This window comes from Gordionus sp. m RMFG-2023, chromosome 2 (assembly GCF_954871325.1).
Source record: "Gordionus sp. m RMFG-2023 chromosome 2, tfGorSpeb1-WG-v2, whole genome shotgun sequence".
NCBI lineage: Eukaryota > Metazoa > Nematomorpha > Gordioida > Chordodea > Parachordodidae > Gordionus > Gordionus sp. m RMFG-2023.
In genome coordinates this window covers 51,463,757-51,607,935 of record NC_088776.1, presented here as the reverse complement: position 1 = coordinate 51,607,935, position 144,179 = coordinate 51,463,757, and the positions used below count along the sequence as shown (strand labels likewise).

Below are 144,179 nucleotides of genomic sequence, written 5' to 3'. Positions count from 1 at the left end.
AAAAGTTCTCACGCTGACTTTAATCTTCTAAATCTAAATTATAGAAGATTTCAGTTATTTAAGATTTGTCAACTACTCAAGAGCAATATTTTTTAAGGGCCTATATTAAAGAAAAACGTTATCAACTGACTAATAAAAATGACCACTCCACTGTGATTGTAGTATAAAAAATCTATTGTTATTTAAAAAAATTTATATACAATAAAATAATTTCATCGCATTTACATGTTTGTAATATTCGTACAAAATCGACATATTGTTGATGTAGTCTGGATATCCCAAACTGAGATTTTGAGTCTTACAATAAAAACGGATAAAGTTTTAGAAATATAAAATATTTGAATGTATATCTCAAAAAGAATGTAATAGTTTAGTTGAGGGAGAGGCTACGTCTAACAGATTTACTTTTAGGAAACATAATGTAAAAATTATTTGGAACCTGGAAATGGAGCTTAAAAGAAGTTCTACCGTTATAAAATCTCATAAAGATGCATCTATTCTAAGTTTTTATAATTGGAAAGATATATATTATTCCTAATGCATTATTGTTTACGAAAATTAAATTAGCTTTGGGTAGTAGCCGAATTTATCATGATTGTTTGTTAAGAGCAAGGACCTGGAATAGATCGAATTAATACTTTATTAACTTAATCATAGCATCAAATTGCAAATAGGAAGGGAAATCTACATTATATTACTTAGGTGAATTTATAAAATTCATAAAGATTGTTTTATTTTTAAAAATTACATCAATATTTTACAATTTCCATATAACATCAAAAGAAATTTAATATCAGATGAAAACAAATTATTCTAAATTTTACTTAAGCGGTATTTACCACCAGTTATTCAACTTAAACCGAATCGTTAAACAGGTATTAATAGTTATTATTATCAGAAAATTTTACCCAAACCTAAACCTTAAAAAAATGAATTTATTCCGAACCTGAACCAAATCTTCAAAAAAAGTATGTGAACCAATTATAACCTTTTGATATCAAAACCCTTTTAAAGTTTATTAATAATTAGTATTGTTTTCTAAGTATCAATAACTATTTTTTAAATATTTTTATTTATTGCTATATGTCGGTGCCAGCAATTCAAATTAGCTCATATAGAATTGTTTCCAACATAGAACTTATTTTTTTTTCTCTTCTATATAAATAATTTGACAGAAAATATTATTCTTTAAGGCTGTGTCCTAAATATCAAAAATATAATAAATGAATTTTATTAATTTTGAAGAAAAAAATATCAGAAGCTATTTTTGATGTATAAATAAAATAGTGTTCTAAATCATTTTTCGTCATTTACAAAAATTTATCATTGTTTTAAAATAATAGAAATAAATCAATTTTAATAAAATTTTGCTTAAAATTTATGAAATTGTGCCAATTTTTGCAAAATCGGCTATAACTCCTGTGTTTTTGGATATTATTATAAAGAACAATATGTGAATCGATACCTATAAATATATTCTATAAAGGTACCTTGTATTTTTAATAATATAATCATTTTGAAAATTTTATTTTTGTAAATGTTAAAATTTTGTCCAACAAGCCCCAATAGCGGGGTTAGGAAAACTACTGCAAGGACTTCCTAAACTATTATTTTTTTAGGCCATATTGAAAAGCATTTTTTTAATAATGATACGCTTATATAGTATTTTTATTATTTTATTGTTCAATATGTCATAATACTTTATATTGAAACTAAGTATATATAAATATTGAAACTTAATTTTGGTTAATTTAATAAACATTTTAGATAAATAAAAATAAGGATCTTAAGGAGAGATTATGATTCTTAGTATAATCCTAAATACCAATGATAAACAGCCATGAAATTATCTTTCAAGATCTTGACATTTTTTCTCATTATTAACTGGTATAATTGATCTGAATGGTTTAGCAAGCCCCACTAGCTCTAAATCCGTGGCGTAGCCAGGATTGATCCATGGGGGAGGGGGGTAATTTTTTTTTTGGGGGGGGGGAGGCTTCGCCCCCAAACCGCATTTTAAAAATTTGCAAATTTTGTGCTTTATTGGTGTCTAACCACTATAGTAGCCAGCATAAATGAAAAAAATATTAGTAACAAAATTTTGGCCAAATTTATGATTAATATGCCATTGAAAGCATCATTCTGAAAATTTTATCAATGTTAAGTCAATTGTAAATTAGTTAAATCCATTAGGTGTAGAAAGAAGAATAAAATCGCCCCCCCCCCAACCTCCCATTTTTTATGATCACTCAATATATCTTATTCCATGTTAAAAATAATTATTTTAATTAAATTTTTGCATATAACAAAATTTTGCAGAGAATTTCATTATAGATTTTATTTATTATTTATACAATAAAATAATTTCAAAATGTATGAATTTTATACAAGATTATATTAAAAATTTATTCTTAATTACTATATTTAAAAAATAGAGTTACAATAAAAAATGAGTAATTCTTGTGTGGTATTTAAAAAAATGTAATTTAACAATTATAATATAATTAATACAAAGAGTATATTAATAAAACATAAATAATTCTTATTAGAGATCCGCAAAAGTAGGAAAATCGAGATCTGGCTGGGTCGGGCCTAATATTTTTTAAAAAAATCGGGCCGGGTTGGGTTGGGCCTTGGAAACTTTTTAAAATATATCTAACAATTTTATGTTAAATTTTTTATGTAAAATAAAAATATTTGATTTTATTTATAAAAACTAGACGGCCATATAACATACTTTTATTTTGAGTAATTATAAAAATGAATTTCTATATTTAAATAAATTCGGGCCCATTTTATCATTTAAATTCATATTTTTTTAAAAAAATATATTTCATTTTCATATTGTTCAATAAAAAAAAAAATTTTCTGAGACCCCCACCTCTTCTCTACTACGCCACTGCTCTAAATTAACTAATCATGATTAAAAGAATATTTAGAATAAATACTCATAAAACCATTATAAAAGATGGTTAAAACTTTACTATAAAATATAATTTATATAAATGATTTTACAATTTAATTAAAATTAAAATTCTGCAATGTAAATATCTTTTATTTTATTTAAGAAATAAAAATAATTATTTCGAAAATTTTTTTGCCTATAGATGCATACGGCCATTTCCAGACAGAACGTTTTTTCGAAGCGGTTTTTGGGCAATGTTACCAGCAATATTTTTTTTATTATTAATTTTTTTTTAAATATAATATTTAAAAAAAAAACAATCCGGACCCACATTTTAAAACGCCATTTTGTGATTAAAATCAAATCAGTTTGTTTTCTATTTACAATTCAAAAAATTAATTCGAGAAGTTAACATTTTTTTTTGGAAATAAAATTAATTGCTTGTAACATTACCCACCCAAAAACCGTTTAAAAAACGTTCTTCTGGAAATGACCATTAGAATAAAATTTAAAACTTCTACTATATTTAATTTAAAAATGAGATTTAGAGGTTTTCCAAACCCCGTTTACCTTTTCAATATTAAAGTATTTGATTTTTCGTATTTTATTCTCGTTTTTTTTTGGTTTTTAGTTATATATTTTTCTTTGTTTTTTTCTTTTATTTTGGTTTTTCTTATTTTAATTTTTACACAATTAAATTAATGGAAGATTTCGGACATGTTTTATAATTTTATTAATTACCGAAAATTTATAAATTTTGAGGATTTTCTAATATATTTAGGACACAGCCTTATATATAATAGTGATAAAATTTTCAAAATGTTCTTCTCTTTACATAATTCCAATAATCTTTAAATAGAAAAAATTCGAACCTGTTTTTAATGGTGGTCGTTTATTTAGTAATTGTTATTTGCTAAACAACGACCACAAGAGATATTTATCATCACTTATTATATCTTAGGCAATTTTTTATGATTGATATCAGTAGCCTGCAATGGCGAAATTCTCAGGCCCGGCTAGATGGGAATTTAGTCTTTCCCCGGCCCCATAAAACCTTTGTCCGGCCCGATTTCGATTTTTCATTAATATTGCTACACGGTTTTATTTATCTACTAAAGTTTCCCTGCTCGGTTTTATCAGATCGATGCGGTATTTTTAAAACCCCCACTTTTTCTAAAAAAAAATATAAGGCCTAATGATTTGAAATATATGTGTTTGAACACCAAAATAAACAACTATAATATTAAAAAGTGGTTAAATTAAAAAAAACACTATATATTATGGATTACCACTTCTATCAGAATTCATTAATAAGTCTAAAATATTAAAAAATATTTCTTATTCCTGCCAATAACAAATTGATCTTGTTTTGAGATTTAATTAAAATAACAAAAAAAACTAATAATAATTTATCATCATAAATTATAAGCCAATAATATTATTTTAACAAAATTAGGCTTTATAATAATTATTTTATCTCTATTTTTTTTTACCCGGCCGGGCCAATTAATTTTTTGACCCAGCCCCATATTTTTTTTACAAACGTTACCCGATCCGGCCTGTGCGGGTCTAGTTTTGCAGACCACTGATTGACATTATATACCTCTTAACAATCGAAAATAGCTGATGTGTTTAAATAAAATAAAGGTTCATTTTTATTTATTTATTAATTACTTGGTTAAATCTGTTGATTGATACATTTTGGCTCCCGAGAATTCTACGAATCTGATGATTTAAGATTAAACTTTAAAATGAATTTGAAGGAAGACATTATCTCCTTAGAATAATTTTATAATTTTTATTAATTTTACACGCAGATTAATTACAATTTTTTCTTTTATAAAAACCCTATAGAACAATATTTAATTCATATTTTTAATGAAAAATCAAAAAATGATAATAAAGATGTTATTAACAATTCGGCGGCTGGTCTAAACATCTAAACTTTTACAATCGATTACAAATATATATTTTGTTAAAAATGGATATCTTTAGATTTTGACAGCCAAAACGTCCGACTAAATTGTATTTAAATCTAAAGTGACTAGAAAGTCTATATTAAATATTTCGTTTATTCTCTCCCTTTAAACGTATCCTTTCCAATACATATTTTTTTTAAAGCTATAGAACTACTTAATAAAGTGTTATAAATTATTATCAAATAATTAATATAAGTATTGTAAAAGATGAATATTTTATGACCATTAAATAACCATAGACTAAAAAAAAACATGAAAAAAAAAATTTCGCCGCTGATATTTAAATTAAATGTATCTGCCTGCAATGTGAAATTGTTGCAAAATTTTTTAACTTGCCGGCATAGAGCTTTTAAAAACATTCACCCGCAGGCCCATTTATAAAAATAGATATGAGTTCTGCTCATTTTAATAAAATGATATTTCAAATTTACCCGCTTGCCCGCTTTTTGAAATTTATTTTTTCTTAACTCGCATGCCCAATGTTTAAATTTTTTTCAACCAAAATGCCTATGCTCTACCATATTATGGGGTTTCCGGGCTAAAACGAGCTCCAGAGTTGTTAAATGATCGAATCAAAAGATCGCCGATCCTGGATTCGATCCAAAATTTGTCAATTTTCACGGATTTAAGATCCTGACCTTAAAATGTGGATCGTGATCGCGATCATTTTTTTAAATATTCGATCCCGATCCTTTTAAAAATTATTTTTTTACTTAAAAAGCAATAAATAAAATAAAAATTTTGAAAATTAAATTTAAATATTATTTAAAAAAATATATATCTCTACATCATATTTTATCAACCACCATTCCACCAGATTTTATATTTCAACAATTTCTCAAATTTTTTGTAAGAACAAGTTATATTTATTAATTATATAATAATATAAATTCTAGGTTTTAATAATGTCCTCCATTATAGATTTAGAAGATGATATATCTACTTCTATTGATGTGACAGCAGATATAAGTAACATGAAAATCTTTTACCATTTCATAATTTACGTAAGTATTTTACTTTATGTAAAACGGATGGAAGTAACCATACGATGATCTATTCAAAATGCTCTTTATGCAAAAACAAAATATCTTCTTCAAAGATTTGCAGTTCAAACCTAAAGAGGCATTTAGAAGTAATTAATTCTTTTAAAAATACAATTTTTATTATTTGTAAAAATTATAGATTACTATATGATGACAGTAATATATTGGCATCAATAATTCACCCAAAATTTAAGCTCAATTGGCCTTTTAATCTGCCACAAATTCTTGCTAAAAGAAAGATTAATTGCCCAGAAAATATACAGGGTCAACCATATGCAGATCCTTCAAATGAATGCATGGATCGATACCTTTTGTGGGAAAAACTCTTCACCAAATTGCTCTTTCCATTAATAATTTTTTTTATTCTAATGATGATTAAGTGAATATTTTTAATAATTATGTTAATTTAAAAAAACCATTTATTGAATATAACACATCTTTACCATCAAGCGCTCCTGTAGAGCCCTTGTTTTGTAAAGCTAAACATGTACTTAATGAAAAACGTGGTTGTTTAAATGATGATAATTTAGAAAAAATTTTATTATTAAAGGCTAATTTAATTATAAATAAATATATTCTAATTGTTATACTTATATTTTATTATTAAATTACAATAAATTAATTAAAGATTTTATCTGAACATTGTATATATAATCTATATATATATATTATAATAATATGTTATTACAAGGTAAGTTATAATAATAGTAATAAAAAATATAATATTAGTATATCACAATTATAAAGTCATTAATTCCTGCTATTTTTAATTGATTGAGATTCAAGTACCCTTTTAGCGTTAACATTATAATAGGCAGCAAAATGGACAAAGTCTATCCTATGCATAGTGTTCAATTAGAGGGTTTCGGATATTGAAAAAATAAAGCTGAGATAATTGTATTTTACTATGTTAATGGCTAATCTCTGGCGTAGGTAGAATCCCTCGTTGGGATCCTCGGTCCTAGCAGAGACCCGTTTTCCCAGCTCTTTAAAGAAAGCCAGGGCATGAGAGCCGAACGACGTTAGAGTCGTGGCGATTAATGGTAGGAATGTATAATTGGCGGGAAGAGATGGCGAATATTTAGCTAGTTTATTAGCCTCGGCATCTAGTATGACACCTCTATTTATATTGGAAGGGGCAAGAGGATCGATGCATGAGAAATCCCAGGTTAGGAATTCCCCTTCTTCCAAGGGATCATAGTCGAACCATCGGGCCCTTACCATCGGAATTGTAAAGGCCGGTAGATTCGAGGGTTGATAGGATGCCGGCGGATTTTAAGGCCCTGACAATGGTATCATTGCATTTTGAATATTTAATGAATCTGCCTCTATAGCGCTTGCAGTGTAGAGAGTGACGGTCTTTGGAGTTTACCGACGTTTGACAGAGGATACAGTGATAAGGCATTACAATATCGCAATTAAGTCTAAGACTTATGGCGTGACGTAGTTCATCATTGCTTATGAGCTGGTCAAGGTTTCGCGATGGGAAAGCCTCAAGAAATTCATATCCACTACCTGAGGAAATGGAGAAGAGTATAGAATGGTCCTCTGGTTAGCTCCGATTTAAGGAATGCAACGGAGTTGCCAATTAGAGGTTTATCCCAATCCTTCTGTAGTGCTGACGATAGGGGATCGACTAATGAGAGGGACTCCATAGATCAATTGCCTGTAGGACTAAGGGGTCAGGATATTTGGTGATGATGGACTCGCAGGACAGGCGAGAGGATATGAACGCACTAACGGAAAGAAGGGAAGGTAATTTTATGCCAATGCCGCCGGATTTGGTTGGTAAGGTAGCCTGTAACCATGATAATACCCCAAATTTAAGATTGAGTATATCTTCTGTAAGGCGTTTAATCTCCAGTTCGTGTGCAGCAAGGTGAAGTCATATTGAAAGATCCGTGACGATCGGAGTGTATATAAAATTCTTGGAATTAGAAGGTAGTTCTTTAATAAGAAGAAAGCTTGGTGAGCTGGGAGGCGAGATAGTGTATCGCGCATAAAGGATATCTCTCGTAAAATATAGGCAAAGAACTTGATAAAGGACTCGTCTTTACCTACTGGAGATCCGAGATGTGATAAAGCGTTCAATGGTGTATGATTGAACATGGTAGGTCAATGATCCCAAGAGGACAATATTCGCTTTTGTCTTGATTAACTCGAAGTCCCGAACTTTTCTCGCTGGATTATATTATTTGGAATGCCTACATAACTTCAGTCGGTGGGCCGCCTAGTATACCATCGTCGATATACCAGTTATGAAGATTTAGCTTGCATTGGTCATTAATGTCTCGTATTAGACTATTAATGCCTAGACAGAACAAAAAGGAACCTAGAGGGTCACCTTGCCATCACTTATTTTTTTTATATTAGTTAATTTTGCATCGATCAGAAATTTAAATAAGAAAAGGATCGTGGATCGTGATCCTTTTTTAAAAAAAGGTCGATCCTGGATTTCGATCCTCTTTTTTTCAAAAGATCGTGATCGGGATTCGATCTTTTTAAAAGGATCGATTAACAAGCTTGACGAGCTCATAGCAGAACTCTAATTTAAATAATCATTCTGAATATAATCAATGACATTATAAGTAAGAATTATCCATAATTATAAAAGTTTCGAAGAAATTCTTTGCTGTTTCCAAATCGTCTGTTCCAAAACTTTCAATTAGAAAATCAAATATTCTGATAACTTTAAAATCTTCTTTTTATTTTTGAAAATCCCGTATATATTAACAAATAATTTAAATGAGTTTATGAATTTTTAGATTATCACATTTACATTAATGTTTTAAAGTTATTGGTTTTTGAAATATCTGGATACATAATATCAATTTCGTCTTTATAGACTGGTTTTAACCTGTTAAGTTGTATCAGTATAGCATAACTACTCTTATAAATCATTGTATGCGCATCGGTTATATATAATGTAGTTTATAACCACTAAAATTTGATTATTTTTGATTTATTTTAAAGAAACTAATTAATTTAATTTAATTTAAATCTTAATATAACTTATTTATATGTTAAAAAAATAAATAAACCTGGTCTAGTATATTATCATAAAGTCTTTTTTCAACTTTAGCTTTACATTCATTGATTAGATCATTTAACTTAAAAATGCAAAATAAATTTATAAAAATAACTAAATAATGTAAAGTTAATAATCCATTAAAAGTTATCTGAATCATAGGTAATAGAGGAAGTTCCTCTTACACGGTCTAACGGAGAAAATCTGACTCTGAACTACCTACATAAAAAAAATGGGAGGGGGGTTGAGATAAGGGAGAATTTTGATTTTATTAAAAACTTTGAGGCCATTTCTTCAGGTAGAATAATAAAATCCACTAAAATTCCATAATATCACATTACGCTCATAAAACAAATACTTACCAAAAAAAGTATTCATGTTTGATAAGGAATTTGTTTATGGTGTGCAATATAATATGTGATTTATGGATAAAACACCTAGAAATTGAAGTCTCCATTTTTGGGAAATAAGGGCGAACGGGACAGGAAAACTTTTGCGAAATTATTTTACCCATCAACTCGGGCACGAAAATTTTCAGCCAGACTAAATCACCATTTATAAAATTTTAACATCCAGGTTTGAGCGGGACCATGTCTACTTTTACCTCAAATTTAAGATTTTTTTATGAAAATATATCACTTTGTTAAAAGACGAAATTTTTTTTTTATGGTGTATTAAATTTGATTATTGTGTAATTTGGAGAAAGATTTGATGACAGATCTGAAAAATCCTCAAACAATCCAAATCATTGTAAATAAAGTTGAACAAGAAATGATAGATTTTCAAGATTTATAATATTACATAGCTATGAATTGTATTATTTACCTAAAAGCCAATAAATCGCATGAAATATCAGAATCAAATCAGACAATTGTATATTTATTTTATTGAGACATTTATTTTAAAAACAAATATATTACTTGCCTCGTATAATGACAGTGATGATAATTCCATATCTCTAACATGACACTTACTGGGGGAATCATTTCTTTTATTTTTAATAAGGTATCCCTGGATCAATTATGATAATCTGATTAAACTAATTTGCAATAAGTTATTAAAGATTCGACAATTTTTTTTAAATATAAGTATTTCATTGACATGGGATCACCTCTGTATAATCTTCTCCCTGGCTTAGGGATGTACAGGTTCTCTTTAAACTACTCACGAAGCTGATTATAAATTGGCTAAGAGATTTAGCGGTGATGAAATAAAAGATATGAATTAAACCTAAAAAGAATATAATAGCAACTTGTTTAAATATAGATGGCAAAAAAGAGACGAGTGGAATAGGAATATTAAATAAATTTTTAATAGAATATATAATTTTATTTCGACAAAGTCATTAAATGAAATAGACCTAGATATCTAACGAATCGTCCTTAAAATCTTGGCCAGCGTAGGACTAAAAAAATGAGAGAGGAAACTTGTTCAAAGTAGCGGGGTCATTTATGCGAAACATATTTCTCTGTCAGATGGGAAATTTGGAATTTTATTAAAATGTATAATAAAAATTCATGATTTTCCTTTCGTTTGTACAAAAATAGACTGGGAAAAACCTATACACTAGCCGGAACAAGACATCTTTTCTAAAATTCTAACCATGTAGATGTCAAAATGTATAAAAACACAGAGACCATGCATAAGATTTAGTTTTCATACTTTTATTCCTAGAAAAAAAAATTTCCCGCATATTTTCCTTCTTAAGTTTGTTATTCCCATAGTTTTTTCTTCTTCTTGAGTTACCACAGTTTATTTCTTTCTTCGGGCATCTTTTTTCTACCAGATTTTTTCCCCGCAGTTTTTATTCCGTGATGTTTTTTTCCAGCCGAGTGTTTTTCTACAGAATTTATTTCCTCGGGATTTACTAGGATATAGTGCAGTTACCATCTTGAAATCCCAAGATAAAAGATGTCAAATAGTAATAAAATAAATTCTGCATTGTCCTTTTAAAAACCAGACAATTGATTTGGTTTTTTTATCTTAAGCTTTCTTAAAAATTTTGTAAATTGTTCTTAGGCCACTTACAATACAACTTCGTTTTTCTAAAGTGGCTTCCCATGGCAATTTTACAGCGTTTTTATTTCCAAGACAAAGGATGCTAAGTATCTTTCCGCGATACAAGTTATTACTATCCTACTTTGTTTGGAAATATTTTTCTTGAAAAGAATACTGAGAACGTGCCTTAGAAATCGCTTTGGAAAAGTACGACTTTTTAAAATGTTTTTCATACTTATAAAATATATATCATTGTGCATATTAAAATTCATATATTTACGTATAAACAAATTAAATAATTCTCCCCCCCCCCTCCTCCCCATTGGCAATTATTTGAGCCCTAATGATACTTTGAGAATTGACATAAAAAAATGAAGTTTATATTAAGATTTTTACTTTCGAATCGGATTGATTAAAAACAGTTTTTTGGATATAAGTAGCGATAACGATATCACCAAACCTGGCCATTGCTTCATCTTGACAAATTTCCTCATCCGACATAGTTATTCCTAAAACTTCAATATAATTTTTCCTGACATTATTTTCGGATCCTGTATAATGCAACAATCTACTCGCCACAAATACTTTCATGTAGTGATAAAATATTCTTTGTTTTGTTTATATTAAAATTTTAGATTAAAAATTAGAAAATAAATTAAATTATATAATATTTTTTTAAAAAACGTGAATTAAGGTATAATAACCTATTATTCATAGTTAATTTTTGTTTAAACCAGTTGTTTAATTGCTTGATATAATATTTACAATATTTCACTTTAAAATTCTTGTTGGAAATATTTAATCTTCGTTCCAATAGATTCCCAACATTTATCTTAAAAATTAAATAAATTATCAATTATAAGAACATATATATTTACGAATCGAATGATATTATTTGCCGTTGATATATTGACTTCTTCACTCCTTCGACATTTAAGATAGTAATTCCTTAATGTCTACAAGTTATTAAAATTTACAATGATACCTCTTCTTAAAAGTTAAAAATATATACCTTGTTTATAATATTTTCTTCAAAATTCGTTATATTCTGGGCCAAGTCTATGCTCATGTTTAGTTTTCCCAATAACTTCTTTATGTAGGTTAAGAATTCAGAATAGGATTTGTTACTCTTTTCCCGATAGACATTCATATCCATGGCTAAGGTCTCAGGAAAATAAATGTAGATTAAGGGTTCATCGGCTGGCTTTATTATTGAAATCCTAAAAATGGCTTCTAATCCAAGATTCCATTGCAGTTTTTCGTATAATTTTAACAAATTATTATTGAAAATTGTATCATTATTGTTCATGATCTCGCTATCATTAAAATATTCGTTTATAAGATCAAAGAAAAATTGGGTATTGTTTTGTTTCTCCATGCAGGATTTGTAATACGAACGAGCTTGTCGCAACAGATATTCATGTTGAGGGTTTAAATCGTTCATAATTTCTTCTCCTAATTTTTTTTATTATTTTTTAAAAAAATGTTGTTTTAATTATTGAAACAGCAAAAATTTAATTTTGATTTAAAACCTAAAATATTCCGTAAATCCTGTTCTGTATCTAATTCCATTTGTTTGATGGGATTCCATGGATTTATGATTTTAGTATTATTCATAATTTTTTTCCTCAAATAAGAATCAATATTTCCACAGCCGTATTTGTAGAAATTTGTACATGCATCGGCGCTCCCATTCATAATTTTTAAGGTATCTTCTAAAATTTTGGAAAATTCAACTGGTTCTGTCACATTATCTAAATATATTAAAATTGATTTATTAAATGGAATAGTTTTGGTTCCTTAAAAATGATTTTAAGTGTTGCTAAACGGCACGGTTTGAGCCGATTTTTAAAAACGGTTATCTCAATATTTCAGCCAGAAAAATATTGTCTAAGCATCTAGATTTCGCTAATATATGTCTAAACATTTATGACATCTATAACCAAAATATTCAGGCTTGCGTGATATTTTCCTGGGCGTAATATTTTCTTGGATAAAATATTATGATATCCATTTTTAAAAAATCGCCTCAAATTGAGCTGTTTAAAAATTAATCTTCTCTCTTTGAGAATCTCCATGTTGAGCCCAAGATAGCCCTTTATAGAGGTAGATATTTTTTCTTTTTAATATTTGATTATTTAATTGTTAAATCTTTTTTTTATTTAAAAAATTGCTTTAATAACCTGAAATCGAATTTGTCTCTGTCGGAATCTCTGACACGTATTGGCTTGTTTGATTTTGCGTTGCAGTGAGGCTAAATACATAGGTAAAGGATAATAAAAATTGCCAAATTAAATGCATTTTAATTTATTTTATTTTAATTTAATTTATGGTTTTTATAATAAAATAAACTTAGTTGCAGTGTGATAAACCCTCCCCCCCCCCCCGCCCCCCAATACTCCCTTGTATATTATTTGTTTAAGTTTTTTTTTTGTTTTGCTAAAATATTTTTTTATTATTTGTCTATATTTTAAACAATAATTTTGAGTTTAATGAACCAATGTTTTCAATAGGTTTATAAGAAAATTTTGATGCTCAAATTAAGTTAAGCTACTAAGACATTAAAATATCGTTTCCCCCTTCCCCCCAATGCCCCATAAAATGCTGAAATTTCATTTTTTCTTCTTCTTCTCTCACTAAAATATAAAAGAAATAATTTTTAAATGTTTATAAGTTAGTCTAGTCGTGTATACACTTGTTTATAATAATAATATTTTATAAACTTTGTGTAATTTTCCTTGATGTTGAAAATGTACAATGTATGCAATTATTCCTTTTTTTTTTCTACATCTCGGATAATAATAATAGAGTAGAACCTTTAAAAATGAACATCTCCACATGGTGAGCACATGATTAAATTATATTGGTAACAAACTAAACTCATCGCTACTCTCAAAGTTGTGTTTGTAAAATTGCATAAATAGTCATGTTATCAAAAATAAAGATTAGTATATTTAAAATATTTCATTTGGAGAGACGTTCTCTAGATCTTACGCCGCATTTATAGGAAGCGCGATTTGCTCAAGCGGTGCAAAATTAAAACGCGCTTAAAAATATTTGAAAGAAGCAGCTTTTAGAAAATGTAAGTTAATAATAGTAAAAAAAAATTAAAATTATTTTAAAATTTATAAAAAATAATAAAGATTAATATATTTAAAATATTATAATCATAGGCAAGAATCCTGCGCGGACCGATCGACAGTTCCAATTTCATTTGGAGAGACATTCTCTAGGTCTTACGCCGCATTTATAGGAAGCGCGATTTGCTTAAGCGGTGCAAAAATTAAAACGCGCTTAAAAATATTTGAAAGATGCGGCTTTTAGAAAATGTAAGTTAATAATAGTAAAAAAAAATTAAAATTATTTTAAAATTTATAAAAAATAAATTTTAAACTAAGATTTTATATAAAAATTTTAAATTTTTTAATTGAATGAACTTTTTTTTCAAAAAAAGCACACGTTTACTTTCGAAATATTTAAGGTAATAAAAATTATCCCCATATACTCTCCCTGCCACCCTTTGATCAAGAAATCAATACAATATTTTAATATTAACAATATATTTTTAAAAAATTCGAAATTTTTAAAATAAATGGCCATTTTTAATAAAAAAATGGAAGAAATGTTGAAACAATTATTTTAAGAATGAGATACTGGCGGGCTTAAATCCTTTCAAGAATATAGAGGGGAAAGTTAAATAAAGTCCCGACCCCCTTCGTAAGATTCTCGCTATGAGAAAGAGCCAATTTTATTTAATAATCGTATTAATAGGATGAAATTGACACTGTGCTTAGAGGAGCGGCAAAAATAGTTCTCGAAGAAAAGGTTTGGCAAAATTGATGGAATGAGGATGTTCAGGCTAAGGATTAAGTGTGCGAAAATATTAACAGGGTTTACCACATAAAAAAAAAAGTAATAATGTGATATGATATATTGGAATTAGATAGAATTAAATGTTCGTAAATCAAAGGGTGATATTCGCATGTATGCAGATTTATTCACACTTATCAATTGTCATTTGTTAAAGGACAGCCATATAATTGATGTTCGAAGACATGTAGTCAAACTGGTGGGAGAGAATTTACATACTGGACTTAAGAGAAATCGTTATCAGTTTGACACTGAATAGTAACATCTCTTGACCATAATCTAGGATATTTCAACCGTGAACACTTACATTCTAGAATAGACACCCAAAAAATTTATCTCATCAAAGAAAAAGTAGAAACATATTGAAAAAAGCCACACCTAAAAATATATGTTTTTTACCCTCCTGCGCTTGATATATTTCCACAGACATTTTGTTGATTTATAAGCTTTCCAAAATCCATATAACTTATATGGTAGCAGTGTAGTAGATAGAAGTTTTCATAGGTGGGGCCTAGCTAAAAAATTTTAGTGGCTATATACCCCCACCCCCTCTGTTGGCGAGCCTTCGGGCTTTTTTTACAGGCCCTCGGCCTGGTTTATCTTAGAAATCATAGATTGTATAATTTTTAGGATTCTTTTATTTTATTTATTGTCTCAGAAATTATATTTATAAATAAAATATCAAATTCTAATTAAAATTACTCGATTACCCAGAGAACGGTGTGAGATTAAGTTCTTTGGTTGAGATAAATAAATCTCAAATAAGCGGCACCACCCCATTTAGTCACGATTGCATTAAGTTACGTTTAATCCTGTTTAATTGTTCCACTGGCAATAATTTTTCCCAAAACCTCTAATTTCCATAAAAAACAAGTTCTTCCTTCGAGGTTATTTTTGGCTTTCCAACTTGTATATATATTTACTTATTTTATTAATACTTAAACCGAGAGTCATATTTCATCTTGACGGGGTCCCCATTGTTGTTGGTGTATTGTTGCTATCGTGTCGGGTTTTGTGCATGGTGTGAATCGAACTATCTAAGTTATTATATTCCATGGCATTAATTCGAAATTTGCCCTTAAGTTGTTGAACGCATATGTTATAAGGGTATACCGAATTCAGGCAAATCCCCTTATGTGGACGGTCATATTATGGGCAACTTTTTTTTACTAGGGTTATTGCCATACTTCATGTGACTCTTTTTTTGAATGGAGGCACTTTAGTTATAGCTTTGGCCGTTATACCAAGTTCGATTTCGGTTTTGACTATGCCTTTTTATTGAACCGTGCAAAATTTGTTAATTCCTTTTGAACTTCCTAAAGGTTGCTTCCATGCAAATCTCATTATCTTAATAAACCTCATTAAAATTTTTATCTGCTAATATGTTAGGAGGTCATTATTCAAAATAGTTAAATTAATTAGCCTCATGTCTATGGCAGTTTCTGCAAAATTTTAACATCCACTTAACGTTTTAATCAATTAGCCAAATTAGATAATAGACTGCTTCTGCTTTCGCTTGAATCAGGCATAAATATAAAATTATAGGGATTTATCTATTTAAATTAAATATCTAATATTTCTTTGTCTTTAATGTGAACTTCATGGGAATAGTATTCTCTTAATCTTAAAAACCAATAGTATTTTACATATCTCATTATTGTTTGCAATTACATTCAAGTCTATCAATAGGTCTAAATTCTCCAAATAATTTTCACTGAACAATAAATCCTCTATCGAGTGAATACTGTCACCTAAACAGCAATGTTCAAAATGATATCAGGTTTAACAGCAATGTGAAAGAGTATGGGTCATTAGGGCAATGAAGATTCCTTCACTAAATTTTTGCAGATACTTCAAAGGATCTTAAACAAACTCATGACTGCATCTCCGGAGGCATCCCTGCTAAAGAATTATCTTATAATTCGGAAGGTTCTTTACACCCTACGATCAAACGTATTTTTCAATATACTGCTTGCTACCTATGAACAAGAGATCAAAATATTGTCAGAACAAATAATCAAATCTTAAGTTTGGAGAATTATCTTGGCTACAGACTACTCTACCCACCAAAGCAAATGGAATAGGAATACTATAACCTTCCCTACTCTCTGTCAGTGCCTTCATATTTTTGCGTTTATCATGGGACCCAATCATCAACAAATTAACAACTTACCCAGACCTCTACTCTTTCAGATCATCTATCTCTAGAAGTCCCCTTACTAGGCGATCCTCCTTCAACATCATTGTTGAGAAATTGGGATTTATTTATGGTTAGCAACTCATTTGCATCTTAAACCGAGAAGTCAACCTGTGGAACATTCCCTTCTCTCTTCAACTTCATGGCAAAACGGTTATGAATTTCTTGAAGACATTCCTTCAATAATTTTGATTTATTATTTGCAAACGATGAGCTACGGCATGGTATCGGACTCGCACTTAATTGCGATATGGCAATATCAAGCTCATGCTTACTTTGTCAGACTCCCGCTGGCTCGAAAAGTTGCCACTCACTACAATGCAAACATTAAAGGGGCATATTTATGAGACATACCAAATATAATGCCACTTTATCTCTGCCTTGAAATCTACTGGAATTCCTTCAACTCTTGTTAGTAAACGTTCTGATGGTTTATCTAAGATTCCATGTGGTAAGTTTTTGTGTAGACTAACTCGCATCCTTCAACTTAAACCATGATGCTATTAATTACGCAGAACAAAGTAAATCTGCCAAATATTCTTCTGTTTTACCTCCCAACCATTTCTTCATACTAATATTTACCACAAGCTAACTTCTTCTGGCACTTACGACCTAGACTTCTTCAAGGATCAAGGGCATCGCATTACATCGAGGACCGAAAATACAAATGAAGGCATTTACCTTAGACAAAGAATAGCCATTGTTATAATTCGATCTAACTACATCAGTTTCCTATTCTCTGTTGATTAAGAATTTATTTAATATTAATCTCAATCTTTCTATAAACCAAGTATTAATTCAAATTATAAATGAATTTTATAGTATATATTTAAAACACTATCATAATGTATAAAACACTATCATATTGAAATACTATAAAATTAAATTAAAAACATAATTTCATAATTGGGTTCCCAAAAAGGAACTATAATTATATTTAAAAATTTTTATCTAAATTTTTTGACATATATATAAAATTCTTCAGCTTCGTTTGTAAAAAACTGGATTTTAGTGCCAATTTTTTTTAAAAACTAATAGATTAATGACAAAAAATAACCGTCCGATAATAGTTAATCATATATGCACTTTGGCTTCTATGGCTCCAAGAACTTTATACCTATATAAATATCAGAGATCTGCATATGTGTCATTTTCACGGGTTGGCCCGGTCCGAAATTTTTTCTAAAAATTTTTTGGTACCGGCGGACTATTTTAAAATATATTACATTTATCTTTCTTTTTTATAGCTAATAATGACGATAAGGCCCAGGTATTTAACTTTTTAAGCCCAGCCCGGGTATATTTAAAAAATTAAAATACTGCCCAGCCCGTGTACCCGAGCAGGGCGGGGCCTGCAGGTCTCTGATAAATATAATAAGCCAAATATCTGCAAATAATATTTCATATATCCTAGCCTAATAGCCACTTTGCAATTTGAAAGACTGGACTTGTGCACAGAAGCCTTAATTAACCGGAGGTTTTTTAAAATTATATTATTGGCGTTCGGCGGAGGGCTGATTTCGCGGAGCCTAATAAATTAGTGGCGGCCGCGGCATGCTATTTATTTTTAAAAATTTTAAATGAATATATATCAATGTAATTTATTAAATGCTCTATCTTGTGGAAACATTTGTATTACTATATTTTTTTTATTATATATTGTTATTATAAATTTTTTAAAATTTATATAATTAATTTTCAGCATTCATTAAAATATGAATTTTTAAACAATGGTTAATTATTTTTTATATTATATCTTTTGGAAAAATGTTATATCTTGCAATTTATATTTAAATGCGATTTAAATAAAATATAAATTTTTATAAATAAGTGAAATATTTTACGTAAAATTATATATTGAAATATATTTTTACACAAATGATGGCGTGTTTATTGAATACTTGAAGACATTAAGAAATTCAGTTGTTTAGATTAATAATTAAAAATTTTTTTAGTAAATTATTTATAAGAAATAATCAACTATATTTGCTAATGCTTTAATTTCTAATAATCCTAATGGTATGATATTTAAGTTTTATGTGTAATAATGTATAGCGTTGATTGTCATTCTTTTTTTTTTGTTTTTTATTATAATCATAGATTTATATTGACATACACTTGGCAATTATTTTAAAGACATTTTTCTTCTATGAATTTATAGGGAAAAACTTGAGCTACCACTACTTTCCCTCCTTCATCTAAATCCTGGATACGTCTAAGAGGGAACTCAAAACGCCACACAATATTTTGAAAAAAAAGTCGACTTACGACAAATTGCTGATAAAAAAACCGTTCTTTATACGAAAATTTGAAAATAAGACACTTACAAATATGCCTCATATTATATTGGAAAGAACAATTTGCTGTTCCCTTAGTGAAGGAAACTTCCCATATTAATAGATAAGGTCATCCCAACTTTACCACAATAAAATCAATTGCTAGATACTTCGTATGATGGCCAGGCATTGGTCCAGAGGTTAAAAATTTTTATTAAAATGGGTAAAGGATGTAAAGAGAATGTATTTGATGTACCGGAAGTCCCAATTCCTTCATAGAATGTTTTAACAGTTAGGAAAATATTTAGATTTCCCAGGACTATCGATTCGTATATATTAGTAAATTGACATTATTGCATATTATAAATGGGCAGAAAGAAGATGATGAGGAGTTTTAAGATATTTTCTGTGATAAAATGACTAAAACAATGATTAATCAAATATGGAGTTTGAGGCAGATTGTCAGGAAGAATAACAGAAAAATCTGCAGAATCCTATAGCATTTATACATTAAGAGATTGGTAAACGATGTATTCCAAAAATAAAGTCTCGATAAAAAGCATCCAAGAAATATATAACGATGCTATGGAATACATGTTTAAGTTTTCGTTGGATATCAAAATGCGAAACATAACTGTAAGAGTTCCAGCAACAAATATTTCTAGATCACAAATAATGCTTCTCGAATGGCCTAAAACCTTAGTTAAAATATAAAATTCTTTATTAAAATAAAACGAATTTAATTTAAAAAGGGCTTGTAATATTTATATATACATCTTGGATAAAAATATGGCAGAAATTTTTTACATAAAAAAAATACTGTATTGTATATATAAATTATTTCTAAAAAAAATAAAAGAAAGTGGCCTAAAAGGTGACTTAAAAGGACTATAAAAAATAAGAGACTAAATAAATATTTTAAAAAAATTAATAAGGTTTGGGGTCACTCAAGGGAGGAGTCGATGCTATGCATCGATAGATTTCTAAGGAGATCCGCTGTCGTAGATAAAATTCCTCGCTTCGTTCTGGTGTTTATAGATATTTTTTCTGAGGCTTTTGATTAATTGGAAAGTTCTCGTGCTCAAGATTCACAGATTGAAGTTGTTGTTAACAATGGGAATAAAAAAATAGTATTTTGAAGATCGGAGTGTATTTGTTTCCTTTTAAAGCTTCGGACGTGGGCCAGGGCAAAGTGTGAATTGTTTGATTTCGCTGAAAAACCAATACAAATAAAGAGGCCAAAAAAAGGCTGTTAGAACCAAGGTAAATTTAAAAAAAACATATTGGGAAATTTTAAAGTTAAATAAAATAGTGACGTCAAATTTTAAAATTTTCTCACTTTAAAAGTTGTCTATTATCCTTAACTTTTTACCTGAGACATTAAGTTATTTAAAAAATATATATATTTAGAATAACAATCTTTTATTGTATAAAATAGGTATGAGAATTATTAACTAAAATGAAACTTAAGATAACTAAACAAACTACAAAACTATAATAAAAAATAATTCAGATAGCAAAAATAAATTTAAAAGACTAATTTTTTTCAATGACTAAAATAAAATGACACATTTAAGAAATTTTATTTTTTATAAATATTATTATAATTCTTTAAATACGTATTTTTTTTATAAAATATAATTTTTTTATGATTTGGTGTTTTGTAAACCTAGAAATATTAATTAAAAAATATAGATGGAGTTATATATTTTAATGTAAATTTATCCATTTATTTAAAGCATTTTATTAGTGAAATATATGAAAAGTCTAAGACTATTTTACTTCATAGCAATGGTATAATGATAAAATATTTATTGCTGAAAGCTATTTTTAAAAATTAAACATGTTCATAATTTTGGTCTTTTCTAAATTATTAGCTATCAATGGATTGAAATATAATAGGGAAAAGGGGAGGGAGATATAAATTTGCATTTCAAAAAATTTATTTAAAAATTAACTGAGGGTGCATAATAACGATCATGATTCTATTTTACTCAAAAAAATATACCCTACCCTCCTAATGGACGTTTGCAGCATCCTCAGTTAACACAAATAATGAATATAATGGTTAAAACATTTTTTTAAGCACTAAATATATTTACTTTTTAACGATGATGCCTAACAATGTTAATGCCTAGCGTAGTAACATACACCATTGTTATAAAGTAAAATAATATATTAAGTGACGCAGATACGCTCATAATTGTTAGTATTTTTATAACAAACTTAATTAAACTAGGGAAGAAAAAAAGAAGAAAAAATAAACTTTATATCTTAAAAATTGTGAAAGATTTTTTTTTAAAAAATAAAAAAAAAAATAAATTTGGATTTTTAATTTTTAAATTAATTAAGAAATAATAAAAAATTATTCGATAATTATATTTTTATAAGTTCATCTTTAATTATTATATATACTTTTAATTTTAATATTTTATCAAAAAATATTTTTTAAAAGGAAAATTTCTTATAAGAGTTAACGACTTTCTTTTCTAATCTTGTCAACTAATTTAAAATCCAATAAAAGAAAAGTGTAAAAAAAAATATAAATTAAAAAAAAATTCAATCCAGTTAACATTAAATTTTTTTTTATTATTAAAAATCTACGTTCATTGCCTTTTATTTCACTTTTCAAAAGTGTCAAGTTTTAATAAAGAATATAGGAAATTTTTTTTTAAAAAAAAAGAAAATATAAAATATAATGAATAGGTTAAAAAATGGATTATTTTTAACTAAAACCTTTTAAATGTTTGCCTTCATACTACAAAATAAAAAACGATATAAATGTTTTTTTTAAAAAAAATTCTATTTGATTTTAAATATATCGTAAATTTGGGCTCTGAAGGTCAGAAAAGACTAAACTCTGACAACTATGCCATTTAGTACCTAAGCTGTGCTATCGATGCAGGCTTCGAACCTGAGGCGAATCGGCTGTTTATGATTTATATCTTTCTAAATCCCTTCTTATTAAATTTAAAAAATGTCCCGATTTTTTATTAACATTTTTAGAAGGGGTTGGGAGGGGGATTCGGGGAACTTTTTACACATTATATGTAAAAGGTACACTAAGGTATTTATTTTTTAAATTTATTTCTCTTCACATTTTTTTAATAAAATTAATTTATTACACAATAGTTTGCTCAACCTTGAAAGAGTTGAATCATTGTTTAGTTTTATTGATATTCATAAATTACCATTAAAAAAAAATACATGAAAGTGGGGAAAAATTTTTTGTAGTTTGTTATGTGGACAAGTTCGGTTCGAGGGATAAGTGTGTATATTTGTTAGGCCATTACATAATAGATTAATATTTCAACATATACAATAAATATAATTATAATAGAATATAAATATATATTTTTTTAAAAAATTAATTTATTCATTTTGAATTTATGAGAAGGATCGTAGCTAATCAATTTAACTTAAGCTCATTTTAATTTTATTTATAAAAAGAATTTTGTTTTTTAACAAATAATTTAGGAAATGTCTATTACGTTAGTACTTACAAATCATTCCTTTTTTTTTAGCAGATTACAACCGCGATTAAATCCTAAATTTAGATTAAAATTTTACCTCCTAACTATTGGTTGTTAAACGGTTCAATATGAGCCGACTTTTAAAAACGGCTTACTCAATATTTTATAGAAAAAAATATTACGCAAACCAGAAGATTTTGGTCATAGATGGCACAAAGATTTAGCGAAATCTCGAGGCTCAGTTTTTCGACTAAGATATTGAGTTAGCCGTTTTTAAAAATCGACTCAAATCGAGCCGTTTAACAACACTACACCTAACACATCGATTCCTAATAAACTATAAAGTATTTCATCTAAAATAAATAAAAGATTATTAATTATTTTTTTTTTAAAAAAACAATTCTTTGATTATTTTGCGGTTATTATGAACTTTAAATTTTTTTTTGTTGAACAAAAATAATAAAGTAATAACTTAATAAAAAAATTATTATAAAGTAAATATTGTCAAAAAAACTATAATGTTATGAATAAATAAACTGGTGAAAAGGTATAGTATATATTTTTAATAAATATATTAAATTAATACTAATATTTAAAAAAAAGAAATATATCATAAAATATATGAAAAGTTTTTTTTTCTTTTGCAAATGAATAAATAAATCTTTTTATCTTTTTTTGTAAAGTGTGAATTAATATTTTTTTTTTATTATTTCTTTAATAATTCCCATTTTCTTAAATGGCACATTTGGTAGAAGTTCTTGCATTAATGATACCACTGGTAAGTTTTTTATACAATTTTTTTTTTTTTAAATTTTGATTAATATTACAAGGTTTAGAATTTTTCTTCCTTTTTTAACTATTAATATTAATAAAACAAAAATAATGAGATGAAATCTTAGTAAAGAAGAATCTTAAGGGAGGCATTGGTTGGAATTTTTCAAAGGCTTTTAGGCCCCACACGGCTCGGAGTGAGCCGTTACGATTATATTTTTGAAATCCAGTCCAGGCCTCATATTTTTTTTACAAAACTCAGGCTAGATTGGGTAGGGTGGAATTTTTTAAAAATAATTTTTAAATTATCAATTAACTAGTTGGAAAATCATAAAATGGATTCCTTAACACTTCAATACTATAGTGAAAAAAAATGGCAAAAATGTTCTGAATCTAATAAACCTCAATTTAAAATGAATATATCTTCATTTATATTCTTTATTTGAATTTTATATTTTGATATAAGGTAGAAGTAACCTTAAACTATAAAAAATATTTAATTCATTTCAATTTATTAGGATTAGACAAAAAATGTTGAAGATAATTATAACTTATACCTAAATTTTCTAAAAAAAAACAAATATTGCGCATTCAAATCTTTCGGTTAACTATTTACAATTTAATTAATTGTAGGACAAAATACTTTGGAAATATAGAAATTAATCGGATCTTTGGGCGTTCATCTTTGCCTACTTGTTAGAATTTTTCTAGTTTTTAACATTTTGTTTTAAATCAAGCTGTTATCTGGCAGCTCCAGAAATATTTTTATTTAAATTTGTAGCCCTTTTTATGGCTTTATTTTGAATGGAGGCCAAGTTTATAAGGTACATAAGATTTAGCATCATTAATCATTTTCTAAGCTGATAAATCGGTTTCATGTCAATTCAGCGAAACTTTAATCACGAAACACTTTTCCGCGAATGAATTTTATAGCGAAACTTTTATCGCGGATAGATTTTATAGCGAAACTTTTATCGTTAACCCACATTAGCAAATGCTATTCCGCAAAGATAATACCGCGAAAAAAATATCGCAAATTTTTCATAGCGAGAGAAACCCTTACGAAACCTTTAAAGCGAATACATTATAACAAAACTTTTAACGCAAATTAATAATAGCCAAAATTTTATAGCGAAGTCATTGCAGCGAAACCATAATAGCGAAGACCGTATAGCGAAACTATTTCGCGAGACATATATCGCGAAAATATTATAGCTAATTTAATATCACGAGGATTGCGATAATTGCCAATAGTGACGACTATTTTATTTTGAAATATTAATTTTTATGATCATTTTTTAATTGAATAATATAACAGAGTTATAAGCTATTAGATTGTCTTTATCGAATTTTGAATGGCTATTCAAAAATAAATTATATTTAAGTATAAGGGATTCCAATTTAAATATTTTCAATCTAATGATTTTACGATCTTTGTAGATATTTTTTTTATCTCTTCTGTTTACATATATATTAAATATTAGTTCAAAAAAATTTGGGTAGGAATTTGAATCCATAAGATGTAGCCTTAAGCATGAAGTTTGTCAAACTTCGGCAAGCACTAATTCTGAAGCTTTAGCTAATATGTAATGCTTAATTACAATACATATGATTAGTACTACAGCATATATTATTTTTTTCCTTAATTACTCAGAATCAAAACTACTTAAATTAATTTTTACTAAATCCCTTAAAGATGATTTTGCTAACTAATTTCTTAGAAAATATAATATATCGCTCAGTTTTTACCATTTCTTTTTTAAGTGCATAAGTATGATTTTTTGAGTTTTAAAAATTACTCTATGTCTTAATAACTCGGAAAATTTACTAAATTTTTTTTTAAAATGTTAAAAAATTACTTAGCAAAATCTTAAATGATTTTCAAAAATAATTTGAGATTCGCAAAAATTCTTAGCTTTCAGTATTTTTTATCTTGATTGGAAAAATTTCTAAGCATTTTAGGATATTTGTTAAAATTTACTTTACTGGCATAAGGCACATTTTTAAAAGTAAGGGGATGAGGGGTAGGGGTGGGTAAAAACTTGAATCAAAATATCCCCTCTGTAATTACAACCATGATTGAGAGATTAGAAAGAAATTGGCTAATTTATTTTCTATCACATCAGATAAATTTTGGCCTACTTAATAGATAATAAGTAACAAAATATCCTTAAAACATTTTGCGTTTATGATCTTAGAAACCTTGGTAGGTAAATTGATATTGAATAGTTGTTTTCCTTTAAATAAATTATTTCAAAATATATTTACTGTTTCGTGGTAATGCGCTTGCGATAATATCTTCGCGCAAATACATTCGCGATAAAAAATTCGCTATAAAGGGTTCGCAATAAAAGTTTCGCTATAACGGGTTCGTTATAAAGTTTCGCTCGAAAGTCGCGGTTAAGGTTTGAGGAAATAAATTTGCGATAATGGGTTAGCGATATTGTCTTCGCTATAAATGTTTCGCCGAAGAAAACTCATAATTGGTTTCGCAATATTATCTTTGCTATAGAATTTGTTCGCGATAAACGACATTCGCGATAAAATGAGCAAAAATGTGTTTCGCGATAAAAGTTTAGCTGAAAAGATATAAAAAGAGCCGCCCCAATATTTTAAAAAATAGCCAAATAAGATATAACGTTTTAAATTTGTACTGATTCTCAATCAACGATTTATCTACCGATAAGGGCTAGTTTTTGCCTTATAGAGATTGGGAGTAGCTGCTGCGTATACTATATACATACAAACTAAATGGTTTGCCCCCTATCTTCCATTTTTAATATTAAATTCCTAATTTTACTTAGGACAACATTGCATTAATTAAAATCACTATGTTTTATTTCGTATTGCTTCAAATTTTAATAATTGCATTGACGAGATATTTCTAAAGTATAGACATGACAATTTTTTAGATATATTCTTCGTAAAATCCTATCCTCTTTTGAATTAAGGACATCCTTATTTTGAATTGGCTCCTTTTATTTTATTTTATTTTTTTTATTTCTTTCGCATTTATCAATGATCAACTTATGGTTACTTTATTTGCTATAATTCTGCCAGAATTGTTAATAAAAACTCACGAATATTTTTCGTCTTATTACCTCTACTCATTTGAAGAAAATATACCTTATAATGGTTATATGGTAAAATTATAATATGTAAAAAAAAAAGTGAACGATTGCTAATTTTTAAATAGGATAGATAAATTAACGTGGGTGAACATGGTGAACATTTTTCCTTAAAATTGATCTAAAATCAATCTTTGATAATTCTTTACTTCAAATATCATAATATATTTAATATTAAATATTTTAATAAGAAATTATTAATTATTAATTATGAATTTGAAAATTCATGTAAGTACAAATAATTAATAGCAAAGCATAACAATTCGTATATTCATTTAAAAAAATATAATTATTATTACACAATACATATTTTGATCAATAGGAAAAAACAAAATTATATACATTTCCGGAAAAATCAATTTTTTTTTTAAATTTAAAAAATGCGCTTATAATTTAAAGTTGAAAAAATAACACATATGGAAAATCACATTGAAACTAACATATTTATATAAAGGGGGCCTTAATCATTTATGAACTATATTCCTATTGCTAAATAAAGTTTATATAAATTTCTGATTAATATATTTTCTATTTTTAAAATATTTCTATAAAATATTTTTTTCTTCAATATCATCAATGCATAGCTAAAAAATTTTTTTAATATTTCGTACTTGCATCGAGAAGCACCAATTAAATATGATAAAGATTATATAATCATTTTAAAAAAAAATAGTTTATCATAGGAGATGGTATAATTATTTCTGATCTAAGACTCTTCGCCAAATATAAAAGTTACTTATATAACGATCCCATTGATAAATACAATCAAGCAGGCATAGGGAATAATGATAAAATATCCCAATTTTTAAACCATACTTCAATACCCAAAGTCAAATTATTTACTACAGACAAAATACCAGATAATAAGCAAATTTTCCATGATATAGATAAACCTAGCGAATTTTCCGATAATAATAATCCATCGCAAAAACTAAGTTCTCGTCCATTTTTTACTTTTTTCATAGAAAATCATGCAGAAAAAGAAATTATGCCAAAGGCAAATAAAGCAGCTAGTGTCTCTATAGCGTTACAAGGCTATAACAACGATCCCACTATAACAGAAAAAGGTAGAATCCCGACATACAATTTCAGCCAAATATTGTTGACCTCAACCAATGATTACGATTCAACTTTCCCCTCATCCTATCAAATCAGGTGGACACCTTTGAGAGATATGTCGAGCAACGAATACTTCAACGATTTACGTGTGAGCAAAAAAAGAAAAAGAATCAAACATAAAGAGATCCCCTATCCAGAGCAAACTATGCATAAACATTTGCCCGTGAGAGATAGAAAACAAAATTTTGGATTTCAGGATAAACTCTTATATAATAATTTAAACGATAAGGAAAACGGTATCCGATCTGAGATAGCTAGGGCCTTTAGCCACATGAAATACCAAAGCTTGGATCCCGAGTTGATTCCTTCGAAAATCAAAATGAAAGTTATGAAGAGTACTTTTAAATTTTACGAAAATCTATCAAATTTTGACGGATCTTCAATAAATGACAATTTTAAAAAAGGCATGGGTTTAGCTAACATTGAAAGATATCATTGGTTTCAACTGGGCAAACCAGATAAAAATAACAGAATATCGGAGGCATCCATAATTATAGGAGACGACAAAGAGAGTGTGAATAATCCAATTTATTTTAGCACCCCTCGTACGACAAAAATGAACCACGAGCGACAAAATCACCATTATATTGATTATCGAAACCGACCAAATGATATTAAATCAAGTACTAAACATGGTAAGCCGTTTCAGTTTTACTTTCTACCAAATATTCCCAAAGAAGTTAACAAGAATGGTGAAAAATCTTTTATGATTAAATTGAGCGCTGAAACTCAAGTAGGCAAGTCTCAGGAAAAGGCGAACGCGTTAAAATTGATTCCACTTAGGGGGAGAAACTTTTTGCGTGACAGAAGGTTTGATTTCGTTAAAGGAAAATCTGGGAAAATTAAATTTCCCATTGATGAGGTTAGTTCCTATTTAAGTTTAACCACTCCAGACAACAATTTATTGCGCGATCATAGATATAAACTAAATCATCCCACTCCATCAAATCCCAAGCATAGTGGAACATATTTATTTAGTGTTGTCAAACCTGACCGTGGTATCTCTAATAGAGGAAAATCCCACGCAATTAACCGAATCAAACACGATAAAATATCTAAAAAAGAAATTGGAGGTAATGAGGTAAATATAGTACAAGGCTCAAAAGATATGGATGAAATAAACTCGGACGCTTTGGCATTGATGGTTAATTACACTGATCAATTTTACGATTTTCAAAACGTGATGGAAACGCACAACAAAAGCTCTAAAGACCGAATGTCAAATTCGATTAATTTTGATATCGATCCCATTGTAAAATATAATGCCCTGCCAAGGCTTAGACCTGCTGATATTCTTAGCAAACCGGAGCGTAGAATATTCCCATTTTACAAGGGCTCTTTTCAAATGGATGCCTTATCGGATGGAAGTTCTGACGAACCTCAGGTGATATATTTATGTATTATATATAGATTATAGACATAGTTATAGATATGCCCTAACTTGATTATTTTCTATAAGCCCTGTCTGAATAGGAAACCTAATGCAATCACCCAGTGTACCTAATCACATTAAATTATTAAATATTCAAGTCCTTCAGGTCCTGTTTTAAAAAGAATGACACTCTTCCGACAATATTTATAAAATACCATAATATGACAATGCTTAAAACATCTTAATTCATAACATCAGCTGGCTCTTCCTGATTTAACAACCTATTTTACAAATATTGGCTAGCCCCCACCGCTTGGATTTTATAAAATATGCGTTACAACTTACAAGGCCATTTGGGCGAATCTAACATAAATAAAATAAAAATATTAAAAATATGCGTTTAATAAGTTATAAGTAAACTTTAAATTTAAAAGGCAATCTGGCAATAACTGATGCAATGTCCTTTTAGAGTAAAATTTATCGTTAGTAAAATTTTATATACCTTTTTACCAGAACTTAAAAATATTTCATAAATGAATTTTTACACCCATTTCTTTTATAAATTAAATTATTTTATTGTGGAAAAAAATAATTAATCTAGATATCCAGAAATTTGTTACATCAAGGTATAAAAAGATCTCACAAAGGAAAGCATTTAGATGAGCCATACTATTCAAGAAATAAAAATAACGATTACAGGGTTAAAAAGATCCCGAAATCCAATAAAAATAATAAATGGGATAAAATGTGGTAGATATTATCAAACATTTACGTTGTAATTTATTTATTTTATTAACTTTTTGCACCGTACATTGATTGTAAAAGCGATTTTTCATCTAATATAATTAAACTATCATAAATGGATTTAATCATATGTTGGTGTAACACCTCCATAAAAACGAAATCATATAAGATATTTGTTATTTTAACGAATGATTTGACATTCCTATTAGGTATCCAACAAATAATTTGGGTTATTCGTAAAAATAAATTAAATTATATTAGTTTATATATAAAATAATTGCAGTAAGAATTTTAAAATTTAAATCAAAAATTTATTTGCGTGAGGATCATATTTATCTCATTTAATAAAGAAAAATAAATGTTCGACAAATTTAATTATTTTTATTGAAATTCAAAAAATATTATATAATTTATAATGCAATCTACATTAAATTATTAATAATAAAAATAATTTTAAAATGTTTTTGTCTTTTGACATAACTGCGCCTTTATATTACACCATACATCTACTTCCATAACCCAAGTTTGTCAAATAAAAATTAATATTTGTGTTAGGTTTTTGCAATAAAAGATGGGGGAAGGGGGGGGGGGTGTTCACCCACTAGCCCTCTTTTTTCTCTGCCTTTGACGGGATTTAAAAGAAAACTAATACCTAGTCAAAAAAAACTAACTGAAATCTCATTTTTGGGCATAATACAATGATATTTTTATTGTAAAAATTTTCAAATTTAAGAATTTCAGCATGAAAAATATTATAGGAGTTTTTGTGGTATATTTCGAAAATTTCAAAATGTGAATTGTGGTAAGTTGAGTTGAGGTATCGACTTTTTAAAAAAATGTGGTAGTCTACCGCGATAGACCCTATCCATACACAATAGGGTATTCATTTAATGTAAGAGAAGAAGTATGAATTGTTATACATATCGAATAAATGAGATTTGAAGATTGTGTTTTCATCAAATATTATCTCGCTTGATATCATGACTTGTGTAACTAATATTACATAAAATTTTAAAAAAATACTTTTTTGTAAATATTCTGTCTAAGGTAGTTATATCAACTATACCGAGTTTAACGGTTTCATTGACAGCTGAACCTATTTTTTGGATCCCTTTTCCCCAATTTAAGCTAGGAATTTTCATCCTAGGAGGTTAGTATATATTAGATATGGGCCAGGGCTAAGATGGCGCCCTAAAAAAGATTTTATTATGGTTAAGCACAAGTGAATTTATCATCACTCCACAAATATAGGAAATTGATTTTATAAAAAAAATTGGAAAATTTACTGCTAATACAAAGAATAAATAAAAATATTCTAAATTAATACAATATCTATTTAATATTTATTGTTATTTCAATAAATTAGTTACAGTAAGCAGCCCGATTAAGATTTTAGTTAAAATAATATTATGTCATCGATATTTAGCAAATAGATTTTCAAGTATTTCTGCTAGCTATGAGCAAAATCTTTAGGCTTGCATATATTTTAGTTATAATCTTAATCGAGCCGTCTTTTAAAATCCCCGTGTCGGGCTTTTTAACAACACTAAGTTACAGTCCTTAAAAGTTACAATTTTTTAAAGGCATTCTTGAAAAGTAACTCATTAAATTTAGTAACTAGTTATACTTATATGTTTAAAAAAATTAGTTACATTACGAAGTACTTTCTAAACCATTTATATCTCATCAGTTATAATATTATTTTTATACAAAATAAATTTTAGATTTACAAATTATAATAATTAAAAAAAAAGATTACTAAAGAAAATGAAAATAAATATCAAAATGGCACCCAAAATATTATAATTTCATAAAATTTTCTCTTAAATAAATTTATATTTGACTGTAACAATAAATTATTTTCAAAATTTATGTCTAAAAGAAATATCCCAAGAAAGCTTGGTCATGTAAAGCATGGTACTAAAATTTTGAATTTAGGAAATCATCAAATAAGGATAACGAATGAGAGATATTTAACATAATTTTTAAAGTAAATTGTAAAGTAGGTACAAAAATCAAAATAGAATAATAATTCAAAATGAACCCCTAATCAATTTCATATTTCATAACGCCTTTATATATAATAATATAATAAACCAGCATTCTATTTATAATCCATATCAATATATATTTATATTTATCATAATTCTATTTATAATTTCACTATTACAAACATTATACAATATTTTCAAATTAAATTTAATCAAGCTTACAGCATATATCTTCATGAATATAGATTCCATAAATGAAATCTGCTTGTTTTATTACAGGGAAGGGTACCTATAAGAAGTCTTTTAGTAAAGGTAGATGGAAGAAGTAGATATAGTGATAAAATTGGTTCCGTATTCGACAGGATACTAAGAAGGTGGATTTATATTGTTAGTAATACAATATACCTATTATAGTATTCTATTATTGATTTATTCTTAGTTACTGGGTTTAGGGTATTATTTAAAAATTTTTGGAGCTCTTGAAGTCCACAATATTTTTAAATAATAATCTAGGAGTTTCATGTGTTTTTTTAAAAAAATTATTAAAAAATAAACCTTTACTTATATTTTTTTCAAATGATTGTTTATAGTTATATAATATATAAATTTTTTGGGGAAAAAGGTTGGAGGGGGGGGGATTTTTATCAGCTTAAAATGATATTTAAGAGAACAGGCAAATTTCTGATGAAGAATTCCCCTTTTCCCCTCCGACTCTGGCGACGCTTATGTGTAATATCATGGATATTTTTGTCCTGCTTAAATGCATAAAAAATTTGAGGTAAATAACTGAATAGGAGGATATTTCGATCTACATAATTTTTAAAATAAAATATTGTTTTATACATTTTTATCTATTTTAAAACCATAATAAGGATTATACATAGGTGTAGCCAGGATTTTCCTAAGGGGGGGGGGAGGGTTCCCAGCCTTCGGATGGATTAACTTAGTTTATATATAGCCATAAAATATTTTTACAAGATAGGAGGTTAATTTTAATAAAAAAAATAAACCTGGAACTAATATGAAATATATTTTTATTAGTTTATATAATATATAATAAATTACTTATATATATAAAAGCATGGTAATAATTTATTAAAAGAAATTTATTTATAAAAAGTAAGTAGACATATAGTTGATATTCCTCTATTATATAGAATTAGTTACAAAATACTATGTAAAATTGAACTTATACAGACATATTTGACAGTTAGAGAATATATTAGTTAATATTTTAACAAAATTTACTAATCAATATCTTGATAATAAATATTACAACAATTTGGATTCAAAATTGATATTAAAAATTAATCTTCATATTAATTATCCCACAATGTCTTTAAAAGATATTTTCTGATGTCCTTTTCGATATTTTATAGTTTTCTTAAAATATATAATTCGCTATTATTATAAACGGTGACAAAGAGAGGTTATTATAATATTATATATTTTGTACATTCCGAATCCTCCGAATAATAGTTTATTGACATATTCTTGACATTACATCAAAATTTATAACAAAATAAAACTTTAATTACAATATCTTCCCCCTTTAATCAAGCCTACAAGCTCAATTGTTTGTGTCATTTTGTACATATCTTATAAATCATCGTCCACTCTTATTATCTTCATCATTCTACCCATTCATCATTTCACCCAATTGCTTGTGTCATTTCATTTTTATATTCCTTATAAATCATCGTCCCATCTTGTTGTTATCTTGTAATCTTCACCAGTGGCGTCGCTAGGGGGGGGGGGGGTGCAGGGGCTCAAGCCCCTGAAAATTTGAATAGCACCGTGAAGCAAATAAAAATTTTTTAATCGTTCCTTAATATCCACTGAACTAAAAATAAATTTTTTTGATTGCCACCTGAATGATTTCTTTTATAATTCTATTAACTAATATATAGATTTAATTTTATTATTTAAAAATTAATAAGACCGTCTAAATATTTATTAAATGAATACTATTTTACATATTAGATTAGATGAATACATATAAATTATATTTTCACTATGTCAGCTTGCAATCAAATTTTGTGTTAAAAATAGAATATTAATATCACTCATTAAATATTAGTTTAGCATTAACAGTTCAAGCTTTATTGACTTTTATTATATAAATTATTATATAACTCTAATTAAATATATATTAATTGAAAATTAAATATTCAATATTTTAATTAGCCGAGTTCAAAATCATTAATCAACTATATTATTGATATTTAAATTTAATTACCATGCCTCTTCTTAAAATTATTTTTAAGGTCCGAATCCAAATAAGTATAAGAGATTTATAAGTAATCATATAGTTTCTAATCCTTTATTAGATATAATTGTTTATAAAGTATTAGGTCAAATACCAATACAGACGTATTTACAGTTATATAAAATATTACAGTTAATATTTTAATAAATTTTACTAATAAATGCTTTTGATAATTAAATTGCTTTAAAATATTTAACGCTATCTATTTATTTAGATCATTTTTAAAAATTTAACATCTTATTTTTTATCCAAGAATGGATGTAATAAATTAGATAACTTTTCTTCTCTTATTTACGTGCTTTTAGGAAAGCTATTTTTTTCTTATTTGAAAAACAGTTTTGAGTTAAATTATTAATGCTAGTATATTTTTGATATTATTACAAACTACTACTATTTTAAGATATAATATACCAACTACTAGAGGTGGTGCTACAATAATGTGTAAAATCTTAATTAATTTCTTTTATCATATCATATCACTCTGGTTCTTATTTTATAGTTACAAAAGGTTTCATTTCTAATATGGCATCCCTGCCTTGTAAATAACTTAAGGCTTCAATACATTTGCATAATTTCTTCTAAAGAATTTTAGTGCTTTTGTTTTATCAATTTATCTAGCATAATAAATTCTGATATAAGTTAATATAGTGAGTGTCATGGGTATGACTGCAAATTAACCAGCATCTATTATTTGTGTGGCTATGTAATTTAAGATTATTATTATACTGCCGAGAGCATATGATTGCATATTTTATAAGCAATAATTAATCTTTTAGAAATTTAATATCTCACAATTTTTTTTCAATTACTTATCTAGCTTCCATCATGTCATTTTAGAGGAAGCTCTAACCACCATATAGTTTTATCATTTGGTTGGTCGTTTATATTCTCTTCTCCAAGAATTGTTGATTTGGTTAGGCCTATAAATTTTTCTTTATTAGTCCATTCTATAAAACTTTGTCTAAAAAGGGTAACAGAGTCTATTAGTTTCTTGACCGTTTGTCAATGTAAGTTGCCAATTTTATAATATGTAGTTTTTAAAAACCATTATCAATTGAGGCATATGTATGAATTAATTAACCTTTTTTATCACTTGTATTTCTTTAGACGTAAAATTTATATCAGCAATCGAAAATATTTTATACTGTAATAAATAGATTTTGCATCAAAAAATAATATTTTTAGAAATGTCTTATATTGTTTAATTATTTATATGCTAGTTTATTTTGTTAACATAATATAATAAATGACAAAATATGAAATGAATATTTATTCAGTTAGCTAATTTTTAAAAAGTAGAATATATTAATATAAAATCCGGCCGAAGGCCGGGCAATAACGGGCCTAAGGCCCGCAAATGGGGAGTATAGGGGGGTTTGCCCCCCTACAAATTTTTTTTTAGTTGAGCCCCTGAGATTGTAAAGGATAGCGACGCCCCTGATCTTCACCATTCAACCCATTCATCATATCACCCAATTGCTTGTGTCATATTTGTCACATAATTTACCTGTACACCCCAATTGTCATCCTCACTTTTTGTAGCTTTGTCTCCTCTTCCTGTTCTTTTCACCTACTTTTTTTTATTCATCATCTTTTTTTTTTAATCCTTTCACTTCATCTTTTTTTAATAAATTCTATTCCCTTTTTCCATTTTTTTTAAAATTCATTTTTTTTATTCTTTTAAATTATTATAAACGGTGACAAAGAGAGGCTATTATAATATTATATATTTTGTATATTCCGAATCCTCCGAATAATAATTTATTGACATATTCTTCACATTACATCGAAATTTATAACAAAATTAAACTTTAATTACAACAGCTATATTGGTAAAAATGATTTGATTGCCATATGATAATTGATAAAATTAGATATACTGTAAATCTACGACATATAATATTCCACTGTTTGTATTGTGCTTTAATTTTTTTTATTTAATTTATGATTTAATTTTTATTAAGATAAATAAAAAAATTACTCACTTTATAAAAAATTATATTTGATATATTATATTATTTAGTAATTTTTTTGATCTATTATTAGTAATTATAATTCATTTTACTTTTGTCTTAAGACTTTGGCTTATATTCCATTTTTTAAAAAACATTTATGGTTCACTTTATATATATATGCTATTTTCCAAAAATGTATAAATTATGATGAATATTATAAAAAAATATCAACTTTTACATTCTTTCTTTCAAATTATTGTTTAAGATATATGCATACATTTTTGGGGGTCAGGGAGTGGGGAGAGGACTAACGGGGATATTTTTTATTAGCTTAAAATGATATTCACAAAAAGTGATAAATTTCTGGTGGGGGAAGGGGGGGAGGAATTTCCCCTTGCCCCCCCCCCCCTATTGCTATGCCTATGGGATTATACCTTTGTGATATTAATTATGATATGTGAGTAATTTTCATCTTCTAATATAATATTGTTTCATATACATTTTTTATTTTAATAAAGATTCTAATTTTACCTGGATGTTAACAAGATAATATGTTTTTTTACATTGATTATATTAACTTATTAAAGATCCAATTTTAATGTAATTATAAAACTTCTCTCATTATGAATATTATACAACACAATCTTTAAGATCTGTTTAAGTTTTTACATACCTTTTCTAAATGATTTTAATATTTTTGAGAAATATTTATTTAGATTTCTTTTCTCTATAGTAAGTTAGAGTGAAACTGGTAAATTTGATAATATTAAATTAAATGATATAATATTTATTTACCAAAATTCTCAATTGGAATTGGAAATAAAATTATTATAGTATTAGATATTTGATTTCCCTCAGTTGCAAATTATACCTTTGTATATTTATTAACTATATAAATAGCTATGAAAATCTTTTTAAAAATTATTATAATTCAATTTATCTAACTTGATAATACATAAAAATATATATAGTATAAAAAATAAATTAAACAAAGTAACATTCCTATTGTTCACCATTTGGCAGGCGCGTATGCAGGAATTTGGTCTGGGGGGGGATAATAAAATTTTTTAAGAAATATTATTGTTTTTTAAAAATATCAAGCATAAATTTATTATGACTAATAACTATTCCTAATACACAATTTTAAATTATTGTAAATTATAAAAAAATTATATGTAAAGAATCACTTAAATGACCCAAAATAGAAATTTGAATATTTTGAGCCTTTACACAAAAAGTTTCTTAGGAATAATTGTATTTTGTATGTTATATATTTAGAATGTAAATCCAATCTTCGTTAGGAGTGAGCTAATTTTTCAATTACTCATCCTTGATTGGCGTCAAATGCTTATAAATATTTAAAAGATCCAAACCATTCAATCCACTTTCAGAAGTTGTACTTCTTGGGTATGTTTCCAGAGAACTGCAGGTCCGGTTCCCGTGTCGGATCGTATTTTAATTGTTTAAATACACCCGGACAGGGCCCAAATTTTTTTAAAAAAACAGCCGGGGCGGGCCTGATTTTTTTTCAAAAAAATTATCCGGGCTCGGCTATATATTTTAAAACCAAATATTTAAATTAGATATAAAAATCAAAAATAAATATAATTTCTTTAAAAAAAACCCGGGCCGGGCTGAAAAAAAATTTTGAAAAAAAATCCAGGCCGTGCCCTGCAAATTGTATCTCTGCAGGGCTCTGTTATTCTTCTTAAAAATGAAAATGTTCTCTCATTAGTTTACTAATGGGAAGAGTTGCTAATATATATAATCATTTTAATACATTGGGAATAAAATCTAAAATGTGTTTGAAATTATACAAAGCATCCATAGCATTTTTTGGGACTATATCTTAGTTAATCTTTTAAACATAGTTATTCAGCTATTAAAGCATCAAACAAATATTATTTTTTTCCTATCACCATCTGAAAAATTTGGGAAGGCTTTTGTGGAAGTAATATCTGCAGATTGGTAAGTGCTGCATGATGAATTAAAAACCATTCATTTATTTGGATTATAATTTTATAATACTTTTCTACTGATCTTATACTAATGTTTTGACGATGAGCTTGCCGTGCTGCAAATCGTGTGAGACAAATATTAAACACGTATAGCTCTCCTTTTGACTCAACGATAACATATAAAATTGAAATTCTTCATCAATAGCCCTAATTTCCTTGAGTTCTAATAAAATGCTCTCCGCTATTCTCATTTTTTAAATTAAGTCAATGTCATGTTTTTGAAAAGTATTACATAAAATAGTTGTATAATTAAATAATACATTCTAAGAAAAAAAAAATTGAAATAAGTATTAAATCCAATAATTTTCTTGCTTCTGAGGAAATATTTCTTTCAGGCCATTGTGATATTTCAGTAATAGCATTAATAATCGGTTCTAACTCCATAAAAGCTGTTACTGCTTGATGGCGGAGACTCCATCTCGTTGGACAAGCTTGCACTTTCTTTCTCCATGTTGGACAAGGAGTATTAGAAAAATTATTATTTGACTAGAAATATGAAAATGGTAGATAAATATTACGCCAATGAAAACTTGAAATCGAAATTAATTGATAAATAACTTAATAGATGAATGTGATAAATAAATGTAATTAAATATTTATTTAATATGAGATAGGAATAAATATTAAAAAATATAAATTAATATAAACATTAATATTTTTGAAAATCCGGCATCTGCATTTTTTGGCTTTGGGAAGGGGGTGCCCCCTGCCCCCCCACCGCTGCGTACGCCAATGCCATTTGGAATTAATTATTTTATCAATGACATCTTCTGGATGGGTCTGTACATTTTAGAAGTCTGTAATGGCTGTTTTTTTATCCTGAAACATTGTTGGTCAATATTATAAAAATTTAAATCGTCACCTATTTATTTTTTCAAATATTTATCCGCCTTCTGATATTTTTCTAACAATTTTGTTTAATCGCGCCCCCTCAATGTTTATTATTATATTAATTGGTTTGTCTTCTTATTTGTTTTAATATATTTTTACTTATAAATATAAAATATGTTTTAGTATGAAAATCCTTTCTCTTATTTTGCTCGAAAAATACTACATGAACTGCCTGCCCACATATTTTTTTAAACCCATTTCAGTCCGTTGAAGTTTTCAATGTTAATTTTTTTTAAAACTCTCTGGACACATGTCAACACATATTATATGCCGACGGGCTAAAAATATGGCTATTGCGGAACTCTGCCTCTAGTTATTGTATTCAAATGTATTAATACCGTTTATAATAATTATAGATCTCTAATATTAATGATTTCGGAAGGAAAAAATAAATAATAAAAGGATTTAATGTCATAGGAACGCATTTGTTTAAATAAGCGCTAAAATTTCGCATGAGAGCTATTTAAATAAAATAATAATATATTTGTTTAAATTAGTGATAATTATATTAATATTTGGGGCTAATATTGGCCATCTCACCTAAAGAACCTGTAAAGGGGGAATTATTGATAAAAACTAGTAACTGAAATGAAATTATTCTTTTATAATGAAAAAAATATATTTTCATAGCTTTTATCCGTTTATATGTTCCTACACAATGACATAGTATATGCAATGACGAATATTTATATATGTTATTTGTTCAATATTGGAGAATAATAAAATGTAAAACAATTCAAATATTTATACTTATAAGTTTGTTTTCTTTAAAATAAAACTTTAATCTTTTCAAGGTATTTTTATTCTATTTGTCACACGTTATTATAAATAGTAACTTAACAACACTAATAAAACCTATAAATTATCTGTTTTGTAGTTTCCATCTGTCAAATGATGGTGTCATAGAAGCGCGCACGTCATCCAATTTTATGAGAAAGAATATAATATTTAAATAACAAACGTGTGGCTTGAATGAATCGTATAAGTCAATTTTATATATTAATTTGCAGCGTTGGTTGCTGTCTTGCTTTAAAATGTGCCAAAAAAGGAGATATGTTACATGTTAATTATAAAGTAAAGTTATTTTGAAAATTTCATATATAAAAAATTTAAACAATAGGGTACTCTGGATGATGGTTCTGTGTTTGATTCTAGTGAAACCAGAGGGACTCCTTTCAAATTTCCATTAGGTGCTGGCCGGGCTATTAAAGGATGGGATATTGAACTTGAGGGGTTAGTTAATTTATATTGCCTATATTTTAGATAACATTTTATTTTTACAATATCATCATTCATTAGGCGTTTACTCATTTTATCTTTATAATTATGATGTGTAGCAAAATTATCAACCTTTTACAAATTGCTTGCTTAATTATATGTTCAGTTATATTAACATTTGCTCAAATTCTTTTTCAAATAATTTTATATAATTGAGTGTTGTGTCATTATGCAAAACATAAGTGATACATTTCATATGGTATCTAGCAAAGTGATTATGAATATTTATAAAAACACATACATGTTTCTGTTATCTAAAAATGCTTAATTGTTTGCACTATATCACCATATTTTATAAAAATAAATAGAGCTTTGTTGATATTAAGACCTGGTATTAAATGTCTATATCAGAATTGTCAGTTATGTTTTATTATTGAACATCTTGAAATATTGATACATTAAAATTTTTTTTAAAATGAAATTATTAATAAAAAAAATGTTAGAATCTGCTGATCAAAAATTGATTTTAAGGAAGTGTTAGAATTGATTTATCATTAATTTGTTCAGGGTTGAATTGGCAAAATTTATTAAAAAGTAATCCAAAAACATAGTCTGACTTCATGTCAATACTGACTCCTTGAAATATTTTTTATGATATTATTTTTAGTTGTATTAACATTCTAAACAGTAACATAGTCAGGAGGAAGGAGGGGCACATCTTTAATCCCTTGGAAACTGTAAAAGCCCTGAATATTATTTTAAATATTGTCATTTTTTTGAAAATTTCTGGTAGAATTTTTTTTTTGATAATTTTAGAATAAATTTTTATATTTTTTGCTCATTCTATACAGAATTACTACCTATTTACTATAGTTGGAAATACTATTTTTACTGTAATTAATGCAGGAATCAAAACCTAACCATTAAATCAGTTATTTATTTATCAAATCTGAACTGTTTAATGATTTTCTATCACCTGTGAACTGGTTTTAGCCTTATAATTTTGTGCTTATAAAATCATGTGGAAGTTATTACTAGTTAGTATGCACCAATATTTTTGTTGATATTAATTAAAGTGATAATTAAAAATGTGTATATAGAATTGGCACAAGATTGACTGCTAATTTTTTATTCATAAACATCTTGATATGAATTAGCATCACAACTTGTAGAACAAAGTTTGCTGATACAAAACATGGGCTGATTTTATTTGCTGCTACTAACCCCCTTCTTAAAATATTTTTGTTTGATAAATATTTGTCAGTGTTTTAACATTCCAAGATGATTACTTTAATATTGGCCAAAAAATGGTGCAGCTCTATTACTAGTATATTGTTAAAATTAATTTGTTTTGTTACCATTTTTATAAACATTAGTATATTGCCATTTTACAATTTTTAACGTTTTTAAGCTTATATGCCTAGAGATAAATTGAATCCAATATATAAATTATTTACATATATTATTATAAATTGCTATCAAAATGTAATATTACTGATTATGATCCCTATAAAGGGGCACCATGGAAAAAATTGTGAACGTCACATCAAAAGATACCGCCCTCTAGAACTCAATAAAATTAACAAAAAATCATAACAAATAAAATATATAATTCGAATATAGGTGTATATAAAAAATTATTCGACACCATTTTTTAGAGGTTTGAACTGACCGATATTTTCATTTTACCATCGAACTTAAACCTTGAAACGTTATTTTTATCCAAACCAATATTCGTTTTAGTTCGGATCCCTAAATTAATGCAATAATTAATAGGGCCTTGTTTCCTTTTAACTTATCTGTCATCGTATATAATAATTAACATCATCTTCAAATCGTTTGATACAAAGTTGGATCTTTCATCCTTGTTATCTAATAAGGAAATTTTGGTTACTTTCCTTGTTGGTGAATGAATTGAGATTTATTTTTTTCTATATATAACCATGATCCAATTTACCATAAATTTTTACTAGAAAGAGGTTTCTGAGTATGATTAGGATTGTAAAATTTTTATAATTATTTTTAACATCTTTAAAAGACGAAAATCATGTTATAAATTTTTCATTTATGTTAGTTGTTATATTTACGAATGTCAAGTATTCCAGGGTTAAGTATTTAATTTATAAAACATAATCAAAATTATCAGAATTCATTAAGATTTTAAGAGCTACATTTAATTTTTTTTCAGGTGAAATATCTAATTGTGTAATTATTTAACAAGATTAGTTAAAAAAATTTGGCTTGAGTATAAATATAATTTCCAATTTTCATTTTATGCTTAAATTGAAAAAAATATTCTTTTTTGTTCATTATTTTAAAGTCTATATGTTTTTTATTATAGAATGTGTGAAAATGATAAGAAAATATTTTCCTTACCTCCTGAATTGGCTTATGGAGAAAGAGGTTATCCACCTGTTATCCCCCCGAATGCTACCCTTCATTTTGACATCCAACTGGTCAAGATTGAAAGTGCCAATAATGAATTGTGATGCTCTTTTTCTACAAAATTCTTATAATCAAAGATTTTATATGAAATTCTTCCAGAAATTATTTTTATTATAAGTTTAATATTTAAATAAATTATGTAATGCAAAAGAATATCAATTATTATTGTGTCACCAACGGTACCACTTTTCACTTATTACTTTATATTTCATGATTTTAATATGATAATCCACTATTTAAAATTCCTGATTGTTAGGATTATAATTATGAATTTCATTCTTCCTTTTTTTTATCAAGCAAAAATTATGCATTTATGAAACGGCAATTTTTTTTTAGAAATACGCCTTTTGACCTAATTGTGAAACTCAAATATTTTTTTTATAAAATATATATTTATTTGATACGTGTTTAATTATTTATAATATCGACTATCTAAAATTTTTAAAAGTGCTTTTTATAAAATATATATTTATTTAATACGTATTTAAATTTTTTTTAAAGTGTCATGCTTAATAAGTGAGGAATGGAAGGGATCGGAACGGAAATGTTTATTTAATTTAAATAATCTACTTACATAGGATTTGTAAAATTTCTAGCGTGAAGTTTAGAGGTTAATTATAGAAAACGTATCGAGCAGAAGGAATTACCAAGCTTGCTATAAGAGCTTATCCCGACATACATTTTTCATACTGCTTTTTACAGTAAGAGTTCCATATTTTTTATATAAGCTTTCTAAAATTCTGACTATTTAAGTTAATAATTTATATCATTTTTAGCAAGGCGATTCTCCCAAACGATGCGAAATTAGCTATCAAAATAACTGCGATACTTAAATTGTAGTTTTTTCATTTCGCTCAGTATTTTTCAAATTATACCTATTATTGGCTTGTGTGAATTACTTCAATATTTTTTTAAAACGCAACGTTAAATAAGAATTCCTGCATGGCCTCTAAAAAAGAATAATTTTCAAATTAGTATAAATTATATAATTTTTGCTTAAAGTCATAAGCTAACATTTATTTGAGGTTCTAGAGAGTATAGTTGGTTAATTACTATATTTTTAGCCGTTTAAGCCCATTATAGTCGGCATAAAAATTGAATAAACCGTGTTTTTAGCCTTAAATTTACTTTGGCTTCTGGGTTTTCCTATAAATATAGCAGCTCAAATTTGAAAGAAATTAATATAAATTAAAACGGCTTATTAATGTTAAAGAATTTTCTACGGCACGTGCTTGTAGATTGAACCGAATTATCCTACATTACCCAACTATACTAGAGAGAAGACGCCTGACTGATTTTTTTTTAAAAAACAACTTGTTAACTTATTAAATTTCAATTTATAAAATCGATTTGAACAAATGATTTTTTAAGAATAATTCTAGAAACTTTTTTTTATATAAAAAAAGTAACTGTAAATAATAGATAAATTAAAATTTGAAAAATTATATATTGATTTATTAATATATATTTTTATCCAACATGGGAGTAATGAAGAGGAAGAGTACTATTAGGAAAGCTTCCCTAGATTATCACAAAGTTTCACATCTCTATGAAGCCCAAGATGCCACAGGTAATAATTTATATTAGGAGGGGGGGGGGTGATTATAATTAGTCATGCAAAATGTTGAAGGGGAAAGAATATTGGGGTTTTTTATTTGCTAATTTTATTACATAAATTAAAGTACAATTTATTATGCTGCCCGGATATTAATTCAAAGGTACGTTCATACTATGGGAGAGTGTATACGGATGAAGGGGGGGGGGTGTAAGTGTAACTTGTCTGGGGATTGACTAGCGGTTAAATATATGCCTTTTAAAAAGAGGGGTTTTTATTTTAATTGTTGCATGTATTAGACTTAGAAAAAAAGTTCATTATAGCTTCGCAAAAATTTATATAGGCAAACATGAAAATCAATTATTTAGGAAACTAATCTCGTAAATTAACAAAAAAAATTAAGTTGGAATAAAATATTTACTTATTATTTAAAAATTTTTGCTAATTTTTTTTTATACAGTTGTAAACAGAAAGAAATCTGATAATATATAAATATGGCATGTTTCGACTTGATAAAGTGAGTTTTCAACTCTCCCCTTTAATCGTAAATCATACCCTAAGGGGATTTCGATATTCTTTTCCCTCCAGAAAGCAATTCAATTCTAAAAATTAATTTAAATGATTACTCATATCTTTATATTCAATTATAATCAAGGGGTACCGGATATGGTTTTATTGGAAGATTATACGAGTGAAGATGCATTTATAGATAATTTGAAAATTCGTTATTCGCAAGATATTATATATGTAATTAAATAATTTAATATCACTTAACAGTCAAATAAAATTGAAAAATCTTACTCCATAACCCTCCCCATAAGATTATCACCAAATTGAAATAAAAGTTTGCATAAATATTTTGTGCTACAAATTGCAGGATACAAAACTTAAGTAAAATTAATGCTAGTGCCTCATCTAAAAAATAATAATATGAAAGCAATCAACATTGTTAATGAACTCGCATTTTTAAATTGTGTCTTAAGGCTGCATTTATAGTAAGCGCAATTCGCTCAAGCGATGCAAAATTTTTCACTATGTAATTTATATTATCAATCTAATAATAAGATATAATGAGTAAATGCTCAATAAAATGAAGAAATCACGATAGCTGTATTTAAAAAGTATTATCGCTAAGATCAATCAGCTGTGATTTCGTAGCAAATTAATTTCGGATCGCTTAAACTAATCGCGTTTTGCTTACTATAAAAGCAGTTTAATCCTGTATTCACAGTTGACGCGAATTCAGGGCTAATTATATAAATACAGAGAAAATGCAGCATGATTTGTATACTTCCCGGCGAATTAGTGTTTTTGCGGATGCATGCTAACCTCTCATTCACAGTAGAGTGAATTCGCGGGGGGAGAATATAAAAAAAAGCATATTTTATATAATTAGTCGCGAATTTGTGCTAACTATGAATGAAGAAGGCCTCGCATAGCACGCACGAAGTATCGCGATATCGCTCGAGCTACACATAATTTATCTCCAAATGTCAGCTTAGTTGTATAATTTGGCATGAATTTTATATTACGCATAGTTTTTGGCGCTTATTATAAACGAGGCTTAAGGGAATTTTTTTTATATTTCTTGTCCAATTTAATATAACCTTTTAATAACTTCTTCAAAAGACATACATAGGATCGGTACTTATAGCGATAAATCCCTACAAAAACATTCCCATATACACTCCAGAGTTTATCAATAAATATCGAGGTGTCAACTTATTTGAAATGCCACCACACATGTAAACAAAATGCTTGATTCATATACCTATGAAATTCATTGTATTCTTATTTTTTTTAACCTGACTTTTTACTAAGACTCGCATCCTTTGAGCTATATAACTTTCCTTACCACAACTTAATAATGGAATTTACTTAACATTAATGTCATTTTTGTTTACTTGTCACTTTACAAATTACAAGTTTGCTTGAAATTGATGTGAACTATGTTTATTCTCAAACTTATAATCACTTAGTATATGAATACCCTTTCAGCTTACTAATTAAACGCCGCTTTCTCACTATGTAAAATCAATCTAAATTAAGTTTAAAAGTCCTAAAATATCGAAATTGTGTCAAATAGGGTAATATTTACATCCGGAGTTATTAAATATTTAGATACGAAAATGTGGTATCTGTTTCTAGATCACTTTATAAAAAAATATATGTATTTAGATCCATTTGAAAAATATCTTTTAAAACTCTGGTTATATCTAAATTTAAAAGAGTTTTGACCTATTCTTTATTCGGTAATTTTATTTACATTATTAATTATTTTTTATGATATTATTATATATCGCGAGAGAAATCAAACCTTTAAAAACTTGCTTTAAATTTGAATTTATATTAATTACCAACATAACTCAAGATATACACGTTAAAATTACATTTTCGCATATCATTTTCGCCATTAATATTTTTTTCAAACGTGATATTTTGGGAGATGGCTACATTGCCTTATTTTATCAAAAAAAGTAGGATTTACCGTGGCGTGGCCCATTACTCGTTGTTTTTCTTTTAAAATTAATGTCGTTACTAATGGCGTTTTTTCTACATTACCCTGTCAGCACTAATTTGTTTGCCCATTTTCAAAAACTTGAACTCAAATAATCAAAATAAAACCAATGGATATTTTATATTGAATAAATTTAAAATTCATTTATAAAATAACAAATATATCTTTGATTTAGTTTCGCCCTGTCTGACTTAGCTTACAGAGCCATGATGGGTAGTCAAAGCAATCAAAGCATGCTAATTTCTGGCGAAAGTGGAGCGGGTAAAACCGAATCCATGAAAAAAGTTATACTGTACATAGCAGCAGCCAGCCATCATTCTCCCGAAGTTGAAAGGTGTTTTTTTTAAATTAAACATTCAACGCTACTCTTTCTCCCTCTATTATTTTATTGTTGCTCAAAACTAAGATTTTTTGACCCCTTTTTTTGTGCTTAAAAACATTTCGATATTTTTTAATTACTTTTGATTAAACGAAAGGAAAAATTCATTTCTATATAATAATAATAATAATTTATGAACTATGATAAAAGAGTTAGAGAAAAATTGCAAAAATCGGTGCCAGTCCTCGAGGCCATGGGAAACGCTAAGACAAATAGGAATGACAATTCTAGTCGTTTCGGAAAATATATGGATATCCAGTTTAATTTTATGGTGATACCTTCTTTTAAGAAAAAATTAATGTTTTAAAAACGATCATTTATTTGCATTTTTTTAAAAAAAAATCCAGACAGTCAGTCCTAGCGTCATTAAAAGTTGTTTTTATTTAACAAAACGATTTAGTAAAAATTTTTACACAATTATAGGTTTTTAGAAGCTTTTCTAATAAAAATGAACATATTTTTTTGCTTAATTCTACCTAAAAGAAATCAGTTATCATCTCATTTAAAAAGTCAAGTGAGAATTTTATTTAGGCCGTATAATATTGCTGTCTTTCTCTCAGTATAATTGTACAAATCTATTCGTACTCGTATTTTCTAAAGAATTGCAATTTTATATAATATAAACCATAGAATCAGAATATGCATGGACTGATCGTAAAAAAAAATTGACCTCTTAAAAGCCCTAATAGTTTGCCTTACATATATGTTTATTTATGAAAGACATATGATTCTCCTATGGGAAACGAATATGGCTTCTAATTGATCAATGTTCAGTTTCATATGAATATAAATAAGTTTGCATATGATTCCCAAATGTTATATATATTTATACTAATATATAGTTATATTTTACAAACTTTAAATATTTTTATGCATATCAATATTAATGTTAACAATTAAATAAAATTAAACGTCAAACAAAATTTATTTTTTAAATGACAAAAAAAACATGAAGGGGTCAATAGTGGGAGCTAAGGTTACTAGCTATTTGCTCGAGAAGTCTAGAGTCGTCTACCAAAACAAAGGGGAAAGGAATTTTCACATATTTTATCAAGTTTTTAAGATGAAAGAAATTTCGGATGCTTTGTATTTGCAGCCCGACCCTGCGTCATACAATTATATAATGCAGGTTTTAGAATAATGTCTAACGTTTTTTGAAGGGTTTTATTGCAATAAATATAATAATCTATTAACTCGTTGGCAAATATGCCGAAACATTTATTCATTATAGAAAATAATAGAGATATAGTCTTTTTATTATCTATAATTCTGGTATGTTATTGATTGTGTAAGCATAATAACAAACAATCATTTGAATATAATTATTTTTGAAGGTATATATTAATTTTATAAATCAAAATTTTAGAATTAATAAAGTAAAGCAGATGATTAAATATTTAGTGTTTGTAGAGTAGGGTATATAACTCGCTCAAAGTGATTAAAAAGGATTTTAATCAGAATAGCGTTCAATAGAATTTGATTGATGTTTTTTATTTAAATTAAAATCACTTGCTGGGAGCAATAAATGTCTCCAGTAACCAATTACCTTTTTAAGATGATCAAAAAGAAGACATTTAGTTTTCCAAATTATTTTAATTTATATAGAAAGATTCGATGACCGTAGCCACTTTGGATGACTTTAAAGAATTAAAATTGGTTCTAGAAGGGCTTCGAATTTGCGGTGTTTCCGAGGAAGAAGAAAAAGTATATAATTAATTTTTCTTGCTATATTTCAAAAGATTTAGCATTGTTATTTAAGATATAAAAAAAATTAATCATAATTTATTTCCAATACGCAATAATTCCTATTTATCAAACATATTTTTAACAAAATAAAATATAGGCATTTTTTAGCATAATAGGATCGGTTCTACATTTCGGCCAAATAAATTTTGAAGAAAAGGCTGGTAAATTGGAGATGAAGAATGAAGATCATTTGAAATTCGCATGCGAGGTTAATTCAGATTGAAAACAAAAATTTCAATGATAATAAAATGCAAATGACAAAAATAGAAAACTGATTATATCAAAATTTCATTGTTCCTTCTAATGATAGATTTTAATATTTTTTTTAGTAAGTGACCAAAATATGAGATTCCGTGACTTTTTCTATTTTACTTTGAGGCAGGCGCGTAGGCTGCAGGGGGGGGGTCAAATCAGCCCCCCCCAAGCCAAAAAATGCAGATGCCGGATATATTTTTCAAAAATATTATTGTTTATATTAATTTATATTTGTTAATGTTAATATTTATTCCTATCTCATGTTAAATATATATTTAATTACATTTATTTATCACATTCCTACTAAGTTATTTAATCAATTTATTTCGATCTCAAGTTTTCCTTGGCGTAATATTTACTATTATTTTCAAATTTTTAGGGGCGTAATATTTATCTACCATTTTCAAATTTCTAGTCAAATAATAATTATTTCTGAAACTTCTTGTCCAACAGGGAGAAAGAAATTGCAAACTTATCCAACAAGATGGAGTCTCCACCATCAAGCAGTAACAGCTTTTATGGAGTTAGAAGAACCGATTATTAATGCTATTACTGAAATATCACAATGGCCTGAAAGAAATATTTCCTCAGAAGCAAGAAAATTATAGGATTCAATACTTATTTCAATTTTTTTTTCTTATTAGAATGTATTATTTAATTATACAACTATTTTAAGTATTACTTTTCAAAAACATGACATTGATTTGATTAAGAAGATGAGAATAGCGGAGAGCATTTTATTAGAACTCAAGGAAATTAGGGCTAATGTTGATGAAGAATTTCATATTTTATATGTTATTGTTGAGTCAAAAGCATAGCTATACGTGTTTAATATTTGTCTCCCTCGACTTGTAGCAATGCAAGCTTATCGTCTAAACGTTAATATAGGATAAGTAGAAGCGTATTATAAAACAAATATCCCTTCTCTTAGACACATTTATAACCCAAATAAATGAATGATTTTTAATTGATCTTGCAGCACTTACCAATCTGCATATATTACTTCCACAAAAGCCTTCCCAATCCTTTTTCAGATGGTGATAGAAAAAAACATATTTGTTAGATTTTTATCATGAAGATGTTAAAGTATCTTATGATGCCTTATTGGCTGAATAACTATGATTAAAAGATTAACTATGATTGATATAGTCCCAAAAAATGCTATGGATGCTTTGTATTATTTCAAACACATTTTGGATTATATTCCCAATGTAATAAAATGTTTATGTTATATATATATATTAGCAACTCTTCCCATAGTAAACTAATGAGAGAACATTCTCTTTTTTAAGAAGAATAACAGAACGGCCTAAATTTTTTATGGCCCGGGCCGGGTTTTTTTTAAAAAAAATTTCAGGCCCGACCCGGCTTTTTTTAAAATAAAATTTTAGCCCGGCCCGAATTTTTAAAAAATAAATTATATTTTTGATTTTTCTAGCTAATAATAACGATTTCAAATATAGGCTGTTTTAAAATATATAGCATAGCCCGGATATTTTTTGAAAAAAATTTTCAGGCCCGGCCCGGGTATATTTAAAAAAATTAAAATATGCCGGCCCGGGAGCCGGGCCTGCAGGTCTTTGAAAAACATACCTAAGAAGTACAACTTCTGAAAGTAGATTGAAAGGTTAGGATCTTTTGAATATTCATAGTCATTTGACGACAAGCAAGGATGAGATAATTGTACATTGTAAATATATAACATACAAAATAAAATTATTCCTAAGAAACTTTTTGTGTATTAATTTATATTTCCAACATTTAAATTTTTTATACTTCTTTATATATAAATTTTAAAGACACAAGAAATTAAAATTTCTATTTGGGTCATTTAAGTGATTCATATGGTGGTTATATTCACTTTATATTTTATTGTTCACATTTATTTTATAGTTTTTCATATACCGCCAATTATATCCGTTTAATATTTTTTAATTCACATTTATTTTATAGTTTTTTTATGTTGGTTTGTACGTATAATTTTCTTGTAATTCACATTAATTTAAAATTGTGTATTAGAAATAGTTATTAATCCTAATATATTTATGCTGATTTTTTTAAAAAACAATAATTTTCTTAAAACCCACCCCCTCCCCTCCAGATATATTCCTATGTACGCGCCTCCTTTGAGGACACCTAAAAACTTCCTTAAAATATTAAGACCTTACGTGGGATGGGTTGGTTTATATGAGATGTCTATGGTTAGATTTAATATCAAGCTATTTTTTGAATAATGAAAAGAAGGAAAATCATGTAATCTCATATTGCTTTTTTTATATGCGGAGAATTATATTTTTTGTATATATATGATAAAAGGAAAAAATTATTCAGTTATAAAATTATGGATTGTAATTTATTATATGCAGCTGATACAATGCCCTTCGAACCTAATGAACAAAGCTTTGCTACACAGGAAGATAGCTTCCGGAAAAGATATAGTAAAATATAATTGACTACTAAATATTTGAAAAATAAGGGTTAAATTTTTTTATGGATAGCTAACCATACGAGAGACCCTTTTCTTGACATATTTCATTATAAATTTCCTCTTCGAATGGTACAAATATTTTGCAAATTTTTAAAAAATTTATAGGATATTATTTCACATAAGAATTTTAAATTGCTTAATAATTAATCGTTTTTAGGCAATAGCAAATCTATCAAAATCCGAGGCCTATTATGCCAGAGATGCCCTCTCAAAGACCATATATGAACGTTGTTTTATATGGCTAGTGGAACGCATGAACGAATGTCAAAAATGTCAAGTTTTCCATTTTGACTTATTTTTTTAGGGAAAAATAGATGATAACATAACAAACTACTAAATAGATTGGAATAATTATAAATTAATATTTTTTATATAAAGCTTGAAGATGGGGTTAAATGTCGATTAGGTCTTTTGGACATTTTTGGATTCGAAATATTTATTCTTAATAGGTATTATTTATTTTTATAAAAAATTTTATATATAAAGAGTGAATTTCAAACAATCATTTAGTGACATTTGAACTAATTTTTAAATATATATTAATTTTTTACAAATAAATTTTTATTACAATGGGGTAGGTATACTCTTTGCATGCTGAAACATACTATTTCGGCAAAATCAGGTTTTTTAAGTTTTTAATAATCCGATCTGGGTCATTTAAGCATAACTCTGAATTTGCTAAATCTCATGACACATAATTATACCATATTTTATTATAATTAAACAGTCATTATATTTCATAATGTTGGTTTCATTTAGCAAATTATTCCAAAGCTATTTTCTTATATAAGAGTTTTTACTTAATATCTCCTGTGATGCCATTTTCTAAAGTAGTTAGGAATAAGATCATGATGGAATAAGTATAATTTACTGTAATATTTTGGCTAATGATTTCTTATTTCTTCATCAGATTAAACCTAAATTTTGATACATTTTTTAACTCGGATTACTTTAAGGTAGTGCTGTAAACATTTTTAAAAAAATCGAACGCGTTCGCGTTCAACGTTCATTGACAAAAATCGAACGCGTTCACGTTCACGTTCAAATTCAAAGAAGTAAGTTCGAACGCGTCTCAAGTTCATGAACGCGTTCATACGTTCAAAATTTTATGATAAATTTTTTTTAAAATTTAATTTGATATAAATAAATGCCTTATATTTTTCAACACAATATATTAGCCATGATAAAAAATAATAGTTTTATTTTGATAATATAATTATAAATACAATATAATAGAGCGATAAAAAAATAAATTTATAAAAAAATTTTCTTATTAATTTTTAATAATAATTGCTTTTCAAAATTTTCATCTGATAGGCATGAACGCTTGTCAGTTAATACAGCGTAAAACTCGCTCAACAGGGGCAGATGAAGGGATTGCGGTGTTATACTTGATAAATAATTCTTTTAAAAGGGAAAATTTATTAAAAACATTTAATGTTTTATCCATTGTTTCAAAAAATTGAGCTATGTTATCATCCTCCAATCTGCCCTCTTCTTCCTCGTCAAAAAAAAAGGATATCTCGGAATTGATTTTAAAACAGTGAAATATTTTTGATATTTGGGCCATGGTAATTCTAATTCATCTAATATTGAATTTTGATTTTCAGAATCTGATGATGAAATATTTATATCCATGCAAATGCTAATCTATTAAATTAAAATATAAAATATTTAAATTAATAAACTTTAATCTTATCTTCTCTAGCAGTAGCACGTTATGGTACGTTAATTGCAATATGAAAGAGGAAAAAGTAAAAAGTAAAAACAGCTGGTTAAAAAATATAAGACTTTTTTGTTAAAAGATTGGATTAAATATTAATTTTTCAAATAAATAAAAATAAAAAAATTTTTTGTTAAAAAATGCGGATTAATATTAATTTTTCAAATAAATAAAAATAAAAGTGTTTTTAAAATTGAACGTGTTCATCAAAGAAAAGGAACGCGTTCACGTTCAAAGTTCGTCAAAAAAAAAGGAACGCCGTTCATCACCTTTTTTCAAAAAAACGAACTTCGTTCACGAACGCGTTCATTTTGAACGCGTTCGTTTACAACACTACTTTAAGGTTCTAATTTGAAAGGGGTCAGATCGCTTCTTTTCCAGAGTTCTATGTTCCTAGGGCGTATTTATACTAAACAGAATTTAGTTACCGATCTTTGCTAAACTGGGCAGAATCCTCAAGGATTGTATCAGACCCTTTGAGCATTTTTCTTAAATGGAAATCAAATAGCTATATTTATGGGAGCTTTTTTTCCAATTAAGGAATATTTTAACAATGGTAAACATATATTTATTTAAATTTAATTCATTTGAAAATATAAAAAAATAAGAGCGACATTTAGAATTTTTTTTTTTAATTTTTTTTGCTAACTACAAGTTTCGAGCAATTGTGTATCAATTTTTGCAACGAAAAATTGCATCAACTTTTTATCGAAAAGACTCTGAAGGAAGAACAAGAAGATTATCTGAGAGAAGGGATCGAGGTTAAAGATTTTCTTACAAATAAAATTTATTCTACCATATTAATCGTATAATATATATTTAAAGTTACGAGAGACAAGATAGTATAATTATATGTTAACATATTAAATAGGGTGACTTAATTAATTTAAATTTGACATTATTATTATTTTTTAATAAATTTAGTGGATCCCGATTGAATATGATGATAATTCGCCGATTTGTCAACTCATACAAGGTGCGCCTAACGGAATTCTTGGTTTACTAGTTGAGTAAAAATAGTGATCTGTTTATATTTTACAATTAATTATTTTTAAATTGATCTTCGGGTAAACCTTAATGAGATTCTAATCGAAAATGAATAAGATATTATATTAAACATTTAAGAATATTTAAAAAAAAGGGTATAGATTGAGTAAAAAAGGAGAAGAGAATAATATCAGATGTGGGGAGGTTATTTCGAGAGAAAGAAAAATAAAGCTAAGAATCGTTAGAATATTTTAATAGCAATAACAACTTGACGTTTTAAAATGTGTTCTAATTTAAAAAATTATTATGCTTAAATTAGATGCTTTAAATCGCTTAATTTGTCATTTATTACAAATTATTTATATTTTACTATAATAAACTGCATAATACCTAATTTAAGTTGCTTATTTAATGATTTCATTTTAAAAATGACGGATCTAGTTTTATTACAAGAGCTCTAGACTTTTGAAACAGATTTATGAAATATGAAGATAATTTATTTTAAAAAGAAGAATGTATTTCAAATGAAAAATTTGTATATTTATGATAAAAAATATATACTATATTTATAAAAATTTTTGGTATGTAATTTTTATCAATGTTTATAGCAATTTTTTTTATAGTCAAACAACTAATTGAATATGTAAGTAATTGGTGATTAAATCATCTATTTCAACTCACCAAATCAAACTACTCATAACCCTGAATTCATAGTTAGGGCGAATTCGTCACAAAGTATATGAAATGTACTCTTTTTGTATTATTCGCCGCGAATTCGCGCTAAATGTGAATTCAGAATTCAAGGTAACTTATAAGAAATTCTATAACGAATATCGGGGTTATTCGCCCAGATCCTACGGGGTGACAGTATCCTACTTAATCCATCCAATCAGCAATCACATTCACAAAACTTGAACAAATGCCTCCTATAAATTTTATTTTGATAAAATAAAGAATAAAAAATACTCAATATTTCAAATTAATTTGATATTTTTAGGATGAAGAATGTTTAATGCCCGGTAATAGAACAGATATCACCTTTCACGCTAAGTTGGAAGATAAGCTGAAAGATAACCCCGCCTTTGCCACCAGAACAACTGGAGGTTTGGATAAGGAATTGAGGAAAGGGCTCAAACCAGAGGTTCAATGCTTATTGATTATATTTAATATCTGCTATTTTAAAATTTTATTATTATATCAGAATAAATGATAAGGGTCTGTCAAAACTCATAACTTCTGAATTAAAAACTTATATTTAAAGGAATTCAAGATAAAACATTACGCCGGCCCAGTTGTTTACAGCGTCGCAGGTTTGATATATAACATATTGGTTCTATTATAACATTTGAAATATTCGTGAAGGATTCTTGGACAAGAACAAAGATCTACTCTTCCGGGACGTTAAGGAAATTCTCTGTGATTCTAAGCACCTCATTTTAATTAAAACATTCCACAAGGATGAATTGGATGACAAGAAAAGGCCCTTATCAGTAAAAAATATTTATATTGTTTTTAATATAATAGTAAACCTTAAATACGACATCTTATTAATTATCTTTTTGTTGTTGTATAAATCATATCAGAAAATTGATTTATTATATTATACCGATTTTACCTTTGACTAGTTTGATCAAACACGATTATCATTTATTTCTTTCGTAACAGGTTGGCACTCAATTTAAAAACAGTCTAGAAAAACTTCTGACAACCCTGGAGAAAGAAGAATTGCATTATATAAGGTGCATAAAACCAAACATGGAAAAATTGGCGGGTAATAAACTTTTGCATAGGAAAATAACATTATAATTATTTACATTTTTACTCTCTAAGAATAAATGAAAAATCAAATGAACAGCCAACTTAAACCTGAGCAAAATTATCATTTTTTTATGGATTAGCTTTAAATTTAGTCCTTTTTCTTTGATAATTACGGGATTATATTTATATAGACACAATGGACGATACAACCATCAGGCATCAAGTGAGATACATGGGCTTGGTCGAAAATGTCAGGGTGTGTAGAGCGGGTTTTGCCTATAAAAGACCTTACGAATATTTCATTAAAAGGTTTATTATATAGCATTTGCACAAAATCATTTCAAACTAAAATAAAACGAGATGCCGTTACTCTTGACTTTCTTAAAATAAAATAATGTAATGCAAAAAATATTTAGGATGTCTGGATATTATAAATTTTGTGTAAAGTTAATAATTATTAAAATGTGGTTAAGATCATATTTAAAATATTATATATTACACTATGATGTATATATATTAATAGATTGACAATTCATTAATTAAAAATGTCCATAAATAGGAGTAAGTTATAGTGCCATTTTATAGTTTGCACTTTCTACTAATTGTCTTTATTTGTGATGGCACATTGATGCATTTAATCGATGTTCAAACTAAAAAATGGCGGTGCAGCTGACTTTTATGTATGGACATTTAAATGCATTTAATGAATGAATGGCTAATCGTTGATCTATAAAATTTATATATAAAACTTAATTTTTTTTATATCCAATAACAAACCATCTCAAGATATTATTGCATATGTCCATCTACTTGGCCAAAATATTATCAATTCTCGTCTGTCGAAGCTGTTAAAGAAATCCTGGAACATTACAAATACACTCTAAATATTGACTACAAGTTTGGGAAAACTAAAATTTTTGTGAAATCAGCCAAAACTATATCCCAGATGGAAACAAAATATTCTAATCGAAAAATTGAATTAGGTTGGGTGGATTAAATGATTGATTTTTTACTATTAATGGAAGGGAAGAGAGCTATCTTATTTTCATTCTATTTCTATTCTATTTTTATTTCAATTCTATTTTTATTTCAATTCTATTTTTATTTCAATTCTTCTATTTTATTTTATTTCTATTCTATTTCTATTCTATTTTTATTTTATTTCTATTCCCTAGTGACAATGATTCAAGCCATTTGGAGATGCTACAACGTCAAGAAAATGTGGGAAGATCTAAGATTTTCAAGTATACTATATTTATACACATTTTTTTAGAATATAATAAATCATACAATCAAAATTTTTTTATGTTTTTAGTGGTGTTCGTTCAAAAATGGATAAGAACATTTCTAGCTAAACAAAAGTTTTTGATTCGCAAAAAAGCCGTTATAACCCTACAAAGGTATGACAAATTAGGATCGCTTAAAAAATTGAATTTCAAGGAAATATTTTTTGAATTTGACCATTTAAGGCCGATGTTACACGTTACAATCTACAAATAAATATACTTAAATTTTTTTTTTTATTTATAATCTGTTCAAAATAAAAACGTTATGATATATACTTGTACACAATATTTTTGAAATTATCTAACCCTAGATTATATCTGTGTTTTTAAAGAAATCGTCTTCAATATGATTTCATAGAAATAGTGTTTTTAAACGGCCTGAGATCGATTTTTTAAAACGGACATATTAAGATATTAGCCAAGATAATATTATAAGTCTGGAAATTTTGCTCATAGATGGCAGAAAGGTTTGGACCTCTAATTGCCATATCTCGAGAGTTACATAATTATTTTTACTAAAATCTTAATGCAAATAAGCCCGTTTAACAACACTAAGCCTGATTTAACTTTGGCAGTCTTTAAGACTTAAAGTAAAAGCTTTGCTAAAAGATATTATTACTAGAAATTTCCTTGAAAAAATTAGAGCCTACATTTATCATTTATATTATCGATTTTCCGAAATGCCGACTCCCTCATGCTATATACTAGTGTTGTTAAACCGTTCAATTCGAGACTATTCTTAAAAATGGTTAAATCTATAATTTAACCAGAAAAATATTGCCCAAGCCAAGCCTCGAGATTTCTCTAATAGATGTTCAAAACTTTGGGTCATCTATAACTAAAATCTTCAGGATTGAGTAATATTTTTCTAAAATATTGAGTTAGCCATTTTTAAAAATCGGCTCAAATCGAGCAGCTTGCCAAAACTACCACATATACTTTTTATATTGATAATCATTTCGCCCGGTGACCATCTTCCTATCTTTGCAATAATATATTGATTATCATATTATGTTAAATTCTCCAAAAAACGTGACATCCCTTCGGTGGTCACTCACCTAAGATTTTTTTTAGTAGGAAATAAAAATTAAGGAGATGTTGCGACTTATTGGTCTATTTAACATGATATACAAAAAAAATCTATTTTATAGTTTCTTTCCTGTTATATATTTGAATCGTATACAATGAAACCTCCAAAAGTGATCACCATCCCTATCAATCAGTACTCCTTTAAACAAAAAACTTTAACGAGGCTCTGATCTAGTGAATAATCTTTTTTGTTTAAAAAAAATGAATAATCAAACTTAAAATTTAACAGCTGTCTCGTAACCAGTTTTCTCTGTTGGAATTACTAAGACTTTTGGCGGTTCGAGGTGAAAAAAAATTCGAAGACCCTTTTAAAATTCATAATTTACCTATAGCCAAAGGAAAGGAAATCGATAATTATATCTTTCAAAATTATGTAGATTGTGTTTACGTCAAGTTGTTTGTTGCGAAATTTATGACAAATCTATTTATAAAATACTAGTTCAATCAAAAATAAATGTAATTATACGTTTCGTGATGTAAAATATCGAAATTACGAATCACTAATATTTTAATATTTTATTTTATAATTATTTTTTTTTAAATTTAAAGATTTATTTTTTTAAATTAAATTTTTTAAAGCTTTTATATTATATCGAATGATTTCTATTTATGAATTTATGAATTAAAGTTTAAAAAAATTTATTTTTTTTTAAAAATTATTAAAATAATGTTGTTTTTTTAATATATTCCAATCAAAACGTATGTTTTATGTATAATAATAAATATCAAAGATTGTTACAAATTGTTAATAAAGGTTTAAAAAAATAGACAAAATGTTATTCTTTTTCAAGAGATGTAATTATTCTGATTATGGTCCAACTCGAGGGAATATCTCAAGCTTTTAATTAACCCTAATTCTTATCTCTAATTCTATTCCTTACTTCAGATATTTGTTTAATTTTAAATATATCACTTCAATTAAAAAAATTTCCCTTCAGTTGTTCCTTGAGTTGAGCTATCATCATTGCTGATTGATTTTCTAATTTGTTTATTGGACATTTATAACTTAGTTTTGGACATGGTCATTTATAAAATATCTTCCTTTTTTGTTCAAAAAAAATATGTAAACAACAGATTCGCTAGAGCTTGCATAGATTTAGAAAAGGGAAAAACCGAAACAGAACCTTATAAAGATGTACGTGCATCATTGATACTATAAACAACATACAACAATAAACATTTTTTTTTTAAATATTATTTTAGATAGTAAGATTGAAGTGTTGGAATTTCATAGACAAAATCACCGAGTGGGCCAAAGTCAATAAAACGTTAGAATCGCTAAAATTTTGGCCAGAAACCGCTTCCCCTAGCTTAAAAGAAGTATATAAATTATAAATTATACAACACAATATATTCACTCTACACTATTGTTGTTAAACGGCCGATTTTGGTCGATTTTTAAAAACGCCCCGATTAAGATATTAGCCAAAATAATATTTGTAAGCCTCGAAATTTGACTAATTGAGATCAAAACCTCTCTACCATCTATGAGCAAAATTTTCAGGCTTACATAATATTATTTTGTCTAAAATCGAAATCAGGCTATTTAAAAAATCGGATCAAAGCGATCCGTTTAAGTTTAACAATACTACTCTACGGTTAACAGGCTTTTTTTCAAAATTAGCAATGAGTAATGCCACAAGTTTAATCTCAAAAATTTCTATTAAGTTATTTTTAACATTTAACTAGGAAACATCTTTTTGTGACAAGAAAATTTATAAATTTGTCTAATCTCTCATCCAGATTTCTAATTCGCTCAAACAAGCTTTCGAAAGACTTAAAATCCAAGAACAAAAAAGGGTAAATTATCAAATCATAAATTTTAAGTTAAAAATATAAAATGTAAAGCTACCTTTTAAGGATTAAAAAATAAATATATTTTATGACTTTTCAATTTATCTAAATTTATATTAACATATTTTAAAAAGTTTATAAATATAAAATTTAAAAAAAAAATTTATATAGAAAGAAATGATGAAAGAAGGCCTTGTAAGTTTTATTCATTTTTATTTGACAAAATCTTGATTATAAATTTAACATTTAGAACCATATTTAGATATACTTTTTATAAATTTATATTTAGGCCTCGTTTATAGTAAGCGCGATTCTCATAAGCGACGCGTAATTCATCGCTACGTGTTCATTGCCTATGATAAAATTTAAAAATCATGTTGCTATGCGATTCTTAAACAAATAACGCTTCTATAAACAGCCTTATGAGTTATCCGTTAATATCTAGAGATTAATAATTATCAGGGGCAAATAGAAATCGAAATTTTAAAGTGACTGGATTTAATAAATAATATTTTTGACCGGACCAGACAGAGCCTTAAATTATTTTAAAAAGGAAATTGAAAAATATGAGCAGTAAATGAATGTTAAACGATCCATTTATATGATTTTCCAACTAGATATAATTTAAAACAATTTTTTAAAAATTGGCCCGGCTAAGGTTGGGTAAAAAAAATAAAATAATGTTTTTAGGCCCAGTCATTATATTTTTCATTTTTAAGCTAGGCTTCTATTTTCAAATTTATACCCTTTGGCAGGTCTTCAAAAGTTAATAGATTGTTTTTTCTTAGACTAAGGCGCGTACCAGAATGTTCCAGCTTGAGTTTTTAAAAATTGAGCATTTTGTAGTCATTATATAAAAAAACTATTATTTATAGTTATATACAGGTTATTTTTAATTAAAAAATATACACCTATTACTTTAAAAATATGGAAATTATTAAGAATTAAGACAATTAGTAGGCAGACGATAAAAACAAATTAAAAACTAGAAATATCCAGATTTTTTTGAAACAATATTTTGCAACCCTGGTTTGCTATCCATTATTCGCTCGAACGCTCTGGTATGATTTTCGCTTTAACCTTATATTATAAATCATTCTAAAATTTTATCATAAATTTAAATTTAGCGAAATCACAGCTGATTCGTCACAGTGATTATATTTTTTGAAATTTAAGCAAACAGCTGTTGCGATTTTCATCATTTCTCTCAGTATTTATAATTTATACCTATTATTGGCTTGATTATGTAAATTACTACTAGCGAAAAATTTCGCAATATTTTAGCAAATCGCGCTTACTATAAACGCAGCATTAGACATTTGTTTTTTATTGTAATAAAAATATCTCAAATAAAAAAAAAGATACCCGAAGCACCCAGTGATTTGGAGAAAGAAGAAGTCGATGAACTATGGGCAGATGGGTTTGCCATGGAAAAATATATGGCAGAAAAAGAATGGGACGAAGAAAAGGATAGGGTAAAAAAAATTATTCCTCGTTTATTAAACAATCTAAAAATATATTTTTATTGTCAGATCTGAGAAATGTGATCGTCATATATATATGATTTTAACTAAAAAATTCAACCTCTAACTCAATTTTAATTAGAAAAGCCTTTGAAGACTAAATTTAAACTAAATTTATTTTCATTTCTATATAATTTTTTTAAAAAAATAGCTTTTTAACATTGACGCCAATCATTGTTGTTTTGGAATTATAAGTTGAAAATTTATAGATGTCGGTGTTAAGAGATAAAAATTAAAGCATGTATACTTTTTATTTCTTAATATAACTCATACTTAGCCACGAATTAGCATTGTGAATTCAGTGTATATAGAATAAAGGATATATACATTATTACCAAAATAAAAATGGGCAAATTAGAAATTCAAATTTTTAAAACTTGGAAAAAAAATTATTAAAAAAGTTTCAAGACGAATTTACTTACAAGTTTGATAAAATCAAACGTCAACTAGGCACGCAATTTACTCAGCTCAGATTGAAGCTCGTGAACAAGAGTTTGAAGCACAAGAGGGAATTGCTCGAACAGCTATACGCTGCCAGAACTAAGGAGTTGGAAGAGCAATTGAATAAAGTAAATTTTTGAACTAGCTTGGTGTCTCTGTCCCGCCTAAAAATAAAGCAACAGCTCCTTTTATAATTTTATAACAAATAAAAGTAAATTAGATAAATGGTTAATAATTTGACTATTTGTAAAAGTAAGTTAATAGGACGAATTTGAAAAAAAAATCTACCCCATATCAGAGAGAAAATTCCTACCTTCCCCGATAATGTTGATAATAAAATGTTTCTTATTTAAATGATATGTAGAGCAAATATAGTATTTTAAATATTTATATTTATTGATATCCAAAATAAAATCATTTTAACTAAACTCAGACCCACCAATCTCTGCAACACAAGCTTTACGATAATTGGAATCAAGAAAAAGCCCACGCTAAGAATCAATTCAAAAAACAGATAGCTCGTTTTGAAATTCTGGACAAAGAAAAAAGCCGGGCACGGGAAATCGATAGGATTAAAGAACTCGACGCCGACCGAAACAGATTGGAAAAGGTTGTTTTATTTTTTGAATCATATTTTTGATTCCGTCCAAGTAAAGATTATCAAAATCAGATATACTAGTGAATTAGAATTATTATATTGAGATTACTATGAAAAATTAATTAACTTGATAAGATAAAGTACCTTATTTGCCTTAATTTTCGAAATTTATTTTTAACTTCTATTAGATAGAGTGATTATCGTTGTCAATTTTTTTCCCATTTTTTAAATATTCACTTATAAAACTCTTTTATCACCTAAAATCAAATTTTATTTGCTTTCTCACGTTTTTTTTACATCTTCCCTTTAAAGAACTGATTTTGATGCCATGAACTATTTTTTAATATCTTATAAAGGAGTGGAGACAAAGGTTCATAGCCGCATTTCATTCCTGGGATTCTTATGTCAAAAATAATTTGGAAGTCGAAATTAACGAAGAATGGGACTTGATGAAAAATAAAGCTATCATGATCTTCAGGGAAAGCCTAAATAAGTCGTTAAAGGTATAAACACAAATAAAACATTACATTACATTCACACACTAAATATGTTCATCATAACCATTGAATATATGTCTTAAGGGTTTTGCAAATTTAAAGCAAATTTTAAATCATTTATAACGCCCTTTTTTTAATTTTAAAAAACATGATTTTATAGAATTATTCTGGTCGCATAAAGGACTTCTCCTTTCAACATGAAATTTTTCAACCACCCTTTAATATTAAATAATAATTCACCTATAAATATTTCTTTATGCATTAAATTTTTCTCTAAATCACGCTGATTGATTTATTTTGGGATCAATCTGTTATCTCATATTTATATATATTGCTATCCTTTCAATAAAACAGGTAGCATTTTATTCCATGAAGTAGAATTTTGAGAAATAATCGATATCAGGCTAAAAATTGATGAATGGCCAAATTATTAATATCCATTTTGCAACATATTACTTTTCACTTTTTTATAACTTTTTCTAAAAGGATTTTGTAAAGGAACAGACGGAACAGGAGATTATTTTCCAAGAGCAGACTTCATACATGAAGGAATGGGTCCTGAGCGAATACGATAAGTTGAGATGGAAAACTCTTTCCGCCTTAGAACATTCGTCTTCCCACGCTTACGGAGAGTTTGAAATAGAGAGGGTTGACAAAGTCAAGGATTTTTTCTCATCTTGGGCTGAACCTGAGGGTGATTTAAAGGTTTTTGGCATATGCTTTTTAACTTTTTCTGAGAATAATTATATAGATTTATTTTATAGCAATTGTTCATATTAAAAAAAATTCCTAATCATAATATTTTTAAATATAAATGTATGCAAAGGAATGGGAAAGAAGAAGGATGGAAGCTCTGGCCGAATTCAAAAAGGATAGAGAAAAGGTTTTATGTCAAAGCGGACCAGATGAGTTAACAAATGTGCCCTCCAACGTTCCCCCCATTAGCTCCATCTATAATAAAGTTTAACAAAAAAAATTCCAAATTAAAATTTATTAATATAACTGATTTCACCAAAATTAATCCAAAGATTTTAAACATACATATATGATTTATAGAACATTAAATTAAATTTTTCTTCAAAATTATATAGGTTAAATCATATATCTTTTTAAACCTATCATTAAAATATTTTTCTTGCTTTTTAGTTTATGAAAAGTTTGCAAAACAGTCCAAGTCCAATGCCGGATGAAAAAATAGGAGATAAAGCTGAAAAGGTGCGAAAATATTAAAAATCTTTACAACTTTTTTTTTGTATTATGATGTTGAGAATATTTACATTTATATAAACGATTGGGCTGTTTTTGAAGTTTTGATAATTTTTAATATTTTTTAAAAAAAAAGAATTTTTTATTTGTAGAATAGATATTATTTTCGAATAAATAATAAAAATTGGTATTTTTAAGTAGGAGACATTTTTTTAGTATTTTATTTGATTATTTTAACTTCTAATAAAGGATATATAAGGATGAGGAATGCTTTTATTTTGAATTAAGGAAAACATTAAAATTCTTTTTTTTTGTATTTGAAAGTTCGAAGTTATTAGCTTTAATATAGTAAATCATAGATCGAGTTTGGTCAACAATGAAACGAATTAACTATACATAATATTGATTTATATATATATTATATTTTTTTTATCTCAAAAATGATTTTTCGCGTATGGCATACTTTAAATTTTGATTGCATTTTAGTAGTACGTAATGCGTAATTGTAATAAATATTGTAATTTAATTGAGAACTTTATCTGCTTTTACCTATATCCTAAATTTGTTTACCAATTTAAAACAATTCCTTTCGCGATTTATATCCCGCATTTTTATAAAAATTGTATAAGCGATTAACGACTAATGTTTATATAATTTTTCTCAATATAAAAAAATGTTCGCGTCATTTTTTACAAAGTCCCAAAATAGGTATCATATATTCAGAGCATCTTTAGGTGGTAGAAGAAATAATGGAGATTCTATTGAGACTCTTAAAAAACCGGATAAAAATGATTCATTTACGAGCTCATCAAAAGAATACATGGCCAGTATATTAAAAATGAAGAAAATATCGGACATCTTCGGAAAAGAAATGAGAAAAGGAACCCCTAATTATTTAGACCTAGATACGGATTCGCATTTTAGAGCCGCTACTTACGATAATAATGTGTACGATACAGCGTTTTCGACCTCAAATATTTTCAAAGAGGACCAAGAACCACCTCCGTCTATTACAGAACTGTCTTCGAACGGCTTGGAAAGTTGGGAAGGTTACGTTGCGGACATGATGCATCTAGATGAACTAACTCATTCAACCTTCAATATAACCTCCTTATCCTCATCCGATCAGCACATGATACTCCCCAGGGACTCTTTGATCTCCGAGAGGGACAGATACGAAAAGAACGAGGCCAAACAGAGTGAGAAAAGGAAAAACAGGAAGAAAAAAAAGAAATTAATTATTACAACGACCACAGTGAAAAATGTAAACGAGGAGGAGCCAAGTTTGCAGGATTCTATGAGTGAATCCATTAAATCCCCCGGTCCTGGTATACGATCTCCTAGTCCAGGTATAAGATCTCATAGTCCCGGTATGCAATCTCCAAATTTAGTATACAAAATCTCTTATGATGCGCATCCTACGATAGAGGAAATAATAATGACAAGTGAAAATATTATTGCTGATGACAAACCCGAAACGGAGAAGCTGGACGTTTCCGCAAACCTTAATGTCCTCCAAAAAGTTGTTATACCAGAAAACGAAAAGGTAGAAAGCTACTCGGACATTTTGGTTAACCTCGACAAATCAATGATCAGCCAAAGTGAAAATTCTTTAACCTCCTTAATTAAATCCTTAAAAAAGAAAGAGTCTATTTCTAGTTATACTAAACCCATTAAAAGCACTTCCGAAATTGTCACCCCTTACCATAGTAAAACTTCAATGTCATCTGTTCAAAAGTTTTCAATGCCAGGTAGTGATATATTTCTCGTTACGTCTAACACCAAAAAACCTTAGACAAAGATGGATGTGAATAATATTTTATTGTAATGTTAAATATTTGATTAATTTCTGTAAACTTTGATTTTATATAAATGTTGTAATTATGCTTTGAAATTATTTGAGTCTTTATGTTTAAAATTGCTTGATGATTTAAAAAAATTTTTTTTTTCATTAAGAAGATTGATAGATTTAATTTTTTTTTAAATCCACTACAAAATGTTAAATCACATTTTAAATATAATTACAAAGTATGCATAAATATGTTATAAAGTTTTGTGTTTGACTAAATATAATCTGTATAAATATATGTGCCAATAAAACAGGATTTACAGCATTTTTCATATTTTATTTTGACAAAACTAATAGCAACCTATAAAAAGCAGACCTGATAGCTTTGTGATTCAGTTTGGGATTCCTTCTGATACTTTCAAACCAATGATGACTGATAATAGCTTGCCCATAATAGATAAGAATTTCAAAGATATTGAACCTGTATTGCCCGTCGTTAAAGAGCTTTCAAGTTATAAAATTGATGAAAGACCTGCTATGACTGATAGCGCGTCTATAATTGAAAGAAGTTTCAAAGTGGTTGCCCCTGTAATGCCCATCGTTGAAGAGCTTTCAAGTTTTAAAATTGAGGAAAGACCTGCTATGACCGATAACGCGTCAATAATTGAGAGAAGTTTTAAAGATGTAGCACCTGAAGCAACGGTGGTCAAAAAACCTTCAAACATAGAAATTGATGAATGGTCGATAGACAATTTAGAAAATGTTCACATAACAGATACATTGTCCCTAATGCCGAATGTAATAAAGGAACCATCTCTTCCTAAAATTGATCAAACTTTAACTAATGTCGAAAATTCGGCGATTCAAACTAAAACCAATAAGACTGAAGATTTGGAAGATGCAAATATTCCTGAGCAAGAGGCACAATTTACTACAGTTCCCTCGATATTAAAAACAGGAAAAGTGATTTCAACGATTATAAATGGCAATAAAGATCCCATTCCGCCTGCAAAAATACCTCCACATGTACGATCATCGATCGATTTTAATGAGCTTAGGAATAGCATTCATATCTCCACCAAAAGTAAAACCAATAAGGCTGAAGATTTGGTAGATGCAAATATTCCTGAGCAAGAGCCACAATTTACTACAGTTCCTTCGGTATCAACAGGAAAAGTGGTTTCTACGAACAAAAATAGCAATAAAGATCCCTTTGGGCCAGAAAAAATACCTTCACATGTACGATCATCGATCGATTTTAATGAGCTTAGGAATAGTATTCATAAGTCCAAGAATAGTAAATCTTCACTTCTCGATATCGGCAAAAGCGATTTGCACACCAGTAAAAAATTTGATAAGTATTCTGATTCTTTTTCTGATGCAAATTTGTTGACTAAAAGTGTAACTTCCCCTCCACCCAGTTCGATTGATTCAAAGCAAACTGGAAGAAGTGGAAAGCCCTCTGTCGCTCAAAACAGTGTCTTTAGTGAATTTAATGGAAGTATTGACGAACCTTTAGATATGTCTAAGCTGAAAAAAAGGCAAGCCGCTAACTACGATTCATTTGACGAAGAAGATAATTAGTATAATTCTTGCCAACTCGATAAAATTGACACTCTTATACTTAAACAAATATTTCATATTAGCTTCTTTATTTTTGGCTTAAATAAAATTTAAAATTATTTCGAGACAAATATTATCTAATCCACTAGTATAGAATCAGCCCACTTTTTAACGATCATCACGCTCAGATAATAGAAATTTATTGCTAGAGTCTATTAAAAAGAAATATTATGAAACCTGCTAATTTAAATAAATAAATAGAAAGTTCTAGTTTCTACTATAATAGTTAAAAAACCTGAGAATGGATAATCTTTTATTCTATTATGAATAAAATAGTGTTTTTACACTAAACAAAATTGAATTCTAATTATAATCTTGTATTAGATCATGCAAGAAATAACATCTTATATTAAAAGACATAATCTACATATTAAATAAAATACTTTTGACGTTGAACACACATAAAATACATCAATTTAAGGATAGATTTCAAAAAAATCGAGTGGAAAGGGTGGGGAAATATTCTTTTAATATTAAAAAGATGGTATCTGTATTTTCGATAAATATTGGTAAGAATTTTCTTCTTCTTTTCAATATCAGTTCTTCGAAAAGAAAAACCAAGCATATTTGTATTAATATAAGGGTAAAGGTGAAATTATATCAAAAAACCAATATTTTGTTTTCTTTGCATTTTTTGTTTTGACAATAATAAAAGGTGATAAAAAATCTTTGCCTTGAGCAGAGGAATGATAATTTGCACCTGGGATTAAAATTATATGCTCCTTTTTTATTGCTCTGTTGTTATGCAGAATCGTGCCTAGACGCTTGATACACAAATATTTAATCAGCCCTTTTAAAAAAATCAGCCCCCATGAGCAATCCATTATTTTCCTGCATTTGGTCCAATTAAAAATATATTTATATTGAATTATGATATAAATTATTTTAATATAAATAGGAGGGATTACAAAATGAAGATAATATAAATTTAAAGATGGATAAGCAATTTTTAATATATAAATCTATAATCCCATTTATAAATTATTTTTAAAAATTTATAGGGAAGAGTTAAATAAATTACCCATTGATTTTATTGTCTGATACAGTCATCTTTATGTGTGGCAGAATTATCAAGGTTTTTAGTTCGGTCACTATATTTTACCCACTATTGTCGCTTCCCATGAATTTCCTTTCGTAAGAAAAACATCTAATTTTTTATTGATAAATCAGTAAATTAAATCAACTTCAGATGCATATAAAGATTGGTATGTGAAAAGAGTGGCCAGAGGCATCTCCGTCCATAAAGGAAATCAAGATGGTTGTTATATTTAAGGCGGCATTACATTAAGATTTATTTTAATATTATGGATATTGTCATAGCGAGTTATGTTAAATGCATATAGAAACTGACTTAAATAAAGGGTAACCTAAGCGTATCTTCTTGAACTAATTTAAATTCTTCAGCGCAAAAGGAAAAAATTTTTACAACCGACGCGATTAGGTATCACCGAAAAACTCCCTCCTAATAACCTCAATAATTTCACAAGAAAGGTCAGAATTTTAATGTATTGATGATTCAACAATTGACATTGATTGACTCACAATTTTGCAGCACCAAAAATTTGTCCCAAGTACGACCCTAAATAAATTAACTAATCTCAAAATAAATTCGTTCGCGCTAGCTCGTTGAATTCAAAGTATACACCTTTTTTCCCCTAGGAAATTGATAAGTCAAACTTTGTGCAAGCCAATTTTTTAGTCATAGCATAATTTTTAGTATAAGATAATTTTTACATAGTATTTTTAATTTATAAATTATTGGATTTTATTGGATGTCAATAAAAAGCGTTTAATAATTAGATTAGTCGGGGAAATTTTAAAAAAAGACAAGCATTCGCCTATAGTTCAACACAATCTCTAAAAAATTCCCGGAATGGTATAAATATTTAACATATTACTGCTATAGTTAATTTATATCTTACTAAATAAACGAAAATTATGAAATTATCGTGCCATGATAATGCTGAGGTTTTATAAATACTTGTATATTTTTCAATATTTTTATATCCGACTTTCACATTTTTTTTACCAATCTAAATTGTGGTGGGCCACCATTTGAGCGCCGAATCATGCTATAATGATATATAGCATTATATACTAATTAGTGATTAATCTTTATGAAGTGGTTATGGTTTGTTTTTGTAAGCTTGCTAATACTGAAGGTGAGGGTAGAACCTGGGCTGAATAAATTGTAACGCCCTGCTTAGATTCACTGCCAACAAAATGTGCCGCATCGAAATCTTCAAATGCACATGTCCGTCTAATTATCGCTTATTAAATTTTTATTATAGCAAATTTTCTACCCTAAATTGTGTTTACGCCTGTAGCATTCCTACTCATTTGCCTGTACTAATACGTTTGCATTGAAACTATTATTGAAGGAATAGGTTTTTGTGTTAAATGCGAATAATGGTGCCACCGTTTAATTTTTATGAATTTAAATTCTAAGATCAGTTACTTGATATAATTAAGTACACAAAGAAAACCGCCTCCTTGAGTTCGATATCTCCTTAATAACCAATGTCAGTGATTGGTCCCTCCTCTGATTAAGATCCCATCGGGCCTGGCGTGGAGTATTTTTTCGTCGAAGCCTGTTAAAACCGCTCATTTTATATTAATTATATGTAATAATTTTGTATATTATAATATGATATTATATGAAGAACAAATAATATTAATATTTCATACGTACATATTCTAATAAATATTATTTTAAAATCTTTTTAATATTTCAAAATTATTTAAAAATCTGTCTAATGTGTGAAATCTCATTGCTCAGTGCTCATATGAAATGAATCTAATAAACTTCTAACAGGTAGATAATTTTTTTATTATGTAATTATTGTTCATCTTTGTTATTCTATCTATTTTTTAAATTGATTGAAAATCGTATTTCATCTGCTTAGGTATAGAAATTTATCACTTTTGATAAAAAAGAATTTATTGTGTAGGATTTTATCATTTCAGCTCATCTTGATTATTAAATATATATATTACTAACTATAATTTATGATATTCTGTAAAATTATTTTTTAATTTTATTTTATATTTATGAATTATATATTTAAAACAACTTAACCCAAATAGTTATATTTTTTTTCAAAAATAAAATTTGTAATTATTTTTTCAATATATAATAGTAATGAAAATTTGTTTTTGCACAATTTTTTAGTTAAATTATTAACTGTTTAATAGATTTATTTTAAATTACCTTAGTGCATTATTGCATATTTTATTTAAATGGCCCTTTCTGATAATATATTTAACTACTGAATGTGTTATTTAATTATCAATTTTAGTATTTATTGGAGGCCTTAAATTTTTTTTATTTTTCAAACTGGCTTAAAAGATTTATCATTTATAGGCATGGTTTAGGTTTTATAAAACTTTTCTATATATTTTCTAATAGTTTAATAGAAAAATATATAAATTAATGTTTGAAGGATCTATTATGTGTATTTTAAACTAGTATAATTTAAAATTAATATACTAAGGAGTTACTCATGAAGAAAATCCTGCCTTAGCTTCAGCTTTACAAATATCTTTTTAGTCGATATCTATTAATGGCTTGTGTTTAAGCCATTTTTATATTGTATAAGTATAAATTTTAGTTTGGAACATTTTAACTGCATGTATTAACTCCATTTTTATTTTTTAATCTATTTTTCCTAATAGTTTTTTGTATCAAGACCAATAAAAAATAATAATCTCTTATTAAATCATTTTCCTAACATTTATTTGAAATTCCTTATGATTCTAAGTGTCATCTTGTCTCCATTTCAATTACTTGTGACATTCCATATCAAATGAGCAAAAAATGAGATCTTCATTTGACCCTCTCCAATTTTTTTAAAATTTGGTAAGTAAAGAAAGGTTAGTATATTAAGAAATAGCTAAAATTTTAGCCTGATTTATATTATTGGAGATACTATGGTTCAAAGTGCCAAGTATTCTTACTATTATCTGCCTTCATCCAATTAAGCATTTCTTAAAAACTACCTTGTAAATAACAAATTTTATATAAAAATTACGTACAAGGATTATATTTTTAGATAAAAATATTTTCTTGATATTTCCAAATTCTGACCATTTAATTTAATATATATAAGAACTAAAAACAATTAGTTGGAATTAATAGGACCTTCAATTTTTATAAAAAATTTAGTTAACATTACTAAATTCTTCCTTTATAATTATAAAAAAAATCTGTCTGGGGCGTAGCCAACTTCATTCTCAAAATCGATAAAAATGATTAGAAAAGTGTATAAATTCCCGAAAGGGGGCATATTTGAATATAATTATATTTAAATCAGTTTTTAATGTACAATAAATGGGAGTTTCAATCAATTATAGAAATTGTCTATTCATAAAAAAATTCAATTTATTACATTATTTATAATTTATTATAAAATTTTTCTCTCATATAACATATATTTTATGAATATTAATTAAATATGTTCAACCAAGTTTAGAGTTCTTGAATATAAGAATCATAATCTTGTACATTTCATATATGGCACTTTAAATATTTAAAATAAGATCTAATATAAATTTAAAAATCTAATATTTAACTTACTTTTTAAAGATTTTAATATTTTAGTACCTCGCATTTACTTTGACGACAATATATAACTATGACCAGTAGCAGTTAATGGTAAAACTTATGTTAGGATATGATATTTTGGCAAGTAAAGAGTGCCATCTATTGGAAATGTAAGGGAATTATAAAGTCCGCATGGGTATAAACTTATGTATATTTCTTCCTGCTTTTGTTTCTTCCTAAAACAAAGGTTAACCCACCAATTAGAATGATAAACACATTATGTATCCTGATATTTCTCCCAAGATTATATTTTCATTATATGATAAATATTCTATAATGCTCTCTATTAAATTTGAATGACATTTCTAAATTGACGTAGACCTGTCGGAATCATGGTGTGAATTTTCTGTTCCAGTCATTGGTCTAGTTTTTGAAAATTTTTCTCTGAATAAAAGTTCTTTGTCATCATATTTTTTTGGGTCATATATTTAAAATATATGTCATTAATATTATCCTTAACGAATTTATACAATAAATATGATGTTATTTGCTCTGAGGTTGTAAACGTTCTCTAGTGACTAATCTTTTAACAGTGCCACCAATCCCATCACAAACACTTCCAAGTGCTGGGAAGAAAAATGTCATTCCACCTGTGCCTCGGAATCCATTTCATGATGGCAAATATTAAAATTTTTACGATTTTTATATTGTGCAGCGGATCCATCAGAATAATGAAAAATTTTATTTGGCATACAAAGTTTATTAATTAAAGAATACCAATGTTTTTGGAAATAATGTACTGCTATTGTTACAAAAATTCGGATATCTGTATAATAGGCAACAAATATTGGCAAAATTATCTTTATAATAAATTACAAAAGAGTGAACATAGCCTTTATTCTAATGATAACTTTGTATCTAAAGCCATAGTTTTCTGAAAAATCACATAAAATTAAATACTGGCCTTCGTCTAAGCTCAATTTTAAAGGTTTTAATACAACGATTTTTGCATTGAAATAATAGAATGGGCTTATAAAGATTCCATTTTTTTAAAATAGGCTTTGATAAATTTATCTACTGACTTGGTGATGGTTTGAGTGGTTCTATCTACTGATAGCCATTGTTTGGTTATAAATTAGATGTCCTTAGAACAAAACAATATTTTTATTTGCTCGCGTAAATGTTTTGACCTTGGAAAATGATCACATTTGCCCATATAATAAATGGTTAAGGCCGATTACAAATTACTAAGTGTAAATGGCAACATATCATCTTTGGTTAAATTGGGTAAATTAGATCCAATGATCATTATTTAGAATTTTGATGGTAGCTGCAAACTACATATTATGTTTACCACTACTTCCGACGAGTATGCAATTTTTCGGGCGAATGTTGGCAAATTTTGAAAAACAAATTTTAACATTAGGCCTCATTTCTTTAAAAAATATATAAATTTCTTGCAAATTATCTAAAATTAATCCCATATGTATGGTATTCTTTTCTCCATTTTTGGTCAAATCGAAACAAAGTATTTCTTGCTTGGCATGATTCAGCTTATTTCGTCCCTATAATAAAATACTTGGACAATTTTAAGTGCGTCTAGTTTTTCCATGGGATTAGGTCTTGCTAGAAATCCCTATTGCACTACCAATAATTTAGCTTGTCTTGCTATATATTTTGTTGTATTAAATTCATTCATTTTTTTGGGCACTATCATATATATATAAATAATGTAATAAATTGAATTTCTTTTATCAATCGACAATTTCTATAATTGATTGAAACTTCCATTTATATTTATTTTTACTTGCAAGATGAAAAATCCTTTAAATTATATCAAATACTTCAAAAAAACCATTAAAACTGATTTATTTTTAAACTAAGACGCTACCTTTCAGGAAATATTTATACACTATCATTTTTATCGATTTTGAGAATGAAGCTGACCGTGTCCAAGACCGATTTTTTAAAATAAATATAAAGAAAGAGTTTAGTAATTAATGTTTAGTAAATTTTTTATAAAATTTGGAGGTCCTGCTAATTCTGAAAAATCGTATTTAGTTCGTATATATTACATAAAATGATCGGAAATTGGAAAAATCAAAAAAATTTCTTTTATATAAAAGTACAATCTTTATACTTAATTTTGATATTGAATTTGTTTTTTATAATTATGTAGTTTTTAAGATATATGGTAAAATTCGTCATTTTTGGAACTTTGAACCCAAAAATATAAATATTAGGAGGCTAATTTATTTGCTTACCAAATTTTAAAAAATCGAAGGGGTCGGCCGAATCGAGGTTGATTTATCATGGAATGACCCAAATAAAAAATTAAATATTTTTTACTATGGTATATCCTTGTTATTTCCACTCTTATGCATTTAGGATATTATTGAGTCATTCCATATCAAATCAATCACCCGACCATCTTAGATTTTGCTAAAATCTGGTATATAAGTTAATGAAGTGTTGTAATTGACGAATCCAAAATATTAGCCCCTTAACTCTGCTACCGGAGATATAGGGTCTCATAATTGCTTAATTATTTTTCGAAAAAAATGATTTTTTAAAATTGGGATAAATTTAATATTAGATGCACTATATATCTATCTATCATGGCTCATTTTACGGCCCTAAGTAAACTCTCGTATCATGAATAAAATTAATTTTTAATTTATAAATTTTTTTAAAATTACGGTCAAAAATTTATAATTAATTTTTTTTTAAATGTTAGCATAAATTATTTTTTCCATTCGATATTATGTAAAGAGTACCAAGAACTGTTCAAATAAAAATTTTCAGAGGGATAAAAAAAAAGTTTAAGTAGGAAAAATGCTTATAGTAAAAATACTGCTAGATGACGTTAATAATTTTAAATAGCTTAAAATTTAATTTTTGAAAATATAGGTCAATCTACCCTTTTTAAATATTCCATACAAATAATAAAATTTCCGCTAGCTAGCGCAAGTAATTTAAAATAGCTAAGAACCTCATTTTTGTAAACGTGTCAGTTGATGTTTTTATTTTATTCGATAATATTTTATTGAATTAATTCATAGTAAAATTACATAGAGTATAGAAGCTTAGTTATATTGATTTCCTTAAATTTAATTTGTAAATGGCCATTTCGGATTCTTCACGAGTTAAATTATAAGTTCTTCCTGTAGTAGTCAAAAGGTTTACGACAGATATCATTTTTCGAAGAATAAGAATATCAGGTATGTAGGATAATAAAAGGAATTAGAAGGTCCATTTAGGTGTAAAAATATTACCTTTACCACATCGGCACTTATTATCGCTAGAATATAGGCAATCCACCATTCTTAATCATAAAAGCATGTTACATACCCTTTTATGTCATTGGTTGATATCTCGCCCATTCGACTTTAAATATTTTGTGGTGTGGTGTGGTTTGAACAGCACTGGAATATTTTTTCATAATTATTTGTGATAAGCTAACAGGATAAACTTGAATAAACTATTTATCCAGATGATTTAAATGATTTAAGTATTATTACCGTTAAATTATAGGCTAATATTAAGAAATTAAACATTACGGTAACATCACGACAGTGAATTTTTTGAATTCCAGGAATGGAACATTTAAAACCCGAACCTTTAAAAATTCTTTCTCCTCTTGATATTCTTCATGGTATGTATAAGAAAAATGAATATTTTTTATATTTTCCTCAGCGAATTTGAAGAAATCGCAGGAGATTTCATTTATTTTCATATGGTCGTTGTAAACTGGCTCGTGCAGCCAAGCACTTCACAGTTACCCCTATTTTATCGCAAGCACTTTTTCCATGCGCAGCAGCAAAGAAATGCCATTCTGCTGGGATAGCAAAGTCTACGTGATGATAACACAAATTTATGAAATTTTTCCTGTTTTTATATGGGGCCGCGGACCCATCGGAATAATAATAAATGTATTTAGCCTCTGATAAAAAGTAATTTTTTAGAAAGTTTATTTATTTTTTTTGAAACAAATGAAATAAGCAGGTATGTTCCAGCGACTCGGATATGGCAACATAACTTATATGATTCAATGAATTATTAATTTTGTAATATATACAAAATGATATAGGGTGATCTGGGAAGTGGCCCAGTGATAAATCTGTACTTCATCTTGAAGTATGAAAGAGTAATTTTTGGAAAAATCACATATTACCAAATAATGATCTTGCTCTAAATTGTTTTTAAGATTCTGGTGGAATTTGTTTTGCTGTTTACTAGTAAAAGCTTGGCGCATCAAAATAAATATTTTTCAAATATGTAAATAAGAAATTCGCCAGCGGTTTGCGTTAGTGGTTCACTGGCCTTTAATCTAATACTTACTTGAGAGCAATATATTGTCTTATTGAATACGATTTTTTAAATTAACCTGTAAAGGTAATGGACCTCTGTCCTCGACGCATATTTAAATTATCAATCATTCACAGTTAACGCGAATTCGCGGCGAACTATACAAGATATCTAACTGTGAATGAGGGGTTAATCGGTTCATTTTTTCGAATACGGTTATTTGTGTATTCGTATCGAATATTGTTCGTTTTAAAATGGCGGTTTCTACTTAAATATCGATTTAAATTTGTTTTAAACTAAGAAATGCCTTTTGTAATATATGTTATGTCGTTTTTATTCAATTTAAATAATCATTTTACTACGAATCAAATATCGAAACTTCAATTAATTATGATATCTCTCTATGATCCATATTTTTATCGCCATTTTTTAACCCAATTTTAGAACATAATTACGTCTCGCTTTTATTATATAAAAAAATATAAAATACTATTCACCATCTAAAAATGCACGCTTAAACAAAACATTTGTTTGTTTTCGTTTGTCCTATTGTAAAACCTCATAACTAACCTATTTTTTTCTTCAAAATACCTTTTTTTTTAAAAAAAATTTCATCAATATGTTTTATGTCGTATATTATAAAAGCTATCTCCACTTTAACCTATAAAAAATACCTTGTTTCATCACATAATTGATTATTCATTTTATTATGATATGAATATCTTATTAAATATTAATTTTGTTATTTATATTTAAAATAAAATATACCTTTTTTGTCAACTCATGTAATTTTAGGAATTTTAGTTACGAGGTTTTTTTTAAGAATTTAGTTAGACCGACGTTTCGTTTACTTGCTACAGAAATCCTACACGTAGCAAATATCAGTTCAAGTTAAGATATAACTAACAGTACGGGTTCCGGTTTGATTCATAAAAAAGAATATCGGTCGGTTTTTATCAAAACTTGTTAGATTCCTTTTGCATTGCAAATTTCATAAATCAAAGTTATAACAAATATACGGGTGGGGGGGGGTGGTGAGTTTATACTAAATCTTAATAGTCTTTCTTTTTATTCCGTTTAGACATAGGTTCAAACTTTAATCGAATAGTAAATTATTCTTTTTGTTCGAATACGAATAAAACAAATAATACTAACTATTCATTTATTCGACTTATTAGTTGTATCCGAATGTAAATATTTGAATAATTTGATCGAATATTTCGAAAATTTTAGTAAAAATTTTTTCATTTCTATTGATGATAACCTTCAGTCTAATGGGTGATGTCTTTAAAATAAGATATACATAAACTACTTGTGAAAATTATTAGTTAGAACTAATTTAATATCATCAATTTTAAGGAAAATCTTAAAAATTGGTTTGGCATTATAAATTAAATTAGGATGCAATTTCGCTAATAATTTGTTCAAAATTGATATGCCATATGAATTATTTTACAATATTTTTAAAAAACGAATTATTGAAATAACTCGAATCAAATACAAATACTAAATTTTGTTATTCCTACGAATACGAATAGTAAATTATTTTCGTTTAAACTAATTCGATACCAATAATTTACTATTCGTTTTTGAATAAGCCTAGAGCTATATGGACGGCTAAACTTCTCAGAAATAAGACAAGTCATGGAGACTGCCACGGTATTTTAACGAAATATATATAACAGCACTAAAAAATAATATTGAGCCGTATGCAATTTAAATATTTATAAGTTTGTATCCTAGCAAATTATCTATAGGCGGAAGAATACATTTTATGGTTGGGAAACATTGCTAGACTCTAACTTGGATAGCTGACACCGTTAAATGGATACTGGTACCTTACATGGTTAATCAAAACTGATCTGTTCGAAGCTCAGGTTTGGGCGACAAAATTTTTAATTGTTCGGTTTAGGTTAAATGTAAATAAAAATTTTATTCCTCAGATATGGGTGTTAATTCCCAAATTTTGATGATTAGATCATTTTTTTACTATTAGTTGCTTTTAGGTTTGGTAAAGCTTTAGCCTAACCCTGATTTCACAATTAGCGCAAATTTGCCACGGAGTAAAAAAAATGCATAAACTCACTGTGAATTAGGCATATTCAAAAATAATTCGATTCCAATAATTCGAATCTAATCGAATAATTACGAATACGAATAATAAATTATTTGTTTTATCTGAATACGAATAATCATTTATTCGATTCGAATAAAACGAATTATCTCTAATATTTAATAAATTGTTTTATAAATCTAACATTTGTCATTTCTATTTGTTGACCTGTCAATCTGACAGGTGATGTGTTTGTGTTTATAAAAATTCTAGCACAAATTCAAAAATTTCTAGTTAAAATTTAAATTTTTATTTGCCACATTTTTTGAATCTCACAAAAGTTTATTTTTTGAATCTCATAATAAATTATATTAAAAATTACATAAACCAGAGGTATATAAAAATATATTACATCTCTACAATAATTATTGTTAGCTAGCCTAATTATGTTAGAGGAGAATGCTTCTGATGAAATTATGCTTGATGTTGAAGATGAGAAAATTTCCTCACAAAAGAGAGCAATCATATGGGATCAATATCAAATCCTTAAAGACGGTGAAAAGGCTGCTTACAATCATTGCAAGAGTATTATAAAATATAAAGGCAAAACAACATCTCTTATTAATCATTATAATAGGTTTCATTCACACCTTAGTAAAAAAAATAAAAAAATGTCATTTTTTTAAAGTCTACACCAAATTCTTCCAAAAAATTAATTTTAAGAATAATTTATTAAAATTATTGATAAATATAATATACCTTTTAAAATTATTAATTCAAATGATTTTAAAAATTTTATAAGTGATCTTGATTGTTCTGTAAAATCAATATGCTCCAATACTCTTAAATTGCACATGTATAATATATAGATAAAGAACAGTTGGTAAAGGAAAAATATATAAAAATAAAAGTTAGATTAATATTTCATCTGACATTTGGACTAGCAACACAGGTTCCTTTTTTAGGGCTAACAGCCCATTTTATTGATGATAATTTTAAATAAATAACATAATTTTGGATGTCAGTCCAATAAATGAAACACATTCAGGTGAAAATATATTTAAAGCCTTTGTTAAAATAATTAAAATTTATAATTTAGAGAATAAAAATTTTTATATAACTTTAGATAATGCAACTAATAATAAAACATTTATTGATACATTTTCTTTAAAATATCCATTAATAAAAATAGGGCACATCCGATGCTTTGCCCATGTAATTAATTTAATATCCAAAGAAATTTTAAAAATTTTAGATCCTTCAATTCTAAAACTAGAAACATTATTAGAATGATTCGTATGCGGTGGAATCTAGAAAATTACAAGGGATTATCTATCTATACAAGGAACATCAACTGCTAGTGAAAAGCTTTTCTCAGTTGGAACTAATTTATTGTCAAAAAACCGCATGTCATATAAGGAAGAAAATAAAAGAAAAACTTTTTGCCTTAAAAATTGGCTTAAATTATAAATTAAATTAATAATATACATTTTAATTTTGTTTATAACTTGATTATATATTATTTATTGTCAGATTATTGATTACATATTATTATAATTTTTTCTGTTTAAAATCAAATTTGTAATAAAAAAATTTGTCAATATATTTGAGTATAATTTATTTTATTAAAAAAATAATTCGAAATATTCGAATAATTCGAATCGAATACAAATAGTAGATTTTATTATTCGTACGAATTTAAATAATTATTCGAATTCGTTTTTGAATAGGCCTACTGTGAATTCATTCATAATGCAGAGTAACCTCTCATTCACAGTTACCACAAATTCGAGGCGGAGAATATAAAATTACAGTGTATTTTCTATAATTCGCGCTAACTATGAATAAGGGTTAAGTTGCCAAACATTATCTGACGAATATGGAATTTTATTTTTTTAGCTTGCATGACATTTTTATTATAGAAGGAAATTTCTATACGCCACCGAATACAATTAATAATTTAATTTGCGGATTAAAGTATTCCAGAAAAATAATTATTACATTTTGTAACTTAATGATGTGTATGATCGGACATTAATAAATTGAAACTTATGTTTTCCTTTTCAAAAAGTTGTCTTCGTTTTTATACTTCCGATTCTATATTTTTTTCGTATAATATTTGGGTCGATTTTGGGCTTATCAAATAAAATTTGAATATTAAAATTGATTTCAATCTTAAAAACTGCCTTTTCCTTAGTTACCTTTTCTTATTATATTCCTATAAAATTTTTTTTTAGAGAAAGGTTATTTTCATTAGAGATCTGCAAAGTTAGGCCCGGCCCGAACGGGCTTAGGGCCGGGCTCGGGCCTAATTCTATTTAAAATAATCGGGTTCGGACCGGGCCGGGCTTAATATTTTTAAAAAAAATTCGGGCCAGGTCAGGTCGGATCTTGGAATATTTTTTAAATATATCTAAATTTATCAATTTTATATTGAATTTTTTATGTAAAATAAAAATATTTAATTTTATTTATTGAAACTAAACGTAACATATGTCTTTTATTTTAAATAATTATAAAAATGAATTTCTATATTTAAATAAATTCTAGCCGGGTCGGTAAATTTTTAAAAAAAAATCGGGTTCGGGCCGAGCCGGCAAAAGTTTTATAAAAAAATTCGGGCCGGGCCGGGCTTGAAAAATTAGGCCCGATACAGATCACTAATTTTCATCATGGTTTAGGCTTTACTTTGGCCATGTTTTGGGAGCAAAATGTTACTAATTTTTTTTAAAAAAATAGCATTATTTCATCGGAAAACAAATAAAACTTTGTTGGTTAGTCCAAAATTGATAGAAATATTAATATAATCATATAATTGAATTTAACAACTAATACCATTATCATCTATAACAAGAAATATTGTATAAAATATTTCATCAATTTTTATTAAGAAATTTTATATTTTGAAAACTATCAAAAATAGATTAATTTTTTTTGGTACACCATTTTTCACTCTCCGTTGAAATTCTGATCGATAACAAAGAAATTTTTTTTACATGCCCAATTCTTCAAGATTGTTAAAAATAGCAATTTAATGCGCATTGAAAATTAAATTTAATATAATTATCGCGAGTTTTCATGTTGCTTTGATTTAATTTTAAAAAAATATAACACGAATTTTTTATAAAATAAGATGATTTCAACAATATTTTGTATCGAGTTACATTATAATATTTTGTTTTATTAATTTAATTAATACAGATGACTACCATACGGCGTTTATATTTAAAGGACTAACTCCTAAAATATCCAATCAATCTAACGACTAAATTTAAGCTCTAAACATACCACAAATGATACATAATCCTAGAATATTTTAGACTAAATGTCACATTTCTAATTATTTGTGATGAAAGCAAAATTCAGATCAGCCTGAAGATTTAATTTCCCATAAACTTTTCTCAAATTATTTCATGATTATGTAATAATTAAGCACTTGTAAAATATATTTTATCGCATTAATGGCAAAATGTTAGAGAGTTCGCAACATCACCACGCTTTATCCTTGGAAGCGCCTATGCCTTCCTCAAATATATCACCCTCCTTACCACCAAATCAAAAACTTACCCTTCACAAATGGGGTTCCTTTTCTTATGCCTCTCTAAAATCCTGCTCCTCGAATAGTCGACTTTCACCGATGTTAAAACCGAGTCCGATTTCTATCAAAAACAATCATCACTATCCGAAATTCAGTCTGAATAATGGCAATAAACCGGGTTTAAAACCCAGCCGAATATTCAATAGGCATTCGTTCATATCAACCTCGCGGTTCGATCCTTTCAATTTCGACGAAGAACTTTCTCCCCCCTCGAAAATGAATGCGAAGGCGAGTAAAACTATTAATAAATCTAATAAAATCGAAAAAAAATCACCTCTTAAAGATAACCTAAGTGGTTCGTTTTTAGTTAAAAAATCGGGATTGAATAATTCGTCCATTCTTAAGAGATCGATTCCAACTAAAAATGTCGGTTCTGGAATGAAGAAAGTTGGATCTGGAATCAGGCCCAAGCTGACCACGATCAGGTTAAGTAACGGTAGCGCCCTCAATGTCGGAGGAAAAACGAACGCGAATTTTAAAGCTCGTAAAGTCGTGATTATGCGTAAAGCTACCAAAACGCTCAATAACAAAAGTAAAAACATTTCCAAATCGAACAATAAATCGATGAACAAAAATTTGGCCTCCCCGAAAAAATACTTTCGAGGCAGTCAGGTTAGCACTACTAAAATAATGAATGGTCGCGCGACGCCCTCACAACGTTCCCCCAAAAGCATTAATTCTAACGCTAGATTCAGGTTAAATTCTTTGTCCAAACTCTCCGATTTGGCTAAGAAGAATGCCAGGGTCAGGGTAAAGAGTATTTTAAACGGTTCTACTATGGCTAAACCTCTTATACCACCCACCACACATTCGAAATCGACGAAGGCACCTAAGATTACGACAACTCCTAATTCCTCGTTTCAAACAAAGAAATCCAGTATCGTAACTACTCCCACCTCTTCTCATGGGAGATTCACAAGATCGAATATTGGGTTGAAAAGCCTCGAAAACTCGCCTAACTTGACTTCCTCGCTTTCTCTCGATTCCCCGATCTTCAAAAGAAAGAGCAAGAACAAGAAGGTCATTCTCGAGGAAAATGAATTGAAAGGCATATTTTTAGGCAGCGGGATTCCTGAAACTCCCATGGATTTGGGCTCTTCCGTAGAAAATCAATCGTCATTCTTGGGCTCCAATCTTGTTACAAAGGTAAATACCGAATATTCAGAAGTGATTAGAGCTGATCGGCATGTTGACAAAACTCGATCTAAGGATGAAGAAAATTTTGATTCCCCTCACGAAATTATCGAAAAACATGAAAAAGTATCTCCTCATTGTAACGTAACCCAATCCCTCGATTTTGATGATCCAGAAAAATCAAATATAAATTTGGCAAGTAACAAATTAACCCCGGAAACTCTTTCGTCCCAAAGACCACGTAACACCTCGCCTTCCAAAAGGGGCAAAGACCTCAATAAATTCGTCACTAAAAACACCAGTAGATACGGCCTTAGGTCTTCTGCTACATCCTCGACAGAGCTTTCGGCAGATTCGACCAGAACCCTTAGGTCGCGCAAAAATGACGAAAATAGCTCGTCGACTCATTCGACTTCCCTTTCAAATGTCAAGCATAAACGCTGTACCAATCCGGCCAAACAAACCAAACGGAGGAGCGGACAGAGAAAAACAATTCTGAACGAATCAACCGATTGGGAATGTCCTTCGCAAGATAAATTTCCTAATATGAAAGAAGACAGGTTAGAGGATCTTGATACTGGTATCGATATAGACACAACCGAACTCGATTCCCTCGCCATTAACCCTTGCGTTACAAAATCGTATACACTTAGTATTGAAAACAAAAGTTTGTCCCACGAATACGATGACACGTTTGAGGATAGCGAAATAATCAGATCTTCGCCTTGTCAAGATTTGGATCAAAATGCGAACAATATCGGCGAGCAACCTATAACAGAATCGGCCAAGGAACTAAAAAATGCAAGTCTATTTAATACGGGAACTGAAACACAGAGCAGTGTCAGCAGTCCCGTTTCCGACCTTTCCCAAAACGACGATAAATTAAACAAAACAGGGTTTTCTCATAATAATAAGAATAATATATTGGATAGACCTTCTCCTTCTAAATATGGTTTTTCAACGATCCGTCAATTACCGGATGCTGCCAAGCCTAGAACCTTTAAATCTTATCAAGATTATCCTGATAGATCTGCTACGAATGGGATGGTGGTCAAACCTAAGGAGCGCAAAATATTCACCTCGTCAAAGGTTTAAACAAAACTTCTTTTATCTTGTATATAGTGTTGTTAAATGGCTAAGTCGAGTCGGCTTAGCCACCACTCTAGTCGAGTTTCTAGTCGTAAAAAATATCTTCGATATGAGCGGCTGAATGAGCCATTTGAACCGACTCAAGCTGATTTTAGAATAGTGTTTATATTAGTATATTTATTATAAAAAAAATTATTTTTCATACATATAGAAATTAGTGATCTGCTTCAGGCTTAATTTTTCAAGCAAGATATGGCCCAAAATAAAGTTTTGCCGGCTAGGCCCGAATTTATTTTAATATATAAATTAATTCTTTTAAAATAATAATTACTCAAAATAAAAGACATATGTCATATGGCGTCTAGTTTCTATAAATAAAATCAAATATTTTTATTTTACATAAAAAATTCAACATAAAATTGATAAATTTAGATATATTTTTAAAAAAATCCAAGGCCCGGCCTGGTCCGAAGCCTGTTCGGACCGGTACTTGCTGGTTTGCAGATCTCTAAATTAAATATAATAAAATTATACAAGAATTCATAAAATAATTATATTATTATTTAGTGTATAGTAAAGATATGCAAAAGTAGGCCCGGTCCGAAAGGGCTTCGGAAATTTTTTTAAAAAAATCGGATTCGGGCTGGATCGGGCCTTAGAAATATATAAATTTATCAATTTTATGTTGATTTTTTTATGTAAAATAAAAATATGTGATTTTATGACATATATCTTTTATTTTGAGTAATTATAATATTTTAAAAGAATTAATTTTTATATTTAAATACGGGCCGGGCTTGAATTAGGCATGCAAAGATCACTAGTGTAGAGTAGATATGTGATATTTTATTTATTTTCCAGGATTTGTATTTATTCTTTACATGAGGGTTTTTTTTAAAAAGAAATATTTTTTATAGAAGGTCATTTTTATATTAATTTTTACATGTATTTAATTTTTTACGTTTATTTTTAGATATTTTTTTAAAATATTTTTATATATATTTTACTAAGGGGGTTTTTAGATATATTTTAAAATATTTTTTTAAGGTGATTTTAAATTTATTTTTAACAGGTATTTTTTTAATAAATTAAATGCTTATCCGAGATTTTCGATTGAATAATTTTTTTTAGCATAAATTTTATTGAATAATGCTAGTAGGCTTCCTCTTTCAGGGTTTTTGAGCGGATTATATTTTTAATTTTTTTTGTTAAAACTATTCACAAATTTTACTTTATAGTCGTTACCTTTAGTATTAATTTTATATTTTTTACGACATCATATCCTCATCTTTAGTTTTGGGGGATAAAGGCAAATTTTTATTATCTTAAAATTATATTTACCAAATCTGGCAAATTTGCTAAGAGAGAATGGGATTTCAACTTTCCCCTTGATTACTCTGGAAGATAAATTACAATATCTTTTACGGTTTAAATATTGTGTTAAAGTAATTTATATCCTTTTGTTTAGTGAGCTTATGCTTTTACAATGGGAATTTAATCTTCTATACCATTGCGATAATTTTTCTGGGGATCAAATCTCTATATACATCAAGCACAGGGTTAATTCATTCAATCGATTTTCTGACGTCTTAATTTTGAGATAAGTTTTTATTCCGTAACAAAGAAAGGGTCCTTGTACTAATTGGTATTGTTAACAAAATATACAGTAATCTTAATTTATTTGGAAAAGCTTCAAAATGTATTTTAAATTATGCAATGCTTCTATGGGTTTGTGTAGGATATTAATCTTTCATACCATGATTTAAATTCTGAAATTAATTAGGCTGATACAGTGGCCCCTACACTTTCTGAGCAAATGAAGCAGAATACCCCCCTGAAAAGTACCCCCTTGAAAAGTACCTCCCCCCCCCCCTCGAAAAAATAATTATTATATTATGACACCCATAAATTTCAAAAATTAATATATAATATAAAATAAATAAAATGCAAAAATAAAAAAACATTTTAAATCTAAATAAATAAGGTACTATTACCGAGTGGTATTCTTGATACGTAGAAATCGTTGCGATTTTTTCAGATCATTACACTGACATTTTTTGAGTACCTCATATCTTTTTACACCATTAAAATAGATATAAATCTCATCTAGTATTCCTAGAGCATTTCGAAGTTCTTTAATTGATTGACATAATTGAACAATGATTAAATTTAATCGATGACAATAACACCAAATAAAAGCTTCCTTTGGCGCCTCTGTTGTTCTAATCAAGGCCTACACACCATTGATTCTTCCACTCATGTTTGAGGCGCCATAATAACTTTGCCTAACTGGAAATTAAAGGGGTAAATTCATCGAGCCAAGTTTGGATATTATATTATGCTTAATATCGAGACCTGTGGTATTTCCCGTACAATATATGTCAATCAGTCTTTCAACAGGCTTCGGAGTCTCACTATTTTCAACATATTTTACTATCAAATCTATTGCTTCTGATTTCGAAACATCATATATGCCATCAACTATGATTGAAAAGCACCTGTTAAATGTAATCTCATTTTGAATTTTTTTTATAACCATATTTTTCATGGTTTCAATGAGAATATATATGTTATTATATGATAATAGATTTGAATATAATTTCGTTTTTAATCCCTTATTATTTTTATCCCTTTTTCTTTCTTCATTTTGTTGTATATACGTACAGGTTCAGAATATGCAATAAGCTTAATAAGGGCCATCATATTGCCTTCTTGTTGCCTGTTACCCCAGAAGGCTTGGTTACGAGATATTAAATAATCTAAACATCTTATTATAAATCTTATGATAGAACGGTTATTATCTACACATTCTTTCTGGGGGTTATAAATTTTAAAATCGAATTTTTATTGTGAAAAAGCCTTCCATAATCGGCCATCATATGTGCCTGTGAAGATTCATTTAGAATAATATCACGATTAATATTCTGCCATTTATCTAGACATTCACATGCCCATTTTGGATTTGTGTGTAGACCTCCAAATAAGAGACATGTTAAGCAAAAAACTTTATTCATTTTAATACTATAAGTAATCCAATTTCTAATCATTTCTTATATTATACGATTTGCAATTTTTAATTAGGCATTTGTATTTTTTTTGGTTAATATTTTTAGGCATATTTTAAAATTGGAAAAATAATTTATGAACAAGAAGTCTCTGATAACAACCTAATTTACTAAATATCGAGCAAAATTTCCGTCAATATATATTAAATTAAATATTAAGTTGGGGGAAGGGGGTCTTATTATTACATTTATAAACCAGAAATCACTTGATCATGATGGATGTAACAAAACAGTAAAAGAATTAAATAATAAAGAAAATTTTAAAAAAGTACCCCCACTCAAATTTACTGAAGCAGTTGCTTCGGACCCCCCCCCCCTTTGTAGGGGCCACTAGGTTGATATATTTATATCCTTTAAATAATTATGCTAAATATTTAATTTTCCAATATAAATATTTAATCCTCAGACGGATCTAAGTATAATAGTATTTGTAAATTGGATAGAGAGCCAATTGATTAATCACGAATTATTGATAGATTTGAATAATGTATATAAAAGTGGAATAACAACGGTTATAGTAAACCCTAATTGAGTCCACATTATTACTGGAACGATTTGTTAGTCTGGGTGCAAGTCGAGGCTTGCGAATCTTGAAATCATATAATTTAGTTTTTACCTCAACAATCACACAAATCTCGTAAAACTTTTGATCAATAATATCTTAGTTTTCTAAGTTGTAATATAATAATTTCACGATTATCATAACCCCAATCAAATCCAGATCATTTTTTCGAAAAATTGCAACTTGTTGTGAGCCTTCAGATGAAATATATGTTCAGGTTATTCCAATATTTCTTAATCGACAATTAAAATGCGTTCTTCTAGGTCCAAAAAGGCTGTAAGCTTGTTCCCAAAATCTGCATTTTGTCGGGCATGCTTTTTGCAGTTTCTTTTTTCTTATATCACAAGAAGTCTCAGAAATAATTCTATTCAGAAAATCTTGTCTTATTGGTTTTCCCTAATAATAGTTATTAGTAGATAAGTTAATTAGAATTTTTTAGTTGATAAAATTGTTATCCATTAGTGTTTCAGGCTTAAAAATGATGGAAAATTTACTTTAAATATTCGCGGGATAAATATTAATGCACGAGAAAGAAATATTTAAATAAATTTCTAAATTTGAAGTAGAAAATACCTATTTGAAATAGAATTGCAATTCCAAAAATATATTTAAAAAAAATTAATAAAAAGATTTAAAACCAAATATATGTGAATTATATTTAAAAAAAACTACTTTAGAAAAATATATTTTAAAAAAAGTAATAAAAAGATTTTTATTATAAAACCAAAAACATGTAAAAAAAAATAACATAAAAAAACTACCTTAAAAAATATATTAAAAATTAATAATAAGATTTATTATAAAACAAAATACATGTAAAAATAAATATAAAAAAACTACCTTAAAAAATATATTAAAAATTAATAAAAAGTTTATTATAAAACAATATACATGTAAAATAAATCTACCTTAAAAAAATAATAAAAAAATTATATTTATTATAAAACTAATTTCACCAATAATGGAAAATCAAATTTATCATAGTAATTCCCCAACTAGTGTTATACAATTTTTAGAAACTATTAATTATAATCTTAAACCTTCAAAAAGATCTCTTAAATATTTCACCTTCCTTGGATTTAATAGACATAAATAAATGTTAAAACACCAGAGAAGACATTATCATCCAATAAATAATATCATGTCGAATTATACACAACAAGGCATATTTATATTTATAACTATTAAGGAAATATTTTGTGATTCAAATGTACGAAATTTTCCCCATATGCAATAAAGTCACAAACCAAAGTCAGGAAATTTCAAATTGGACATCCATCCTCTAGATACCTAGGTTCACGCTCCATTCACTATTAAATCTAGTAAGTCTTCCTTCCTTAACTGTTGCTACTGACACCTCCAAATCAACATACACCTAAGATACAATCATGGGCCAATGAATAGGCAATATAAATCTCGCTGAGTTAACCATTTCTAAAAATCGACTCAAACTTAACTAAATAACAATATTATACCGTAAATATTTCATTTTACACAAAAATTTATTTCTTTAAAGTTAAAAATTTATTTCGGAAAGAAAAATTCATAAATAATTGATAACATTTAAATCAAATCGGCATGGCATTTATCTCAAACACATTCATAATATATTTTATTTTTATAAAATTAGTTTTTCAATTTTCGTATATAACAAATTAACGATAATGTGAAAAAATTGAATCACATAACTTCCAATGTGATCATAATTCATTTAATAACTCATATGTAATCAAAGATTTATGGTCATCAATTTATGACGCATCTTTTGTTGCATAGTATATGCTTTGCAAAAAAAAATTTTTCGTTTTATATTTAAACAAGTAAAGTCCAGTCGCGAATGCATTATTAAAATATAAATTATTTTCTCCCTTTAAGTTAGGGGGAGGGGGGGGGGGAAACTCGAACAAATTGATAATCAATACTTAGATTATTTTCTTTTTTAAAAAATAGAATTTAATTTGTAAAAATAAAAACATTAAAAAATACTTGACTTGATTTTAAGGAGAGTTTTCAGAGACCTGCAGGCCCGGCCCTTTTTTAATTTTTTTTAAATATATCCGGGCCGGGCCATATATTTTAAAACCAAATATTTGAAATCGCCTTTATTAGCTATAAAAATCAAAAATAAATAAAATATATTTTTAAAAAATCCTGGCCTGACCTAAAAAAATTTTCAAAAAAAACCCGGGCCTGACCGAAAATGATTAAAACCTATACTTATAATATTTAGGTGCTTTTAAGACCTTCATAAATACTCTTTAAACAAAGACCTCCTATCATAGATTTAAATCAAATATGAGGTCAACCTGATTGTGTTACAAAAACCTGTGGTGGATCCATTGTAGAAGATTATTGGCAAGGTTCAAAATCCGGGGTCTTAATTTATTAGGTATACATAGCAATTAAGAATGAGTGTTAAGGGAGAAGTTCCTAACATGGATATTATTAAAGTATACTTTAAAAATAGTTTTGATAACAAAATTGTTTTACCCCTAAATTCCTAGAGACATACTGTGACATTAAAACTCCTTTATTCTGCCCAGTTTGAAGTTTAAATTTCTTTGAAGTCAATTTTAAAAGACTTGAAGATTCCAATATTAACGTTTCTGTAGGTTAATAAAAAATTTAACCTTATGAAGATTGTAAAATGTGTTATAAAATTGAATGAATGTCGAGGTTGTTACATGATTACTATTGGACTGATTCCCCAATAAACATTTTTATTGGACAATTTTTTTTAAAAGAACATTCTCTAAATTTGATTAATGTTTTTTGAGGATTATTATAATTGATTTTCCTACATTTTTTCCTTTTCGATACCAACCCTGTAATATTTCACTAAAATTTGATTAAAAAAATCCGATTAAAATCAACGAATCGATTGCTAATAAATATATATATATTTTTTTGAATTCAAATTTGCTTTGAAAAAAAACGATAGTTATAAAAATAATACCACAAATCATTATGTCATGTATTAAATTAAAATTTTTCTCATAATCCAACAATGCATTATGTTTTTATTGGAAACAAAGCAGAAATTTAAAATACCTGGTTCGAAATATCTAGAATTAGCATAATTATTATATTAATAATAATTCGTAATTTAGTTTTTTTTTATAAATTTACATAATTTTACATTTCCACAAATCTTAACAATTTACGGGTGGAAAATACCTTATCTGCCAAAGGTAAATTTTAAAATTAAATTTAAAAAAAAACATATCTTGTGTTTGGTAAATAAAATAGGTTAACGCTCAAAAATAAGCCACATATGACGTTATTTGTAAAGCGGCACATATTTTAATCCCTAACCCTAATAGTCTCATATACACAAATTTATATATATAAATACTAAGTAGAGGTATGCCGATTTAGCTATATAGAATCCTTTCCTATTCTACTGGTAGATAAGATTTTTAATAGATATCACCTCGATTCGGCTCAGAAAATTTGGTTTTGGCTTATGTCAATTTGGCCATTATTCGGTGTGTTCAATTGAACATAAAATTGAGAACGCAAAAACTTGGCGAGTAAAAAATGATCAGATCAAGTCGAAAAAAATAAATAATATTTTTTTTAGGTAATCCTGAATTTTTGTTATATTTATTAAAATATAGTGTTGTAAACGAACGCGTTCAAAATAAACGCGTTCGTGAACGAAGTTCGTTTTTTTGAAAAAACATGATGAACGGCGTTCCTTTTTTTTTGACGAACTTTGAACGTGAACGCGTTCCTTTTCTTTGATGAACGCGTTCAAATTTACGTTCGTTCAATTTTAAAAACACTTTTTATTTTTATTTATTTGAAAAATTAATATTAATCCGCATTTTTTAACAAAAAAGTCTTATATTTTTATTTATTTGAAAAATTAATATTTAATCCAATTTTTTAACAAAAAAGTCTTATATTTTTTAATCAGCTGTTTTTACTTTTTCCTCTTTCATATTGCAATTAACGTACCATAACGTGCTACTGCTAGAGAAGATAAGATTAAAGTTTATTAATTTGAATATTTTATATTTTAATTTAATAGATTAGGATTTACAAGGATATAAATATTTCATCATCAGATTCTGAAAATAAAAATTCAATATTAGATGAATTAGAATTACCATGGCCCTATCAAAAATATTTCACTGTTTTAAAATCAATTCCGAGATATCCTTTTTTTTGACGAGGAAGAAGAGGGCAGATTGGAGGATGATAACAGCTCAATTTTTTGAGACAATGGATAAAACATTAAATGTTTTTAATAAATTCCCCCTTTTAAAAGAATGTTTATCAAGTATAACACCGCAATCCCTTCATCTGCCCCTGTTGAGCGAGTTTTTAGTATAGCTAACGCTGTATTAAGTGCCAAGCGTTCATGCCTATCAGATGAAAATTTTGAAAAGCAATTATTAAAAATTAATAAGAAAAATTTTTTATAAATTTATTTTTTTATCGCTCTATTATATTGTATTTATAATTATATTATCAAAATAAAACTATTATTTTTTATCATGGCTAATATATTGGGTTGAAAAATATAAGGCATTTATTTATATTAAATTAAATTTAAAAAAAAATTTATCATAAAATTTTGAACGCCGCATGAACGCATGAACGCGTTCACGAACTTGAACGCGTTCCTTTTTTTTGAATTTGAACGTGAACGTGAACGCGTTCGATTTTTGTCAATGAACGTTGAACGCGAACGCGTTCGATTTTTTTTAAAATGTTTACAGCACTATTAAAATATGAAGTATTCAATTGCAGGAACATGTTAATATTTTATATCAATCACCCCGATATGAAAAAACTAGTGTTGTTAAACGGCTCGTTTTGAGCCGGTTTTTAAAAACGGTTATCTCAATATTTTATCCAGACAAATATTATGCAAGTCTACAGATTTTGCTCATAGATGGCACTAAGGTTTGAAAATCTATTAACGAATTCTCTAAGCTTATACCATATTTTTTTAGCCAAAATATTGAGTTAGCCGTTTCTGAAAATCGGCTTAAATCGAGCCGTTTAACAACTCTAGAAAAAACCTCTCAGATAATATTTGAACAAAATATTTATGACTTAGTAATTCACAATAATTTATCAGTATTATGTCTTTGATATTAGATTATTTTTTATTATTATAACCTAGTAATAGTAGAGCATACTTTTCTATGCGTAACCCTGCATTAGCAGTTAGCACGAATTCGCGCTATTTTAAATAAGTCGCGCTAACTATGAATGAGGGGTAATAATGCAACCTAATTGAGCAAATGCATTTTGCTTTTTTTTCTAAAGCGCTCAATTAGATCGCACTATAATTGCAACGATTATGCTTAATTTAATGTAACATTGAAATTCTTGATCGTTCATAGCCGCCCATATCACATTTTAATCGCAGATTTCTCTAGCATCGTAATGTAAATTGTCTCTCGCGGGAAAGGCGATATATTTTTTTAATCCTCTTATTACAAATTAAATAGTACCTGATAAAAATTTCCAAATTCTTATGTTTAAGAACTATTTTTTTAAAAAAACTAGTTTGGATGAGTTCTAACAGTTTTGCAATCAAGTTATTTCTTTTAGTATATAAAGAAATATATTAAACCTAGTATATAAGCAAATAGCAACTGGTATTTTTCAAATTAATACATTTTAGAGTTTTTAATACTTAAAACTTTCATATTCATTTATATAATTTTCTCGCAATCATTACCTTTAATGATTGTGTAATATTTAATTTTTTGTCAAGCGGAACTTTAAAATTTTTAAAAAATATAGGCGATAAAATAAGAGCCCTTACATCAGAACTTTAGTAATTTTCTTTTTTTAAAACAAAATATTCAAATTACCATTTTAAAATATAATTATTCATCTTGAATTTGTAGCCCCAATTCCGTTTTTATGCAAGTATTTTTTATTATATTAAAGTTTATGATTGGAATATGGTTATATACAATATATTATAAATTACTAAAAATATGTCTTGTAGGAAAGCGACGATTAAATAATGTTGATAAATTGTTCTTTTTAAATTATTTGTAAATATTTGTTAATAAATATTTGAAATTATTTTTAAGCAATTAACATCTTGTGGAAATTTACATTTTTTTCATAATTATTGGATTCGAAAATAAAAATCTTTTGTATATATAGTTTATTCTATTCCTTGCTAAATTTTTCGCAAAAAATCAGATTGGTTTAAATTGGCAAGATCGAGTCAAACTCTGAAAGCCTCTCTCTATCTAATATCTAAATATTCGACAATCAGGCTCCTTTTTAAATTATTTTTATGACTTATTTGAATAAAATTTTATTTTAATCCGCTTAGCCTAATTTTGAGTTATTTTTCAATCTCGACAACTGCACAATTATATATTACTTTTATATTATTCGATCCAATCGAATACTCTTCAACGTGGAACATAAACATTTTACTAATTTTTTTTTGGTCGACGTACTATTTAAAAATAAAAATTATATTAAATTATTATTGATAGTATTTTAGAATTTTTACTTAATAGTTTTAGTATATTTTTAACTTTAGTTTTCTTTATCTTTATTGATTATTGAGTGTGACTATATATTTTAATAAATTAATTTGTTATCCTCAATTCTTAATCTTAATAATTATTAATTAAATTTGGAGTGGGAATGAATTTCTCGCATTCAAAACTTCGAATTTTACATACATTAATGGATTTTTAATAAAAACAGCTGCTTTTTAATTAAAAAATGATTAAAATTTTTGGATATTTTTTTAAATGAAAAACGAATGAATTCTCAGTCTTCTTTATAACGAACTTAATTATATATATCAGAGACCCATATTTTAATTTTTTTAAATATATCCGGGCCGTAGCTAAAAAAATTTTTTTTAAAATACCCAGGCCGGGCCGTATATTTTAATTCGTTATAAAATAAAATATTTCTTAAAAAAACTCCTGATCGGGCTTAAAAATTTTATTTTAAAAAAAATCAGGGCCTGGCTTGGAAATATAAAACCCAGAGCGGAGCCGAAAATTTTAATTAAAAAGAAATCCTGGCTGGGCCGAGCCGTACAAATGGTACCTCTACAGGCCTCTGATATGTTTAAAAAACAAAATTGAGTATCAAATTATATGGAAAACACTTGTTCTGTCATGCTTAAAATCCAATAATCATGATAAAATTTTACCAAAAATAACTGAGTTTATAAACTTATATACTATATATATCTGGCAGAGCGTTTAAAATTAGGACTAAGGCGTCTATCCCGTTAATTCTATGAATTCGGTTTGAAACAAAACGTTGAACCCACACCAGTTTGGAATTCAGAAAAGACATAAACGGGGTTTGGTTCGGGTTCCTGTAATGTCACTCGATATTTTTTTTAACATAAAATTTATTAAAGATTATTAACCGGAACTAAACCCGTTTTTAAAAATATTTTGGATTCTGCCAACCTCAAAGTACGCCAGATTATTTTCGCTAGGGCCGCTACTCGGCTCCACTTCAAAGCACGCGAAATTATTTTTTCGGATATAATCGGTTATCTCGATTTTGAGTCGGTTCGATCGGAACAATTTTTCGTCGGACCTCAAAGGAATGATTTTTGATGCAACTTGTTAATCGGGCAAGAAATATTTTTTTAAGGAAATATTATATATCATCGATATATATTTAGGATTCTAAATATGTAAATATATATATTTATTTATTAACTAAAATGCTCAATTATCTAATAACAATCTTGGCTCAGAAACTCGAAGTTTTTATCAACAATATTATTTTTTACATTTTGGTGATTTTGGCCAAATATTTTCTATTTTTTTTTACATTTTTATGATTTTGGCCAAATATATCCTAATTTTTTTTTACATTACGTTCAATATCTATTCTAGATTTTAGGGCAACACACATGTTTTCTGCTATTCCAAACAAAGGATGATAATTTGTCGAATTAATTTTTTTGCATAAAAAAATATTTTTGAAAAAAGTTTATTCTAATCTCTCCCAGATGCCATTTAATCGTTAATAAAATCTAAACCTTGAAAATCACTTTGAAAAAAAAAACGTTCTGTCTGGAAATGGCCGTATATAAATATAATACACATCATATTTCTAACTTTATAAAATTCGCCTGCGCCGTAGTTTGAATGTCCAGGCAATGGTCTTTAAGATTAGGAATAATAAATGTATAATTCTTTTTCCTTCATTAGGAAAGATATAATAAAGAATCTCTCAAACTAGATGATATCCAGCGGGTAATAAATCAAATATTAGTTTTCAGTGTCAACTTTTAAAATACCTAGGGGGGGGGGGCTAAGAGTCTATTAAAAAAAAATAGTATCCCTATTTTAACCGAAATGTCAATAAATAACTTAATCAAGTGCCGCGTAGTGTAATATAATATGAAAATTACCAAGTTGCGATTATCTGGCGGTGACTTGGCAAAACTTAATTTGATTGTACTGATTTATTCGTTTAACATTAACACCATGAAGCTAAAATTCTTAAACCTTTTTTTATTATTTGTTTGAGTTTGGAGTACTCTAACCTAATTAAATCAATATATTTACAATATATTAGTCTAAACCTTATTATTTTATAAAATAATTTTTCACTTTTTTGCAATAAAGGCATAAATTATATTTTGAATATGCAATTTGGTGGGAGGGGGGGGGGAAATAAATTTTATAAATATTTACTTCTTTTTAGAGGGGTATGTATTTTTGGGCTTGTATCCATACTGTTTACACCTTTAAACCATTATTATCACGTGTAATATAATAAGCTAACTAGTTCAAATTCCATTTCTCTGAGCAGGATCAACCCATTAAATTTATACAATTTTTTTATCAGAATTAAAATGTGAGGCTAGAAGGTGTCTAATATGATATGGAATGACCCTCATAAATAATATATAATTTGTAAAATATTTTATTTTAAAAGTAAAATAGCCAAAACTGAATTCCGGTCCGGCTATACGAACTGGGCCCTAAATTGGTGTGATTCGAAATATCCTAACTGGGCCTAAAAAGGATTTAAATCGCATGTTGAACACTTAGTAATTTATTCGCTTTCAAACCCGAGCTTAGTTGTAAAAATGATTGAAATTTTGTAATCCCATGTTTAGGCTTGACAACATAAAAAGTTGGTTAGGGTCAGGCCACTGGACATATCTTACCTGGACTGACGATGCATTTTGAAGCGCCTTTGAATAGAAATCAGCAGGTGGCACCCCATTTTAGTTTCTCCAATGTTTTCATAAAATTTTATTATTTATATGAGAAACCAAAATGGCGAGTCACCAGTTAATTTGTATTGGTACACATTTTAAATAAATTAATCTTCAATTGGTCGTTTTTAAAAAAAATTTAAAAACATCTCGGAAAGTGCTTAATATGGGTGCTGCCATGTCTCTGATTTTAACAAACCTTAAACAAAATTACAACTACCTTAAATATAATTATTTATTTCACCAATGATGTATGTATTACTAGATTGACAATTCATTAATTAGTGTAAATACATTGGAGTTAACTGTAACGCCATTTTATAGTTTGCACGAACGACCAATTGTCTTATTTATAATTATATGATAATATGAATGCATATTAATGTCATTTAATCGACGTACGAACCACAAAATGACGCTAAAGTTGTTACCTATGTATGTTCACTTTTAAATGAATTGCCAATCTAATAGTATAATATACATAATTGAGTGGGGCATCTAATTAAACTGATATTAAAGTGTAGTAAAATTAATTAATTCACTACTAAGAAGTGTTTGAATTGAAGCGATCTGAATAATATAGTTTAATGTTGAAAATAATTAATTTAACATATTCAAATATTAAAAAAAATAAATAATTATATCAAATTAGGATCGAACATCTAACAAATCCTATCAATGGCAAACCACGAACCCTAATAACGACGAAGTACATTTTAAGATTTTTATTATAATTTATTATTTTTAAAAAAAATTATTAGTGGATTTATTTTTGAAAGTTTTATAAATTTTGTCAATTTTTTTTTTCCAATTTTTGGCACATTAACGCTATAGATAATTTGAGTCTTGGCTAGGAATTAGAGCTGCGTATCCAATATTTACCGGCCTTCGACTGGATCTTTTTACGCATATTTATAATGTTAAAATAAAATGAAAACTCAATAATTGCTTTGTCCTAATCCCAGAGAAAATTTTAACTGTGTTTTTTTAATAAATGAGAAGCTGAAAACATGTTTTATTTTTAGCCCGACCGCTCTGATATTTTGTTAAAAATTTAAGCCAGTCCTGATAGGCCCTACCCCCAACTTGAGTGGCTTAATCTTATAATAGCCTTCTCATTTATATTCTAATATTAGTTAATTGATACAAAACAAACTATAAATGTTCAATTATAGAAAGTGTTGCGCCAAAATATTTACCGCTTAAACGTTGTACATATTTTGACGTGTTTCACTATAAAATATACTGTATTTTTTTCTTATTTGGCCAAAATATATAATCCAAAAAAATAACTTTGTTGATAAAAACTTTTAGTATTTGAATATTGAGCATTAGTTAATTAATAAATCTATATATATTTGGAATTATCATTAAATTTGCAGTTTATAATCGATATATTGTTTACTTTTAGAAGTAAATTAAAAACGTTAATAATTAAAAAAAAATAACATAAATTTTTATATATCCTAAATTTAATGGTCATTTCAAATGTATAAATAGTTTATATTAATTAATTAATTAAACATGTTCATGATTTTTTTAATTACTTTTTTACATTTTTTTTGTTAAAATTGTGTAGACAATTTAAAACAAGAAATATCAGAGACCTGAAGAAGTTCCATTTGTCCGGATATTTTTTGGCCTGGCCCGGGTTTTATATTTTCAGGCCCGGCTAGGTATATTATATTTATTTTTGATTTTTATAGCTAATAATATGATTTCAATTATTTGGTTTTAAAATATACGGCCCCCGGGTATTTTTATAAAAAATTTCAGGACTCGCCCTGGGATTTAAAAAACAAGTTAAAATACGGCCTGGCCCGGGCTTGCAAGTCACTGAGAAATATAAAAACTACACTTAAAAAAATATATATAAGATGGGGGAGGGGGCAAAAGAGGCTCTCATTTAGATTAGAAGAAACTAAGATAGTTTTCTTGGAACATGCGATTTGAGCTTATTTTAATATTTTAAAAGAGGTCCATGATCATCATTAATTTGAGAGATTTTTTTTACCTGAAATCTTAAAAAAATGATAGTCTTAGGGGGCTTAGGATCCCATTTGGTAGAAATAACTATTGGGGTAAAGTTATAATCTGAAAAGTTGTGGTACTTTCTAATTTTTGACCTTTCGGCTGTAATTATTGGATTGATGTTTGGGTTAGAACTGGGAGACAAAACTGAAATCCTAAATAAGGTATTTTCCTCTAAACCAAGGAGAAGTTTGTGAGCCCCCAACAGACAGGGATAAGTGAACTGGTTCCAGGAGGTTTGAGTAATTGTAATTTGTTCAAGATTATAGAGTTAATAGCTTTTTTTAACACAGCATACATTTTGACTAAATAAAAAAAAATAAGGAGAAATATTACCAAAATATATATTTGATATTAAATGAATAAATAAATAAATAAGGAAGTTATAAATATTCTCATTACTACATTCAATCTGAAAAATAGAGTAAATAAAAGATAGGATGGGATAGGGGATAGGATACGAAATTAATAAGTTTTGTGGAGCATATACATGTTTTTAAAACTTATATTGATGAAAAAAATAAAAAAAACTAATAATTCAATGCATTGCTTACGCTGAATCTAGGAAAAAAATTCCCCGGAAGATTACTCCCCGGAAAAAAAATCCCCAGGAAAATAATTCTCCGGAAAAAAAATCCCCGGAAAATAATTCCCCGGGAAAAATTTCCTCGTAAAAAAATTCCCCATTGTTTAAATCCTATAAAATATTAAATTATTTTTATAAAATTAACAATATAGGAAAAAATATCCCCGGAAAAAAAATCTGAAGGAAAGATTTAATAGAGTGGTTTAAATTTATTATTTTTCTGATGTAGCAGTAGGGGTGGGACCAATACCAATATAATATTGGTTTACAATACCAATATAAACCAATATATATTTAAATATTGGTATTGCTTTTACAACCAATACCAATTACCTAAATATATTGGTTTTGATATATTGTTTAAATACAATTTTAACCAATACCAATATTAAAAATAACATAATTATTTGGGTTTATCGTGGATAATTATATCGTGGTATTTTTTTTACTTTCATTCCAAAAACTGATTACATCTGTTATTTCTTCCAAATACTACTGTGATATCAATATTTCTGTTATTTATAATTATAATTTATTTTTATTATGGAAATAAATTTTTTACATGATATCTATCAATTTTATCTATTTATTTAGGATATTATAATAAATGAAGACCAAATAGAGTTAATAAATATAGATGCTGTTGGTACTAATAATAATAGCGATAAGGAACAAGAAGAATTATCAATATCTAATAAAAGACGAAATTCAGTAAAAATCTGGGAATTTTATAGCAATTTGTAATAAATGTTAAAAAAATATCACTTCCCAATTTTGGAACCTTAGGATTATGGACACATCTTAAATCCATCCACCCAACAATATATAAGAAATGTGAGCAAATAAATATTGGCAGTAAAAAATTAAGACAATAAAATCATTTTTACTTAATAATATAAATAATAAAGCTAATTTAAATAATTTAATTATAAACTTTTTCATTCAAAATAATTTAGCCTTTTCAATAGTTGAGGATATCACTTTTAAAAATTTAATAGCATATTATAACCCTTCACTAACATTAGTTTCTAGAAAAACACTAAAAATAGAAATTTTGAAACATTATCATAGTTCTTTTATCAATTTAAAATCTGTACTTTCTAACATTACATCTAAATTTTCCTTAATAATGGACATTTGGTCCTCTCCAAATAAAATACCCTTTATGGGCATAACAATTCATTATATTGATAATGATTTTAAATTAAATAATCATTTATTAGATTTTATTCCTTTTAAATCGGCACATAATTCTATTAATATTTTTAATTCTGTATTAAAAGTAAAATTTGAAATTGATTTTTTTTGCATTACATTAGACAATGCAAGTAATAATTTAGCATTTCTAAAAATTTTAAAACAAAAAGATAATTTTGATAATGTGTGCAAATGCTTTTGCCATATTATACATTTGGCTGTCATGGCTGCATTGGAACCCTTAAATACAACTTTAAAAAAAATAAGAAATTTTTAAAAAATTTTTAAACTTTCTATATCTAAATTTAATAAACTCGAAAAAATATATCTTGAAAAAAATCCACACTTAAAATTTCCTCACCCAATTTTGGATATACCAACACGTTGGAATTCAACATACCAAATGCTTGAAAGAGCAATATTGCTCAAACCTTATTTGACAACATATACCAATCATTTACAAAATACCAATCAAGAAAATTATATTAGTGCCTTAGCCTGGAATAATATAGAAATATACCGAGAATTTCTGGAACCATTTAATTTTGCTACAGAGATGGCCTCATGTGCTAATACTCCAACAATTTCAACAATTATTCCTTTATATTCCAGTATTTTTGAGCATGTGGAGAGTTATAATAATAATCCCAATGCTATTTTAAAGACACCTTCTTTAGCTGCCTTAACAAAACTTAATAAATACTATAATTATAATAAACACCTCTTTATTATTTCAACAATGATTGACCCAAGATTTAAACTATCAAGTCATTTATTAAAGCATAATAATATTGAAACTCTTATTGGATATCTTACTAATGAATACAATATTTATAAAATAAATAATAACAATTCAGCGGAACTTACAAATGAAGCACAAAATAACAAAAAATTATCCTTTTATGACAAAATTTATCAGGTGAAACCTCATAATAATAACAACTTAGAAATAAATAAATACGTAGATGAAGCCACAATTTCCAATGATACAAATCCATTAGATTGGTGGAAATTAAATAAATATAGATATCCAGTATTATCAAAAATTGCCAGAGATTATCTAGCAATTCCGGCCACCTCATCTAGCTCTGAAAGGGCTTTTTCAGAAGGACGGTATGTTATAACAGACCAACGTTGTTCACTAGATGAGCATACTATACAAGCTTGCCTGTGCCTAAAAAGTTGGATGCGCATGCAAGATTCTTCTTAAATACATAAAATTATTTCCTCTTCTTATATTAAAATTATATCATTCTTTTGCATTATATTGTATAAATAGACGGTTATGTTACATTTTTAGTTTACTTATTTTGCTATGTTCTTTGTGATAAATAAAATGGTTCAAAATCAATACGTTTATTATTGTTGATACAAAAAATACATGATTATATCAAAATTTTTTATATTCACATCACCTAATAAATTCCTAGTTTAAAAAAAGAATTTGAATTCAATAAAATTTTGAGAGTTGGTTCTTAGCCCTAATTTTATGGTATCATGATTTTTTTTCATGTTTATTTAAAATTAGAAATTAAGGGTTTTATAATCACTATTTCTATTCTTTTAATTAGTAATTTGAATTTAAACCAATACCAATATAAACCAATAGTTACCAATATAAACCAATACAAGAAATAGAAAATATTGTTTAAACCAATACCAATATTTTAGACCCAATACCAATTCAATATTTTGTTAATATTGGGTTTTTACTATTGGTTCCCAGCCCTATGTAGCAGTAACCAATATAAAAATAAAAGATTTCATTAATCTCTACAATCATGAAAATGATTTTGGGATAAAGGCTGAGTGACATTTTTTGAAACCGCACAAGGTAAAAGTCCATGCGACATTTTGGGGGCGGTTACTAAACGGTTAGCAGCTCGAGCAAGCTTGCAACGTCCATATGAACATCACATATTGACAACAATAGATTTATTTAACTATGCAAGAAATAATATCTATGGGGTAAATTACATATTTGTGAGCAATAATGAATATATGAACATAGAAAGTCATATTGAAAGCAGGTTTTTGAGAGCAAAGAGAATTTCTGGAACACAAAGTTCCAAGCTTTTATTCCTCTAGACGAAAACAAAAGTCATAATTTATTCAAATTCTTTAGATTATTTAATTTATGATATATTTTAAATATAATTATGAAATATTATATTATATGTAATTATGCATTTCAGACAAATAAAGTTATAAATATGTTTATAATTATTTTGTCAAGTAATTTCGAGTTACAATATAACTTGAGTGTTAAATAAATCACATTATCCCAGCCATTTCTTAAAAGTTTTCTTAAAGATAAAAAAAAGTAAGGGCCTATCATTTAGACATAATTTTTAAATATAAACATTATTTCATAATTCATTAAATGAAGATATTTATGTTAATTTGATCAATTTAAGCCATATAAAAAGTCATAACTCCTAGATCCATTTTCATCCCAATTTAGGATTTGGCACAAATATAAAGCAGTGTTATATCTATCTACAGGAAAAAAAATTTGAAAAAAATACCTTTTTTCTATGGCCATTTCCGGTTTTATACATCCGGTCATCGATATTAATAATATTTCTATTATATAATTATTTGTATGACATAAAGAACTATTATTAAGCTACATAATATAATTTAGATTATTTCTCTAACATTATTATTCGAGATATTTGAAAAAAACGAGGCACATTTTGTCAAAAATGTATAGCGTGTAAACAGTGTTGGGAGTTAAAATTTCATTTTTTTCTTAGTTATAGTATATACTACCAGTATACAAAATTTAAGAAAAATTGAAGGGGGTCGGGTTGAAACCTTGGTTGATTTGATATGGAATTCTCCATATTTTTTGGTAGCGTTCAATTGAGATAGTATTTGAATTAAATAAGCTTTTGTAATCAGTGATTAGGATCAATACTTTTTTTGAAAATTTTTAATCAGATACAATTTTTAAAACCAATAGTATTAAACATAAAAAATTTCCTTTATGTTATTTTTGTCCGGGATTCAAACTGATATAAACGAACGGAACAGAATAGTGTCATAATATTCATTTTAATGTTATATATATTTTAACCTTAGTGGCGTGTTAGAAATACCCCCCCCCCCTCTTCATGGTATTCAAGTCTAGATGAAAAGTGGTTAATGGAAATAACCTTTCTCTTTCTAGGGAAAAATTTGCTTTAACATTTTTCTTTTCAATTTTAAATTGTAAAACCTCTTTCATAATTTTCATATATTTCTATAAAAATTTATCGTCACAAATCTATTCTTTTTATGCTATCTACTAAATTATAAAATATAAAAGTTACCAACTGATTTATCAATTCTCATTTAAAGATTGCCCATTTGGAATTAAAAAAGAAATACTCTCAACTAGGGCTGGGAACCAATAGTAAAAACCCAATATTAACAAAATATTGTATTGGTATTGGTATTGGGTCTAAAATATTGGTATTGGTTTAAACAATATTTTCTATTTCTTGTATTGGTATTGCTATTGGTATTGGTTTATATTGGTAACTATTAGTTTATATTGGTATTGGTTTAAATTCAAATTACTAATTAAAAGAATAGAAATAGTGATTATAAAACCCTTAATTTCTAATTTTAAATAAACATGGGAAAAAAAATCATGATACCATAAAATCAGAGCTAAGAACCAACTCTCAAAATTTTACTGAATTCAAATTCTTTTTTTAAACTAGGAATTTATTAGGTGATGTGAATATAAAAATTTTTGATTTATTCTTGTATTTTTTGTATCAACAATAATAAACGTATTGATTTTGAACCATTTTATTTATCACAAAGAACATAACAAAATAAGTAAACTAAAAATGTAACATAACTGTCTATTTATACAAAATATAATGCAAAATAATGATATAATTTTAATATAAGAAGAGGAAATAATTTTATGTATTTAAGAAGAATCTTGCATGCGCATCTAACTTTTTAGGCACAAGCAAGCTTGTATAGTATGCTCATCTAGTGAACAACGTTGGTCTGTTATAACATACCGTCCTTCTGAAAAAGCCCTTTCAGAGCTAGATGAGGTGGCCGGAATTGCTAGATAATCTCTGGCAATTTTTGATTATTTATTTTATAAATATTGTATTCATTAGTAAGATATCCACTAAGAGTTTCCATATTATTATGCTTTAATAAATGACTTGATAGTTTAAATCTTGGGCCAATCATTGTTGAAATAATAAAGAGGTGTTTATTATAATTATAGTATTTATTAAGTTTTGTTAAGGCAGCTAAAGAAGCTATTTTAAAATAGCATTAGGATATAACTCTCCACATGCTCAAAAATACTGGAATATAAAGGAATAATTGTTGAAATTGTTGGAATATTAGCACATGAGGCCATCTCTGTAGAAAAATTAAATGGTTCCAGAAATTCTCGGTATATTTCTATATTATTCCAGGCTAAGGCACTAATATAATTTTCTTGATTGGTATTTTGTAAATGATTGGTATATGTTGTCAAATAGGGTTTGAGCAATATTGCTCTTTCAAGCATTTGGTATGTTGAATTCCAACGTGTTGGTATATCCAAAATTTAAGGAAATTTTAAGTGTGGATTATTTTCAAGATATATTTTTCGAGTTTTTTAAATTTAGATATAGAAAGTTTAAAAATTTTTAAAAAATTTCTTATTATTTTTAAAGTTGTATTCAAGGGTTCCAATGCAGCCATGACAGCCAAATGTATAATATGGCAAAAGCATTTGCACACACACATTATCAAAATTATCTTTTTGTTTTAAAATTTTTAGAAATGCTAAATTATTAATTGCATTGTCTAATGTAATGCAAAATAAATCAATTTCAAATTTTACTTTTAATACAGAATTAAAAATACTAAAAATATTAATAGAAGTGCTGATTTAAAAGGAATAAACAAAAAATACAATTAGAAATTTTTAAACATAATTATACATGTTTTTTAGGTACATTTTTACTATAAGCTCTTTTTAGAGCCATCGATATTTTTAAATTTACATTTTATATTGTATTGTATTTTTTATAATTACAAATTGTATCAAAATCTAATAAATGATTATTTAATTTAAAATCATTATCAATATAATGAATTGTTATGCCCATAAAGGGTATTTTATTTGGAGAGGACCAAATGTTTATTGTTAAGGAAAATTTAGATGTAATGTTAGAAAGTACAGATTTTAAATTAATAAAAGAACTATGATAATGTTTCATAATTTCTATTTTTAGTGTTTTTCTAGAAACTAATGTTAGTGAAGGGTTACAATATGCTATTAAATTTTTAAAAGTGATATCCTCAACTATTGAAAAGGCTAAATTATTTTGAATGAAAAAGTTTATAATTAATATTTAAATTAGCTTTATTATTTATATTATTAAGTAAAAATGATTTTATTGTCTTAATTTTTTTACTGCCAATATTTATTTCCTCACATTTCTTATATAATGTTGGGTGGATGGATTTAAGATGTGTCCATAATCCTGAGGTTCCAAAATTGGGAAGTGATATTTATTTTTTTACATTTATTACAAATTGCCTTTTTTTATTATCACAAGTAGTATAAAATTCCCAGATTTTTGCTGAATTTCGTCTTTTATTAGATATTGATAATTCTTCTTGTTCCTTATCGCTATTATTATTAGTACCAACAGCATCTATATTTATTAAATCTATTTGGTCTTCATTTATTATAATATCCTAAATTGATAGATATCATGTAAAAAATTTATTTCCATAATAAAAATAAACTATAATTATAAATAACAGAAATATTGATATCACAGTAGTATTTGGAAGAAATAACAGATGTAATCAGTTTTTGCAATGAAAGTAAAAAAAATACCACGATATAATTATCCACGATAAACCCAAATAATTATGATATTTTTAATATTGGTATTGGTTAAAATTGTATTTAAACAATATATCAAAACCAATATATTTAGGTAATTGGTATTGGTATTGGTTGTAAAAGCAATACCAATATTTAAATATATATTGGTTTATATTGGTATTGGTATTGTAAACCAATATTATATTGGTATTGGTCACCCCTACTCTCAACGTTCAGAAAATACTAACATCATTTTTTAGAAATATTTTCGTTATTTTAACGACGGGATTATTTTTTGATAATTTAAAAAAAATTATTCGAAGAATTTTTTCCGGTTTTTTATCCGGGGATTAATTTTTCCCCATATTTAATTTAAAATCCAAAAAATGGGGAATTTATTTCCGGGAAAATATTTTCCGGTGAATTATTTTCTATGGGAATTTTTTTCCAGGGGAATATTTTTCCGGGTAATTATTTTCCAAGGATTTTTTTTCCAGGGAATTATCTTCCAGGGGATATTTTTTCCGGGGAATTATTTTCGGCTTACCTAACGTATATGTAGTCTTTTAGTTTGAGAGTTCTTGCATTTATTTTTTAAAATCATTTATAAAAGTCTGGTGGGATATCAAAAAAAGTTTCTTTTTTTATTTTCTTTCTATTTTAAAAAATTTATTAAAGAGGCCATATTTTTTCTAATTTGTCTCCTCCTTTGATTAAAAATCATTTTATTAATAAAACAATTTCTGTACGGTGCAAAAAAATATGAAAAAAATCAGATAAGTCAAGGCACTAAGGTGTAAAAATTTTATGGAAACTTTAGAGGAAAATTAGTGAAAACCCCAGATCTTGCCTGAAAATAAAAAAAATTGTGAATTTCATTCACCATTATCTGTATATTTTATTTGCAGATCTTTCATTATATATATATTTTTTTGAATAATACAAAACGAGCTACAACTTTTCATTACCACGTATCTTTAACAATGATAAAATATCTTGTTATTTTATGATAATTCAGTGCATCGCCTGGAGATTCTTGTGTTGCTGGTAGCTGGAATATTTTTTTTTATAATTCTGGAACATTTTGTTTTTTTTTTAAATTGTTATATTTTAGAATAATTAAATTATATTAAAATTCGACCATTGCAGTTTTTTTTTCTCGTAAATTTTAGAGATAAATAAATTTATCTATTTTTTTAAAAAATTCTTTCAAAATATAAAAACTCGCATTAATTTTTAAATTAGAATATTTTTTTTTGAAAAAAATTTCAAACTGATAATACTTAATAGCCGGCTTTTAAGTATCGGCTAAATAACCAAAAAAGTAATAAGATTTTAAGCATGCCACTCATTTAATTTTCTAAATAACGATTGGACATATCAGTTTAAATTATATTTATATGAGCAAATTTTCAAATATACCGTAAGCAGGGTTGGCAAGTCGGTCAATTGACCAGTCAAATTCAGTCAATTGACCGAATTGACCGGAGGAGTATTTGACCTGTCAAATACGGTCAAATACTCTAAAAAATTTAAAGGAAAAATAGGTTTAAAAAAGGGAAAAACGATGTAAATACATGTGACTACAATGTTTGCTTATTTTTTGTGTCCACAATATCAAGAGGAGAACTCACAAGTATGTGATATATTCAAGAATTAGCTATTTTACAAGGTAGTGATGACCAAATTAAGTGATATAATTAATTTCAGAAGCAAAAACAGTATATTTAATATAGCAAATTATGTGGACATTAGTAATTTCCAGAAACAATCAATTCCGACCTCCAGTTAATAGATTAAACTTTGTCCACCCTAAGTGACTAACAATTCCTAGTTCTACTTCATCTTTAGAAAGAAATAGGTCGATTTGGGTTAATATTCTTATGAAAATAGAAATCGATTGAAAATCTAAGACATCAGGAAAATTGATTAAAAAATATTAAAGAAAATATTAATATTGAATATGAATCAGAACAAAACTCTGCTAGCTACACGTTAGCTATTGAATGACAATGAATTCAAAAAATTATTATTATAGATTCATTTTACTATTATATTTAAAATAAATTTAATATTAACTTAAAAAAACATATATTTGAATTTGACCACATTCGGTCAAATGCACAACCCTGCCGTAAAGTAATAGCCAATCTTTCTTGATTGCATATTGTTATCTTGTAGATAGATATGTGTTACATAAATGATGCAATCATATAGAATATAATTAAAGATTGAAATATTCATCCTCATATACTTATAGAATTGTGTCATCATTAATTTCCCTAAATGAATTTTGAAGCCAATCTTTATCATGGCGATTTTAATATATTTTATTTAGATCTTTCTTGTGAATCAGCTTAGGTGGTAACAGTTCCGTGAAAATTATTCCTCTATTTTAACTTAATATAAAAACGTCTCTGAGAGAGAATTAAGAGTATTCGTTATTACAGTCAAAAATAAAATAATTACATATAAAGCAGACGATATAATTACAAATAAAATTTTAATTTGTATATTTTATAAATATAATGAATGAAATATATTTAATAAGTAACTTGAAGAGTAACTAGTTAATTCGGTCGTTATATTTGAAAAAATGCCACTCATAGTGTCTGCATTCTTTTTCAAATTCAAAAGTAACTAATTATAGTGAATTTTTTTAAAAATATATCTCCAATGAATCTAACTAGTATACATCACTAATTAAATTTTAAAAAATTATAGTTCCCGTATTGTTATAAATACGTGAAAAAATTTTACCGTGCAAGATATGAATCCTAAACCTCGGATTGCTAGACAGACATTAACAATACTGGACTAGGTGAGCTCTTAGGATAAAGTGGTTTTAATTTGTATATATTATAAGTTAATCAACTGAGATTGGTTGCTAAATTACTTATTTTATTATTATTATATCAAGATATGGTAATGTATACATTTTTATATTAAAATAAACAAAATTAGGTTTATTTGTGCATAGAAATTAAATTTATTACAAAAATATATATTATATATTGTATATATTTCAAATTGGTAATCAGAATAACATCTTTATTCTATAATTATGTTATTTGCTATTCCATTTTCTCTCTATTTAGATCTAAAATAAAAATTTTGAACAATTAAGACACATACAAAAAAAAATTGACTTTTATGGCTTTAAATATACTTTATTTCGGTTATGTTTTTATATTTATTTTAGCTTTTTCGGCTATTAAGTATTAAACCGATCTAGGACACAGCCTTACCCCTCATTCAAAGTTAGAGCGAATTATACAGAATATGCTTTTTTTTATATTCTCCGCCGCGAATTTGCGCTAACTGCGAATGCAGGGTTAGCTGCTTCGCTTCCGTAATGAGTTTTTCTAAACATACTGATTGTATTGTTAATTGATTTTTAAAAACGGTTAACTCAATATTTTAGCCAAAAAAATATTACGCAAGCTTGGAGGGATTATTCCTAGATGGCAGAAAGGTTTGGACATGTATTCGCTAAATCCCGAGGGTTACATATTTCGGCGAAAATTTGGATCTTAAATTGTACCGTAGATTTTAAGGAAAAACGCGATTTAATGGAAGAAATTATAACCTAATTTTTTTTGTTTAATATTTTTTAGTTATCGATTTTTAAAAATATAATACCCAATTTTAAAATTAAAAATTAAAAATGTTACTAATTCATACGAATGCAGTATTTTTTCTAAAAAATATAAATTATTGGAATTTACAAAGTCTTTTTTAGCAAAAACAAATTTCTCAGAATTTAAAAGGTAAATAAACATTGCCGATAGTAAAAGAAATTTTTAGTCTCAAATCGGGCCCGGCCCATATTTAAAATTAAAAAAATATATTCTTAAGCCCATATTAAGTTTTAAAAAATTTTCTCAAGTCCATATTCAAAAATTTAATGTAAATAAATATTATTCGAATGTATTTAGGCAATCATTTTGTTTACAACCTGAAATTTGTTATTATTAGAAGAAAAAAAATTGCAATATTTTGAAATTAGCAATTAAATATAATAAATTTTAATTTTGAAAAAATTTTCAAAAACCCAAGCCCGGCCCAGGCTTAAATATAATAGGGTGCCGATCCACAAATACAGATTCGATCCTATATTCATAGAGAACCAATCCGATATTCATATTAATACTTATTTGTGAACGAATAATTTTCTGTGCAAATAATTTTTTAACTAACTTAAACTTTGGACAACGTATAAAAATACACTGAAATTTTTCGTTTCTCATGGACATGGCGATATTATCTGCATTTTTATCGCGAAGTATAAATTTTTCCCTTAAAAGTTAATTATCTTATTTAAAGATACCGCTAATTTTTGTCTGACTGTGGACTGGTTTAATATTTTTTAAAACCTTTTCTTGCTCAAAAAAATATCATTTTACAACCTTTTCCTTTTATTAATAATTCGATTTTTTTTAAAATAATTACAATTACGAATAAATACATAACAATTTTTGGTCCCTTTTATATTTGTTTTGTTATTATTATTTTTGAAATTAGGTGTAAAATATGTATTGGGTAATGTTGGTAAGCCGATTTGAGACGATTTTTAATAACGGCTAACTCAATTTTTCAATCAGAAAAATATTACGCAAGTCTAAAAAAAATTCCGTACTAACCATAATTGATTTCATTAAATTCAAATAGATCATCCTCTATATATTTTGATTTGAAATCTCATTTTTTAATCATTCACTCAGAATCGATTATTTCAACATGAAAGATCTCAGGATATATAAGTCTTATAATCATATGTCCTGTCAAATTTGGCAAGTTATTAACAAAAATGATTAGAATTTTTCAAATATTAACCCTAGCCCATACTCCGTACTTTTCGATTAACTGTTTTTAATTTTAAATATATTTCATTCAATTAAAAGAAATTTTTTTAAAAAATTTTTAGAAAATTACATCGCTTTACAAACCCGACTTTGAAGAGGAGGACGAGCATGAATGCGATAACAATAATTTTCAGACTAAAGAGACCACATTTAAACGCGGCGTAGAAGTCAGAAAAGAAAAAAAATATGATATTATGTTATCAATAATTGAAATTTATATATATATCTTTTGAGATCGCTTATAAAAAAATTACTGTAAAACTACCCGAAACTACATTACTTAAATTAAGAGATTTTCAATAGTTAATTATATTTTTAGTCGATATATTTTTTTTAAGCGGGCGTAACAATGCAAATTTTTTTATTTATTTCTTATTAAACCTTTATTTATCAATAAAATCGTGAGCATTCTTTTTGTTTGTTTGAATATTCTTCAATTGTAGTAAATATCACCTCATTACATTTTTTAGATAACAAATCACGAACCCAGTAATAACGCGAAATTGGTTCGGGACGTTAAACAAGCTTATCAATGCCACGAGTGCGGCGAGGTTCAAGATTTTAACGACGACGTCGAATATCTACTTGCTGGCCTCAGGCCCGGAATCAATACATTGGCTATGAGATGTTTAAGGTTTGATGTTTTCTTTTAGTTTTGTTTGCAAAAATGAAAGAGAAGGAAAAGGTATGCAATAGACCAATATGTCTACGAATTTAACATTACTTTAAAAAAAAATATTAGATGCTAATCTAATAGGAATAGTAAATTATATTATTTGTATGAATAACGAATATTAATTTATATTCGATTTGTTTTAAAAGAGTCATTTTTTAATGGGCATATTGTAAACATATATTTTTTACATTTTCACCGTGAACTAAATCTAATTTCGATATTATATTATTAAAATAGTATTTTAGGTATCGCTAACAAATGCTTATCCAATCCTTTCAGAACTCATTTGAGAGCGCAAGGCTTATTTTTATCCGTATTCTCTTCTCTCAACGATGCATTTACCGAATCGGTTCGTAATCATTTTATTCTTTTTTTGCAGAAAATGATGATGATTATTTTTTTAACAGCTTAGTAACTTTATTTCGTTTCGATTCTAGCTAATTAAATGTCATAAAGTATCAATAGATATTTTATTGCCAAACAGCGCGACCCTGTATTTATATGATATATTGAATATAACATTCGTTTATCATTAGAATCTTTTTCAATGCACCACCGCCCTGGTATTTTCCCTGACTCTCGATAAAAAAATGCATTCTGAAATTGATCCTTCCACCTTATCTTTACTCATACACTGCTGCAATAATTCTCGGGATATTTCTGCGTCACCCAACAAGGACAAAACTAATAATGCACTGTCCACCAAAAACGCCGCTAAGATCACTTTGCTGCTCGACGCTTTGTTTAAAGATCAAGTCAATAATAACAGCCATACCTCGGCGTTGCAGGGAACTAGCGAATCGGGTTTGGAAGATAACGCCAGGGAACTTAAAGCTGCCTATCTATCCGACCCTCGCGCATTCTTAGATGTAAACATCCTCTTATGCCAATCCTTACCCCTCCTGTTTTTTTAAAATCATCTTCCGTTTACCAATAAAATCCTTTGAATAATTTTTTTTATTTAAATTGATTTTCATTCTCGTGAATTTAGGTGCGAAGATTATCGTTAGAAACGCTTATTAACCTTAGTTGCTACCAAAAATGTAATTCCGATTTCAGGCAATGCATGCGCGAGCACAAAGGAATCGACATCATCATTCAAACTAGTTTAAAATTTGATTCTATAAAATGAGATCTTCTGTCGGAATTCATAAAAGAATACAAAAAAAGTTTAAAAAAACTGGACAAGATAGAAATTCTCTAAATCTTTTATTTTTATAAGATTTTCGTTTATTTCTTTATTTATATGAGACTCTCATGTCATTTTTAAGTAAATGTAAATAACTATATCACATTTATCCGAGAAAATTTGAAATTCGCGTTGTATTTAATTTTATACAAAATTATGAATATATTAGCCATGGAAAATTATGAACAACTGGTATCATTCAATACAGCCACGGTCGCCGACGAGTACTTAATCGAAAATAAGCTTAAACGGTTATCCGTTTTGATATTGGTGCTAGAAAACGTATAACCTATATTATATTGCCCTATTTTAAGGGAGTTAAATGGTATAGTTAAATTTAGTGTTAATTTTTTAAAATGTTTAATGACTAAAGGTAATAAATAAATTGTTTTATTATACAAAAAAAAAAATCTAGTTTTGATATATTAATTTAAAAAATTGAAGGGTAGGTGTGGAATTATATCTAAAAAAGTATTTAATTTCTATTTCCTGAGGATGATTTATATAATTTTTTCTGTCTTCAAAAAAATTTTTATAATAAAGCTCATATTTATGGACAAAGACAATCAAAATTATTTATTGAATTATAAGGACGAGTTCATGCGAACACTACTCTGGTAAATATAATTGTATACAATCCTATATTATAATCTGAGGGAGCTAACCTGAACCCAACTGATAATTTCATTAACCGTAATCGAACCTTTATACCTATTCGCCAAAAGGTGCGAACCAAATCTATTTAATTTTGCTGAACCTGTTTAAACCCTTTATGTTTTATCTTTATTTTAATGTAATTTAGAGCGTTTTTTTACTTTATTTTTCATTGGGGTGATTTTTAGTGATTTTATTTTTTTGTCTTCAAATTGTACAATTTTTCAAAACCGTATAGGAAATGTTAATGTTACATACCAAGTTTTAACTGCACTTCTCGAAAATGAAATAGGGTTCAATCATGCGACGCATAAATTTACATGTATATGGCCCATCTAATTCTAATCTATTTATTTTTTATCATCCTTCTTTATTTAATAAAGAATTATTTCAATTTTTGATAATTTTTTTAAAAATAGTATCATCAAACATTGCATTCAAAATTTGATAACGATTCCGCTCAACCCAAAGGTATAAAGAATATATATTTTTTTTAAAGTTTTCCGTCTAAAAATTTTAAATAATTTATAAATTATCTAATTACATATAGGTCATCGTAGAATCGGAAGAATATACCTTTAAACAACCCTTAATAGAATTTCATTACCAAGCCTCCCCTATCAAAATATCTCAAAATGACACGATTTATGATAAGACATCTCATTTGAATCTATTGCTAGGCGTATTGAGGCTTATGATTAATTTGACCCACGAGAATGGTATTTCATTTTTTTTTGACTTTTATTCGTGACTTGTTAGATAGAGTTGTAATTGAATTAAAAATATTTAAAATAGCATCTTATCGTTGTCATTTTGTCAGATTGGTAGAGTTGAATGGAGAAACTTATTTTATTTCCTTAACTTGGATCGGAAGCTAGAAAAAAAAGAAGTAACTTTTGAGTATTTAAGAAAATATGCAGTATTAACTTGAAAAATAGTTTTTCGGTTATAATGTATATTCTTAAATTCGATCGGGTTTCTGTTTCTATCCAAAACTCTGTTAATAAGTAAAACAAATAGAAAAATTTAAACTCTCCAGAACTTTCTAATTTGAATGGCCCAATATTTTTAAACAATGATATAATATATAGTTTTACCTATGTTGGAACTGTTTTCGATTTCCTGAACATATTAACGAGTTTTCTGATCCCTATAAACCTTAAAGAGAATGTTCTGATTGAGGTTCTTACAATTTATCAAGTTCCGAGAGTTCTGGTTCTATTTCAAACTCATTACAGTATCTTTGTCATGCAATTTATATTTATGCTTTTACATATTCAATATTCTATTATTTTTTATACAGAGACTGGCTGTAAAAAGATCGTATTCAATTCCTTAAACTTGCCTTCGACTGATTACAAACTTTTCGCCGATCTCGTATGTCTCGTTTTAGCGATTAAGGGCGAAAAATTGAACGATAAGATATTTGATTTGATTGTATTGGTACGTTTTTTTCTTCTTCAACTGTATATAGTTAGTATTTCATAGAGCTCTGCTCTGCTTAACCCTGCATTTACAATTAGCGCTAATCCGGGGGCGAAGTATATAAAAACTAATGTTAATTATTATATTTATATCATATCTTATATACTTCGCCGCGAAACACTAACTATAAACACAGGGTAAACCGATCTAACTAAAGTTCAAGTCAGTCTCCAACCTCGGCAGGATTTTAAAAAAAAATTATTTCCTTTTTTAACGCCTTATCCTTTTCCGCTTTCCTCTTTGATATATCAAACTTTTTCAACAATCCGATAATTCTCTTATCTAATCGGGCTGGACTTGATAAACATATGTTAAGTGCAGGGCTAGAACATTTTTATGATTCGGAAGTAAGAAGAAAGGGCTAAAAAGAAATAAAACCTAATAATTTAAAATGACATTAAATATTTTATTTAAAATACTCTCCACGAAAAAAATAATAATATTAATCCAAGGTTCTATGCTTCTTGATAAATTTGATGGAATATTGCGACGAAAATAAGAAGCTATGTCTCTGTCAAAATGAATCTTTGGCACTGCAAACCCCAGGGTTGAATTTCTTGAAGTTATTGGTTAAGGTTAACTACTATTTGCATATATTCTATTTATTTTCTTTTTTTCCCCATTCAGAATATAATAACATTTTTATTTTATTAATTGTAGTAGTGTAATAAAAAAAAATCATCGTTAGACGCCAAAATATTAATCATTACACGACCGTAAATATGACAATACAAAAATTTCTTTAAAAAAATATCAATCAAGTCTTTTTTCGAGTATACCCGCCTCGCCAACTTAGCCGAATCAGACAATGAAATTTTTACTCCCATCGAAAATCAAAACGATAATAAAAATATTGACAAAATGGGGTCCAAGAATTTCGACGAACATGAAAGTTTTACTAAATTATGTGATTTAGACGGCGAGGATAAATTAGGGGAGAGAATAGCAGTACCTCAGCTCACACCCCAAACTCTTTTGACTCAGAGTAATAATATAACATTGTCATAATAATAAAATTCCGTGGTAGAATTTAAATCGCACACTAAATTTAATAAGTCCGTTCATGGTTAGATGTTTTTTAGCAAATAAAAATGGTTATTTTTAGATTGGTTAAATATCGTCGGTACACAAAATCTCGCAATAACCTTTTTGAAAATGATCAGGAGCGACGAAAATATACTTTTGGCTCAATTTTAAATAAGAAAATTTAGCAATCATAAAATTAAACATGTTTCCATTAATTAATATATGAAACAATTTTATTTGTATGCCTCATGATCTCATAGATATTAAATTATGGACATTTTTGGAGGTGGTCCTATGAGCTCAGAGACAGAAAACATGTTTCTGATAGTTATTTTGATCAAGCTTTTAGGTGATCATAGAGGACATTTAATACATATTTGTACAATAAAAAACCTAAAAAAATACCGCTTATGAGGTTTTGCGACGATATTTAAAGATAAACTTAATTACATTGTTATTTGGTTTTTTTTGTTTTATTAACCTTTAACTAAAACTTATTTAAACCAAAAAGAGAGAAAAGACACTATTATTTAAAGCATACGAAAGAATGTAAGGAAAAAAGGAATAAATTTAAAAAACTAATAAACACAAAACATTCTATCTTTTCAGTTCTGCACAAGGCGGGCGAACACATGGAATACAGCTTAGTGGCGTCTTACATAGCTCTCTTTTTGGGGTGTCTCGTTCATAATAATGAAGTTTGGCTCTCATAGTATTCATATCGTTTATAATTTTATAAATTCATTTTGCTTCTTATTTTATGCTAATTTTTTAATTACACAACAAACATTTTAAAATAATTTTATGTTCCCGACAAGGAACCATAATATTATACATTTCAACTTCAAGTCAATCGAGTGGGGGGTGGGGCACGAAAATTCATCTTTTGGCAAATTGCAAGTTTTTGTATATTTAAGTAATATCCATTCCTCAAAAAATGAACAATTAAAATAATATCATATTCTTTTTTACTTGAATAATGACTATAATTAAAAGGGTTGAGATAGCTAAAATTAATATTTTTTAAATATAACCTGGCTCCCTTCAATAGATGTGGGGGGGGGGGGGGGTAAACCAAATGTCTTTTATTAAAATTTTAACTACGCTGACAAGTCAACATATTGAAGTTGTTAAATATTGCATAATTTAGAATTAGAAATACAATCCTTAAATTATGAATACTTTTTTCTTTATTACTTATTTTTTTAGGCAAACACTCTTCTCATAACTTCTCACTTTCCACCTTCGGAACCAAAATCTTTTGATCCGATGATTACCGTTCTCAAAAAATTTGTCAAATTTATCGAATATTCAGTAAATTTAATTAATTATATATTTTAGAATAAATTAATAAGTTTATAGGCGAGAATAATTAAAAATAAATACGGGGGAAAAAAGGATGTGCGAAGAGAGTCAATGTATTTACATTCTTTTGGCTTTTGCATGTTAGAAAAAAAATAGGAATCAATATGGATATTTTATTTAGTTATAAGTTGCCCTTTTTCAAACACTTTTAATATTATTTTTTTCTAAGGCAACGGCCATTTTAGAGCGTTCCAGCGCATAATATTAAAAAAGATCGAGGGTTGCAAAATAACTTTTCTCAAAAATATGAATATTCTGAGAGTTTGGACATAAAAATTTTATCAAGTGTTTTACTAGTCAAATTATTTCCTAATATCCATATTTTAAAGTGTATAAATTATATATAGGTTAGGTATATGTATATATTATATATAGGGATCAAGAATCTGGGTATTATGAATCCCTACGTTTTATTTGAAATCTTTTTTTAGTGCTGTAAACGTCACTTCATAAAAACAATTCGATATGTTTGAAAAATGGAACACGTTACTCTCTATTCAAAAAAAAGTAGCGCATTACTCGTTACTTGATCATTTTCTAAATAATTATATAAATTTTCTTTCTTTTTATTTATTTTATTTTTTCCCCATAGATAATAAAAAATTAAATTATACAAAAATATTATATTATTAAGATAAGTTCTTTTTGTATTTTTTAACAATAATTGATTTTCAAAATTTTGATCAGATAAGCTCAACACAACAAGTTCAGTAGGTTCAAAGGATGGTTTCTCTTTGATCGCTAAAAATAAATGGAAATTTTTTATTATATCTCTTTGAAAATTTTAAAAGTAATATTGAAAACTATCCTAAATTGTATTAAATTTATCAACAGAAATTTAATAAATAAAATAAAAATGAAGTATTTGGTGGTTGATCTGATTAAAAACTGGGCTTAAATTATTTATAAAATTCTAAAAAATATAATAAAGGAATAAATTTTAGTAGAAGAATTTAAAGTAACGTTTTGCATTACCTTTACTCAAAAAAACTCTTTATCTTTCGAAACTAGTAACGAATGGTATCGACTTTACAGCATTAATTTTTATATAATATTTTTTTAAAAAAAGGATTCCAAATAAATGAAAATCTCGGATCCCTAGGATGGGTTTCCGAACCCATTGATTCCATATCCCATATATATTATTCTATAAATTATAATGATATATTTATCATTTTAATTTTTCGCCAAACGCTCAGATTTCTTAAACTAAAACGCTCTTAAAATTTATAAGCCATGTATTTATATTATAGACTGCATGCGGAATCTCCTCAATAAAAATAGAGTCATTATCACGTATTATCGATGCCTATCATACCCAAAACACCTTGTTGAAAACAACATAATTATCATTTTATACAAAAAATCACATATTTATTATATATATTATTTTATAAATCTGTACCAAAAAAAATTAAATAATTTTGTAAATAACTTTCAAATAAGATAATACTATAATTTTCTAACTATGATGGGGAGGGAGTTAGATTATGTATATCACTAAATAATATATCATTTTTTATTTAATATATTACCTTATAAACATTTTAGTATGATATTATTTTATTTTAGTATAAATATAATTCGTTTAATTTTTTTAATAACATTCACTATATGCACTAAGCAGCGTACTCGTTTACCACTCGCAGCTTTGTAATTAGAACTGAAGAAGAAAAATTTGTCACAAAAATGTTTAAATATTATTTTAAAAAATATATTACAACGGTTCTATTCTGCGAGTTGATATACCCTAGTTCCTGATAATTTACTAAGATTTTGTACAAATATATATATATATACACGAAATTAAAAATATTTTATATTTTTTTCCCCTCCTGAATAAAATATAGTTTCATATGAATTTATTTTATATTACGGGAAAAAAACAATCTTTTTGAAAATGTATTTTTTATTGCCGATATAAATATAATATATATACCATTTTCTATTTTATACCTCCTTAAATTTTGTTCTTGAACTCAAAATTAATGATCTATAAATTTCTTTTTATTTAAAAATAAATTGAATTAATAAATCGTAGGAATCATTTTGAGACTGAATCGAACCCTCTAAGCCTTTAAAAACATAAGATGAATAAAAAAAAATTTATTCAAAGGAAAGAAGGCGAATAGCGAATAAAAGATTCATCAGAAAAAAGGAGGTATATTTTGATTACCATTGTATTTAATGAATTTATGAGATTACATGATGCTTGGAGATGAGATTTTTTTTTCGATCGACGGAAATAAAGTTTTAGAATACCTAACCCGGGGATACTCTGGCCGAATATCTGAATAATGTTAAGATCGTTTTAAAAATGCAAACCATGGGGAAACATGTAATTAAGGTAGATGACAAATATTCATTTGGTTATTCCACAAAAATAATTATTTTTTTATAAATATAATTTAAGATATATAAAAGAATCTTAAACTTTTAAAATATAAAATTAATTATAGCCAGTATAAGATTATTCTATCTCCATTTTCTTATTGTTAAAATTATATTATTCCATTTACAAAAAATAATAAAATATGATACCTTAAAACACTTTCAGGTCTAACGTAAACTGATTTAAAAGTTATTTTAACTGATTGTTTATTTTTTACTGTTCCAAAAAACAAAAGAATATATATATTTTTTTAAAATAATATATTTATTTTTATCCAGACCATTAAAATATATTTAAATTTGTAAAATAAAATTTTACTCTGTTGTTTTGTTTACATATATAATTATTATTCAATAATATTTTTTGAATTTAAAAAGAAATAATTTAAAGAAAAAATATTTCTTAAAATACTATTTGGTATTTATTCCTCCAATTTTAGAATAATAATAAAACGATTTTTTGAAAAATATATCATGGTATTTATAAAACTAAGTGATATATTTAAACTAAAAAAAAAAGGAAAGCATATCTAATATTTAAAACAGATAAGGAATTTTACTCTCCTGTAAAGTTGGAAAAAGTGGAGATAGAATAATATAATTCTAAGGGGCGACGATTTGTTTTTCACGTTGGTTATTTCTTAGAAATATGTCTATACCAATTTTTTATTTCTAGCCTAAAAACAGTATTATCACCGGGAAAGGGGGAGGGGCGCAAGGGCTCGAGCTCCCTAAAAAATTTGAAGAGTCATCAAAATTTTGAATATTTTTTATACCACTAGAAAAAATAGGTCTTAAATTTAAAAAAAAAATTAATGTTACTTAAAAGAGAGATAATTTTAGAATTTTTTGAGCTTTCTGAGGTAATGGCTAGTGACAGTGGCGTAGCTAGGAATTTTCCTTAGGGTCCATACATATAAAAGACTTGGGGAGGACCTTCGGATGGGTTTATCTTACAAATCATAACCATCGATAATATATAATAAATATATTTTTTAAATGCATCAATATGTTATTATAAATTAGTTGATTATTCTCAATGACTTTATAATAAGACTTACCAGAATAATTTCAATAGTAATATAATATCCTTCCACAAACATCAAAACCAGAAAATTATAAATATTGATGGCATATATTTGATATAAAGTCACTTTTAAGTCTTTTGAACATATAATCTAAAAATAAATTTTTGCTTTGGGAGGGGTCCAAACCCGAAAACCACCCCCGTAGCTACGCCACTGGCTAGTGACGACCCTCCTCGCAAATATAACATCTATTTATCTAAATATATATAGTTTTATTCTTATTTTATATCCATTTATCAAATTTTATCATTAAATTTTAGAACGTTTCTCTTCATTTAGTTTCCTCGCTACCATTGAATCTTGATGCATGCCCGAACCTTGGGAAACGACTTATACTTCCTATGCCCTAAACAGGGTCAAGCCCCCCCCCCCCTCCCCCATCAATGAGACATCTACTCAATTTTTTGTGCATATCTATGTAACCCCAAATAAAGAAATTTCAGAACACTTATGAGCAGTAAATTTTTTCTTTATTCTTAAATATAGAGAACTACATTTGTTTTATAAATTCAATAGCCCAAGATGATTAGAATTTTCCTTCCAATATAAAAATCAATTTAATTTATAGTAAATGCTATTTATAATCAACATCTAAATGATATGAGATCATTTAATAAATAATATTTAAAAAATTTATCCTAAAATAATAGTTATAGCCCTCCATCCATGCATGTTAAGCAAAAACACATAATGTTTGACTTAATGAATTTAAAATATATAATTTGTTTGGAAAAATACGTTCAAATTTTTTTTTTAATTTTCGATATAATAGAAGTTTAACTGTTTCATCTTTAGCTATATTATAAATTATAATAAACTACTTTATTCCTTTTTAAAAAAGAAATTTAAGAAGGCCATATTTAATAAAAATTTTGTATAGAATGCCATTCAAAAAAATGAATGATAATATTTCGGGATATGGAGGAATTTGTTAAAATGTCAGAATGTTTTGCAGATGAATTAAAGAGTAAAATTTAAGCTTTACATTTCTATTATATGATTATCATAGAGTATAACGAAAGCGATTCTAAAATTATAACTAAAAATCTCGATGAATATTTAAACTTAGTTTCCCAAAGTGGAATACCTTAGTAATTATATTAAAAAATTATTACCCCCCTACTATATATATAAAGCTTTTCATGGTCTATGATTAAAAATCTAATTATTTCCAAGACAGAATCTGCTTTAGATTTATTTTATTTAAAATATCCCAGTATCAAAATTATTGATAGTAAATTCTTAGAAAATTTGTCTTATCAAGAAATGAGGTCTCAATTATTGAATCTTTACCAAGAACTTGATGGGTAAAACTTAGGTTAATGATTTTATTTTTACTCAAACTTAGGACTCCATTTACTATTCAAAGAATAGTTGAATTAATTATTGATCCAACCAAAAATTATAAATCAATTGATAAATTTATTAGAGGACTTGAAAAAGTTTACAACTTAATGTGAAATATATTTAATATGCTTTCTAATTATATAGAACTTATTGATTGTTTCAGTTATTGAACCAATATATCAAGAAAAGTATTAATAAGTATATGCTATCTAATTTTTAACATCTTTTCAAATATAAGATCTGAAAATGTAGATGATATAAACAAACAAATAAATTTTCCTGAAAAGTATAAGGATTTAGGTCCTATATCAAAATTATTATATGAAGATAATAAAAATAATACTCACTCAGAACAAATTATCAAACAAGATTTGGACATTAATTCATCGATATATGAAACATCCATATTTGAACAAATTACTGATGTCAAAAATATCCCAAATGAAAATTCTGAAACTTGTAAAACTAGTCCCCAAAATCATGAAATTATTTTAAGCATTGTAGAAGAAAAATTTAATGAATCAAAAACATTTAAAATAGGTTTAAAAAACATGTTTTATATTTATAAATTAGGTGTAAAGTTTGGTAATTACTATATTTTAGCTATTTAAGCTAATTCGTCTAAAAATTGGCTAAATCAAGTTTTTAGCTGAAAACTATCACACTTTGGTCTTGGGGGCTTTCTTAAAAAGTATCAACTCAAATTTGAAAAGAACCAATATAAATTAAAATGTCTTAATGTTAATGGATAGTCCTAACTATTTTATTGTTTGTAATTTTTGTGATATAATTTTAATAAAATTATAATAACTGAAAACAATATTATATATATATGAGTATCAATTAAATTATATTTAATTTTATGTGCTTACTTTAAATTTATAAATCTAAAAATAACTATTTCTTCTCTGAACAAAAAAAAATTGATTAATAATTTAGTATCTGATTTAATAGTCCTAACTTAATAGCTTCATAGAACACGTCTTGTTTTTATTGTGAAATTAAAGAATAAAAAAAAAAAATATTAATAAAAAAATAATAATAATAAAAATTTCCCCATGATTCTTCTGTTCTCGATAAAGGATACCTTACTGTGATAATCCAAGGGTTTAATGAAATTCTATAATCTAAGCATAAACTTAAGCTATTATCTGGTTTTCTTATGGGGACTAATGGTGTGGCCCATTCACTATGCACTATTGGCCGTATTATACCTTCTTATAACCATTTATTTAATTCCTTATCAATTTCTTCTATCCAAGAAAACGGTAATCTTCTTAATCCACAAAATTTAGCCTGGTAATTTTCTAATAACTTTATATCTGTTTCAACATTTTTTAGAGTACCTAATTTTTAAAAACTTCCTTGTACTTATTATATTTCTCTTCAACAGTCTCATCCTGTTCTACTTTATTCACCATTATCAGTTTTTTGATTTCAGCTGATGTTACCTCTATTAATTTAATATCTTTTCATACTTTATTCTCTGTCTCTATATCTAATCAAAATTTCTGGAGATCGATTTCTAAGTTTATCAAGAACTACATCTTGTTTTTATCTTTTATCATAGGTAACTTAATTTTATCAAAATCACTCTTTATTATATTGCTATTTGTATCATTAATTTCAAAAACTGTTTTAAAAAAATTCCACCAATTATAAATAGGACCTATCGTTTTTATGTCACACCAACCTAAAATTGGCTCGATCTTTAAAGTAGTTATCCGTAAAGTTATATCTTTATTAATTCCAGGCAACATTATCCTATAATCTAAAATTTTCACAATGCTACCATCTAATTGTTTGTCTCCTATTTTTCTTACAACAAATTCTTCTTCTTGCCAAAATTTATTGAAATCCTTTATACTCATCAGACTAATCTCCGCTCTTATATCCAATAAAAAACATATTTCTATTTCCTTAATTTTTATATTAATTCTCGGGCATATTCCTCTTTAAAAAACCTTCTAATTCTATATTTCGTACCTCTTCATCAATCATATTATTTGTTCTATATATTTCAAAATTTACACTTTATATCTCTCATCTTATCTCTACTTCTATTATTATTACATGATTTATAATTAACAAAATTAAAAAAAATTTATTAACAAAATTATCATAAAAATCAAAATTCTTTTCTAGTCAATTCTTACACCTTTCCTGTGTGTGTCCTTCTTGACCACTAAGTACATCTCATGATCAAATTATTCATTCTACATCTTATTGCTACATGACCATTCTTGCCACATCTCGCACATTTTAAATTTTTTGGTTAATTCACACTGTCACGACATGTGACCCGGCTGACCACAACTATAGCACCTTATCTGTCGGTAATTATCTATAGGTCTTGTCTTATCTTTTTCTCTTATTAAATTCCCCAATTTTTCTACTTCTTTACTATCTATTTTAATATAAGCCGTAAATCTTCCTACTGTTGTATTTAATGCAAAAACTAAAAACATCAAAACAAGAACTATTTACAAAATGTTAAAAAATTCCACATATTTATCTGTGCAATATACATTACAGAGTACTTAATAAAAATTTAATTAAAAAAAGTTTAATTATTCTACTGACATTAAACGAATATATATAAACTATAATTATTAATAATACCCTATAACATAAATATTTCATTGATTTATAATATTTTTTACCTTAAATTTTCCTTTGTGAACTTTTCCTACCTGGTTCAATTTTATTTTATATTTTCCTCTCTCTGGCACCACTTTTAAGAGTCGTGGGTGTTAGAGAAGGACTACGAGGTTGAGAATAATTGATTTATTTAAAGATAATATATAATGAATTAATGTAAAATACAATCGATTAATAAAATTATTTTAAATTAACAATTTCTTATATAAGAAAATTATATTAATATTTTCTGATTTTTTTCATGCTTTATATATCTATGCATAAAATAGAATCTTTTCAATTTGAATAATAATATTACAAAATATAATTTCTATACTTGTTGTTCATATAATTATGATACATTTCTTAATTTTGAATGATCATCCATGTTTTAACTTATTTCATATCAAGTATATTTTCTTTTTTGCTTAAATATTAAAAATAATCATTTGCATAATGCAACACATATAAAACATTTATAAAAAAATTAATATAGCAATATGATTAAAAATTGTTAACACAATTATTTAATAATTATAAACTTAATATATATATTAAGGATGTACCGATACCACTTTTTGGAGGCTGACCCGACATTTCTTCTATAAAATTAATATCGGACGATTACTGATCCGTTATTATATCTGATTTTGTATTCTTTAAACATGCATCATTTTAATTTTTAATTAATGTTGCAAAATTGCTCCATTTGACGGCTAACTCAGTATTTTATCCAGATTTTACACAAACCTGAAGATTTCGCTTATAGATGGCACAAAGATTTGGACATTTATTAACTAAATCTTGAGGCTTAGGCAATATTTTTCTGGCTAAAATATTTGAGTTAACCGCTTTTAAAAATTTGTTTAAATGGACCGATTTTTTTTCACTATATACATCTACTCATCTCATATACTTTTTAATTGTATGACATCTATAATTTAATTATACACCATAACATAAGTAACATAAACATATTATAATGATCAGTTATAGTTTATATTCAAGAATCTAAAAGCATATAAAATATTTTTATTGATGAATCACTTATTTAATAATAACATAAATCTATTTACATAATAATTAATAAACAAATCTATTATGTAATTAAAAATAATTTTTTTTTAAATTAAGACGCCATTTTATCGGGTCCAAAAATTTTATACTATTGACCGATAACCGATATTTTAAAATGGAAGAAATATTGGCCCGATCAGAATAAAAAATATGGGTACATCCCTAGTCTTATCCTTAGATTATATTTTCGTGATATCTTTCCTTAATATTAGAAAAAAATTATCAATTTATGAAAGAATAAGATTTAGATTTGTAATAATATTATATAAGAATGAAACTTAGATTAGAAAAACTTAAAAAATAATATTCTAAATTTTAAATTGAAAATAACATATTTTTTTAATAAAAAATTATCATAAAGTTTTATTTGTTAAAAAAAATTGAGTAAATTATTCAATTATTTTTTTCTAATCTTAGCTTTATATATTGTATTTCACAATAAAAATAAATTATCATTTAAAAGATTTAAAAAATAGATGGCGTTAATAAATCACATGGTTAATAATGACAAAATTTTTTAACATGATATTTTCCTCGGACGAACGATAGTTTTATTAATTCTGACTTCAGCTGACGTAATTTATGTCCTATTTTTAATTTTATATAAAAGACTGATTGCTGAAAAAATAGAATTATTACCTACCTAATTGACTATATACTTAATATAATTAAACGTCTATATATCGAAATAATTTTTGTTTACATATTTACTTTTCCTTATTGATTGGAACGCTTTTTAAGCGATTGAAACTTTTCCTATGAATTTTTTAAAAAGGAACTTTTTAAAACAAATACCATTTTCAAATTAATTAAGAATATTTTCCGAGTATCGTATCGCCGGGGTGGCCTAATGGGTAAGATGTAGGCTTGGAAACACGAGCATGAACAAGGACGCGGGTTCAATCCTGGTAAGAACCATAAAAACTTTCAAGTTTTTCTTCGATGACTGATGTGTAAAGACATATGGTATGATGAATTTCGGAGCTTAGAGATGACACCCCGGTCACCGACAGGCCTGGACAGCCGGGTGCTAAGGATACCTGTCCAATAAACAAAATGAAGGACACAAATGAAAATATGAATATGAAAGCTAGGGCGTTCCCTCCATGCGACGCGCAGGGTGTAGACCTCCATCCTGTGAAAAATAAAGTAAAGGTCAAAGCAAAGAAGACAAGACTGGCAAGTTTGAATATTGGGACGCTTAAAGGTAAGACGAGAGAATTGGCATCAATGTTGAACAGGAGAAAAGTTGATATAGCGTGCATACAAGAGACGAAATGGAAAGGACAGAAGACTTTGATGATTGGAGATGGGTATAAATTGTACTATAATGGACTTGTTAGCAATAGGAACGGTGTCGGCATCATCCTCAGTCAAGATCTAACCTCCTCAGTTGTAGAAGTCAACAGGATCTCTGATAGACTAATGAAGATAAAACTCTGCATTGGTCAATCAATACTACACATCCTATCAGTATATGCTCCTCAAACGGGTTGCAAGGAAGAAGAGAAAGATGACTTTAGAGCTATCCTTGATGAAGCCGTAATGGAAATCCCTAAGGATGACCTAGTCATAATTGGTGGTGACTTAAATGCGCATGTGGGGAAAGCAAGAGATAGCTACAAAAGGCATCATGGTGGTTTTGGATACGGAGAAAGAAATGATGAAGGAGAGCACGTACTGAAATTTGCGCAAGCCTTCGACCTTGCCTTAACCAACACCTACTATAGGAAAAAAGATAGTCATTTAATAACATATGAAAGTGGTACTAGGAAAACACAGATAGATTACATGCTAATCTCTCGCAGAAGATTAAAAGATGTAATAGACTGCAAAGTCATCCCAGGAGAAGATATCGCCGCGCAACACAAGCTACTAATCATGGATTTACAAATCTCAAATAAATCCACTCAAAATAAAATAAAACTGGAACCATGCATCAAATGGGGCAAATTAAAAACAATGACAGATGCCTTTGCAATCAATGCAAACATTGAAACAATAAATTGCTCACAAGTCAGTGAAAAAATATGGACAGACCTTTCATCCAGATTAATAGACACTGCAAAATCGACGCTAGGCTTGACAAGAGGTGGCAACAAATCACACAAAGAACTATGGTGGTGGAATCAAGAGGTACAAACCACTATACAGGAGAAAAAAGCCCTTTATAAAATATGGTACAAATCCAAAAATGCAGATGACAAGTCAAGATACAAAAAATCCAAGAGATTAGCTACAAAGGCGGTGGCTAGGGCCAAATCTATGGCATACGATGACATGTACGAAGATCTACATACCAAAGAAGGGCAAAATAAAATATACAGATTAGCCAAACAGCGAGAAAAGAACTCTAGGGATATAAACGGAGCTCCGAAAGTAATCAAAAATAAAGATGGGAAATTGATAATAAAGGAAAAAGAAATAATGAATAGATGGAAAGAATATTTTCAGGAGCTTCTCAACTTTAATTCCCACATATTGCATCTCGACGAACACTCCCCTTGTCAGAACCTTGTACAACCTATAACAGAACAAGAAATAATCACATGCCTCAAGCATATGAAAAACAACAAAGCTAGGGGTCCAGACGATATTCCAATAGAAAGCCTTAAAGCACTAGGAGATGATGGAATACATCTCCTCACAAATCTGTACAATAAAATACTTGGAAATGAAGAGGTCCCCCAAAAATGGAGGCAGAGCTATCTAGTTCCTATCTTCAAAAATAAAGGGGATCCACACAATTGTCAAAATTACAGGGGCATAAAACTAATGTCACACTGTCTAAAACTATACGAAAAAATAATAGAAAAAAGATTAAGAGATATAATCGAAATAGGAGAGACACAGTTTGGCTTTATGCCTGGAAGATCAACAACCGATGCTATCCATGCAATTAGGCAAATGAGTGAAAAATACAGGGAAAAGAACAAAAAGCTACACATGGTCTTTCTCGATCTAGAAAAGGCCTTTGATAGAATCCCAAGAAAACTTATCTGGTGGGCGCTACGCCACAAAAAAGTTCCCGAAAAATATATAAGAATAATAGAGGATATGTATATGGGACATACAACAATGGTCCGTAGCACAACAGGTACTTCAGCAGGCTTTACAATAGCCGAAGGAGTTCATCAAGGGTCGGCTCTCAGCCCACTTCTCTTCATTACAGTAATAGATGTATTAGCACAGTCTATACCTCAAACAGTCCCGTGGAATATGATATTTGCAGATGATATTGTGATACTTGCCGAATCCAAGGATGAAATGAAAGAAAGGTTAGTGAATTGGATAAATATCCTAGAAACGCACGGATTAAAAGTAAATAGAGAAAAGACGGAGTATATGGTGATAGGAGGAGATGAAACGGAGAGTATTGATATAAATGATTGGCAGATATCCGCAATTGAAAGCTGCAAATATTTGGGCTCCACTATACAAACAAACGGCACAATAGAAAAAGAGATAAAGAATAAGATTAATCAAGGGTGGTTAAAGTGGAGATCTTTATCTGGAGTGCTATTTGACAAAAGAATCCCACACAAATTAAAGGGAAAAATTTACAGTTCCATAGTACAACCAACTATTCTATATAGTTCGGAAACATGGCCAACCAAAGAATCAGACGAGAGAAGTCTACAAACTATGGAGATGAGAATGCTGAGGATGATTGCTGGGGTAACAAGAAAGGATAAGGTGCGCAGTACAAGAATACTAAATAGTTTAAAGGTAGTGCCCATTAAGACTAAGTTAATGGTAAACAGACTTAGGTGGTATGGGCACACAATGAGAAGGCCTATGAACTACATAGGAAATAAAGTTGAAAGATTGGAAGTGATGGGCAAACGTAAAAGAGGAAGGCCAAAACTTCAATGGGGCCATAAAGTTAGAGCCAATATAAAGAAGTATAAAATAGATAAAAGAGATTGTACGAATAACATAAAGTGGAGAGAGATGTTGAAGGAGCTTACCACCAGAAAAGGTGAAAGCTAAAGAGAAAAAAAAAAAAAAAAAAAAAAAAAATTTCCGAGTATCGTATGTTAGAAATCGCTGGGTCAGGTGCGCACAAATTAAACGTTGCAACGCAGCGTTCAAAATGCAAACAATGCATTTTAAATGCCTTCGTTCAAGTTGAGCACATTTCCGTTTTTCATTTTAAATTATTTTTTAAAAGACAAACTTGCTTGCGTTTTTTAAAACTTTTTAAATTTTGAAGTGATAAAATTCTTTTAAATTGTAAGAATAAATAATTATTATCAAATGATATAACTATTTTTAGGACATGAAACGATGAAATTTCCGAAAGGTTTGCAGAAATGCTGAACTCTTTTTCATGAGAAACTTCAAGTATCAGCTGAATAAGGAGGAAACCTAATAAATTAAATATTCATGTTATTTATTTTATTGGTAAGTTGATAATAACTACTTGGAAAATAAAGAGTTAGGCTGTGCCAATCCTCAAATTCTGTTCTGATTACTACAAAGCCTATCCAATATTGATCCAAAATTTATATTGATTTTACTTACCATCTATATTTGAATAAATCCCACAAAATATTTTACTATTCATAAAAAATTATTTATTTTCAAAAAGTTAATTACCTTGTATAAAATATTAGAAATGTTAATTTTCATGTGGAACTCTCAACAACAAAAAAATTTAAAATACTGAATGAATTTAATAGGTTAATAAATGTTTTGGAAGAAAGTCCATCTGTAAAGCTAATTTATTTATATTTTATTTAGGCATTTTTTGAATAGCCTTGTAGAAGAGGCTGAATCCTTAAGCTATGAGAAGCAATTTCTGTTTAAAACAGAGGTTATGAAATATTTATATTATCTCAAGACAAATGATATATCATCAGAACCTATATCATCACAACCTGACAATGATTCTCCATTAAACATTTTTAATAAAAAATGTATTGTATGTATTTTGTATATTTTTAATAATTTTTTAATAAATGATGTTGTAAGATATTAAAATTGATATTATTTTAAGTTTGAGGTTCATTCCTCAAGATTTTAATTCCTTAATATTCAATCTATTTATTTATATCATTTAATAACATAATTGTCTATAAAATTTAAATATGTAACACACAATTTAATATAAAATATTTTCATAAATAAATTTAATAATTTATAAAATTTTTATATTTGTCTCTAATAATTTTTGATTCCATTGAAGTAGAATTATTTTCTCTGCTAGGTAAGAAAGGTCTTGTAGTGAGGTTTATCATTGTTGTATCTAATTTGAACTATTAATATATTTTTAATATATAATAAAATTAATATAATGTAACCTTGATATAAAGAGCTATTTCTAAATACTCTACCATCACTCTGCTTTCCATATGCTCCCACATCTATATAAATCAATTTCCTGTTAATGTCTGTTAGGGCTAACAGGTTAATTGAAAATCTATGCTTGCAGTTAAAAAATCGTGAGCCACTATTAAGAGGGCTCTTGATATAGATATGTTTTCCATCTATAGTCCCAAAACAATTTGGAAATCCTGATTGAAGCAGGAATTCCTGGGAAAACTAAAGATAAGTAAATATTAATCTTGATTTATTATAATAAATTTACTCTTTCCCAAACATTTTTATTAGGCCTAGGCATGTGAATATGTACAGCAGCATTATAATTGCTGTGCACACTGATTTCACAATATAATCTATACAGGATTTTGAAATCCTTGAGCTATAAGCAAATTGTGCAAATTATACACCATAAATACCTATTATATAAATAATAAATTTTATTTTACCTCATCTTGTATAATTATAAAATTGAAAATGTTGTTAAATCGCCTTTATTATTAATATATTCAGAAAAAAGATTTCTTTTAACATATATTTGAGATGTCTTGCTCCACTTCCTTTCTATATTTTTTTAAGGAAATATAAGGCAAGTAATTTTTTTTGTTTTAAATTTAAAGGTTTCATATTAAACTTAACGCATCAATTTAAACAAGGCTGTCTTTACGTTTTTATATATGCGTTTTGAAACTCTGCGTTGCAACGTTCAATTTGTGCGCACTCTATAAAATTATTTGATTTTATTTATAAAAACAAGACCTCATATGCATATATCGTTTATTTTGAGTAGTTATAACAATTAAATTCGGGCCGATAAATTTTTTCAAAAAATTTTTCTGGTTCGGGCCAGGTAAAACTTTTTAAAATACATTTCGGGCCGGGCTTGAAAAATTAGGCCCGATGCAGATCACTATCTTATGTGTCTTAATCGTTCTTAGCGCGTTTCACAATCCACGCCACAACTATTTTTTTTTTCTATATACCTACATATTGTCGTTGAAGGAATATTCTTTTTTCATATTCCTAAAATTATTTAGCCATAATATAGCTATTCCGGTGGTTGAAAAAATATTTTCGACGCAGCTCCTGGTAAGACCCATAATAGAATAGGATATATTAATTCGAACTAGGGCTGTGCCGATCTACAAGTTTTTACCGATCCGGTTTATACTGATTGTATTTACCATCTTATCTTTGAACCAATGCCATAAAAATATCAATATTTCCGATAGGGATGTACCGATATTTTTTATCGGATCGGGCCGATATTTCGCTTATTATAAAATATTGGTTATCGGCCAATATTATAAAATTTGCCTATCCTATCCGATATAAAATGGCGTCCTTAACAAAAATAAAATGTTATAAATTTTTAAAAAAAAGTTATATCTTAAATCATTTATTTTTATAAATAAAATCGAAATCCTTATTTTTTAATAATAATAATTAATTAATAAACATTCTGCCATATTGTTATTTTTTTGCGCATTCTCTTTATAAAAGTGTGCGATAATCTCTTCAGAATCTGTTTTTATCGAAGATGGTGATATTGACAGTTACCATCGCCGCAGGCTGAATATTATTTTAAATATTTATTTAAATGTCATAATATATTTATTTATTACTTATTAATAGATTAATGTTGTTACTTAGTGTTGCGTAATCGGCTAATTTTAGCCGACTAAAAACGGCTTAGCCGAGATTTTAGGTGGAAAAATCGGCTAAGCCTAATTAGGTATAGCCTAAAAATCGGCTAAGCCTAATTAGGCTAAGCCTAAAAATCGGCTAAACCTAATTAGGCTAAGCTTAAAAATCGGCTAAACCTAATTAGGCTAAGCCTAAAAATCGGCTAAGCCTAAAAATTGGCTAAGCCTAAAAATTGGCTAAGCCTAAAAATGGGCTAAGCCTAAAAATTGGCTAAAATAAATTATTCAAAATTCTGCATCGATGCTTAGCATTAATTATTATTTATTTATTTTAGTAAAATAATTTATTTTATTTATATTTAATGTAAATATTTTATTATTATCAACAAATAAACATGATAGGATTTAATATTTTTTATTTATATTATTATATTTTGAAATGAAAATAAATTTATTTATTTGATGTTTTTTAATAAAAAAAAATAATATGCTGCTATATTGTAAAAATGTAATATTCTTTAAATATAATTTATTAGTGATTTTCACAATCTTCTTTGTAAATACATCTTTTATTGAGGAATTATATTGTAAATTTTATTAGATAAATACACAATCTTTTAGGTGAAATCTTTTATCATTTTTTTAAAATTATCTATTTATTATTAAATGAGGTGGATTTTATGAAACTTTTTTGATGTTATTTTATATGATCTTTTTAAGGATAATATTTTAATGTGACAATTGTCATAATCGTTCTTTTATAAGTTTTTTGAATTTTTTTGAAGAAAGTATGTTAAAATAAGTATTAATAACATGTGTAAATACAAATTTAATGAAGATGTACCAATGAAAAGTGACAATTGTCATAATGGTTAATTTTAAAGTTTTTTGAATTTTTTTGACGAAAATTTGTTAAAATAATTATTAATAACATGTGTAAATATAAATTTAGTGAAGATGTACCATAGAAAAGTGACAATTGTCATAATCGTTATTTTTAAAGTTTTTCGAATTTTTTTGACGAAAATAAATAAGAATTAATAACATGTGTAAATATAAATTTAGTGAAGATGTACCAATGAAAAGTGACAATTGTCATAATAGTTAATATTAAAGTTTTTTGAATTTTTTTGACGAAAATTTGTTAAAATAAGTATTAATAACATGTGTAAATATAAATTTAGTGAAGATGTACCATAGAAAAGTGACAATTGTCATAATCGTTATTTTTAAAGTTTTTCGAATTTTTTTGACGAAAATATGTTAAAATAAGAATTAATAACATGTGTAAATATAAATTTAGTGATGTACCAATGAAAAGTGACAATTGTCATAATGGTTAATTTTAAAGTTTTTTGAATTTTTTTGACGAAAATTTGTTAAAATAAGTATTAATAACATGTGTAAATATAAATTTAGTGAAGATGTACCATAGAAAAGTGACAATTGTCATAATCGTTATTTTTAAAGTTTTTCGAATTTTTTTGACGAAAATATGTTAAAATAAGAATTAATAACATGTGTAAATATAAATTTAGTGAAGATGTACCAATGAAAAGTGACAATTGTCATAATGATTAATTTTAAAGTTTTTTGAATTTTTTTGACGAAAATTTGTTAAAATAAGTATTAAAAACATGTGTAAATATAAATTTAGTGAAGATGTACCATAGAAAAGTGACAATTGTTATAATCGTTATTTTTAAAGTTTTTCGAATTTTTTTGACGAAAATATGTTAAAATAAGAATTAATAACATGTGTAAATATAAATTTAGTGAAGATGTACCAATGAAAAGTGACAATTGTCATAATGGTTAATTTTAAAGTTTTTTGAATTTTTTTGACGAAAATATGTTAAAATAAGAATTAATAACATGTGTAAATATAAATTTAGTGAAGATGTACCAATGAAAAGTGACAATTGTCATAATGGTTAATTTTAAAGTTTTTTGAATTTTTTTGACGAAAATTTGTTAAAATAAGTATTAATAACATGTGTAAATATAAATTTAGTGAAGATGTACCATAGAAAAGTGACAATTGTCATAATCGTTATTTTTAAAGTTTTTTGAATTTTTTTGACGAAAATATGTTAAAATAAGTATTAATATTATGTCTAAATATAAATTTAGTGAAGATGTACCATAGAAAAGTGACAATTGTCATAATCGTTATTTTTAAAGTTTTTTGAATTTTTTTGACGAAAATATGTTAAAATAAGTATTAATAACATGTGTAAATATAAATTTAGTGAAGATGTACCATAGAAAAGTGACAATTGTCATAATGGTTAATTTTAAAGTTTTTTGACGAAAATTTGTTAAAATAAGTATTAATAACATGTGTAAATATAAATTTAGTGAAGATGTACCATAGAAAAGTGACAATTGTCATAATCGTTATTTTTAAATTTTTTTGAATTTTTTTGACGAAAATATGTTAAAATAAGTATTAATAACATGTGTAAATATAAATTTAGTGAAGATGTACCAATGAAAAGTGACAATTGTCATAATCGCTATTTTTAAAGTTTTTTGAATTTTTTTGACGAAAATATGTTAAAATAAGTATTAATAACATGTGTAAATATAAATTTAGTGAAGATGTACCATAGAAAAGTGACAATTATTTTAACATATTTTCGTCAAAAAAATTCAAAAAACTTTAAAAATAACGATTATGACAATTGTCACTTTTCATTGTCTTCACTAATTTATATTTACACATGTTATTAATACTTATTTTAACATATTTTCGTCAAAAAACTTTAAAAATAACCATTATGACAATGTCAATTTTCTATGGTACATCTTCACTAAATTTTATTTAAACATGTTATCAATACTTATTTTAACATATTTTCTTCAAAAAAATTCAAAAAACTTATAAAATAACGATTATGACAATTGTCACTTTTCTATGGTACATCTTCACTAAATTTATATTTACACATGTTATTAATACTTATTTTAACCTATTTTCTTCAAAAAAATTCAAAAAACGTATAAAATAACGATTATGACAATTGTCACTTTTCTATGGTACATCTTCACTAAATTTTTATTTAAACATGTTTTTAATACTTATTTTAACATATTTTCTTCAAAAAAATTCAAAAAACGTATAAAATAACGATTATGACAATTGTCACTTTTCTATGGTACATCTTCACTAAATTTATATTTACACATGTTATTAATACTTATTTTAACAAATTTTCTTCAAAAAAATTCCAAAATCTTATAAAATAACGATTATGATAATTGTCACTTTTCTATGGTACATCTTCACTAAATTTTTATTTAAACATGTTTTTACTACTTATTTTAACCTATTTTCTTCAAAAAAATTCAAAAAACGTATAAAATAACGATTATGACAATTGTCACTTTTCTATGGTACATCTTCACTAAATTTTTATTTAAACATGTTTTTAATACTTATTTTAACATATTTTCTTCAAAAAAATTCAAAAAACGTATAAAATAACGATTATGACAATTGTCACTTTTCTTTGGTACATCTTCACTAAATTTATATTTACACATGTTATTAATACTTTTTTTAACCTATTTTCTTCAAAAAAATTCAAAAAACTTATAAAATAACGATTATGACAATTGTCACATTAAAATATTATCCTTAAAAAGATCATATAAAATCATCAAAAAAGTTTCATAAAATCCACCTCATTTAATAAAAAATAGATAATTTTAAATGATAAAAAAATTATAAAAGATTTCACCTAAAAGATTGTTTATTTATCTAATAAAATTTACAATATAATTCCTCAATAAAAGATGTATTTATAAAGAAGATTGTAAAAATCACTAATAAATTATATTAAAAAGAATATTACAATTTTACAATATAGCAGCATATTATTTTTTTTATTAAAATAACATCAAATAAATAAATTTATTTTCATTTCAAAATAAAATAATATAAATAAAAAATATTAAATCATATCATGTTTATTTGTTGATAATAATAAAATATTTACATTAAATATAAATAAAATAAATTATTTTACTAAAATAAATAAATAATAATTAATACTAAGCATCGATGCAGAATTTTGACTAATTTAATTTTAGCAGATATATATAGGCTTAGCCAATTTTTAGGCTTAACCTAATTAGGCTTAGCCGATTTTTAGTTTTAGCCGATTTTTAGGCTTACTTAATTAGGCTTAGCCTATAGGCTTAGCCTAATTAGGCTTAGCCGATTTTTAGGCTTAGCCTTATTAGGCTTAGGCGTAGTTTTTAGCCGATTACGCAACACTATTGTTACTTATATAAAATTTATAATAAAAATATTTTATATACTTTTAGGCAATAGAATTGAATATAAACTATAACTGATCATTATAATATATTTAAATGACATAAGTTATGGTATAATTAAATTATAGATGTTATACTAATAAAAAGTATATTACAAATTAAAACCATTCGTATCTTTACAGAATACAAAATTAGATATGATATCGGTTCGGTTATCGGCAGATATCAATTTAATATCTGGAATATCGGATCTGATCGGCCTTCAAAAGTGGTATCGGTACACTCCTAATTTTCGATTTAAAATTTAAAGAAAACTAAATCTTGATTTTAACCAAAATTTTATTTCATAAGCCTTAAAATTTCGCCAATAAAATTTCAAACCTTTTTGCCATCTACGCGCAATCGATAAACTTGAGTAATTTACTTTTGGCCAAAATCTTGAGTTACCCGTTTTTAAAAATTGGCTATATCGGGCCATTTATCAAAACTAGCTGAATGTGTCTCATTAGATATTTTAAAATCCTTTTCTTGTTCATAATATAACAAAAAATAGTTTATAATTTTTTTGATCATTACGTCAATTAAATTGTATTCTTTTTAGTTTCTTTCATTAATTTATTATTATGAAATTATTTATAAATAAAAAAAATTAAATATTACAAAAAATGTCGGATCGGTTTTTAAAATAAATCGGACCTATCGGATATTTAATATCGGCAATAGCCCTATTTCAAACTTTGTATTTTCTACTAGTTTAATATAATTTTATTCACCGAATCATAGGACTAATTTATTATAAGGGAACTTAATATTAAAATAATTAATTCTGGGCCGGGCCAATATTTTATTATGATGAGGTCCTTAGGCTTATGGCTCTAATAATCATTGCTTATCACAAGTAAAAGTTCGTATTCTTATTTTTAATATAATTCTTTATAATAATTTTAAAGAAATGATGGACGTAGAAAATAATTCCAAAATCGGCGATAACATCGAATCCAACATCGACGAGAATATTGAAAAAGAAATCCATGTTTCCGAACCAATTGTTAAAAAATCTAAAACTGAAGACTCTGTGATTGATTAATATTTAAATTTTAATATATAATATTATACTGCTATATAAACTTTATAAAAAATAAATTTTTAAATTATACCTATATTTTATATTGTAAAAACTAATTCTATCCAAAAAAAATTTTCATTCATGTACAGGATTATACTCAAAAATAATGATAAAAAGGTTATCTCTATTACACAAATTTGAATATAACTAAAAATCTAATTTTATTTAATTAAATTATAGAAATATATACTTTTTTGGAATTAGTAAATGTAATTAATTCATTTTTAAAAAGGAATTGGTAATAATAATTAATTATATTTTTTAAACCTGTAAATTGGTAATTACAACATTCTTAAATTTTTTTGAAGCCAACGATTAATAATTTCAATTATTATCATTTTTGAAGGGAGAATAATAAGGTTAGACAAAATGATTTTGAGTTATTAATAATATCTGAGGCTGTTATGTTTCGATAAAAAAATCTTAATGTAAAAGTCAGCTAGAATACCTTAATATACCATGCTTGATAATTTATTTATAATTTGAGACTTCTACCACAAATCTTATCAATGATATTGAAGGAATGGTTATTATGAAAGAGATCGAATAAAGTTTTCCACAAAAGGTGGAAAAAAATAACGCATTGGGTGGGACGTTAACCTTATATTAATTATAAAAATTTTGAAGATTTAATATAGCTGTTATTTATATATCCAGTATTTTATTTGTATCAGTATTTTTTCATTATGATAACAAAAATCAGTATTTTATTAATTTTATCACTATAATATGTAAGGATTCAGAAAAATATTTAAAGCCCATGACCCTCTAATCGTTATAAATTCAATTGTGCCACTAAGAATTGCTCGTTTCCATCAAACTGGATATTAAATAAAAGAGAATGAGGAACTCTTTAGTCATTTATGGGTCAACCAAAAATAACCCTTTGGGCTGATTAAAATTGGATTGGACAAAGAACACTGCCCACACCGATCAATTGCATATAAGTGGTTTAATAAATGAGATATTATTTTTCTAAATTACTCATTTTTAGATTAAATAGAAAAAATATTAAATTATTTTATAACCATCTTTATGCCTACAAAAATACGAATCAAATCGAGTATTTGCATTTTTTATTGCATCTCAATAATTATAACATTTCTATACTGTCATCCCCAAGTCTAGAGCAACGATCAGTAAGTATAAGCTATGACTATAGAATCGTTCAACACTAATATCCAATGCGGTATTAAATTACATATACATATTTTTTATATAAGAAAAATCAAAAATATTTATTAAATTTTTTTATAAAAAAAATATATCTAAAACATTTTCATTAATTATTTCAAAAAAATCATCCATAGTAGGTTGCGTTTTTGATCTGGCTAGGGTCAGTATTAAATTATTATAGTATTAGAAATCAGAGAAGATGCCAAATGGCCAGACCACCACCCTTTAACTTTTTTGAACCATTTTCTCTCAAAATTGGTTAAAATGTGAAAGGATTGAAATAATTATTTTTTAGCATTTTTTGATAAAATTAATAAATAGATGAATGGTTAATTTTACGATGTTTAACATTCAGGTAATTATTTATAAAATATCATTAAATAGATGAGTCTGATAAAATAAAATGTTAATATTAAGTATTATTGTAATAATTAATTTATAATATAATTCTTGAATAATATCTTATGGCCAGTTGAAACACATGTTTTGACTGGGCTAGAAAATCAACTTTTTAATAAACTTATCTAGCTCAAAAACTATTATAAGTACAGCTTTGATTCATTTATTTTAAAGATTAGGGATAGGGCTACACATTTTAAACCGCTAAAAATTGGGAATCTAGCTTATTTCTCCTATAAATTTTTAAAAGTAATTATGAAAATAATTATAATAGTTGTATTTAAATTGAGTTTTAATAAAATCTCTAAAAGTGGAGGAAATATTAACATTGTTCCCAGAATTGGGAACAACATTTGGGAATATTGATATATTCCTCATTTTTACAGATTTTTTAAAAAACTTGATTTAACAAGTGTTTACCTCCCTAGCATCTATTAATATTTATTTCAAATTTACTTTTGAAATTTTCTAGGAGATGCGAGATTCCCAATTTTTTATATTTCTAGCGATTTTATTTTAGCAATTTAATGGGATCCATATTTGTTAGATATATTACTTTTAAATGTTTACTCGTTGAAGCTGCTAGTCATGTTTGATGATAAAACCTTCCGGTACATCTTACGGTGAAATTTATATCCTGTGTTAATATTTTTATCGAGATTCAAATATTTTGCGAATTCATTATTTTTCAGGAAAATTACTTAGTCGATATGATCCTTAGTAAAATTATCTTCAATCTCTATCGTCGCCATTTTAAATTATTTTGAAAACTAGGTTTATAATGCAGATTTTTAAATATAAATTAAATAAAAAATTATGATTTTAGATTTAATTATAAATATATTTTAATAATTTTTATGTGTATTTATTATATAAAATTGAAAGTAGCGAGCTACCGCTATCGTTATTTTTTCTTAATAGTAGTGCGCTATTTTAACAACACTAGTGGGCATAACCCGTCCCTATTTCAAAAATATTATATCTTACCCAAAAAACTAATGATTAGATATTTTATTTAATGTTAAAATCAAATATTTATGAGAATTTTCGTAGTGTTGAAAATACACAAAATTGCCTAAATATTATATTTTTATTATAAAAATCTTTAATATAAGTATAAGCCTGTTTTCATTTTAAAATGTTTTTGCCTCGAAAAAATGCTTGGACCGTGTCAGTGTCAGCGTTCAAATTGTTTTTGAAACTTATTTCGGCTAGCCTAGTCTATTCAGCCTTTGAGCTGACACACTATTCTGGATTATTTAATGTTTGTACATAAAATAAATATTACTTGTAATTTATATATTTTTTTCGGTGAAATGACATGGTAAATGATAATATCCTCTTTCTTTTTCGGCTGTTTAGAGGAAACTAAATAGCCTGCTAAACAGACGGCTGTTTAGAAATAATTTGTGTGTTAACAAGCACGACCTTATATCTTAAATTATATATATATGACTAGTGAAAAATCGTCAAAATATCCACAGGATTTTTGCGCAGTAACAATTTTAAAATCTTATGGTGTTGCCCGGGGATTCCTAAATTTTTTGTAAATATGATTTTAACAATAATCTATTTTCAATTGGAGTTGCTGCTGGTTTTTCTTCAAGCTTCCCTCGACTAAACAAACATTCTACAGCTGAGCGCACCAGATGTTAGGAGACATTATATTTATTAAACAATTATTTTTTATTTAGGGAAATCACCCGAAAATATTTATCATTATTTTAAAAAAATAGCTATACAAAAAAAGGCAACTATAGAGTTACATTGAGTAACTTATTTATTAACTAATTATAATATTAGTGTGCATAGCTCTGCTCTTCGTAAGTTCACTCTAGAATGGTTTTTTAAATATACCAGGGCCGGGCTTAAAAATTTTTGTTTTTTAAATACCTGGTCAAGGCCTAAATATTTTTTTCCCTAAAAAATAACCCACCTGTATATTTTTTAAGATCAAATATTTTAAATCGTCATTATGAGCTATAAAAATTGATTATTTATGTTATATACTTTAAAAATATCCATGCCGGACCTGAAAATATAAAATCCAGGCCGAAAATTATTTTTAAAAAATATCCGGGCTAGGCCGTGTGAATGGTACCTCTGCAGGCCTCTGATATTATTACTACATTCGCAATATGTAGTGTTGTTAAACGGCTTGATTTTGCGGATTTTAAATTGAGATTTTAGCAAAAATAATATTCCGTAAGCCTCTAAATTTCGCTAATAAATGTCCAATCATTCTATTATATATTAGTAACTCGCGTAAAATATTTTGGCTAAAATCTTAGGATACCCGTTTTTAAAAATCGAACTGTTTAACAACACTAACTTGATCTCATACAATATAACATATAATTTGCTTTTAAATTTTGTTATAATTTTGAATATTTAGTTCTTTGATAATAATATATAAATAATCCTCTTAGGCGTCTTATTTTCTTGATGCAAATTGTCTTTAAATTTCTTTATTTTTCTAAATTTTTAATTTGCATACAGTTATAATTTAAAATATATTCATTATTATGAGTAGATATTATATATCATCTCTTTTGTATTAGTAATAATTATATGGAATTTCGGTGGTAGTGTGTACTTCAAATAAAATTAATTTTCGCAGGAAGGGGGGGGGGAATATGTGGTAGGGGGTAAAGGTTTTTAAGGGTATAGGTTTTCAGGTGGGAGGAGGTTAATAATTTTTTTGGTGGGGATAGAGGGGGATAGATTCGTATCAGTGGCTTGAGGGAGGAAGTGCAGAAGCCGCTGTTTGGCCTCACTTTATTTTATAAACTTGTTCCATTTTTGATAGCAATAATAAGCAAAGACAAACAAAGAATACTAATAGTTAACTTGAGAATTTTTCTATTTGCTTTGATAAAAGATACAACAATTTCTAAACAGATATCTATATAGCTTCTTCTAAGTAGCCTAGTACCGAATAAATAAATATATAAATAACAAAGTAATATTTATTTAATGTACAACATTAAAACACTCAGAATAGGTTGTTAAAGTTTAAAGGCAGAATAGACTTGGATAAACATTAATAGTTTCAAAAATAATTTGAGCGTTGACACGGTCTAAATATATAATTTATGGAATCTTAATCTCATATAATGCTTACAAATTTAAAAATAGAAAAAAAGGAGCTAATTTATTATTAATACTATATTTAATATAATAGTTTATAATTTAGTTTTAAAAAAAATTTAATTAAAATGTTATACAGTTGGATATATAAATC

General features: G+C 27.0%; 6 protein-coding genes across 8 annotated transcripts; all 6 read left to right on the top strand.

Moving 5' to 3' along the window:
* Positions 1-26,569: 26,569 nt before the first annotated feature.
* Positions 26,570-29,981, top strand: LOC135924433 (uncharacterized). Its single transcript, XM_065459490.1, has 3 exons — positions 26,570-26,683; positions 27,342-29,171; positions 29,761-29,981. The coding sequence occupies exons 1-3, from the start codon at positions 26,570-26,572 to the stop codon at positions 29,911-29,913; spliced, it is 2,097 nt and encodes a 698-aa protein (XP_065315562.1). The 3' UTR covers positions 29,914-29,981.
* A 9,961-nt stretch (positions 29,982-39,942) lies between these two features.
* On the top strand, positions 39,943-43,113 carry LOC135924553 (peptidyl-prolyl cis-trans isomerase FKBP2-like). The gene is made up of 3 exons (XM_065459616.1): positions 39,943-40,101; positions 40,148-40,260; positions 42,587-43,113. Exons 1-3 carry the CDS (start codon positions 40,000-40,002, stop codon positions 42,732-42,734), a joined length of 363 nt encoding a protein of 120 aa, XP_065315688.1. The 5' UTR covers positions 39,943-39,999; the 3' UTR covers positions 42,735-43,113.
* A 1,056-nt stretch (positions 43,114-44,169) lies between these two features.
* LOC135924432 (unconventional myosin-Ic-like) lies at positions 44,170-59,633 on the top strand. Its single transcript, XM_065459489.1, has 22 exons — positions 44,170-44,260; positions 44,901-44,992; positions 45,875-45,990; positions 46,939-47,097; positions 47,293-47,413; positions 48,098-48,271; positions 48,748-48,846; positions 48,986-49,096; positions 51,510-51,581; positions 51,789-51,908; positions 52,010-52,080; positions 54,010-54,115; positions 54,279-54,359; positions 55,339-55,482; positions 55,603-55,651; positions 55,704-55,831; positions 56,007-56,112; positions 56,291-56,408; positions 56,886-57,082; positions 57,275-57,343; positions 57,415-57,499; positions 59,549-59,633. The coding sequence occupies exons 1-22, from the start codon at positions 44,170-44,172 to the stop codon at positions 59,631-59,633; spliced, it is 2,394 nt and encodes a 797-aa protein (XP_065315561.1).
* An 811-nt stretch (positions 59,634-60,444) lies between these two features.
* Positions 60,445-67,906, top strand: LOC135924431 (uncharacterized). Its single transcript, XM_065459488.1, has 9 exons — positions 60,445-60,463; positions 61,630-61,743; positions 62,193-62,360; positions 62,666-62,842; positions 63,187-63,333; positions 63,814-64,032; positions 64,154-64,288; positions 64,474-64,542; positions 66,680-67,906. The coding sequence occupies exons 1-9, from the start codon at positions 60,446-60,448 to the stop codon at positions 67,904-67,906; spliced, it is 2,274 nt and encodes a 757-aa protein (XP_065315560.1). The 5' UTR covers position 60,445.
* Positions 67,907-70,675: 2,769 nt separating this feature from the next.
* Positions 70,676-120,340, top strand: LOC135925245 (uncharacterized). Of its 3 annotated transcripts, none has more exons than XM_065460471.1 (18): positions 70,676-70,760; positions 82,051-84,670; positions 98,158-98,214; positions 112,101-112,205; positions 112,509-112,672; positions 112,952-113,063; positions 113,251-113,583; positions 113,706-113,820; positions 114,073-114,185; positions 114,447-114,520; positions 114,977-115,028; positions 115,108-115,276; positions 115,861-116,000; positions 116,495-116,617; positions 116,805-117,027; positions 117,678-117,766; positions 118,278-118,382; positions 119,687-120,340. In XM_065460471.1, exons 2-18 carry the CDS (start codon positions 82,319-82,321, stop codon positions 119,777-119,779), a joined length of 4,419 nt encoding a protein of 1,472 aa, XP_065316543.1. In that variant the 5' UTR covers positions 70,676-70,760; positions 82,051-82,318; the 3' UTR covers positions 119,780-120,340. The 3 variants fall into 3 exon arrangements, with proteins under 3 accessions (XP_065316543.1, XP_065316542.1, XP_065316544.1); XM_065460470.1 differs by lacking the exon at positions 70,676-70,760 and adding an exon at positions 78,540-78,673; XM_065460472.1 differs by lacking the exons at positions 70,676-70,760; positions 117,678-117,766 and adding an exon at positions 78,540-78,673 and having other exon boundaries at positions 116,805-116,934; positions 119,687-119,846.
* Positions 120,341-122,802: 2,462 nt separating this feature from the next.
* Positions 122,803-139,470, top strand: LOC135924820 (serine/threonine-protein phosphatase 4 regulatory subunit 2-like). The gene is made up of 7 exons (XM_065459942.1): positions 122,803-122,879; positions 122,922-123,003; positions 123,049-123,219; positions 123,261-123,354; positions 123,404-123,447; positions 123,498-123,799; positions 139,185-139,470. The coding sequence occupies exons 1-7, from the start codon at positions 122,813-122,815 to the stop codon at positions 139,319-139,321; spliced, it is 897 nt and encodes a 298-aa protein (XP_065316014.1). The 5' UTR covers positions 122,803-122,812; the 3' UTR covers positions 139,322-139,470.
* The last annotated feature ends 4,709 nt before the right edge of the window (positions 139,471-144,179 follow it).

Coding starts and splice junctions, on each gene's coding strand:
- LOC135924553 (XM_065459616.1), top strand. CDS start 40,000: ATGAATCGTATAAGTCAATTTTATATATTAATTTGCAGCGTTGGTTGC. Junction 40,102..40,147: donor TGTTACATGTTAATTATAAA/GTAAAGTTATTT, acceptor TTTAAACAATAG/GGTACTCTGGATGATGGTTC. Junction 40,261..42,586: donor TGGGATATTGAACTTGAGGG/GTTAGTTAATTT, acceptor TTTTTATTATAG/AATGTGTGAAAATGATAAGA.
- LOC135924433 (XM_065459490.1), top strand. CDS start 26,570: ATGGTTACTTTATTTGCTATAATTCTGCCAGAATTGTTAATAAAAACT. Junction 26,684..27,341: donor TACCTTATAATGGTTATATG/GTAAAATTATAA, acceptor AAAAAAAAATAG/TTTATCATAGGAGATGGTAT. Junction 29,172..29,760: donor GAAGTTCTGACGAACCTCAG/GTGATATATTTA, acceptor TAATTAATCTAG/ATATCCAGAAATTTGTTACA.
- LOC135924820 (XM_065459942.1), top strand. CDS start 122,813: ATGATAATATTTCGGGATATGGAGGAATTTGTTAAAATGTCAGAATGT. Junction 123,220..123,260: donor CTTTACCAAGAACTTGATGG/GTAAAACTTAGG, acceptor ACTCAAACTTAG/GACTCCATTTACTATTCAAA. Junction 123,355..123,403: donor TTATTAGAGGACTTGAAAAA/GTTTACAACTTA, acceptor CTAATTATATAG/AACTTATTGATTGTTTCAGT.
- LOC135924432 (XM_065459489.1), top strand. CDS start 44,170: ATGGGAGTAATGAAGAGGAAGAGTACTATTAGGAAAGCTTCCCTAGAT. Junction 49,097..51,509: donor ATTTGAAATTCGCATGCGAG/GTTAATTCAGAT, acceptor TATTATATGCAG/CTGATACAATGCCCTTCGAA. Junction 55,652..55,703: donor AGTTGTTTACAGCGTCGCAG/GTTTGATATATA, acceptor ATATTCGTGAAG/GATTCTTGGACAAGAACAAA.
- LOC135925245 (XM_065460471.1), top strand. CDS start 82,319: ATGTTAGAGAGTTCGCAACATCACCACGCTTTATCCTTGGAAGCGCCT. Junction 112,206..112,508: donor CATTTAAACGCGGCGTAGAA/GTCAGAAAAGAA, acceptor TACATTTTTTAG/ATAACAAATCACGAACCCAG. Junction 116,618..116,804: donor TCTTGAAGTTATTGGTTAAG/GTTAACTACTAT, acceptor ATATCAATCAAG/TCTTTTTTCGAGTATACCCG.
- LOC135924431 (XM_065459488.1), top strand. Junction 61,744..62,192: donor GGGACGAAGAAAAGGATAGG/GTAAAAAAAATT, acceptor TTATTAAAAAAG/TTTCAAGACGAATTTACTTA. Junction 62,361..62,665: donor TGGAAGAGCAATTGAATAAA/GTAAATTTTTGA, acceptor AACTAAACTCAG/ACCCACCAATCTCTGCAACA.